Source organism: Chiloscyllium plagiosum, unplaced genomic scaffold, assembly GCF_037043375.1.
Source record: "Chiloscyllium plagiosum isolate Xiang-an unplaced genomic scaffold, Cpla_swu_hap1 HiC_scaffold_45, whole genome shotgun sequence".
Taxonomy (NCBI): domain Eukaryota; kingdom Metazoa; phylum Chordata; class Chondrichthyes; order Orectolobiformes; family Hemiscylliidae; genus Chiloscyllium; species Chiloscyllium plagiosum.
In genome coordinates, this window is record NW_028270183.1 from 19,309,592 (window position 1) to 19,428,546 (window position 118,955).

Below are 118,955 nucleotides of genomic sequence, written 5' to 3' on the forward strand. Positions count from 1 at the left end.
TGTTTTTCAGACTGGAGGCCTATGACCAGTGGAGTGCCACAAGGATCGGTGCTGGGCCCTCTACCTTTTGTCATTTACATAAATGATTTGGATGCGAGCATAAGAGGTAGAGTTAGTAAGTTTGCAGATGACACCAAAATTGGAGGTGTAGTGGACAGCGAAGAGGGTTACCTCAGATTACAACAGGATCTTGACCAGGTGGGCCAGTGGACTAAGAAGTGGCAGATGGAGTTTAATTCAGATAAATACGAGGTGCTGCATTTTGGGAAAGCAAATCTTAGCAGGACTTATACACTTAATGGTAAGGTCCCAGGGAGTGTTGCTGAACAAAGAGACCTTGGAGTGCGCTGAAGCCAAACGCCAACTCGAGGACACCTCTTCCTACTGCCCCCTCGACCATGACCCCACCCCCCATCACCAAACCATCATCTCCCAGGCCATACAGAACCTCATCACCTCAGGAGATCTCCCACCCACAGCTTCCAACCTCATAGTCCGGGAACCCCGCACCGCCCGGTTCTACCTCCTTCCCAAGATCCACAAGCCTGACCACCCATGCTCCTGCCCCACTGAACCCATCGCTACCTACCTCGACACAGTCCTATCCCCCCTAGTCCAGGAACTCCCCACATACGTTCGAGACACCACCCACGCCCTCCACCTCCTCCAAGACGTCTGTTTCCCCGGCACCCAACGCCTCATCTTCACCATCGATATCCAATCCCTCTACACCTCCATCCGCCATGACCAGGGCCTCCAAGCCCTCCGTTTTTTCCTCTCCAGACGTCCCCAACAGTACCCTTCCACCGAAACTCTCATTCGTTTGGCCGAACTGGTCCTCACCCTTAACGATTTCTCCTTTGAATCCTCCCACTTCCTCCAGACCAAAGGGGTAGCCATGGGCACAGTATTGGGCCCCAGCCATGCCTGTCTCTTTGTTGGCTACGTAGAGCAGTTGATCTTCCGTAATTACACCGGCACCACTCCCCACCTCTTCCTCCACTACATTGATGACTGCATTGGCGCCACCTCGTGCTCCTGCGAGGAGGTTGAGCAATTCATCAACTTCACCAACACATTCCACCCTGACCTGAAATTTACCTGGACCATCTCTGACACCTCCCTCCCCTTCCTGGACCTCTCCATCTCCATTAATGACGACCGACTTGACACTGACATTTTTTACAAACCCACCGACTCCCACAGCTACCTGGATTACACCTCTTCCAACCCTATCTCTTGCAAAAATGCCATCCCGTATTCCAAATTCCTCCGCCTTTGCCGTATCTGCTCCCAGGAGGACCAGTTCCACCATAGAACACACCAGATGGCCTCCTTCTTTAGAGACCGCAATTTCCCTTCCCACGTGGTTAAAGATGCCCTCCAACGCATCTCGTCCACATCCCGCACCTCCGCCCTCAGACCCCACCCCTCCAACCGTAACAAGGACAGAACGCCCCTGGTGCTCACCTTCCACCCTACAAACCTTCGCATAAACTAAATCATCCGCCGACATTTCCGCCACCTCCAAACAGACCCCACCACCAGGGATATATTTCCCTCCCCACCCCTTTCCGCCTTCCGCAAAGACCGTTCCCTCCGTGACTACCTGGTCAGGTCCACGCCCCCCTACAACCCACCCTCCCATCCTGGCACTTTCCCCTGCCACCGCAGGAACTGTTAATCCTGTGCCCACACCTCCTCCCTCACCTCTATCCAAGGCCCTAAAGGAGCCTTCCACATCCATCAAAGTTTACTTGCACATCCACTAATATCATTTATTGTATCCGTTTCTCCCAATGCGGTCTCCTCTACATTGGGGAGACTGGGCGCCTCCGAGCAGAGCGCTTTAGGGAACATCTCCGAGACACCCGCACCAATCAACCACACCGCCCCGTGGCCCAACATTTCAACTCCCCCTCCCAGTCTGCCGAGGACATGGAGGTCCTGGGCCTCCTTCACCGCCGCTCCCTCACCACCAGACGCCTGGAGGAGGAATGCCTCATCTTCCGCCTCGGAACACTTCAACCCCAGGACATCAATGTGGACTTCAACAGTTTCCTCAATTCCCCTTACCCCACCTCATCCTAATTTCAAACTTCCGCTCAGCACTGTCCCCATGACTTGTCCGGACTTGTCCGACCTGCCTATCTCCTTTTCCACCTATCCATTCCACCCTCTCCTCCCTGACCTATCATCTCTTCCCCCACTCACCCATTGTACTCTATGTTACTTTCTCCCCACTCCCACCCTCCTCCATCTTATCTCTCCACGCTTCAGGCTCCCTGCCTTTATTCCTGATGAAGGGCTTTTGCCCGAAACGTCGATTTCACTGCTCGTTGGATGCTGCCTGAACTGCTGTGCCCTTCCAGCACCACTGATCCAGATCTTGGAGTGTAGGTTCATAGTTCCTTGAAAGTGGAGTCGCAGGTAGATAGGATAGTGAAGAAGGCGTTTGGTATGCTTTCCTTTATTGGTCAGAGTATTGAGTACAGGAGTTGGGAGGTCATGTTGTGGCTGTACAGGACATTGGTTAGGGCACTGTTGGAATATTGTGTGCAGTTCTGGTCTCCTTCCTATCGGAAAGATGTTGCGAAACTTGAAAGGGTTCAGAAAAGATTTACAAGGATGTTGCCAGGGTTGGAGGATCTGAGCTACAGGGAGAGACTGAACAGCCTGGGGCTGTTTTCCCTGGAGCATCGGAGGCTGAGGGGTGACCTTATAGAGGTTGACAAAATTATGAGGGGCATGAATAGGATAACTAGACAAAGTCTTTTCCCTGGGGTCTGGGAGTCCAGAACTAGAGGACGTAGGTTTAGGGTGAGAGGGGAAAGATATAAAAGAGACCTAAGGGGCAACTTTTTCACGCAGAGGGTGGTACGTGTATGGAATGAGCTGTCAGAGAATGTGGTGGAGGCTGGTACAATTGCAACATTTAAGAGGCATTTGGATGGGTATGTGAACAGGAAGGGTTTGGAGGGATATGAGTCAGGTGCTGGCAGGTGGGACTAGTTTGGGTTGGGATATCTGGTCGGCATGGACGGGTTGAACAGAAGGGCCTGTTTCCATGCTGTGCATCTCTATGACTCTATAAACCAACCCTCTCAACTCTGGAATCCACCCACTGCACCTCCTCTGTACCCCCTCCAGTGTTGGTACATCCTTTCTCAAGCATATATTCTGTCAGGCTTCTTGGCCCTGATGCTGCCCCATTCTATTATGCTGACGGTGATGTTCCTCCAGCTCCAATGCCCCATCACCTTCCTCGGAAGACTGTTACCATATTCCCAACTTTTCAGTATCCATCACATTCGCTCTTGGCCTGCTCCGGTCATGCAGGATGAGAAGGCCCACTCTATCGGAAGTGTACCTCAAGGAATGGACCCCAGCATCAGAATCTCACACAGTCATCTGAAGAGGTCTTTCAGCCATCAAGTCTCTATCTACAGAAAAAAAAACCCATTGAGTCTTATCTACTCTCATCCTACTTTCCCACACTAGCCTTCAATGCTATTTCATTTTAAGGGCACAACCAAGCACTTTTTAAAAATGTTGTGAGGTTTCTCGACTCAACCATCCTTGCAGGTAGTGCATTACAGACCCCTACCATCTTCTGAATGACAAAAAAAGTTTCCTCAAATCCCCTCCATCTTTCCTGCCTTTTACTCTTTCATTATGCCCTCTTACTAATGTGTGACTATCAGCTGCTTTCTATCCCCCCTGTCCATACCCCTCCATAATTTTACACACTCCTATCAAGTCCCCCCATCACCTTCTCAGTTCCTACGTCTGGAGTTTAGAACAGTAGGTAAAATCCTGAGGGGAGGTGACTGGCTGGATGTGGAAAGGACATTTCCTCTTTCAGGAGAATCTAGAGCTAGGGGTCATGGTTTCAATATAAAGGAGGTCCATTGAACAGAGAAATGAGGAAATGTTTCATCCTCTCACAGGGTCGTACGTCTTTGGAATTCCCCACCCCTGAAGGCAGTGGATGCAAAGTCATTAAATAATTTCAAGGTTAAGCTAGATGGATTCTTAATGGCCAAGGGGATGGATTATTATCCAGGGACATGTAGGAATACAGAGGTGAGGTTAAGATCAGATCAGACACGATCTTATTGAATGGCAGAGCAGTTTCAAAGGGCCAGATGGCCTACTGATGTTACTTCGAACATAGAACATTCCAGTGCAGCACAGACCATTCGGCCCTCGATGTTGTGCCGACCTGTGGAACCAATCTGAAGCCCATCTATCCTACACCATTCCATTCTCATCCATATGTCTATCCAGTGACCATTTAAACGCCCTTAAAGTTGGTGAGTGTACTACTGTTACAGGCAGTGCGTTCCACACCCCTACTACTATCTGAGTAAGGAAACTACCTCTGACATCTATCCTATATCTATCACCCCTCAATTTAAAGCTATGCCCCCTCATGCTCGCCATCACCATCCGAGGAAAAAGGCTCTCCCTGTCCACCCTATCTAACCCTCTGATTATCTTATATGTCTCAATTAAGTCACCTCTCAACCTTCTTCTCTCTAACAAAAACAGCCTCAAGTCCCTCAGCCTTTCCTTGTAAGACCCTCCCTCCTTACCAGGCAAAATCCTAGTAAATCTCCTCTGAACCCTTTCCACTGCTTCCACATCCTTCCTATAATGCGGTGACCAGAACTGTACACAATACTCCAAGTGCGGCCGCACCAGAGTTTTGTACAGCTTCAGGATGATCTCATGGCTCCGAAACTCAATCCCTCTACCAATAAAAGCTAATACACCGTATGCCTTCTTAACAATCCTATCAACCCTGGACACCGAGATCTCTCTGTTCATCTGCACTACCATTATGAACTAGGCCAGACCACTCAAAACATCCTTAAGCAGGCAGCCCAGACCATAACTTTGCCATTTGTTTCAATAAGTGTACAGTGAAAATTGCCCGGATTAAGTTAGCAAGGTTGTCTACCGGGCTTAAACAGACAAAAATTTTATTCACAAAATTACACAATGAAACATGAAGAACAGAATTAAAAAACCCTACAGAATTCAGTCTATCCAAACTGGACTGAAGCATGCTGTTCCAATAAACAAACCCCTTTAAAAACCAGTACACGTGCTTATAGGTTGAAGATAGAAGAGAGAGAGAGAGAGAGTTTCCACACAGCTCACTGTTGAGCTCCTAACCAGTTCTGGACTGAACTAAACTGCTCAGCTAGCGAGCTGACCATACCCCTTTCATTCTACAAGTCACTTCTAAAACATGACCACTTTAGCCTGAAGCCTCATCTGATTACATGTAAATAAAAAGGCCTCTCAAAATCCTTTTCATCGCTGCACCAAACCTATCTGATCGGAGCCCGGCCTGGTTTATTACCCCTCAGAAAAAAAAAATCAAGGACACAGTCTCCTTGAGCCAAGGAAAAGCTTTTAGAAAAAAAGGAACCAGCTTTGTGACACCTTCCCCCTTTAAAAAAAAATGAACCAGCAATACCAAAAGATGGCTTCATTTTTAACCCTTCAAAACCCGGTTAGTTATCTATACACACGTATACACTATACTGATTATAGGTATGCAAACATGCACAACCACATGCAAATTCAGACCATGGCACACCCACCACCGAACGCGTCTGTATCTCATTCGAGTCTCGATAATGCATCGGCAATCACGTTTTCGTGACCTGCCACAATTGTCAAGCTGGACGTCTGCAACAAGCTCCATCTAAACAGTCTGGCAGCTTTGTCCTTAAATCTTTCCACAAATGTCAATGGGCTGTGATCAGTGCATACAATCACCTCAGATCCACTGCTGGTAATGTAGACACCGAAATGTTGTCATGCCAACACCAAGATTAAAGTCTCCTTCTCCACTGTCGAATATTTCTGTTGATGAACGTTCAACTTCCTGGAAAAATACCCGACGGGTCTTTCTATACCCTCGTCATCCTCCTGCAGGAGCACCGCACCAGCACCCACATCACTGGCATCGATAGCCACCATGAAAGGCTTCATGAAATCCAGTGTGGCTAATACTGGGGCAGTGGTTAACACAGTTTGCAGGCTGTCAAATGCCTTTTGACACTCCACTGTCCACTGAAACTTCTTGCCCTTTTTAGCAATTCAGTGAGTGGAACAGCCACACTGCTAAAGTTCAACAACAAATTTTCAGGAAAATCCACTCCATCCCAGGAATGGCAGTACTGCCTATCTTGTCGGCGGTATGGGGAATTCCCCAATTACTTTGTTTTTGCATCTCATGGCGCCATTTGTCCATGTCCAATAACATGCCCCAAGAAGGTGACTTGGACTTTGGCAGATTCACTTTTAGCGAGGTTTATTACCAAGCCTGCCTTCCGAAGTCGATCAAACAAGTCCGATATATGCTGTAAATGTTCCTTCCATGAGTGACTAAAAATCACCAGGTCATCAATATACACCACACAGTTGGGTAATGACCTTATTAGTCAGTCTCTGAAATGTGGCTGGAGGGTTTTTCATACCAAACGGCATGACCTTGGCCTGATATGGTCTATTTGGCGTTATGAAAGCTGACATTGCCTTTGCTCTCTCAGGTATTTGCCAGTAGCCTCTGAGCAAGTCCGACTTAGAAATGTAAGTTGCTTGTCCCACTTTGTTGACACAGTCCTCCAACCATGGAACTGGATATGCATTGGTCTTTGTAACAGTGTTTCACTCCCCTTTGATTATACAGCTCACTTCTAAAACATCACCACTTTGGCCTGGAGTCTCACCTGTTTACACAGCAATAAAAGGCCTCCCAAAATCCTTTTCAGGTCTGTACCAGACCAGTCTCATGGGAGCCTGGCCTGGTGTATTACCCCTCTGAAAAAAATCAAAGACAGAGTATCTTTGAGCCAAGGAACAGCTTTTAGAAAAAAAGGAACCAGCTTTGTGACGCGACTAAGAATCTTACCATTAGCCGAGTACTCTGTATTCCTGTTGCTCCATCACCTCACACTTTTCCACATTAAACTCCATTTGCCTCCTCTCAGCCCAGCTCTGCAGCTCAGTCCCTCTGTAACGTCCAACATCCTCCATCAATATCCACAACCCTACCGACCTTAGTGTCATCCGCAAATTTACTAACCCATCCTTCATCCAAGTCATTTATAAACATGACAAACAGCAGTGGACCCAAAACATATCCTTACAGTACCCCACAAGGTAACTGAACTCCAGGATGAATATTTCCCATCAACCACCACCTTCTGTCTTCCTTCAGCTCGCCAATTTCTGATCCAAACCACTAAATCACCCTCAATCCCATGCCTCTGTATTTTGTGCAATAACTTACCTTGGGGAACCTTATCAAATGCTTTACTGAGATCCATATACACCACATCAACCACCTTATTCTCATCCACCTGTTTGGTCACCTTCTCAAAGAACTCAACAAGGTTTGTGAGGCATGACCTACCCTTCACAAAACCGTGTTGACTATCCCTAATCAAATTATTCCTCTCTGGATGGTTATAAATCCTATCTCTGATAACCTTTTCCAACACTTTACCCACAACCGAAGTAAGGCTCACTGGTCTGTAATTACCAGGGTTGTCTCTACTCCCCTTCTTGAACAAGGGGACAGCATTTGCAATCCTCCAGTCTATGGCACTACGCCTGTAAGCAATGATGACATGAAGATCAAAGCCAAAGGCTCTGCAATCTCCTGCCTGGCTTCCCAGAGAATCCGAGGGTAAATCCCACTCAGCCCTAGCGACTTATCTATTTTCACACTTCCCAGAATTGCTAACAGCTCCTCCTTGTGAACCTCAATCCCATCTAGTCTAGTAGCCTGTATCTCAGTATTCTCCTCAACAACATTGTCTTTTTCCAGGGTGAATACTGATGAAAAATATTCATTTAGCGTTTCCCCTATCTCTCTGACTCCAAGCACAACCTCCCACTACTACCCTTGATTGGCCCTAATCTTATTCTAATTATTCTTTTCTTCCTGATATTGCTATAGAAAGCCTGAGGGTTTTCCTTGATCTATCCGCCAATGAGTTCTCATGTCCCCTCCTGGCTCGTCTTAGCTCTCTCTTTAGGTCTTTCCTGCACCCTAACAGAGCCTTCACATCTCATTCTAACATCAGCTACCTTCTTCTTCTTGACCCGAGATTCAACTTCTTTAGCAAACCACAGTTCCCTCGCTCGACCACTTCCTCCCTGCCTGACAGGTACACGCTTATCAAAGACACACAGTAGCTGTTCCTTAAATAAGCTGCACATTTCAAGTGTATCCATCCCCTGCAGTTTCCTTCCCTATCTATGCATCTTAAATCTTGCCTAATCACATCATAATTGCCTTTCCCCCAGCTATAACTCTTTCCCTGCATTATATACATATCCCTTTCCATTGCTAAAGTAAATATAACTGAATTGTGGTGACTATCACTAAAGTACTCACCTACCTCCAAATCTAATACCTGACCGGTTTCATTACCCAGTACCAAATCTAATGTGGCCTCACCCCTTGTTGGCCTGTTGACATATTGTTTAGATTAGATTCCCTACAGTGTGGAAACAGGCCCTTCGGCCGAACAAGTCCACACCGACCTGCAACCCACCCAGACCCATTTACCCTCTGACTAATATACCTAACTACGGGCAATTTAACATGGCCAATTCACTTAACCTGCACATTTTTGGACTGTGGGAGGAAACCGGAGCACCCGGAGGAAACCCACGCAGACACGGGGAGAATGTGCAAACTCCACACAGTCAGTCACCTGAGGCAGGAATTGAACCTGGGTCTCTGGCGCTGTGAGGCAGCAGTGCTAACCACTGTGCCACTGTGCCGCCCGTCAGGAAACACTCCTGCACGCATTGAACAAAAACTGACCCATCGAAAGCACATGAACTATAATTTTTCCAGTCAATATTTGGAAAGTTGAAGTCCCCCATAACAACTCTCCTGTCACTCTCACTCCTATCGAGAATCATCTTTGCTATCCTTTCCTCTACATCTCTGGAACTATTTGGAGGCCTATAGAAAACTCCCAATAGGGAGACCTCTCCTTTCCTGTTTCTAACCTCAGTAGATGAGTCCTCAAAAGTCCTTCCTGCGACCGTAATACTGTCCTTGACTAACAATGCCACATGTCCCCCTCTTTAACCACCTTCCCTGATCTTACTTAAACATCTAAACCCTGGAACCAACAACAACCATTCCTGTCCCTGTTCTATCCATGTCTCCGATATGGTCACAATGTTGAAATCCCAGGTACCAACCCATGCTGCAAGTTCACCCGCCTTATTCTGGATGCTCCGGGCATTGAAGTAGACACACTTCAAACTAACTTCTTGCCTGCCATGGCCTTCTTGCGATCTTGAAATCTTAGTTCTGACTTCACTACTCTCATCCTCCCATGTACTTGGAGCTACAATCTCGGTTCCCATCCCCCTGCTGAATTAGTTTAAACCCACCCAAAGAGCACTAGCAAATTTCCTTCCCAGGATATTTGTGCCCCTCTGATTCAGGTGATCTCATTCTTGTTTGTTGAGGTCTCACCTACCACAGAAAGAGCCGCAATTATCCAGGAATCCAAAACCTTCCCTCCTGCACCATCCCTGTAGCCACGTGTTCAACTCCTCTCTCTCTCTATTCCTCGTCTCACTAGCACGTGGCATGGCCAACAAACCAGAGACAACAACTCTGCTCATCCTAGCACTAAGCCTCCATCCTAGCTCCCTGAATTTCTGCCTTAAATCTCCACCTCTCTTCCTACCTATGTCATTGGTGCCTATGTGGACCATGACTTGGGGTGGCTCCCCCTCCCCTTCAAGGATCCCAGAAACACGATCAGGGGCATCATGGCCTCTGGCACCACCCCAACCGTGAGTCTCTCTCATTCCCACAGAATCTCCTACTAGTCCCCCTAAAGATGGAGTCCCCAATGGCGAATGCACTGCTCATCTCCCCTCTTCCCTTCTGAGCAACAGGGACAGACTCTGTGCCAGAGACCTGTACCCCATTACTAATCCCAGGTCAGTTGCTCCCCGCAACAGTATCCAAAACGGTACACTTGAGGGGAACGGCCACAGGGGATCCCTGCACTGCCTGCTGTTTCCCTTTCCGTCCCCTGACAGCAACCCATCCACATTTTCCTTGCGGGCAACAGTGAGGACTGCAGATGCTGGAAACCAGAGTTTACATCAGAGTGGTGCTGGAAAAGCACAGCAGGTCAGGCAGCATCCGAGGAGCAGGAAAATCGACGTTTCAGGCAAAAGTCCTTTATCAGGAATGAAGGCAGGGAGCCTCCGGGGTGGAGAGATAAGGGGGGGTTGGGGCTGGGGAGAAGGTAGCAAAGAGTACAATAGGTGGAGGGGGGGGGTGGGGATGAAGGTGATAGGTCAGAGAGGAGGGTGGGGGAAGGTAGCAAAGGGTAAGAGCTTCAGGGCAGAGGAGATGACCTGGGAGGCTCCCTGCCTCCCTGCCTGCTCCATCTACCTTTTTCTTGTACCTGAGTTGTGACTACCTCCCTGTAACTCCTCTTGATAACCCCTCCAACTCCCGAATGATCCGAAATTCGTTCAGCTCCGGCTCTAATGCAGGTTTTGAGGTGTGGGTGCAATTCCAGCAGTCAGCATGGACACGGCTGGTGACCCTTACCTCCCACATTCTGCAGGGGGAACATTCGCCTGCCTTAACCTCCCGCTGTTCGAAATTCCCAACAAGACTGCTGAAAAACGACAAAAACAAAAATAAAGAAACCAGTCTTGCTCATATGTTCTACGTCTGAGTACCGAATCAGAATGGGAAAGGGATAGTCTCCATCTGTAACAGTTTGAGGTCACAAGGCCCGTCCATCACATAGCCCTCGCACATTTACACTTCATTGGCAGAGCCATATCGAATCTATGATCAGTCCCCAGCCTCACTCAGGGACTGGTGTTGTCGTGATGCTTTGCTGACTAATAGCTCCCGCCTGCCACGGTACTGTTTCCTGTCAAATTGCCAGGTGCTCTATCTTTTACAGCCAGGGCATGCTCCACACATTTCCTTTCCTGAAGGATGACAGGTCACTATCCCACCAGACACCTACCGAGAGACAAAGGGTTGACCACCCCCATCACATCCCATTACTGTGGAACCATGTGAGAAAGATGACGACACTTTCAGGAACAGAGGGACAGGAGAAATTATTTGCTGCACAACATCTACATTGCGTTGAGAGGATAAATAAACAGGAAAGCTGAGAATCTGTTTGGGGATGCAGTTGATTTCTGCATTGAGGGTTAGTTAATGTGTAATTAGCAGTTCCATGTCAGTAATGTCGAAATTTCATTCATAACAGACAGTTCCTGCAACTGTAATCAAATTGCAGTTCATACGTATCAAAATATATTTGCATAATTCCTCACAGCAAACCATTTCCTGTTGTATTCCTGTCCAATTACTTCTTTAAGGTCTCCTTTATCACCAATTTTTCCTGTTCTTTTTCCTTGTGTTTTCTGCTGTTTCTCTCCCTGCGTCTCCCTCAGTTGCTCTCTCAGTCTTTTCCTGTCGCTCCACTTCTTACCATCTCGCACACACTCGATCACATTTCCTTGTTCATGCATTTCATCTCTCACACACATTCTCTCCCCCTCACACACACATACACTCTCTCTCCCCCTCACACACTTTTTTTTACATTTTTTTTACATTACAGTGTGGAAACAGGCCTTTCGGCCCAACAAGTCCACACCGCCCCACCGAAGCGCAACCCACCCATACCCCTACATTTACCCCTTACCCCTTACCTAACACTACGGGCAATTTAGCATGGCCAATTCACCTAACCTGCACATCTTTGGACTGCAGGAGGAAACCAGAGCACCCGGAGGAAACCCACGCAGACACGGAAAGAATGTGCAAACTCCACACAGTCGCCTGAGGCGGGAATTGAACCCGGGTCTCTGGCGCTGTGAGGCAGCAGTGCTAACCACTGTGCCACCGTGCCACTGTGCCACTCCCTCACACAAGCATTCATTCTCTCTCACACACTCACACTATATTACACATTCTTCCTCTCTCCAACACATTCACTCTCTCACACAAATTCATTCATGCAATCTCTCACACCAATATTTTCTCGTTCTCAATCTCACACATTCTCTCTCATTCTAACACACGTTTTCTTTCTCATTCTGTCTCTCACTCTTACGCACCATCTCACACATTCTCTCTCTCCCACACTCACATGCATTGTAGCTCACCCTCACATATTTCCTCTCTCTCTCTCTCATTCTCACACACTCTCACTCTGACACATTTTCACTCTCTCTCACTCTCACACCCATTCACTCTCTCACCTGCTCTATGCCTGGCTGTGCCTACATGTGACTCCAGTCACACAGCAATGTGGTTAACTCCTAACTGGCCTGTGTTTCCATTGGAGCTGAGAAGAAAGGGAGATGATTTTATTAGGACAGGAGAAGAAGGTAGATACTGAGAGGCAGTTCCCCTTTGTGGGACTAAAAACAACGAGGAACATAGTTTAAGCAACATGAGGTAAATTCACATTATGGAACATCCTGTAGGCCAGAGCAGGGAAGGATGCCAGTTTCCTTCCCTCAAGGACATCAGTGGACCAGATGGGTGTTTATAAAAAATGACCATGAATTCATAATCGTCATTAGATTCTTAATTCCAGATTGTTAATGAATTCAAATTCCACCATCTACCATCGAGACAAAAAAACCTGTAGATGATGGACTCCAAGGTAGACAAGCAGGAGGTGCTCTGGCAGCATCAGGAGGTGCTCAGGCAGCATCAGGAGGTGCTCAGGCAGCATCAGGAGGTGCTCAGGCAGCATCAGGAGGTGCTCAGGCAGCATCAGGAAATGCTCTGGCTTGCTGTGTTCTCCCAGCCTCTTGCCTGGCCACCATCTACTCTGGCAGGATTGGAAACCAGAACGTTACTTGAGTTTCCAGATTAATTCGTGATAATCCCACCGAGCCATCGCTTCCCCATTTGAAACCACGTCCCCAGTCTGGGTCCATCGTATCGTTCAACAAGAATACAGTCAGGGAATGGTTACAGCATCGAAGAAGGAGCCATTCTGCCTGCTGTGTCTGTGCTAGCCCTTTGGAAGACCAATGTGATGTTGGTGTTTATTAGAAGGCGATGTTTTCTGAACTTTGCGTCACTGTGACCTCAGTTCCAGGTTTGCCAATGGTCATTTACCTCCTCGGTGAAAACTTAGAGATGGGGATGGGGGAGTTGTGAGGGTAGAGTACTGTGAGAGAGCAGGAACCACAATGGGCACCGTTGTCTTAGAGGGACAGGACTCTGAAATTCCAATAAATAGGATCAATAACTCAATAATGATTTCAACAAATGACGCCCCGCATCCTGTGAATGAATCATAAAGAATTGGTGTATGAACAGGAAGGGTTTAGGGGGATATGGGCCAGGTGCCGGGCAAATGGGTCTAGATTGGGTTAGGATATCTGGTCAGCATGGACGAGTTGGACCGAAGGGTCCATTTGTTTGCTGTATATTTCCATGACTCGGTGATCCTCAGATCAAATGTCCTGTGTGACACCTTCACTAATAAAAGCACTGTTCTCTTTCATCTCTGCTTTGTCTCGTGTGCAAACACCCCTCCACAATGATGTGCCGGACATATTTCAACACTGACCTGCTGACTGATGGTTACTAAGATACAGTTCACTGGAAGGATCAGCAAGGCCTTTGGTTCCTGTGGCTATGAAGCATCATCTCCACAACCTCCACCCAACAGAGTGATAGGATCAGCATCAGAATTTGCACATTCTTGCTCACAAGGAGTCTCAAGAAATAATCTGTTTGGGGAGGGCTGTCTGCGCAGCCTGGAGGAGTAGGCCGCACGTGTCTAACCTGCAGCAGGCTTCATGTACCGCAGCCTGTTTCCAGGCCTCAAGCATCTCAGCCACCCCATGCCTCATGTGTCCAGTCTGTTTGATCAGGTTCTGCAGATGTAATTTGTTCATCAGGCTGCACGGTCATTGTCTGACTAGGAGGCCGTTTAAGCTGTCAGCTCACACAGCCATATTGTGAAGGAATAAACAGCAAAACTTGTCAATGGTACGAACTGATCTGACTTGTACCTCAGAACTATGCTCCAGTGCGACCTGTCTGTTCACACCCAGTATTACTGTTTTGTTCAGTGCGTTTAACCTAATGGGTTGTCAAATGCACACACACCCTGGCTTATGCAGAATACTGAAATACACTGCATTTCTTTACTGCATTGCTCTCACCTCTGTCACACAGTGTCTCTCCATCTCTCTCTCTCATGACTCTCATGCAGTCTCTCTCTCTCTCTGTGACCCTCACACAGTCTCTAACTCTCATAGTCTCTCTCTCTCTCTCTGTGACCCTCACACAGTCTCTAACTCTCATAGTCTCTCTCTCTCTCTCTGTGACCCTCACACAGTCTCTAACTCTCATAGTCTCTCTCTCTCTCTGTGACCCTCACACAGTCTCTAACTCTCATACAGTCCATTTTTCTCTCTGTCTCTGACTCTCACACCGTCTCTCTCTCTCTCTCTGTGACTGTCTGTGACTCTCATGCAGTCTCTCTCTAATAGTCTCTCTCCCTAACTCGGACTCTCACACAGTCTCTCTCTCTCTCTTTCTCCCACTCTGACTCTCACACACCCTCTTTCTCTGTCTCTGACTCTCACAAATTCTCTCTCTTTTTTTCTCTCAGTCTGACTTTCATAAATTCTCTGTCTCTCTGTCTCTCTGACTCTCATGCAGTCTTTCCCTGACTCTCACACAATCTGTCTCTCTCTCTCTCTGACTGTCATGCAGTCTCTCTTTCGCTTTCTCTCTGATGTTCACATAGTCTCTGTCTCTCTAAGTCTCACTCTTTCTCTCTCACATTCTCTTTCCCTCTCACACTCACATTCTCACTCTCTCTCTCTCACAGTGTCTTTCTCTCTCACTTCTTCCCTTGAACGAGCATGAGGAATGTTATCCCAAAAGGGAAAATCAGCAAAACTGGCGATAAAGGCAATATCGGTCCATCCTGTCTGATGTGCATCAACACGGAGGTCTGGGATAACCAGAATATTCATTTCTCACTCTTATTGGTCCATCCCTCTGTGTGTGAACCAAAATATATGGTTTATATCAGAGAAAGAGAGAGAGAAAGAGGGAGAGACTGTGTGTGTGTGTGTAGAAGAACTGGAACTTAGCATTGTAAAATTAATACAACATAACTGTACACTAGTCCATACAGTATAGACTCGCAGTCTGTTTATGTCACTGGACCAGGACTCTTAACGCCTGAATGGATGATTCAAAAATGTGATTCTGGTCCCATCCAGGACAATGAGAATTGCAAAACTGATGTTATTTAAGAAATACCAAATATCAAATTTATGAATAAATAAAATAAATAACTCTAGTGAGGCAATTATGAAACTTTAAATTGTCCTAAAAATCCATCTAGTTCAGTAATGTCCTTGAGGAGATGAAACTAACCTTTGGTGGTGTAGTGAACAGTGAAGAAGGGCTCATGCCCGAAACGTCGATTCTCCTGCTCCTTGGATGCTGCCTGACCTGTTGCGCTTTTCCAGCAACACATTTTCAGCTGCAGAAAAGATTCACAAGGATGTTTCCAGGGTTGGAGGGTTTGAGCTACCGGGAGAGGCTAAAAAGGCTGGGGCTGTTTTCCCTGGAGCGTCGGAGGCTGAGGGGTGGTCTTATAGAGATTTATAAAGTCATGAGGGGCATGGATAAGGTGAATAAGGTTTGGTTTCCCAGGGTAGGGGAATCCAGAACAAGAGGGCACAGGTTTAAGATGGAGGGGGGACCGTTTAAAAGGGGATTAAGGGTTAGCATTTTCATGTGGAGAATGGTGCATGTATGGAATGAGCTGCCAGAGGAAGTTATGGGGTCATAGGGTCTTGTAGAACGGAAACAGACTCTTTGGTCCAACTAGTCCATGCCGAAAATAATCCCAAACCAAACGTGTCCCACCTGCCTGCTCCTGGCCCATATCCCTCCAAACTTTTCCTGTCCATGTACTTATCCAAATGTCTTTTAAACATTGTAATTGTACCTACATCCACCACTTCCTCTGGTCGTTTGTTCCACATGTGAACCACCCTCTGTGTAAAAGAAATTGCCCCTTGTGTCTTTTACAGCATTTCAAATGCATCTGGATGGGTATATGAATAGGAAGGGTTTAGAAAGATATGGGGCAGGTGCTGGCAAATGGGACTAGATTGGTTTAGGATATCTGGTCAGCATGGACGAGTTGGACCAAAGGGAATGTTTCCGTGCTGTACATCTCAATGACTCGAGTCATTCATACCCTGTCTGGCCTACGTGTGGTTGAAACCCCTCTGTCCATGTCTTTTATTCTGATAGCGCTACCCTTTGATTGTAATTAGCTCCACAAGCTCCATTAGCTCCACTGAAGAACATCACGGTCATATATCAGGCCATGTGCTGTATCGTCCTGTGACTCCATGTTCTGTCCAGCTGCCATTACCTGTCTGTAAAATAGGACCATAGTCCCAGTGGACCATAGTCCTGCACTCCCATGAGAGAGTGTGAAGGACACTACTGGTGGGTTAACCCGATGGTGACCATACCTTAGGTGAGGGGAGAGGGTGAGAAGGAGCATCCTTCATGATAACCTCAGCTGGTGCAGGAATTGAACCCCCAACGTTGACATCCCTCTGGATCGGACATTTGCATATGCAAAATATTCCACAGGAATATGGGCGGGTCATGGAATTCAGCTTAGGCTGTGTTTTGCATAGCTACCAGAACTGCGTATGGGGATGTCCCCTTCTCAGTCTGAAGAGAGCTCTTTTCCCATTTGGGGAAATCACGTGACCTCCGCGTCACTCTTATCACCATGGAGACCCAAACCAAGAGAAGAATTTGCATTTCTGCAGCCCTTAGAAAACATTCGCACGTCCAACGGCATCAAAGCCAGAAATTGCTGGAGGAACTCAGCAGCTCTGCCAGCATCAGTGCAGAGAGAAACAGAGTTAACGTCTTGGATCAGGTGACCCTCCTTCAGAAACGAAAGAAGTTGACACTGAACCAGGTTGGAACGAAGGATTGAGATGAAAGCTGGCAAACCCTGTCAGTTTTCTGTTTGGTTTTGCAGGCTAAGGATGGGTTGATGTTTGCGCGAGCTGCCCAGCAGTGTGTGTCAAACCAAGTGAAAAATAGATGACTGATTTGACACCCGAGCGAAGTTCATCCCAGCCACAAAGGTTGGCTGCGCCCAAAGCCATTGGCTTTCCCCAGCAAAAACCAAAAGTACCTGCCAAAACCGGGGAAGGGATGGGATCGGCCATTTTGAAACCCCAATGTTGAGGTGCAGTAAACATGGCAGGCGGTAGGATTGGGTATTCCGTGCGGCAGGTTTGGCCAATTCCTGGCAAAGCAGGAAACATGATCTGGACAGGTTCCCTCCTTGTTGAAGGAGAATCCGGTGAATTGAACAAGACCGAGGTTTGGAAATTGACACACTCCCTGGCCAACATCAAGGCTGTCAGGCCCACTTGGGGTTCTTGATGTTTGAGGCCGGGCTGTTTTGGTCAGTCACCTACAAAAGGCAGCAATTTTAATCCTGACTTTATTTCCTTGTTTCAGGGTTAGTCATCATCCGAGTGGAAATTGGCTGAACCCTGCCTTCAATCATGGTATATCAATATCCGAATGATTAACCTTCCCATTTGAAGTTGGTTTGTAGCCTTATATGCTTGAGGTGAGAGCGGAAAGATTTCAAAGGGATCTGAGAGGTACCTTTTTCATGCAGTTAGCTGCAGTTGTCAAGTTATCAGAGTGTCTATTAATGTCTTAAGCACATAGACTCCAGGCTGTGTGCAGTTTGGTCTTCTGCAGATCGGACAAGACATTCTTTATCGGCAAGATGGTTCCTGGTGAGCCGATGGCTTCGCTTTTTATGATGCCTCGATTGTGCGTTATATTAGATATCTTCATGCAATTGTACAGGGTCTCACTGAGACCACACCCAGAGCAGTGTGTGCAGTTTTGGTCCCTGTATCTGAGGAAGGGTGCTCTGGTTACAGAGGGAGGGGAACAAAGGAGTCCCAGAAGTTTCCTGGGATGGCAGGATTGACGTATGAAGAGAGACTGGATCGGTTAGGACTATATTCTCTGGGGTTTATAAGAATGAGGAGGAATCTCATAGAAACATATAACATTCTAACAGGATGAGACAGTGTAAAAACAGGAAGGATGTTCCTGATGACGGGGGTGACAGTCTAAGGATAAGGGGTGGACCGTTTAGAGTCATAGTCATAGAGATGTACAGCACAGAAACAGGGCCTTTGGTCCTAGTCACCCATGACGACCAGATATCCGAACCTAATCTAGTCCCATTTGCCAGCACTTGGCCCATATCCTCCACACCCTTCCTGTTCATATACCCATCCAGATGCCTTCTAAGTGCTGTAATTGTATTATCCTCCACCACATCCTCTGGCCGCTCATTCCATTTACGTACCACCCTCTGTGTGAAAATGTTGTCCCTCAGGTCCCTTTCAAATCTTTCCCCTCTCACCCTAAACCTATGCCCAGTAGTTCTGGACTCCCCCACCCCAGGGAAACGACATTGTCTATTTACCCCGTCCATGCCCCTTCGTGATTTCATAAACCTCTATACGGTCACTCGGGTATCCCACCCAGTCACCAACGCACATGTGACAGCCTTTGTCTGTGAGGGCGAAGACCAGCTAAACTGACTCATCCAAACCCAATACAATAGCAGAGAGATGTCTTTGTTATTATGCTGCAATCAAGATTAACATGGAAATAAGCACCAGCTCCATTCCAACTTGATAAGAATCTGATCTAACACAGAGATCTCTGTTCATATAATCTCATTTCTCCCTCAGTTGCCTTCGGACTGGGAGAGACTTCGAGTGGCATTTCTAGTGAGGAGAGTATCAACGGATTCACAGTGGCGTGTCCTGGATGCAGTCATGAAGTGGAAATATTGTGTCCTCATACTGGGTGAGTCTTGTTGGCTTTGTTGTAAAATTGCCTGTTTGGCAACTGGACGAGAAACATCGAATCTCTGGAGTTGTGTATAACTTGGTTTCATGAGGGATGGAAAACAATGCATGGAATTGAGGAAGGGCGAGGGGAGATCACGAGATGTTGAATTCGTTCATCACTGACGAATGGAGAAATGTAACCTGCAGGAGGTCTCTCAATGTAAAGTCTACACTGAACCAGAGCTCGGTGAAGTCATTTTACACAGAGGCCCCAATCTTACTTTGATGTGTTAGTGAAATAAAACACAAGAAGTGAGTTGGGATTTTGTTTTGCATTTGTCTACATTTTTGTCTCTGTTCACGTTTCAATATCGCCAGACGGATGAGTTTGGGATTGTGTAGGGTTGCAGAGACAGCAGTGGGATTAGTACTGGAGAATTACAGGGCTCTGCACAAAATGGGACAGTGGGGTTAATCTGGAATTGATACGGGGGCTGTGGAAAGAGTGAGTGACTGGGAACAGTTTGTTAGTGATAAAGAGACAACTGAAGAAAAGTGGCAAATATTGGGACTGGTAAACAGAGCCCTGGGAAGAGATAGAGGAAGTGGGATAAGGATCGGATTGATGCAGGGGTATGGATAATGTACAGTCCTGAAGAAGTGTATACAGCCGAAATGCTGACCTGTCCACCTACTGATGCCGCCTGGCTGGCTGTGTACTTCCAGACCCCTGCCTGTGCAGGATGGATGATGTGGGCAGTGGGATTAGTATCGAGTTGTTGGAAGAGAGAGAAGCAATGGGTTAAGTTTTGGAATTTTTATCCTTGCTGAGGAGAAAGAGTGGACACTGGGATTAGCTCAGGATTCATATTTGGCCATGGAGAAAGAGTTTGTGTGGAGGCACTAGTTTGGGAATTGATACAGGGCTATAGGGAGAGAGTGGGGCATTGGGATTAGTTTTGGGATGGATACAGGGCTATAGGGAGAGAGTGGGGCAGTGGGATTAGTTTGGGGATTGATACAGGGCTATAGGGAGAGAGTGGGGCAGTGGGATTAGTTTGGGGATGGATGCAGAGCTATGGGAGAGAGTGGGGCAGTGGGATTAGTTTGGGGATGGATACAGGGCTATGGGGTGAGAGTGGGGCAGTGGGATTAGTTTGGGGATGGATACAGAGCTGTGGGGCGAGTGTGGGGCAGTGGGATTAGTGTGGGATTGATACAGGGCTATAGAGAGAGAATGGGGCAGTGGGATTAGTTTGGGGATTGATACAGGGCTAAGGGGAGAGAGTGGGGCAGTGGATTAGTTTGGGTATTGATACAGGGCTATGGGAGTGAGTGGGGCAGTGAGATTAGTTTGGGGATTGATACAGGGCTATGGGGCGAGAGTGGGGCAGTGAGATTAGTTTGGGGACTGATACGGGGCTATGGGGAGAGAGTGGGGCATTGGGATTAGTTTTGGGATGGATACAGGGCTATGGGGTGAGAGTGGGGCAGTGGGATTAATTTGGGGATTGATACAGGGCTATGGGAGAGAGTGGGGCAGTGGGATTAGTTTGGGGATTGATACAGGGCTATGGGGCGAGAGTGGGCAGTGAGATTAGTTTGGGGACTGATACAGGGCTATGGAGCGAGAATGGTGCAGTGGGATTAGTTTGGGGATGGATCCAGGGCTATGGGCCGAGAGTGGGGCAGTGGGATTAGTTTGAGGACTGATACTGGGCTATGGGGCGAGTGTGGGTCAGTGGGAAGGGTTTGGGGATTGATACAGTGCTATGGGGCGAGAGTGGGCAGTGAGATTAGTTTGGGGACTGATACAGGGCTATGGAGCGAGAATGGTGCAGTGGGATTAGTTTGGGGATGGATCCAGGGCTATGGGCCGAGAGAGGGGCAGTAGGATTAGTTTGAGGACTGATACTGGGCTATGGGGTGAGTGTGGGGCAGTTGGATTATCTTAGGGATTGATACAGGGCTATGGGGAGAGAGTGGGTCAGTGGGAAGGGTTTGGGGATTGATACAGTGCTATGGGGAGAGAATGGGGCAGTGGGATTAGTTTGGGGATTGATACAGGGCTATGGGGAGAGAGTGGGTCAGTGGGAAGGGTTTGGGGATTGATACAGTGCTATGGGGAGAGAATGGGGCAGTGGGATTAGTTTGGGGATTGATACAGTGCTATGGGGAGAGAATGGGGCAGTGGGATTAGTTTGGGGTTTGCTACAGGGCTATGGGGAGAGAGTCGGACAGTGAGATTAGTTTGGGGATTGATATAGGGGTATAGGGCAAGAGTGGGGCAGTGGGATTATTTTGGGATTGATACAGGGGTATGGGGAGAGAGTGGAGCAGTGAGATTAGTTTGGGGACTGATACAGGGCTATGGGGCGAGAGTGGGGCATTGGGATTAGTTTTGGGATGGATACAGGGCTATGGGGTGAGAGTGGGGCAGTGGGATTAATTTGGGGATTGATACAGGGCTATGGGAGAGAGTGGGGCAGTGGGATTAGTTTGGGGATTGATACAGGGCTATAGGGAGAGAGTGGGGCAGTGGGATTAGTTTGGGGATGGATGCAGAGCTATGGGAGAGAGTGGGGCAGTGGGATTAGTTTGGGGATGGATACAGGGCTATGGGGTGAGAGTGGGGCAGTGGGATTAGTTTGGGGATGGATACAGAGCTGTGGGGCGAGTGTGGGGCAGTGGGATTAGTGTGGGATTGATACAGGGCTATAGAGAGAGAATGGGGCAGTGGGATTAGTTTGGGGATTGATACAGGGCTAAGGGGAGAGAGTGGGGCAGTGGATTAGTTTGGGGATTGATACAGGGCTATGGGAGAGAGTGGGGCAGTGAGATTAGTTTGGGGATTGATACAGGGCTATGGGGCGAGAGTGGGGCAGTGAGATTAGTTTGGGGACTGATACGGGGCTATGGGGAGAGAGTGGGGCATTGGGATTAGTTTTGGGATGGATACAGGGCTATGGGGTGAGAGTGGGGCAGTGGGATTAATTTGGGGATTGATACAGGGCTATGGGAGAGAGTGGGGCAGTGGGATTAGTTTGGGGATTGATACAGGGCTATGGGGGGAGAGTGGGCAGTGAGATTAGTTTGGGGACTGATACAGGGCTATGGAGCGAGAATGGTGCAGTGGGATTAGTTTGGGGATGGATCCAGGGCTATGGGCCGAGAGTGGGGCAGTGGGATTAGTTTGAGGACTGATACTGGGCTATGGGGCGAGTGTGGGGCAGTTGGATTAGCTTAGGGATTGATACAGGGCTATGGGGAGAGAGTGGGTCAGTGGGAAGGGTTTGGGGATTGATACAGTGCTATGGGGCGAGAATGGGCAGTGAGATTAGTTTGGGGACTGATACAGGGCTATGGAGCGAGAATGGTGCAGTGGGATTAGTTTGGGGATGGATCCAGGGCTATGGGCCGAGAGAGGGGCAGTGGGATTAGTTTGAGGACTGATACTGGGCTATGGGGCGAGTGTGGGGCAGTTGGATTATCTTAGGGATTGATACAGGGCTATGGGGAGAGAGTGGGTCAGTGGGAAGGGTTTGGGGATTGATACAGTGCTATGGGGAGAGAATGGGGCAGTGGGATTAGTTTGGGGATTGATACAGTGCTATGGGGAGAGAATGGGGCAGTGGGATTAGTTTGGGGTTTGCTACAGGGCTATGGGGAGAGAGTCGGACAGTGAGATTAGTTTGGGGATTGATATAGGGGTATAGGGCAAGAGTGGGGCAGTGGGATTATTTTGGGATTGATACAGGGGTATGGGGAGAGAGTGGAGCAGTGAGATTAGTTTGGGGACTGATACAGGGCTATGGGGCGAGAGTGGGGCATTGGGATTAGTTTGGGGATTGATACAGGGCTATGCGGAGAGTGTGGGGCAGTGGGATTAGTTTGGGGATTGATACAGGGCTATGGGGAGAGAACGGGGCAGTGGGATTAGTTTGGGGATTGATACAGGGCTATGGGGAGAGAGTGGGAGCAGTGGGATTAGTTTGGGATTGATACAGGGCTATGGGAAGAGAGTGGGGCAGTGGATTAGTTTAGGGATTGATACAGGGCTATGGGGAGAGAGTGGGGCAGTGGGATTAGTTTGGGGATTGATACAGGGCTATAGGGAGAGCGTGGGGCAGTGGGATTAGTTTGGGGTTTGATACAGGGCTATGGGGAGAGAGTGGGCAGTGGGATTAGTTTGGGGATTGATACAGGGCTATAGGGAGAGAGTGGGGCAGTGGGATTAGTTTGGGGATTGATATAGGGCTATGGGGAGAGAGTGGGCAGTGGGATTAGTTTGGGGTTTGATACAGGGCTATGGGGAGAGAGTGGGGCAGTGGGATTAGTTTGGGGATTGATACAGGGCTATGGGAGATGGTGGGGCAGTGGGATTAGTTTGGGATTGATACAGGGATATGGGGACGGAAGTGCACAGGGAGATGAGTGGGGATGAATCCTGTGTTATATAGTGGGTGTGGAACAATGGGATTAACTCCGGGCTGATTTAGGGCTGTGAAGAGAGCCTGGATTTGTGATTATTAATGTATAATTCTCCCACAGAGGTGGTACTGCTGTATTGGTTTGAACATAATGTTAGCCCTTCTGGCCCATCAGGGTTATTTTCCAAACTTCCTGATAAAATCCTGGGAAAACCGCTGTGCATGTTTTCATAACCTTTCCTGCTTCCTGAACGGGGTGACTAACTGTATCCCTGGTGTTTTACATTCCGTCCTGTCTGTTGGCTTCTCCCAGGCGGCCATTGGTCTGGCAGTACAGAGGAGGTTGCTGGGAGATTGTGGGCACTGTCCTTGTACCCCTGGTTTTTGTGAAGCTGATGAGAGTAGCGAGAGAACTTGGAGAAGGAGGAATGATCCGAACCAGAGGAGAGAACACCTCAGCTGGACAAAGAGAGCTTTCTGTTGGGAATTCGGGCGTGGGAACTGTGCGAGCTGAGGATCAGTGTGGGCCTGGGAAGTGCAGGGAAGGACAATGCTGTGTTCAGGATCTGAAGTGTTGGCTTCGGAATTTGACCCCGTTTCTGGAGCTGAGCTTCAATGAATGATACATGAAGATCTAGCATGACCTTTTTAAAGTTCTATTTCTAAATCCACCTGCATTTACAACCCACCTTATTCGCTTTCCGTGCTATTTTCTCTTTGATGTTTGTTTGATTATGCGATGGGAATACATCCTTGCAAATGTCAACATTTATTACTGGCTCTGAACAGCCTTTGAGCTGAGTGACTTGTTGATTCCCTGTGTGGCATGGGGCTATGGAAGACCAACGCCAGGGAGAGATATCAGGTGGAGTGCCCCCTTCCTGACCCACCACTAGCACAGCTGCCCCTTTCCCACTGGCCTGACCCTGTATCCCACTGCCAGCAGACCCCCACCCTGAGCACTATACTGGGAGCCCCAGTCCCACTGATGGACCTCCCTGTCCCAAGGGTTGAAAACAGACAGATTCCTTTGACTGTAGAGGAGGATGAGATGGGCTTTGATGACAACAAATTGTCATTGCCACCTTGACTCCCAAACTATCAAATTTAGCTCCACCATGCTTGATGGGAGAATGAATCTATGATCCCACAGCATTCACCTCTGGATGGCTAATCCAGAGACATTACCGCTAATCCACCATCTCTGAGATCCCTTTCCCCATCAACATGTTGGTAATATCCACAGATTCCCTACAGGGTGAAAACATTCGGCCCAACAAGTCCAAACATGTCCCTCCTACCCAGGCCCATCCCCTTAACCCATAGCCCTGCACTGCCCAAGGCTAACCCTGTCAGCCTGTACATCCCTGAACACCACCCTGCACATCTTTGGACTGTGGGAGGAAACCCACGCAGACACAGGGAGAATGTGCAAACTCCACACAGACAGTCACCCGCAGGTGGAATCGAACCCAGGTCCCTGGTGCTGTGAGGCAGCAGTGCCAACCACTGAGCCACCGTGCCACCAACAAGTGCCTTAGCTTTTTGTTGTCATCCTCCCAAAGTGAATTCCTTTGCTCTTTCCCACATTGAGCTCCACTGACCGTGTTTCTGCCCATTTCCCCGGCCCATCAGTCACTCTGCAGCTTGTAAATATCCTCGTCATTCCCTGCTTTATACTGCCCTGTCATCTCTCCAGTGTTGCTCCCGAGCCCTGGGCCTGAAGGCTTCATGCGGCTGGAGGTGCTGGTGGAGGTGGTGGTCATCTCACTGGGCTAGCACACCTGAAGCTCAGGCTAATGTGGCTGGGAAATAGTTAGAATCCCACCAGGGCAGATGGTACCATCTGGATTTAAATACTAGCTAAATGGTGACAATATAACGCTGTCCAGAATCATTAACGATGACATGATTACGTTCATTAATGGTTTTACTCAGTCTGGCCTATATGTGACTTCAGGGCCATAGCAATGAGGAAATAGGACAGGGGTAGGCCTTGGCCCTGCTCCACCATTCAATATGATCACAGCTGACCATCCAACTCAGTCTCCTCTTCCCGTTTTAACCCTAAGGACTATTGAACTGTTGAATTGCTGCAGTGCTAGGGCAGGCCTGGTGGCTCAGTGGTTAGCACTGCTGCCCCACCGCATCAGGCGACCCAGGTTCAGATCCCCCCTCGGGTGACTGTCTGTGTGGAGGTTCGACATTCTCCCTTTGTCTGCGTGGGTTTCCTCCGGATGCTCTGTTTTTTTCCCACAATCCAGGGTGTGCAGGTTAGGTGGAATTGGCCATGGGAAATTACCCATGGTTTCAGGGATGTGCAGGCTAGGTGGGTTAGCCATGGTGGGGGCATGGGTCTGGTGGGATGCTCTCCCAATGGTCAGTGTGGACTCACTGACCTGCTTTCACACGGTAGTGATTCTGTATGGCATCTTCTTGAAAGTATTCAATGCTTCGGCCTCCATTACTTCCCATGGCACAGAATTCCACTGGCTCCCCACTCTCTGGGTGAAGACATTTCTCCTCAGCTGAATACTAAATGGCCCTGAGACCAGGTAGATTGATGAGATGTGAGATTGAATAGAAAAGCCTTCAGAAACATGAGAGACAAGCTGACTGAAGATGTCAAGAGGCTTTGACGACCGAGATGCGGAGAGGCTACATCTTCTGGGATTAGATTGTTAAGAATTATGTAACGCAGTCTCAGGATAAAGGGTCAGGCACTTTGGACTGAGATGAGTCAAGATTCCTTTACTCAGAGGACTATGAATCGTTGGAATTCTGTTCCCAGGAGGGCACTCTAGTGTTGAGCATTTTCATAGCTGAGCTGTTTGGACTCTTAAACCAGAATGCCCAAGAATTAGATGAGATTGTGGAATGTTATTTGTAGGTCAGCCATTCTCTTATTGACTGGTTCAACAGCCGTTAGCTCTTGGATGACCGACTCTTGCTCCTATTTTGTTGTGCTTTACCATGGCTCGCTTCGCGGTGCGTCTCTCTCCTCTGAGACAGTAGGTTGCTTGCGGGGCACCTGCCTTAGTTTGACGAGTCTTCGCAATGCTGGGGGAGTGCAGCTTTGTTGGGTGAGCCAATAATACCCAGGCTCTCATCCCGTCCTCTCTAGCAGAACTCAAAAAAAAAAAGCCGGAGCATTCTTTTGCAAAAGAGTAAGCGAGTTACTCAGGCGACCTCACATGATCAGAGAATTTACTCAGCGAGTCGTGAGTTCATGGAATGCCCCTGCCAGTAGCAGTGGTGGACTCTCCCTCATTATGGGCATTTAAGCGGGCATTGGATAGGCATATGGAGGATAGTGGGCTAGTGTAGGTTAGGTGGGCTTGGATCGGCGCAACATCGAGGGCCGAAGGGCCTGTACTGCGCTGTATTCTTCTATGTTCTATGTTCTATAATTGTTACAGCCAAGAGGTCATTCAGCACACACCACCTCTTCACTCTGCCTAGCACACCACTTCTGTCTAAATAGAGTCCTAGAGTCATCGAGATGTACAGCGCAGAAAGAAACCTTTGGTCCAAATTGTCCATGCTGACCAGAAATCCTAAACCAATCCAATCCCATTTGCCAGCATTGAGCCCATATCTCTTTTAACCCTTCCGATTCATATACCCATCCTGATACCTTTTAAATGTTGTAATTGTACCAGCCTCCACCACTTCCTCTGGCAGCTCATTCCATACACACAACATCCTCTGTGTGAAAAAGTTGCCCCTCAGCTCCCTTTTAAATCTCTCCCCTCTCCCCTTAAACCTATGCCCTTTAGTTTTGACTCCTCCATTCCGGTAACCATCCTGTTCCCTGTTGAATACCTCAACTGAATCGGCCTCTACCTCAGTGCATTCCCTACCCTCATGACTCACTGTATGGACATGTTTTTTACTCAGAGCACCCCTACTTTGTTCACAGAGTTTTTAAATCCAAAATGCATCGCCTCACACTTATCCAAATTAAACACTACCTTCCACTCCTCAGCCCATTGGCCTAATTGATCAAGATCCCATTGTAATTTTTGATAACCTTCGTCACTGTCCACTGCATTTAAGAAATGCGGTTTTCCACAAAATCCACAGGGTGCAGGAATAGTGGCTCCAAGCCATCCCTAAGATATGCGAAAGGATGGGATCTGTACGTGGAGAGGGTTTGCAAATTCCTTAAGCTGCTCGGTAACCTTCATCCTCTGTCGGCTCCATCCTGACACTGAAATACAAGAAGTGTTCAAGGGTAACTGTGGCCTTAGCATGGGCTCACGGTTTGATCTCGAACCTGTGTCGAGTTAGCGCGTTGCCGCTGAAGTTGGAATTTGGAAACGCCAATGGGCTTCAACTGAGTTTCCCCCCCACATTCCCAAACGGTACCCAGTGATCTCTGCCGGCAAGGACGAATCAGACTGAAATGCATTGAGCTCACGAACTGGACTGACATCACATTAGGTTTAAACAGGAAAAAGACATTTGGACAGCTAATCAGAATGGAAAAGTTTCGAGGGATATGGGCCAAATGCTGACAAACAAGACTAGTTTAGATATGGACATGGTCATAGATATAGAGCAGTACGGCACAGGAACAGGCCCTTCGACCCACTATGTTGTGCCGAACATGATGCCATGTTAAACTAATCCCTTCTGACTGCCCTTGGTCCATATCCCTCCCTTCCTTGCATATTCACATACTCATCTAAAAGCCCCTTAAACACCCTGTCTTAACTGTCCCCACCACCACCCCGGCAGGACATTCCAGCCTCCTACCACTCCCTGTGTAAAAAAAACCTGCCCCTCACATCTCCTTTGAACTTGCCCCCTCTCACCTTAAACACATGCTCCTTATATTACACATTTCAACTCTGAGAAAAAGAGTCTGACCATCAACCCTGGATAAGCAGCTTATAATGTTACAGTATTCTATCAAGCCTCCCCTCAGCCTCTGCTGCTTCAGAGAAAACATCCTGAGTTTTCATATCCTTTTCCTAATAGCGCATACCCTCTAATCCAGGCAGCATCCTGGTAAACCTTTCCTGCACCCTCTTCAAAGCCTTCGCATCCTTCCTGTAATGTGGCGAGCAGAACTGAATGTAATTCTTTAAGCAGTTTGGGAAGTCTGATCAACATGGATGAGTTAGATTGAAGGATTTGTTTCTGCGCTGTATGATTCTATGACTGGGCACCATACTTATGCAGATTGAAGAGCATTTACTAACTATTTACATCACGTACAGAGATATTGTATCTTCCTCATTCAAGTCCCAGTTCCATGTGCAAGTCATATTTCCGAATTTGCTTATCATGCAATGATAAGTGGTATTATAGACAGTATAGATGATTGCATAAAATAACAAATAGACCAGTAAGAACTGTGGCACATAGAGTTCAATGTAAGCAAATGTGAGGTTATCTATTTTGGACACAAAAAAATAGATCAGCGTACTTTCTAGATGGTTAAACACACGCGGATGTTAAAGACACTGATGGGTTCAGACTCACTGATCTTCAAAATGCTACGAACAGGTACAGAAAATAATCAAGCAGGCTCATGGAATGCTGAGTGAAAATGCTGGAAAAGTCCAGCCGGTCAGGCGGGAGAGTTGGTGTTTCGGGCATTAACCCTCCATCAGGGATTCTGCTATGCTTTTCCCGCGCCACACTTTTTGACCCTGACTCTCCAGCATCTGCAGTCCTCACTTCCTCCTTACGGAAGGCTGGCCTTTCTATCGAGAGGACTGGAGACGCAGTCAGACAAAACCCTAGCTGGATCCCACTTGGAATACTGTGAGCAGATCTGGGGATGACACCTTAGGAAGGACACACTGGCCTTGGTCAATGTAGGTTTACCCGAATGATACTTGGACTTCAGGGGTAATGTTATCAGGACAGATTATTCAAATGAGGCCTGATTTGTCTAAAATTTAGAAGGTAAGCTGTTTGATAAAGTTCCCCACAATAGGCTACTACCCAAAATATGGGATTGAGGGTGATTTGGCGGTTTGGATCAGAAGTTGATCTGAAAGAAATCAGAGGATGATGGTTGATGGGAAATATTCATCCTGGAGTTCAGTTACTACTGAGGTACTGCAAGGATCTGTTTTGAGACCACCGCTGTTTGTCATTTTGACAAATGACGTGGATGAGGGCATAGAAGGATGGGTTAGTAAATTTGCGGATGACACTCAGGTCAGTCGAGTTGTAGATAGTGACGAAGGATGTTGTAGGTTACAGAGGGACATAGATAAGCTGCCGAGCTGAGCCGAGAGGTGGCAAATGGAGTTTAATGCGGTAAAGTATGAGGTGATTAACTTTGGAAGGAGCAACAGGAATGCAGAGTACTGGGCTCATGGTAAGATTCTTGGCAGTGTAGATGAGCAGAGAGAGCTCGGTGTCCATGTACATAGATCCCTGAAAGTTGCCACTCAGGTTGATAGGGTTGTTAAGAAGGCATACGGTGTGTTAGCTTTTATTGGTAGAGGGATTGAGTTTTGAAGCCAGGAAGTTATGCTGCAGCTGTACAAAACTCTGGTGCAGCTGCACTTGGAATATTGCATACAGTTCTGGTCACCGCATTATGGGAAGGATGTGGAAGCTTTGGAAAGGGTTCAGAGGAGATTTACTAGGATGTTGCCTGGTATGGAGGGAAGGTCTTATGAGGAAAGGCTGAGGGACTTGAGGCTGTTTTCTTTGGAGAGCAGAAGGTTAAGAGGTGACTTAATTGAAACATATAAGATAATCGGAGGGTTAGATAGGGTGGACAGGGAGAACCTTTTTCCTCGGATGGTGATGTCTAGTTTGAGGGGCCATAGCTTTAAACTGAGGGGTGGTAGATATAGGACAGATGTCAGAGGTAGTTTCCTTACTCAGAGAGTAGTAGGGGTGTGGAACGCACTGCCTACAACATGAATAGACTCGTCAACGTTAATGGCATTGAAATGCTCACTGGATAGACATATGGATGAGAATGGAATAGTGTAGGTTAGATGGGCTTCAGATTGGTTCCACAGGTTGGCGCAACATCGAGGGCCGAAGGGCCTGTACTGCACTGTAATATTCTATGTTCTATGAAAAGTAGCTACCTGACTGTAACCTGGTGTTGTGTGGTTTTTAACTTAGTGCACTCCAGTCCAACAGCAGCTCCTCCACATCATGACATTGAACTGTGTACAAGCAGACCTCAAAAACTGCAAAAATGCTTCACTGAGCAATGAAGGTGCAGGCTGACAGCTGTACTGTCATTACAATCACCGAGAACAAGCCAATATCAGGGAATCCCCATTGCATGGAAAGAGGCCATTTGACCCATCAAGTCCACACTGACCCTCTGAAAATCATCCCACCCAGAGCCATATCCCTACATTTTCCAAGGCTAACCCACTTGGCCTGCGGCATCCCTGAAAGCTCTGCGGGCAATTTAGCATGGCCAACCCACCTGACCTGCACATCTTAGGATTGTGGGAGGAAACCAGAGGAAACCCACACAGACATAGGGAGAATGTTCAAACTCCACACAGTCACCCGAGGGTGGAATCGAACCTGGGTCCCTGGCGCTGTGAGACAGCAGTGCTAACCACTGAGCTGCATCCAATGTGTAATCACTCCCACAATTGGCACATTATTCACTGATTAGGTTGGCATTTAATGCTGATCATGTCTAACTTAATAACAAAAGGAAAGCATTCTCACAACAAATGTGATGCCTTTGTATTTCCCTTTCCAGTAATTGCTTGAGCTGATTGTTATGTCTTAATCGTTCAATTCCATGCAACAGAAGATCAATTTATTTTGGGTTCTGAGTTGATATGAGCCTGAAGATCCATTCAATCATCAAGTACTGTTTTTCTCTCCTTCAGCGTTGCTCTGCTGCTGTGTCTGTGATCCTTCCTCAGACTTCAAGCAGGAGTACACATGTGAATGTAAGTCCCAACCTTTTCAGAAATGCATTGCTCATGTTTAGTCGGCTCTGCTGGTGAACGCAAAAGCAGAATTCAGGACATCTCCAGAAAAGGCTGGAAGATGGCGGTGAGGAGAGAGCTGGATAAATGTGACAGGGCGACTGGTTTACATCTCGTAACCCCGGGGAGCTGGAATGGTGTGCTGATGGGCACAGTTGGGTTGGAGTCCATCGGCAAGTTAACTTGTTGGAAATGTCAGCCAAACCTGCCCCCTTGCAGTTTTGACGAGGGATGGGAGAGTTGGATGGCGTCCAGGCCTATCTGTGGGGTTGGCCGCATGATTGTTCTCTCATTCCACATTGGCACGCTGAGGTGTTGGAGAGCTGGAACCGAAATGGAGAGGAGGGCTTTGGGATCTGAGATGTGAGAAATTGAGGACCGTGCTGGTTCTAACGTTTCTGTCATGGCATTTCCTTCAAAACTCTGATCTTTCAGATCCCACCCTGAACTTTCCCCTCCTGAAGCCTCCAACAGCTACCCCCAACCTCCGAGAAAAGACACAGAGAAGCTGGTAATTGATCCACACTGGTCCAATTTGTCTTGCCTTAATTAGGGAATAGATGGTAGCCATGATGTGGAGGAGCCAGTGTTGCGCCAGGGTGGTGGCTGTGTCCTACCTCTGTCATAGGAGCAGCGCTCCGAAAGCTAGTGCTTCCAACTACACCTGTGGGACTCTAACCTAGTGTTGTGTAGTTTTAAACTTGGGGAATGGAGTACAAGGGCAAAGAGATGATTGGAATATGTTAGCTGTACGGAGAGTTTGAACAAATTTGATTCATTTAAGGTGCATCTGGACAGATGCATGAGTAGGTGGGGAGCAGAGGGACACAGATGCTTAGGAATTTGGCGACAGGTTCAGATACATGATTTGGATTGGCACAGGCTTGGCCTTTGTTCTTTTCACTGGAGTGTCAGAGGCTGAGGGCCGACCTAGTCTATTAAACGGGGAGAGGCATGGACAGGGTGGAAACACCAAGTACCAGGCAGCGTGAGAGGGGGGCAAGTTGAAAGATGGCGTGCGAGAGAATTTTTTTTTTGACAGAGAGTGGGAGGTTCCTAAAACGTGCTGCCACGGGGCAGCTGGGAGAAGCAGAAACAATAGGAATGACAAGCAGCATTCAGACAGACACATGAACCGGCAGAGAGCAGAGAGACAGGCAGATGGGATTAGATTAGAACAGTATCATGGTCAGCCCCGATATGGTGGGCCCAAGCGGCCTGTTCCTGAGCTGTACTTGATCAAACTCCCCTGGAGTATTGAGTACATTTGTGTGCACCACACCACAGGAAGGGTGTGAACACTTTGGAGAGAGAACGCATTGACAGGAATGATTCCGGGGATGAGGAATTTCAGTGATGAGGATAGATTGAAATGGCTGGGACTGCTCTCCTTGGAGAGAAGAAGGCTGAGGGAAATCTAAAAGAGGTTTTCAAAATCATAAGCTGGGGCACGACAGAATAAATAAGGAAAAGTTGTTCCTGCCGGAAAAGAAGAAAGAATATTGTGTGCAATTCTGGTCTTCCCTCACCCCCCCCCCACCCCAGCAATCGGAAGGATATTAGATTATATTATATTCGCTACAGTGTGGAAACAGGCCCTTCGGCCCAACAAGTCCACACCGACCCTCCAAAGAGGACTCATTTCCCTATATTTACCCCTGACTAATGCACCTACCACAATGTGCAATTTAGCACAGCCAATCCACCCAATGTGCTGCACTGTGGGAGGAAACCCACGCAGACACGGGGAGAATGTGCAAACTCCACACAGACAGTTGCACAAAGCAGGTATCGAACCTGGGTCCCTGGTGCTGTGAGGCAGCAGTGCTAACCACTGAGCCACTTAAAAGGGTGCGGAAACATTGACAAGGACGTTGCCAGGGTTTGGAGGGTTTGAGCGATAGGGAGAGGCTGAACAGGCTGGGGCTGTTTTCCCTGGAGCGTCGGAGGCTGAGGGGTGACCTTATAGAGGTTTATAAAATCATGAGGGGCATGGTTAGGTTGAACAGACAAGGTCTTTTCCCTGGTCTGGGGGAGTCCAGAACTAGAGGGCAGAGGTTTAGAATGAGAGGGAAATATTTAAGGGACAGGTTTTTCACGCAGAGGGTGGTGCACGTATGGAATGAGCTGCCAGAGAAGGCTGGTACAATTACAACATTCAAAAGGCATCTGGATGGACAAATGAACAGGAAGGGTTTAGAGGGATATGGGCCAAGTGCTGGCAAATGGGACTAGATTAGATTAGGATATCCGGACAGCATGGATGAGTTGGACTGAAGAGTTTGTTTCTCTGCTGTGTACCTCTGTGACTCTAACGAGACAGCATTGAAGTAAAGTGATGTGTAAAAGAAGTAAGGGTGATGTGAGGCAATGTTTTTCACTCAGACAGTAGTTAGGGCATGGAAGGCACTGCCTGGAAATGTGGAGGGAGGTTCAGTTGAGAAATTCAAGAGAGCATTAGATGTTTTTTGGATAAAAGTCACACAGAACGGTATGGGGAAGGTAGGCACGAGTTAACGATGTTCAGTTAATGAGCTGGAACGGGTGTGATGGGATGAATGGCCTCTGTGATTCTGTACCCTTCGAAGTGGAGGAGCAGTGTGATTGGTCCATTCCCCTGTATCATTGATTTATTTTCCTCTCTGGGCCAGGCCCCCAACTCCACCCCCCCCACACACAGCCCCAGATCTTTCCCTCTGCCACGCCCTCTTCAGCCTCCCATCAGCCCTCACTCCTACCGCACAAGGTTCTGCCTCTGATTTCTGTCACGGGGGAAACAGGAGGCCATTCGGCTCCTTGAACCTGCTCCACAATTCAATTAAACCAAGGCCGATCTGAGGCCTAGCCACATGTCCCTGCCTTTGGCAAATATCTCTTGAAACTTTGCGTCGCAACCTATTTTATTTGTGGAATTTGTTAATCTGAAACGAACAACTGATCCAGCATCCGCTGCCATTTGAGGAAGAGAGTCCCACATCTCTCCCACCGTTTGTGTATTGAAGTGCTCCCTATCATTCTCCCTGAACGGTCTGGCCCGAATTCTCAGGCTATGCCCCTTGGTTCTCAAATCCTCAACCGATGGAAATAGTTTATCCGCCCTGTCCTTTCCTATTAATATCTTGAAGACTTTGCTCGGATCATAGAATCAGTGGATCCCTGCAGTGTGGGAGCAGGCCATTCGGTCCATCGAGTCCACACCAACCCTCCAAAGAACATCTCACCCAGACCCACCTAACCTCCAACCCTGCACATTCCATGTGCTCCTCCACCAAGCCTGCACATCCCTGCTCAGATGTTCATAGATTCTAGACTTGTGCTTATTCAATGTTATTTACAGCCAGTAGTCTTAGATATTGTTTATATATCATTCAGATTTGATCATGAGTTTCTGAAATCTCCATATAGTTCTTAGGGCTGAAGGGATCAAAGGGTATGGAGGGAGAAAGTGGGAGCAGGATCTTGAATTGAATGACCCGCAATGATCACATTGAACAACAGAGCAGACCTGATGGTCATAGAATCCCTACAGTGTGGAAACAGGCCATTTGGCCCAACAGATCCACACCAACCGTCAGTAGAGTTATCCTTCCAGACCAATTCCCATCCTACTCTGCATTGCCCCTGACCAATGTACCTGAGATACACATCCCTGAACCCAATGGGCAATTTAGCTTGACCAATCCACCTAACCTGTGTATCTTTGGACTGTGAGAGGAAACCGGGGCACCCGGAGGGAACCCACACAGACACAGACAATTGCCCGAGGCTGGAATCGAACCTGGGATCCCTGGCGCTGTGGGACAGCAGTGCTAACCACTGAGCCACCTCAACTCCAGCTCTTATTTTCAATGTTGCTATCTTACAAATCCCTAGCCCGTTAATCTCAGACACGTTCTTTTTCTGTTCAAGGGTCGAACTTCATTCCGACGAATGACACACATTACGTAAGTGTTGAAGATTGAATGTCGTGTCGCTTTATTGCGCCCAGTCGTGCCCACTCACCTCAGTTTTCATTCCCTGTTTCAACTCTTCTTTATGTCTTCACTTCGATCTTTCTCCCAACCTTCACTCACACACTTTCCTGTGTCGACAGAATAAAACGAGTAATCCAGGAATGACTTCAACAGAAGCAAATGCGAGGATTTTGAAATTTTCTTGTGAGTCCCCAAACTGTCCAGGTGAGAATGGGAACTTGTTACCGCAGAGAGTGGTTGAGAACGAGACCTTGAATGCACTTAGGAGGAGGATAGATAAGTGCAAGAGGGAAAGGAAAAATAGCCAGAAGATAGTGAGAGTAACAACGCTTGACATCAAGGCTGCATTTGACCAAGTGTGGCATCAAGTAGCCCCAGGCAAAACTAGAATCAATGGGAACTGGAGGCAAATTCTCCAGTGCTTGGAGTCATACCAGGGCACAAAGGAAGATGGGTGTTATTGTTGAAGGTCAGTTACCCCAGCTCCAGGATCTCTCAGCAGGACTCCCTCAGGGTAGTGTCCTAGGCCCAACCATCTTCAGCTGCTTCATCAGTGACCTTCCCTCCATCACAAGGTCAGAAGTGGGGGATGCTCGCCGGGGATTGCACAATGTTCAGCAACCATTCGCGACTCCTCAGACACTGAAGCAGCCTGTGTTCAAACGCAGCCAGATCTGGACAATATCCAGGCTGGGGCTGACAAGTGACGAGAAGCATTCACCTCACATCGGTGCTCGACGATGACTAGCAAAGGTGCAAAGTAGGTTGGAGGAGGCCTGGATACAGAGGAATGGTGTGTGCCGTGTATATGTGTCATAGATACGGTTGGTCCACTGTTTAAAAAAACAATGATGCGCTGTACCATTCCATTTTCTAGTTCGTTTCAATCCAAACTCAAATTGTTCGAAACATGAATCGACGAAGCTCTTTTCTAGAAGTAACAGGTTGGAAATTCCTTGGCGTGCAATTAAACAAGTGACAGAACATGGTAAAGGCATTTCATTGTTGATGTTTCTTGAGTTTCTTTGTCCGCTAGGTGAAGTTTGTCCCTCTAGAATGCTATCCCTTATTCCCGATTACTCTGCCTCAGCTGCTCCCAGAAAGACCAGTTCCACCACAGAACATCCCAGATGGCCTCCTTCTTCAAAGACCACAATTTCCCCTCCCATGTGGTCAACGATGCCCTCCAGCGCATCTCCTCCACTTCCCACACCTCTGCCCTTGAACCCCTCCCCTCCCAACGCAACAAGGACAGATCCCCCCAGTCCTCACCTTCCACCCCACCAACCTTCGGATAGAATGCACCATCCTCCACCATTTCCACCACCTACAACCAGACCCCATCCCTTCCTACTCCTATCTGCGTTCCGTAAAAACCATTCCCTCTGCGACTTCCTTGTCAGGTCCATGGCCCCCACCAATGCAGCCTGCCCTCCCAGCACCTTCCCCTGCCACCGCAGGAACTGTAAAACCTGTGCCCACGCCTCCTCCCTCACCTCCATCTAAGGTCCCAAAGGAGCCTTCCACATCCATCAAAGTTTCACTTCCACACATGCCATTATCTGTATCCATTGCTCCCAATGAAGTCTCCTATACACTTCAGAGAACGACTCTGGGACACCCGCACCAACCAACCCCACTGCCCTGTGGCTGTACACTTTAACTTCCCCTCCCACTCCCCCACGGACGTGCCGTTCCTGGGCCTCCTCCATAGCCAAACACTAACCACCCGATACCTGGAGGAAGAACTCCTCATCTCCCACCTTGGGACCCTCCAACCCCAGGGCATCAATGTGTATTTCACCAGTTTCCTCATTTACCCTCCCCCCCCAACCTTATCCCAGATCCAACCTTCCAACTCAACACCGCCCTCTTGACCTGTCCAACCTGTCCATCTTCCTTCCCATCTGTCTGCTTCACCATGCCCTTCAACCTATCACAAACATCCCCACTCCATCCACCTATCACATTGCCAGCTACCTTCACCCCAGTCCCACACTCCTCTCCCATTTATCACTCAGCCTCCTTGGCCCACAAGCCACATTCCACATGAAGAGCTTTTGTCTGAAATGTCGATTCTCCTGCTCTTCGGATGCTGCCTGACCTGCTGTGCCTTTTCAGCGGCCCTCTCTCAACTCTGATCTCAGCTTCTGCAGTCCTCACTTTCTCCCTGGGATTGGATGGAATTGTGTGTGACTGCGTGTTTTGAGAGAACGCATGTCTGTGCGCGTGTTTGTAAGAGAGTGAGTGTCGGTTTGCGTGGTAGTGAGTGTATGTCTGTGTGTGTGTTTGTAAGAGAGTGCGTGTCTTTGTGTGTTTTTGTGAGTGAGTGCATGTCTGTGTGTGTGCTTACGTGTGAGCGCATGTCTCTGTGTGTTTGTGAGGGATTGTGTTCCTGTGTTTGTTTTTGTGAGAGAGTGTGTGTTTGTGAGTGAGTGCATGTCTGTGTTTGTGTTTGTCAGAGAGTATATGTCTGTGTGTGTTTGTGTGAGAGTGTGTGTCTGTGTGTGTTTGTGTGAGAGTGTGTATCTGTGTTTGTGTTTGTGAGTGGGTGCGTGCCTGTGTATGTGTTTGTGTGAGAGTGTGTGTCTGTGTGTGTTTGTGTGAGAGTGTGTATCTGTGTGTGTGTTTGTGAGTGAGTGCGTGTCTGTGTGTGTGTTTGTGAGTGAGTGCATGTGTATATGCGTGTTTGTGAGAGAGTGCATCTGTGTGTGTGTTTGTGAGTGAGTGCATGTCTGTGTGTGTGTTTGTGAGTGAGTGTATGTCTGTGTGTGTGTTTGTGGGAGACTGCGTGTTTTTGTGTGTGATTGTGAGTGAGTGAAAGTTTGTGTGTGTGTTTGTGAGAAAGTGTGTGTTTGAGTGAGTGCATGTCTGTGTGTGTTTGTGAATGAATGTCTGTGTGTGTTTGTGAGTGAGTGCATGTCTGTGTTTGTGTTAGTCAGAGAGTGTATGTCTGTGTGTGTTTGTGAGAGAGTGCATGTCTGTGCGTGTGTTTGTGAGAGAGTGCATGTCTGTGTGTGTGTTTGTGAGAGAGTGCGTGTCTGTCTGTGTTTGTGAGAAAGTGCGTGTCTGTGTGTGTTTGTGAGTGAATGTATGTTTGTGTGTGTTTGTGAGAGAGTGCGTGTCTTTTTGTGTTTTTGTGAGTGAGTTTATGTCTGTGTGTGTTTGTGAGAGCCCGTGTGCATATCTCTGTGTGTGTGAGTGTATGTCTCTGTGTTTGTGAGTGAGTGTATGTCTGTGTGTGTTTGTGAGAGAGTGCATGTCTGTGTGTGTGTTTGTGAGAAATTGCGTGTCTGTGTGCGTGTTTGTGGGAGAGTGCGTGTCTGTGTGTGTGTTTGTGAGAGAGTGTGTGTTTGAGTGAGTGCATGTCTGTGTTTGTGTTTGTTAGTGAATGAATGTCTGTGTGTGTTTGTGAGTGAGTGCATGTCTGTGTGTGTGTTTGTGAGAGTGTTTGTGGGAGAGTGCGTGTTTGTGAGTGAATGTATGTGTGTTTGTTTGTGAGTGAGTGCATGTCTGTGTGTGTGTTTGTGAGAGAGTGTGTGTCTGTGTGTGTGTTTGTGAGCGAGTGCATATCTGTGTGTGTTTGTGAGAGAGTGCGTGTGATTTTGTGAATGAGTTTATGTCTGTGTGTGTGTTTATGAGAGAGCATGTGCCTGTGTGTGTGTTTACGTGTGAGCGCATGTCTCTGTGTGTTTGTGAGGGAGTGTGTGTCTGTGTGTGTGTTTGTGGGAGAGTGCATGTCTGTGTGTGTGTTTGTGAGAGAGTGCGTGTCTGTGTTTGTGTTTGTGAGAGAATGCATACCTATGTGTGTTTGTGAGAGTGTGCGTGTCTGTGTGCGTGTTTGTGAGTGAGTGTGTGTCTGTGTGTGTGTTTGTGAGAGAGTACGTTTCTTTGTGTGTTTTTGTGAGTGAGTGCATGTCTGTGTGTGTGCTTACGTGTGAATGCATGTCTCTGTGTGTTTGTGAGGGATTGTGTTCCTGTGTTTGTTTTTGTGAGAGAGTGTGTATCTGTGTGTGTGTTTGTGAGTGAGTGTATGTCTGTGTGTGTTTGTGAGTGAGTGTATGTCTGTGTGTGTTTATGAGTGTGTATGTCTGTATATGTGTTTGCGGGAGAGTGTGGGTCTGTGTGTATTTGTGAGAAAGTGCATGTCTGTGTGTGTGTGTGTGTGAGTGAGTGTGTGTCTGTGTGTATGTTTCTGAGTAAGTGCTTGTCTATGTGTGTTTGTGAGAGAGTGTGTGTTTGGGAGTGAGTGCATGTGTATATGCATGTTTGTGAGAAAGTGCATGTCTGTGTGTATTTGTGAGAGAGTGTGTGTCTCTTTTTTGTTTGTGGGAGAGTGTGTCTGTGTGTGTTTGTGAGAGAGTGTGTGTCTGTGTGTGTGTTTGTGGGAGAGTATGTGTCTGTGTGTGTTTATGAGTGTGTATGTCTGTATATGTGTTTGCGGGAGAGTGTGGGTCTGTGTGTATTTGTGAGAAAGTGCATGTCTGTGTGTGTGTTTGTGAGAGAGTGTGTGTCTGTGTGTGTTTGTGAGTGAGTGTGTCTGTGTGTGTTTTTGTGAGTGAGTGTATGTCTGTGTGTGTTTGTGGGAGAGTGTGTGTCTGTGTGTGTTTGTGAGTGAGTGCATGTGTATATGCGTTTTTGTGAGAGAGTGCATCTGTGTGTGTTTTTGTGATCGAGCGTGTGCCTGTGTGGGTGTTTATGTGTGACTGCATGTCTGTGTGTGTGTGAGAGAGTGTATGTCTCTGTGTGTTTATGAGGGATTGTGTTCCTGTGTTTGTTTTTGTGAGAGAGTGTGTGTCTGTGTGTGTGTTTGTGAGTGAGTGTATGTCTGTGTGTGTGTTTGTGAGAGAGTGCGTGTCTGTGTGTGTTTGTGAGTGAGTGCGTGTCTGTGTGTGTGTTTGTGAGAGAGTGCGTGTCTGTGTGTGTGTTTGTGTCTGTGTGTGTGTCTGTGTGTGTGTTTGTGGGTGAATGAATGTCTGTGTGTGTTTGTGAGTGAGTGCATGTCTGTGTGTGTGTTTGTGAGAGAGTGTATGTCTGTGTGTGTGTTTGTGAGAGAGTGCGTGTCTGTGTGTGTTTGTGAGTGAGTGCGTGTCTCTGTGTGTGTTTGTGAGAGAGTGCGTGTCTGTGTGTGTTTGTGAGTGAGAGCATGCTTGTGTGTGTGTTTGTGAGAGAGTGCGTGTCTGTGTGTGTGTTTGTGGGAGGGTGTGTGTCTGTGTGTGTGTTTGTGAGAGAGTGTGTGTCTGTGTGTGTGTTTGTGAGAGAGTGCGTGTCTGTGTGTGTGTTTGTGGGAGGGTGTGTGTCTGTGTGTGTGTTTGTGAGAGAGTGTGTGTCTGTGTGTGTGTTTGTGAGAGAGTGCATATCTGTGTGTGTTTGTGAGAGAGTGCGTGTGATTTTGTGAATGAGTTTATGTCTGTGTGTGTGTTTGTGAGAGAGCATGTGCCTGTGTGTGTGTTTACGTGTGAGCGCATGTCTCCGTGTGTTTGTGAGGGAGTGTGTGTCTGTGTGTGTGTTTGTGAGAGATTGTGTGTCTGTGTATGTGTTTGTGAGAGAGTGCATGTCTGTGTGTGTGTTTGTGAGTGAGTTCATGTCTGTGTGTGTTTGTGAGAGTGTGCGTGTCTGTGTGCATGTTTGTGAGTGAGTGTGTGTCTGTGGGTGTATTTGTGAGAGAGTGCGTTTCTTTGTGTGTTTTTGTGAGTGAGTGCTTGTCTGTGTGTGTGTTTACGTGTGAGCGCATGTCTCTGTGTGTTTGTGAGGGATTGTGTTCCTGTGTTTGTTTTTGTGAGAGAGTGTGTCTGTGTGTGTGTTTGTGAGTGAGTGTATGTCTGTGTGTGTGTTTGTGAGAGAGTGCATGTGTTTGTGAGAGAGTCCATGTGTATATGCGTGTTTGTGAGAGAGCGCATGTATGTGTGTGTTTGTGAGAGAGTGTGTCTGTGTGTGTTTGTGAGGGAGTGTGTGTCTGTGTGTGTGTTTGTGAGAGATTGTGTGTCTGTGTATGTGTTTGTGAGAGAGTGCATGTCTGTGTGTGTGTTTGTGAGTGAGTGCATGTCTGTGTGTGTTTGTGAGAGTGTGCGTGTCTGTGTGCATGTTTGTGAGTGAGTGTGTGTCTGTGGGTGTGTTTGTGAGAGAGTGCGTTTCTTTGTGTGTTTTTGTGAGTGAGTGCATATCTGTGTGTGTGTTTACGTGTGAGCGCATGTCTCTGTGTGTTTGTGAGGGATTGTGTTCCTGTGTTTGTTTTGTGAGAGAGTGTGTCTGTGTGTGTGTTTGTGAGTGAGTGTATGTCTGTGTGTGTGTTTGTGAGAGAGTGCGTGTCTGTGTGTGTGTTTGTGAGAGTGTGCATGAGTATATGCGTGTTTGTGAGAGAGCGCATGTATGTGTGTGTTTGTGAGAGAGTGTGTCTGTGTGTGTTTGTGAGTGAGTGTATGTCTGTGTGTTTGTGGGAGAGTGTGTTTCTGTGTGTGTTTGTGAGTGAGTGCATGTCTGTGTGTGTGAGTGTGTGTCTGTGTGTGTTTGTGAGTGGGTGCATATGTCTGTGTGTTTTTGTGAGAGAGTGCATGTCTGTGTGTGTGTTTGTGGGAGAGTGTGTGTTTGTGAATGAATGCATGTGTATATGCGTGTTTGTGAGAGAGTGCATCACTGTGTGTGTGTTTGTGAGAGATTGTGTGCCTGTGTGTGTATTTATATGTGACTACATGTCTGTGTGTGTATTTATGTGTGATCGCATTTCAGTGTATGTTCATGTGTGAGTGCATGTCTGTGTGTGTGTTTGTGTGTGAGTGCTTGTCTTTGTGTGTTTGTGAGAGAGTGTGTATCTGTGTATGTGTTTGTGAGTGAGTGTATGTCTGTGTATGTTTGTGAGTGAGTGTGTGTCTGTGCGTGAGAGAGTGCAAGTCTGTGTGCGTCTTTGTGAGCGAATGTATGTCTGTGTATTTTTGTGAGTGAGTATGTGTCTGTGCGTGTTTGTGCGTGAGTGTGTGTCTGTGTGTGTGTTTGTGGGAGAGTGTGTGTCTGTGTGTGAGAGAGTGTGTGTCTGTGTGTGTTTGTGAGTGAGTGCTTGTCTGTGTGTGTTTGTGAGAGTGTGTGTTTGTGAATGAGTGCATGTGTATATGCCTGTTTGTGAGAAAGTGCATGTCTGTGTGTGTGTTTGTGAGTGAGTGTGTGTCTGTGTGTGTGTTTGTGAGAGAGTGTGTGTTTGTGTGTGTGTTTGTGGGAGAGTATGTGTCTGTGTGTGTTTGTGAGTGAGTGCTTGTCTGTGTGTGTTTGTGAGAGTGTGTGTTTGTGAATGAGTGCATGTGTATATGCCTGTTTGTGAGAAAGTGCATGTCTGTGTGTGTGTTTGTGAGTGAGTGTGTGTCTGTGTGTGTGTTTGTGAGAGAGTGTGTGTCTGTGTGTGTTTGAGAGTGAGTGCTTGTCTGTGTGTGTGTTTGTGGGAGAGTATATGTCTGTGTGTGTTTGAGAGTGAGTGTGTCTGTGTGTGTTTGTGAGTGAGTGTATGTCTGTGTGTGTTTGTGGGAGAGTGTGTGTCTGTGTGTGTTTGTGAGTGAGTGCATAGGTATATGTATGTTTGTGAATGAGTGCATGTGTACATGCCTGTTTGTGAGAAAGTGCATGTCTGTGTGTGTGTTTGTGAGTGAGTGTGTGTCTGTGTGTGTGTTTGTGAGAGAGTGTGTGTTTGTGTGTGTGTTTGTGGGAGAGTATGTGTCTGTGTGTGTTTGTGAGTGAGTGTATGCCTGTATATGTGTTTGTGGGAGAATGTGTGTCCGTGTGTGTTTGTGAGAGAGTGCATGTCTATGTGTGTGTTTGTGAGAAGTGTGTGTCTGTGTGTGTTTGTGAGTGAGTGTACGTCTGTGTGTGTTTGTGAGTGAATGCTTGTCTGTGTGTGTGTTTGTGGGAGAGTGTGTGTCTGTGTGTGTTTGAGAGTGAGTGCTTGTCTGTGTGTGTGTTTGTGGGAGAGTGTATGTCTGTGTGTGTTTGAGAGTGAGTGTGTCTGTGTGTGTTTGTGAGTGAGTCTATGTCTGTGTGTGTTTGTGGGAGAGTGTGTGTCTGTGTGTGTTTGTGAGTGAGTGCATAGGTATATGCGTGTTTGTGAGAGAGTGCATCTGTGTGTGGTTTTGTGAGATAGCGTTTGCCTGTGAGTTTGTGTGACTGCATGTCTGTGTGTTTGTTTGTTGGAGAGTGTGTGTCTGTGTGTGTGTTTGTGAGAGAGTGTGTATCTGTGTGTGTTTGTGAGTGAGTCTATGTCTGTGTGTGTTTGTGAGAGAGTGCGTGTCTGTGTGTGCTTGTGGGAGAGTGTGTGTCTGTGTGTGTAAGTGTGTATGTCTGTGGGTATTTGTGAGAGTGTGTGTGTTTATGTGTGTGTGTTTGTGGGAGAGTGTGTGTCTGTGTGTGTTTGTGAGTGAGTGCATGTGTGTGTGTGTATTTGTGAGTGAGTGTGTGTCTGTGTGTGTTTGTGAGAGAGTGCATGTCTATGTGTGTGCTTGTGGGAGAGTGTGTGTCTGTGTGTGTAAGTGTGTATGTCTGTGTGTGTTTGTGAGAGTGTGTGTGTCTATGTGTGTGTTTGTGAGTGAGTGCGTGTGTTTGTGAGAGAGTGAGTGAGTGTCTGTGTGTGTTTGCGGGAGAGTGCATGTCTATGTGTGTGCTTGTGGGAGAGTGTGTGTCTGTGTGTGTAAGTGTGTATGTCTGTGTGTGTTTGTGAGAGTGTGTGTGTCTATGTGTGTGTTTGTGAGTGAGTGCGTGTGTGTGTGTGTGTGTTTGTGAGTGAGTGCGTGTGTGTCTGTGTGTGTTTGTGGGAGAGTGCATGTCTATGTGTGTGATTCTGGGAGAGTGTGTGTCTGTGTGTGTTTGTGAGTGAGTGCATGTGTATATCATGTTTGTGAGAGAGTGCATGTCTGTTTGTGTGTTTGTAAGAGAGTGTGTGTCTGTGTGTGTTTGTGGGAGAGTGTATGTCTGTGTGTGTTTGTGGGAGAGTGTGTGTCTGTGTGTGTTTGTGAGAGAGTGCATGTCTATGTGTGTGTTTGTGGGAGAGTGTGTGTCTGTGTGTGTTTGTGAGTGAGTGCATGTGTATATGCATGTTTGTGAATGAGTCCATCACTGTGTGTATGTTTGTGAGAGATTGTGTGTGCCTGTGTGTCTGTTTATGTGTGACTGCATGTCCGTGTGTGTGTTTATGTGTGAACGCATGTCTGTGTGTGTTTGTGTGTGAGTGCATGTCTGTGTGTGTTTGTGTGAGAGTGTGTGTCTGTGTGTGTTTGTGTGAGAGTGTGTATCTGTGTTTGTGTTTGTGAGTGGGTGCGTGCCTGTGTATGTGTTTGCGAGTGAGTGCGTGCCTGTGTGTGTGTTTGTGAGTGAGTGCGTGTCTGTGTGTGTGTTTGTGAGAGAGTGCATCTGTGTGTGTGTTTGTGAGAGAGTGCGTGTCTGTGTGTGTGTTTGTGAGTGAGTGTATGTCTATGTGCGTGTTTGTGAGAGAGTGCATGTCTGTGTGTGTGTTTGTGTGTGAGTGCGTGTGTGTCTGTGTGTGTTTGTGGGAGAGTATGTGTCTGTGTGTGTTTGTGAGTGTATGTCTGTATATGTGTTTGTGGGAGAATGTGTGTCTGTGTGTGTTTGTGAGAGAGTGCATGTCTGTGTATGTGTTTGTGAGAAGTGTGTGTCTGTGTGTGTTTGTGAGTGAGTGTATGTCTGTGTGTGTTTGTGAGTGACTGTGTCTGTGTGTGTTTGTGAGTGAGTGCTTGTCTGTGTGTGTGTTTGTTGGAGAGTGTGTGCCTTTGTGTGTTTGTGGGAGAGTGTGTGTCTGTGTGTGTTTGAGAGTGAGTGCTTGTCTGTGTGTGTGTTTGTGGGAGAGTGTATGTCTGTGTGTGTTTGTGAGTGAGTGTGTCTGTTTGTGTTTGTGACAGAGTGTATGTCTGTGTATGTATTTGTGAGAGAGTGTGTGTCTGTGTGTGTTTGTGAGAGAGTGCGTGTCTGTATGTTTGTTTGTTGGAGAGTGTGTGTCTGTGTGTGTGTTTGTGAGAGAGTGTGTATCTCTGTGTGTTTGTGAGTGAGTCTATGTCTGTGTGTGTTTGTGAGAGAGTGCGTGTCTGTGTGTGCTTGTGGGAGAGTGTGTGTCTGTGTGTGTTTGTGAGTGAGTGCATGTGTGTGTGTGTTTGTGAGTGAGTGTGTGTCTGTGTGTGTTTGTGAGTGAGTGCATAGATATATGTGTGTTTGTGGGAGAGTGTGTGTCTGTGTGTGTTTGTGAGTGAGTGCATGTGTATATGCATGTTTGTGAGAGAGTGCATGTCTGTGTGTGTGTTTGTGAGAGAGTGTGTGTCTGTGTGTGTTTGTGAGTGTGTGTATGTCTGCGTGTGTTTGTGGGGGAGTGTGTGTCTGTGTGTGTTTGTGAGAGAGTGCATGTCTATGTGTGTGTTTGTGGGAGAGTGTGTGTCTGTGTGTGAGTGAGTGCATGTGTGTGCGTGTGTTTGTGAGTGAGTGTGTGTCTGTGTGTGTTTGTGCGAGAGTGCATGTCTACGTGTGTGTTTGTGGGAGAGTGTGTGTCTGTGTGTGTTTGTGAGTGAGTGCATGTGTGTGTGTGTGTTTGTGAGAGAGTGCATGTCTGTGTGTGTGTTTGTGAGAGAGTGTGTGTCTGTGTGTGTTTGTGAGAGAGTGCATGTCTATGTGTGTGTTTGTGGGAGAGTGTGTGTCTGAGTGTGTTTGTGAGTGAGTGCATGTGTATATGCATGTTTGTGAGTGAGTCCATCACTGTGTGTATGTTTGTGAGAGATTGTGTGTGCCTGTGTGTGTGTTTATGTGTGACTGCATGTCTGTGTGTGTGTTTATGTGTGAGCGCATGTTTGTGTGTGTTTGTGTGTGAGTGCATGTCTGTGTGTGTTTGTGTGAGAGTGTGTGTCTGTGTTTGTTTGTGTGAGAGTGTGTATCTGTGTTTGTGTTTGTGAGTGGGTTCGTGCCTGTGTATGTGTTTGTGAGTGAGTGCGTGCCTGTGTGTGTGTTTGTGAGTGAGTGCGTGTCTGTGTGTGTGTTTGTGAGTGAGTGCATGTGTATATGCGTGTTTGTGAGAGAGTGCATCTGTGTGTGTGTTTGTGAGTGAGTGCATGTCTGTGTGTGTGTTTGTGAGTGAGTGCATGTCTGTGTGTGTGTTTGTGAGTGAGTGCATGTCTGCTGGGGTTTTTGTGAGAGTGTGCATGTCTGTGTGTGTGTTTGTGAGTGAGTGTATGTCTGTGTGCGTGTTTGTGAGAGTGTGCATGTCTGTGTGTGTGTTTGTGGGAGAGTATGTGTCTGTGTGTGTTTGTGAGTGTATGTCTGTATATGTGTTTGTGGGAGAATGTGTGTCTGTGTGTGTTTGTGAGAGAATGCATGACTGTGTGTGTGTTTGTGAGAAGTGTGTGTCTGTGTGTGTTTGTGAGTGAGTGTATGTCTGTATGTGTTTGTGAGTGAGTGTGTCTGTGTGTGTTTATGGGAGAGTGTGTGTCTGTGTGTGTTTGTGGGAGAGTGTGTGTCTGTGTATGTATTTGTGGGAGAGTGTGTGTCTGTGTGTGTTTGTGGGAGAGTGTGTGTCTGTGTGTGTTTGTGAGTGAGTGCATAGATATATGCGTGTTTGTGAGAGAGTGCATCTGTGTGTGGTTTTGTGAGATAGCATTTGCCTGTGAGTGTGTTTGTGTGACTGCATGTCTGTGTGTTTGTTTGTTGGAGAGTGTGTGTCTGTGTGTATGTTTGTGAGAGAGTGAGTATCTGTGTGTGTTTGTGAGTGAGTCTATGTCTGTGTGTGTTTGTGAGAGAGTGCGTGTCTGTGTGTGCTTGTGGGAGAGTGTGTGTCTGTGTGTGTAAGTGTGTATGTCTGTGGGTATTTGTGAGAGTGTGTGTGTTTATGTGTGTGTGTTTGTGGGAGAGTGTGTGTCTGTGTGTGTTTGTGGGAGAGTGTGTGTCTGTGTGTGTTTGTGAGAGAGTGCGTGTCTGTGTGTGCTTGTGGGAGAGTGTGTGTCTGTGTGTGTAAGTGTGTATGTCTGTGTGTGTTTGTGAGAGTGTGTGTGTCTATGTGTGTGTGTTTGTGGGAGAGTGTGTGTCTGTGTGTGTTGTGAGTGAGTGCATGTGTGTGTGTGTTTGTGAGTGAGTGTGTGTCTGTGTGTGTTTGTGAGAGAGTGCATGTCTATGTGCGTGTTTGTGGGAGAGTGTGTATCTGTGTGTGTTTGTGAGTGAGTGCATGTGTATATGCATGTTTGTGAGAGAGTGCATGTCTGTGTGTGTGTTTGTGAGAGAGTGTGTGTTTGTGTGTGTTTGTGAGTGAGTGTATGTCTGCGCGTGTTTGTGGGGGAGTGTGTGTCTGTGTGTGTTTGTGTGAGAGAGTGTGTCTGTGTGTGTTTGTGTGAGAGTGTGTATCTGTGTTTGTGTTTGTGAGTGGGTTCGTGCCTGTGTATGTGTTTGTGAGTGAGTGCGTGCCTGTGTGTGTGTTTGTGAGTGAGTGCGTGTCTGTGTGTGTGTTTGTGAGTGAGTGCATGTGTATATGCGTGTTTGTGAGAGAGTGCATCTGTGTGTGTGTTTGTGAGTGAGTGCATGTCTGTGTGTGTGTTTGTGAGTGAGTGCATGTCTGTGTGTGTGTTTGTGAGTGAGTGCATGTCTGCTGGGGTTTTTGTGAGAGTGTGCATGTCTGTGTGTGTGTTTGTGAGTGAGTGTATGTCTGTGTGCGTGTTTGTGAGAGTGTGCATGTCTGTGTGTGTGTTTGTGGGAGAGTATGTGTCTGTGTGTGTTTGTGAGTGTATGTCTGTATATGTGTTTGTGGGAGAATGTGTGTCTGTGTGTGTTTGTGAGAGAATGCATGACTGTGTGTGTGTTTGTGAGAAGTGTGTGTCTGTGTGTGTTTGTGAGTGAGTGTATGTCTGTATGTGTTTGTGAGTGAGTGTGTCTGTGTGTGTTTATGGGAGAGTGTGTGTCTGTGTGTGTTTGTGGGAGAGTGTGTGTCTGTGTATGTATTTGTGGGAGAGTGTGTGTCTGTGTGTGTTTGTGGGAGAGTGTGTGTCTGTGTGTGTTTGTGAGTGAGTGCATAGATATATGCGTGTTTGTGAGAGAGTGCACCTGTGTGTGGTTTTGTGAGATAGCGTTTGCCTGTGAGTGTGTTTGTGTGACTGCATGTCTGTGTGTTTGTTTGTTGGAGAGTGTGTGTCTGTGTGTATGTTTGTGAGAGAGTGTGTATCTGTGTGTGTTTGTGAGTGAGTCTATGTCTGTGTGTGTTTGTGAGAGAGTGCGTGTCTGTGTGTGCTTGTGGGAGAGTGTGTGTCTGTGTGTGTAAGTGTGTATGTCTGTGTGTGTTTGTGAGAGTGTGTGTGTCTATGTGTGTGTGTTTGTGGGAGAGTGTGTGTCTGTGTGTGTTGTGAGTGAGTGCATGTGTGTGTGTGTTTGTGAGTGAGTGTGTGTCTGTGTGTGTTTGTGAGAGAGTGCATGTCTATGTGCGTGTTTGTGGGAGAGTGTGTATCTGTGTGTGTTTGTGAGTGAGTGCATGTGTATATGCATGTTTGTGAGAGAGTGCATGTCTGTGTGTGTGTTTGTGAGAGAGTGTGTGTCTGTGTGTGTTTGTGAGTGAGTGTATGTCTGCGCGTGTTTGTGGGGGAGTGTGTGTCTGTGTGTGTTTGTGAGAGAGTGCATGTGTATATGCATGTTTGTGAGAGAGCGCATGTCTGTGTGTGTGTTTGTGAGAGAGTGTGTGTTTGTGTGTGTTTGTGAGTGAGTGTATGTCTGCGCGTGTTTGTGGGGGAGTGTGTGTCTGTGTGTGTTTGTGTGAGAGAGTGTGTCTGTGTGTGTTTGTGTGAGAGTGTGTATCTGTGTTTGTGTTTGTGAGTGGGTTCGTGCCTGTGTATGTGTTTGTGAGAGAGTGTGTGTCTGTGTGTGTTTGTGAGTGAGTGTATGTCTGCTTGTGTTTGTGGGGGAGTATGTGTCTGTGTGTGTTTGTGAAAGAGTGCATGTCTATGTGTGTGTTTGTGGGAGAGTGTGTGTCTGTGTGTGAGTGAGTGCATGTGTGTGTGTGTTTGTGAGTGAGTGTGTGTCTGTGTGTGTTTGTGAGAGAGTGCATGTCTGTGTGTGTGTTTGTGAGAGAGTGTGTGTCTGTGTGTGTTTGTGAGTGAGTGTATGTCTGCGCGTGTTTGTGGGGGAGTGTGTGTCTGAGTGTGTTTGTGAGTGAGTGCATGTGTGTGTGTGTGTTTGTGAGAGACTGCATGTCTGTATGTGTGTTTGTGAGTGAATGCGTATCTGTGTGTGTGTTTGTGAGAGAGTGCATGTCTATGTGTGTGTTTGTGGGAGAGTGTGTGTCTGAGTGTGTTTGTGAGTGAGTGCATGTGTATATGCATGTTTGTGAGTGAGTCCATCACTGTGTGTATGTTTGTGAGAGATTGTGTGTGCCTGTGTGTGTGTTTATGTGTGACTGCATGTCTGTGTGTGTGTTTATGTGTGAGCGCATGTCTGTGTGTGTTTGTGTGTGAGTGCATGTCTGTGTGTGTTTGTGTGAGAGTGTGTGTCTGTGTGTGTTTGTGTGAGAGTGTGTATCTGTGTTTGTGTTTGTGAGTGGGTGCGTGCCTGTGTATGTGTTTGTGAGTGAGTGCGTGCCTGTGTGTGTGTTTGTGAGTGAGTGCGTGTCTGTGTGTGTGTTTGTGAGTGAGTGCATGTGTATATGCGTGTTTGTGAGAGAGTGCATCTGTGTGTGTGTTTGTGAGTGAGTGCATGTCTGCTGGGGTTTTTGTGAGAGAGTGCGTGTCTGTGTGTGTGTTTGTGAGTGAGTGTATGTCTGTGTGCGTGTTTGTGAGAGAGTGCATGTCTGTGTGTGTGTTTGTGAGTGAGTGCGTGTGTGTGTGTGTGTTTGTGAGTGAGTGCGTGTGTGTCTGTGTGTGTTTGTGGGAGAGTATGTGTCTGTGTGTGTTTGTGAGTGTATGTCTGTATATGTGTTTGTGGGAGAATGTGTGTCTGTGTGTGTTTGTGAGAGAATGCATGTCTGTGTGTGTGTTTGTGAGAAGTGTGTGTCTGTGTGTGTTTGTGAGTGAGTGTATGTCTGTGTGTGTTTGTGAGTGAGTGCTTGTCTGTGTGTGTGTTTGTGGGAGAGTGTGTGTCTGTGTGTGTTTGTGGGAGAGTGTGTGTCTGTGTGTGTGTTTGTGAGTGAGTGTGTCTGTGTGTGTTTGTGACTGAGTGTATGTCTGTGTGTGTTTGTGGGAGAGTGTGTGTCTGTGTGTGTTTGTGAGTGAGTGCATGTGTATATGCGTTTTTGTGAGAGAGTGCATCTGTGTGTGTGTTTGTGAGTGAGTGCATGTCTGCTGGGGTTTTTGTGAGAGAGTGCGTGCCTGTGTGTGTGTTTATGTGTGACTGCATGTCTGTGTGTGTGTTTATGTGTGAGCGCATGTCTGTGTGTGTTTGTGTGTGAGTGCATGTCTGTGTGTGTTTGTGTGAGAGTGTGTGTCTGTGTGTGTTTGTGTGAGAGTGTGTATCTGTGTTTGTGTTTGTGAGTGGGTGCGTGCCTGTGTATGTGTTTGTGAGTGAGTGCGTGCCTGTGTGTGTGTTTGTGAGTGAGTGCGTGTCTGTGTGTGTGTGTTTGTGAGTGAGTGCATGTGTATATGCGTGTTTGTGAGAGAGTGCATCTGTGTGTGTGTTTGTGAGTGAGTGCATGTCTGCTGGGGTTTTTGTGAGAGAGTGCGTGTCTGTGTGTGTGTTTGTGAGTGAGTGTATGTCTGTGTGCGTGTTTGTGAGAGTGTGCATGTCTGTGTGTGTGTTTGTGAGTGAGTGCGTGTGTGTGTGTGTGTTTGTGAGTGAGTGCGTGTGTGTCTGTGTGTGTTTGTGGGAGAGTATGTGTCTGTGTGTGTTTGTGAGTGTATGTCTGTATATGTGTTTGTGGGAGAATGTGTGTCTGTGTGTGTTTGTGAGAGAATGCATGTCTGTGTGTGTGTTTGTGAGAAGTGTGTGTCTGTGTGTGTTTGTGAGTGAGTGTATGTCTGTGTGTGTGTTTGTGAGAGAGTGTGTGTCTGTGTGTGTTTGTGAGTGAGTGTATGTCTGCGCGTGTTTGTGGGGGAGTGTGTGTCTGAGTGTGTTTGTGAGTGAGTGCATGTGTGTGTGTGTGTTTGTGAGAGACTGCATGTCTGTGTGTGTGTTTGTGAGTGAATGCGTATCTGTGTGTGTGTTTGTGAGAGAGTGCATGTCTATGTGTGTGTTTGTGGGAGAGTGTGTGTCTGAGTGTGTTTGTGAGTGAGTGCATGTGTATATGCATGTTTGTGAGTGAGTCCATCACTGTGTGTATGTTTGTGAGAGATTGTGTGTGCCTGTGTGTGTGTTTATGTGTGACTGCATGTCTGTGTGTGTGTTTATGTGTGAGCGCACGTCTGTGTGTGTTTGTGTGTGAGTGCATGTCTGTGTGTGTTTGTGTGAGAGTGTGTGTCTGTGTGTGTTTGTGTGAGAGTGTGTATCTGTGTTTGTGTTTGTGAGTGGGTGCGTGCCTGTGTATGTGTTTGTGAGTGAGTGCGTGCCTGTGTGTGTGTTTGTGAGTGAGTGCGTGTCTGTGTGTGTGTTTGTGAGTGAGTGCATGTGTATATGCGTGTTTGTGAGAGAGTGCATCTGTGTGTGTGTTTGTGAGTGAGTGCATGTCTGCTGGGGTTTTTGTGAGAGAGTGCGTGTCTGTGTGTGTGTTTGTGAGTGAGTGTATGTCTGTGTGCGTGTTTGTGAGAGAGTGCATGTCTGTGTGTGTGTTTGTGAGTGAGTGCGTGTGTGTGTGTGTGTTTGTGAGTGAGTGCGTGTGTGTCTGTGTGTGTTTGTGGGAGAGTATGTGTCTGTGTGTGTTTGTGAGTGTATGTCTGTATATGTGTTTGTGGGAGAATGTGTGTCTGTGTGTGTTTGTGAGAGAATGCATGTCTGTGTGTGTGTTTGTGAGAAGTGTGTGTCTGTGTGTGTTTGTGAGTGAGTGTATGTCTGTGTGTGTTTGTGAGTGAGTGCTTGTCTGTGTGTGTGTTTGTGGGAGAGTGTGTGTCTGTGTGTGTTTGTGGGAGAGTGTGTGTCTGTGTGTGTGTTTGTGAGTGAGTGTGTCTGTGTGTGTTTGTGACTGAGTGTATGTCTGTGTGTGTTTGTGGGAGAGTGTGTGTCTGTGTGTGTTTGTGAGTGAGTGCATGTGTATATGCGTTTTTGTGAGAGAGTGCATCTGTGTGTGTGTTTGTGAGTGAGTGCATGTCTGCTGGGGTTTTTGTGAGAGAGTGCGTGCCTGTGTGTGTGTTTATGTGTGACTGCATGTCTGTGTGTGTGTTTATGTGTGAGCGCATGTCTGTGTGTGTTTGTGTGTGAGTGCATGTCTGTGTGTGTTTGTGTGAGAGTGTGTGTCTGTGTGTGTTTGTGTGAGAGTGTGTATCTGTGTTTGTGTTTGTGAGTGGGTGCGTGCCTGTGTATGTGTTTGTGAGTGAGTGCGTGCCTGTGTGTGTGTTTGTGAGTGAGTGCGTGTCTGTGTGTGTGTTTGTGAGTGAGTGCATGTGTATATGCGTGTTTGTGAGAGAGTGCATCTGTGTGTGTGTTTGTGAGTGAGTGCATGTCTGCTGGGGTTTTTGTGAGAGAGTGCGTGTCTGTGTGTGTGTTTGTGAGTGAGTGTATGTCTGTGTGCGTGTTTGTGAGAGTGTGCATGTCTGTGTGTGTGTTTGTGAGTGAGTGCGTGTGTGTGTGTGTGTTTGTGAGTGAGTGCGTGTGTGTCTGTGTGTGTTTGTGGGAGAGTATGTGTCTGTGTGTGTTTGTGAGTGTATGTCTGTATATGTGTTTGTGGGAGAATGTGTGTCTGTGTGTGTTTGTGAGAGAATGCATGTCTGTGTGTGTGTTTGTGAGAAGTGTGTGTCTGTGTGTGTTTGTGAGTGAGTGTATGTCTGTGTGTGTTTGTGAGTGAGTGCTTGTCTGTGTGTGTGTTTGTGGGAGAGTGTGTGTCTGTGTGTGTTTGTGGGAGAGTGTGTGTCTGTGTGTGTGTTTGTGAGTGAGTGTGTCTGTGTGTGTTTGTGAGAGAGTGCATAGATATATGCGTGTTTGTGAGAGAGTGCATCTGTGTGTGGTTTTGTGAGATAGCGTTTGCCTGTGAGTTTGTTTGTGTGACTGCATGTCTGTGTGTTTGTTTGTTGGAGAGTGTGTGTCTGTGTGTGTGTTTGTGAGAGAGTGAGTATCTGTGTGTGTTTGTGAGTGAGTCTATGTCTGTGTGTGTTTGTGAGAGAGTGCGTGTCTGTGTGTGCTTGTGGGAGAGTGTGTGTCTGTGTGTGTAAGTGTGTATGTCTGTGTGTGTTTGTGAGAGTGTGTGTGTTTATGTGTGTGTGTTTGTGGGAGAGTGTGTGTCTGTGTGTGTTTGTGAGAGTGTGTGTGTCTATGTGTGTGTGTTTGTGGGAGAGTGTGTGTCTGTGTGTGTTTGTGAGTGAGTGCATGTGTGTGTGTGTTTGTGAGTGAGTGTGTGTCTGTGTGTGTTTGTGAGAGAGTGCATGTCTATGTGCGTGTTTGTGGGAGAGTGTGTATCTGTGTGTGTTTGTGAGTGAGTGCATGTGTATGTGCATGTTTGTGAGAGAGTGCATGTCTGTGTGTGTGTTTGTGAGAGAGTGTGTGTCTGCGCGTGTTTGTGGGGGAGTGTGTGTCTGTGTGTGTTTGTGAGAGAGTGCATGTGTATATGCATGTTTGTGAGAGAGCGCATGTCTGTGTGTGTGTTTGTGAGAGAGTGTGTGTTTGTGAGTGAGTGTATGTCTGCTTGTGTTTGTGGGGGAGTGTGTGTCTGTGTGTGTTTGTGAAAGAGTGCATGTCTATGTGTGTGTTTGTGGGAGAGTGTGTGTCTGTGTGTGAGTGAGTGCATGTGTGTGTGTGTTTGTGAGTGAGTGTGTGTCTGTGTGTGTTTGTGAGAGAGTGCATGTCTATGTGCGTGTTTGTGGGAGAGTGTGTGTCTGTGTGTGTTTGTGAGTGAGTGCATGTGTATATGCATGTTTGTGAGAGAGTGCATGTCTGTGTGTGTGTTTGTGAGAGAGTGTGTGTCTGTGTGTGTTTGTGAGTGAGTGTATGTCTGCGCGTGTTTGTGGGGGAGTGTGTGTCTGAATGTGTTTGTGAGTGAGTGCATGTGTGTGTGTGTGTTTGTGAGAGAGTGTGTGTCTGTGTGTGTTTGTGAGTGAGTGCATGTGTATATGTATGTTTGTGAGTGAATGTGTGTCTGTGTGTGTTTGTGAGAGAGTGCATGTCTATGTGTGTGTTTGTGGGAGAGTGTGTGTCTGTGTGTGTTTGTGAGTGAGTGCATGTGTATATGTATGTTTGTGAGAGAGTGCATGTCTGTGTGTGCTTGTGGGAGAGTGTGTGTCTGTGTGTGTAAGTGTGTATGTCTGTGTGTGTTTGTGAGAGAGTGCGTGTCTGTGTGTGCTTGTGGGAGAGTGTGTGTCTGTGTGTGTAAGTGTGTATGTCTGTGTGTGTTTGTGAGAGTGTGTGTGTCTATGTGTGTGTGTTTGTGGGAGAGTGTGTGTCTGTGTGTGTTTGTGAGTGAGTGCATGTGTGTGTGTGTTTGTGAGTGAGTGTGTCTGTGTGTGTTTGTGAGAGAGTGCATGTCTATGTGTGTGTTTGTGGGAGAGTGTGTGTCTGTGTGTGTTTGTGAGTGCATGTGTATATGCATGTTTGTGAGAGAGTGCATGTCTGTGTGTGTGTTTGTGAGAGAGTGTGTGTCTGTGTGTGTTTGTGAGTGAGTGTATGTCTGCGTGTGTTTGTGGGGGAGTGTGTGTCTGTGTGTGTTTGTGAGAGAGTGCATGTCTATGTGTGTGTTTGTGGGAGAGTGTGTGTCTGTGTGTGAGTGAGTGCATGTGTGTGCGTGTGTTTGTGAGTGAGTGTGTGTCTGTGTGTGTTTGTGAGAGAGTGCATGTCTACGTGTGTGTTTGTGGGAGAGTGTGTGTCTGTGTGTGTTTGTGAGTGAGTGCATGTGTGTGTGTGTTTGTGAGAGAGTGCATGTCTGTGTGTGTGTTTGTGAGAGAGTGTGTGTCTGTGTGTGTTTGTGAGAGAGTGCATGTGTATATGCATGTTTGTGAGTGAGTGCATGTCTGTGTGTGTGTTTGTGAGAGATTGTGTGTGCCTGTGTGTGTGTTTATGTGTGACTGCATGTCTGTGTGTGTGTTTATGTGTGAGCGCATGTGTGTGTGTGTTTGTGTGTGAGTACATGTCTGTGTGTGTTTGTGTGAGAGTGTGTGTCTGTGTGTGTTTGTGTGAGAGTGTGTATCTGTGTTTGTGTTTGTGAGTGGGTGCGTGACTGTGAGTGTGTTTGTGAGTGAGTGCGTGCCTGTGTGTATGTTTGTGAGTGAGTGCGTGTCTGTGTGTGTGTTTGTGAGAGAGTGCATGTGTATATGCGTGTTTGTGAGAGAGTGCATCTGTGTGTGTGTTTGTGAGTGAGTGCATGTCTGTGTGTGTTTGTGAGTGAGTGCATGTCTGCTGGGGTTTTTGTGAGAGAGTGCGTGTCTGTGTGTGTGTTTGTGAGTGAGTGTATGTCTGTGTGCATGTTTGTGAGAGAGTGCATGTCTGTGTGTGTGTTTGTGAGTGAGTGCGTGTGTTTGTGAGAGAGTGCATGTCTGTGTGTGTGTTTGTGAGTGAGTTCGTGCCTGTGTGTGTTTGTGAGTGAGTGCGTGCCTGTGTGTGTGTTTGTGAGTGAGTGCATGCCTATGTGTGTGTTTGTGAGTGAATGCATGTCTGTGTGTGTGTTTGTGGGGGAGTGCGTGTCTGTGTATGTGTTTATGAGTGAGTGCATGTCTGCTTGTGTTTTTGTGAGAGAGTGCGTGTCTGTGTGTGTGTTTGTGAGAGAGTTCATGTCTGTGTGTGTGTTTGTGAGTGAGTGCGTGTCTGTGTGTGTGTTTGTGAGTGAGTGCATGTGTGTTTGTGAGTGAGTGCGTGTCTGTGTGTTTGTGAGAGAGTGCATGTCTGTGTGTGTGTTTGTGAGTGAGTTCGTGCCTGTGTGTGTGTTTGTGAGTGAGTGCGTGCCTGTGTGTGTGTTTGTGAGTGAGTGAATGTCTGTGTGTGTGTTTGTGAGTGAATGCGTATCTGTGTGTGTGTTTGTGAGTGAGTGCGTTCCTGTGTGTGTGTTTGTGAGTGATTGCGTGCCTGTGTGTGTATTTGTGAGTGAGTTCGTGTCTGTGTGTGTGTTTGTGAGTGATTGCGTGCCTGTGTGTGTGTTTGTGAGTGAGTTCATGTCTGTGTGTGTGTTTGTGAGTGAGTGTGTGCCTGTGTGTGTGTTTGTGAGTGAGTGCATGTCTGTGTGTGTGTTTGTGAGTGAGTGCGTGTGTGTGTGTTTGTGAGTGAGTGCATGCCTGGGTGTGTGTTTGTGAGTGAGTGCATGCCTATGTGTGTGTTTGTGAGTGAATGCATGTCTGTGTGTGTGTTTGTGGGGGAGTGCGTGTCTGTGTATGTGTTTATGAGTGAGTGCATGTCTGCTTGTGTTTTTGTGAGAAAGTGCATGTCTGTGTGTGTGTTTGTGAGAGAGTGCATGTCTGTGTGTGTGTTTGTGAGTGAGTTCATGCCTATGTGTGTGTTTGTGAGTGAGTGCATGTCTGCTTGTTTTTTTGTGAGAGAGTGTGTGTCTGTGTGTGTGTTTGTGAGAGAGTGCATGTCTGTGTGTGTGTTTGTGATTGAGTGCGTGTGTGTGTGTGTGTTTGTGAGTGAGAGCGTGTGTGTGTGTTTGTGAGAGAGTGCATGTCTGCTTGTGTGTTTGTGAGTGTGTGCGTGCCTGTGTGTGTGTGTTTGTGAGTGAGTGCATGCCTGTGTGTGTGTTTGTGAGTGAGTTCATGCCTGTGTGTTTGTGAGTGCGTGCCTGTGTGTGTGTTTGTGAGAGAGTTCATGTCTGTGTGTGTGTTTGTGAGTGAGTGCATGTGTGTTTGTGAGTGAGTGCGTGTCTGTGTGTTTGTGAGCGAGTGCATGTCTGTGTGTGTGTTTGTGAGTGAGTTCGTGCCTGTGTGTGTGTTTGTGAGTGAGTGCGTGCCTGTGTGTGTGTTTGTGAGTGAGTGAATGTCTGTGTGTGTGTTTGTGAGTGAATGCGTATCTGTGTGTGTGTTTGTGAGTGAGTGCGTTCCTGTGTGTGTTTGTGAGTGATTGCATGTCTGTGTGTGTGTTTGTGAGTGAGTTCATGCCTATGTGTGTGTTTGTGAGTGAGTGCATGTCTGTGTGTGTGTTTGTGAGTGAGTGCATGTCTGTGTGTGTGTTTGTGATTGAGTGCGTGTGTGTGTGTGTTTGTGAGTGAGTGCGTGTGTGTTTGTGAGAGAGTGCATGTCTGCTTGTGTGTTTGTGAGTGTGTGCGTGCCTGTGTGTGTGTGTTTGTGAGTGAGTGCATGCCTGTGTGTGTGTTTGTGAGTGAGTTCATGCCTGTGTGTTTGTGAGTGCGTGCCTGTGTATGTGTTTGTGAGTGAATGCGTATCTGTGTGTGTGTTTGTGAGTGAATGCGTATCTGTGTGTGTGTTTGTGAAATAGTGCATGTCTGAGTACGTGTTTTTGAGTGAATGCATGCCTGTGTGAATGTTTGTGAGACAGTGCATGTCTGTGTGTGTGTTTGTGAGAAAGTGCATGTCTGCGTGTATGTTTGTGGGAGAGTGCATGCCTGTGTGTGTGTTTGTGAGAAAGTGCATGTCTGCGTGTATGTTTGTGGGAGAGTGCATGTCTGTATGTGTGTTTGTGAGAGAGTGCATGTCTGTGTGTGTATGTGAGTGAGTGCATGTCTGTGTGTGTGTTTGTGTGAGAGTGTGTATCTGTGTATGTGTTTGTGAGTGGGTGCGTACCTGTGTGTGTTTGTGAGTGAGTGCATGTCTGTGTGTGTGTTTGTGAGTGAGTGCATGTCTGCTTGTGTTTTTGTGAGAGAGTGCGTGTCTGTGTGTGTGTTTGTGAGTGAGTGTATGCCTGTGTGTGTGTTTGTGAATGAGTGCGTGCCTGTGTGTGTGTTTGTGAGTGATTGCGTGCCTGTGTGTGTGTTTGTGATTGAGTGCATGTCTGTGTGTGTGTTTGTGAGTGAGTTCATGCCTATGTGTGTATTTGTGAGTGAGTGCATGTCTGTGTGTGTGTTTGTGAGTGAGTGCATGTCTGCTTGTGTTTTTGTGAGAGAGTGCGTGTCTGTGTGTGTGTTTGTGAGAGAGTGCATGTCTGTGTTTGTGAGAGAGTGCGTGTCTGTGAGTGTGTTTGTGATTGAGTGCGTGTGTGTGTGTGTGTTTGTGAGTGAGAGCGTGTGTGTGTGTTTGTGAGAGAGTGCATGTCTGCTTGTGTGTTTGTGAGTGTGTGCGTGCCTGTGTGTGTGTGTTTGTGAGTGAGTGCATGCCTGTGTGTGTGTTTGTGAGTGAGTTCATGCCTGTGTGTTTGTGAGTGAGTGCGTGCCTGTGTATGTGTTTGTGAGTGAATGCGTATCTGTGTGTGTGTTTGTGAGTTAATGCGTATCTGTGTGTGTGTTTGTGAAATAGTGCATGTCTGAGTACGTGTTTTTGAGTGAATGCATGCCTGTGTGCATGTTTGTGAGACAGTGCATGTCTGTGTGTGTGTTTGTGAGTACATGTCTGTGTCTGTGTTTGTGAGAGAGTGCGTGTCTGTGAGTGTGTTTGTGAGAAAGTGCATGTCTGCGTGTATGTTTGTGGGAGAGTGCATGCCTGTGTGTGTGTTTGTGAGAAAGTGCATGTCTGCGTGTATGTTTGTGGGAGAGTGCATGCCTGTGTGTGTGCTTGTGAATGGGTGCATGTCTGTGTGTGTTTGTGAGAGAGTACGTGTCTGTGTGTGTGTTTGTGAGTGAGTGAGTGTCGGTGTGTGTTTGTGAGAGTGTGTGTCTGTTTGTACGAGAGTGTGTCCGAGTTTGTGTTTGTGAGTGAGTGCATGTCTATGTATGTGTTTGTGTGAGAGTGCATGTCTGTGTGTGTGTTTGTGCATGAGTGAATGCATGTCTGTGTGTGTATTTGTGAGTGAGTGCATGTCTGTGTGTGTGAGAGAGAGTGTGTCTGTGTGTGTGTTTCTGAATGAATGTATGTCTATGTGTGTGTTTGTGAGAGAGTGTATGTCTGTGTGTGTACGTGAGTGAGTATATGTCTGTGTTTGTGAGAGAGTGCATGTCTGTGTGTGTGTTTGTGAGTGAGTATATGTCTGTTTGTGTGTTTGGGTGAGAGTGTGTGTGTCTGTGTGTGTGTTTGAGAGAGAGTGTATGTCTGTTTGTGTGTTTTTGAGAGAGTGCATATCTGTGTGTGTATTTGTGAGTGAGTGCATGTCTGTGTGTGTGTTTGTGAGCGAATTCATGTCTGTATGTGTTTGTGTGAGAGTATCTGTGTGTGAGCATATGTATGTGTATGCGTGTATATCTGTGTGTGAGTGTGTCTGTGTGAGAGACCATATCTATGTGCCTCTGTGTGAGAGTGTGTTTTGTATGTTTGTGTAAGTAAGAGCGTATGTGTGTGTACGAGTGTCTGTGTGTGTATGAGTGTATGTGTGTGTGCATGTGTGAGAGAGAGTGTGTTTTGTGTCTCTTTGCATGTGAAAGAATGGGAGTGAGAGAGAGTTTGTGTGTATTTGTGTGTTAGTATGTGAGTGAGTGTGTGTGAGTGTATGTAGGTGTGTGAGTGAGTGTGTGTGTGTTTGTGTTTGTGTGTCTGAGCGAATGCATGTGTGTGTGAGTGACTATGTGTGTTTGGTTGGGTGTGTGTTTGGGTGTGTTTGGGTGTTATATGTGAGTTTGGGTGAGAGTGTGTGTGTTTGGGTGTGTGTGTATGAGTGAGTGTGTGAGTGAGTGTGTATGTGTGTTTGGATGTGAGTCTATGTGAGTGAGTGTGTATGTTTGGTGCAATGTGTGTGCCTGTCTGTTAGTGTGAGTCCGTGTGAGTGCGTGTGTGAGTGTGTATGTATGTGTGTTTGGGTGTGAGTCTATGTGAGTGATTGTGTATGTTTGGTGTAATGTATGTGCCTGTCTGCGAGTGTGTGTGAGTGAGTGTGTATGTGTATTTGGGTGTGAGTGAGTGTGAGTGACTGTGTATGTGTGTTTGTGTGTGTTTGTGTGTGTGTGTGTTTTTGTGTGAGTGAGTGTGTATGTTTGGTGTGATGTATGTGCCTCTCTGTGAGTGCGTGTGAGTTTGTATGTGTGTTTGGGTGTGAGTGTGTGTGAGTGAGTGTGAATGTTTGGTGTGATGTATGTGCCTGTCTGAGTGTGTGTGAGTGCGTGTGTATGTGTGTTTGGGTGTGAGTGTGTGTGAGTGAGCGTGTATGTGTGTTTGGGTGTGAGTGTGTGGGTGAGTGTGAATGTTTGGTGTGATGTATGTGCCTATCTGTGAGTGTGTGTGAGTGCGTGTGTATGTGTGTTTGGGTGTGAGTGTGTGTGAGTGAGCGTGTATGTGTGTTTGGGTGTGAGTGTGTGGGTGAGTGTGAATGTTTGGTGTGATGTATGTGCCTATCTGTGAGTGTGTGTGAGTGCGTGTGTATGTGTGTTTGGGTGTGAGTGTGTGTGAGTGAGCGTGTATGTGTGTTTGGGTGTGAGTGTGTGGGTGAGTGTGAATGTTTGGTGTGATGTATGTGCCTATCTGTGAGTGTGTGTGAGTGTGTGTGTATGTGTGTTTGGGTGTGAGTGTGTGTGAGTGAGTGTGTCTGTGAGTGGGAGTCTGTGTTGGGGAGCCGGGGTGCGAGTCCCCGTTGAATTGTACCCACCACGTGCAGCTCTTGCATTGGGAGCAGGTAAAATGGGACATTCCTGGACATTCCTCTACCGAGCGGACCCTGACACTGTGAATCCCTTCTATGTGCAGAGAATGCTCACTTTGTCTTCTTCACCTTCGATGCACTTTCTGCACCGGGAGACGTCAAGAATATAATGTATTCATCGGGCAAACTGAAGTACCACCTGCCATTTGTCACTGACTTGGCAATTGTGATCGGCTACATCACACCAACCTTGGAGATGTCTGTCCCCATTAACGTCACCTTGTCCATCAACCAGGTTTGTAGATCTTGCAGTCTCCCCCACAGCAGAGACCACTGGCTTGGAGTTTATTGCTTATAAATATGTGGTCTTGCATTTTGGCAAGGCAAACCAGGGCAGGACTTATCCAGTTAATGGCAGGGCCCTGGGGACTGTTGTCAAACAGTCAAAAGGTAGCAGGTTATAAGATTAGATTAGATTAGATTACTTACAGTGTGGAAACTGGCCCTTCGGCCCAACAAGTCCACACCGACCCGCCGAAGCGTAACCCACCCATACCCCTACATTTACCCCTTTACCTAACACTACGGGCAATTTAGCATGGCCAATTCACCTGACCTGCACATCTTTGGAATGTGGGAGGAAACCGGAGCACCCGGAGGAAACCCACGCAGACACAGGGAGAACGTGCAAACTCCACACAGTCAGTCGCCTGAGGCGGGAAGTGAACCCGGGTCTCTGGCGCTGCAAGGCAGCAGTGCTAACCACTGTGCCACCGTGCCGCCCATAAGGTTGCTTGAAAGTTGGCAGGGTGGTGAAGAAGGTATTTGGTACACTTGTCTTCATTGCCCAGACCATTGGGTTGAGGAGTTAGGATGTCATGTTGCAGTTATACAGGACTTCGATGAGGCATGTTCTGGACTGTGTCCAGTTCTGGTCCCCCTGTTACAGGAAGGATATTATTAAGCTGGAGCGGGGACAGAAGAGATTTACCAGTGTTTTGCCGAGAGTGGAAGGTTTGAGTTATAAGGAGAGGCTGGATAGGCTGGGACTTTGTTCACTGGAGCATAGGATGCTGAGGGGTGACCTTATAGAGGTTTATAAAATCATGAGGGGCATGGATAGGGTGAATAGCGAAGGCCTTTTCCCAGAGGTGGGGGAGACCAAAACTAGAGGGCAAAGGTTTAGGGTGAGAGGGGAAAGATTTAAAAGGGAGCTGAGGGGCAACTTTTTCACACAGAGGGTGGTGCGTGTATGGAATGAGCTGCCAGAGGAAGTGGTGGAGGCTGGTACAACTACAACATTTAAAAGGCATCTGGATGGGGATATGATTAGGAAGAGTTTGGAGGGACATGGGATATAAACGTGGGCAAATGGGACTAGGTTAGCTTGGGAAAACCTGGTCAGCATGGAGAGTTGGGCCAATGGGTCTGCTTCCGGGCTGTATGATTCCATGACTCTATAAGAAAGCCTAAAAAATCCACTTGATGCCCTCAATCCTGTTAGATACAGAGCAGTTTCTTAAAGTAGTGATGACCAGGGAAAGATATTAAAAAAAGAACACAGCCCCTTGTCTGATGGAGAGGGGAGGAATCAGAAGGTGGGCCGAATGGTACTCCTCAAAAAGCCACATTTGACACTGGGGGAGTCTTTGACCCCTTCTCCCATAACGTAAACATCCAGTAAGTGGCCTCCTTACTCCAACACACCTTCTCAATTGTCTCACAACAGTTTATCCAGGGTGGTGTCTAACCAGCTCAGGGCAAGCTGACAGTCCCAATTGCAGAGGGGTTTGGTCCTGTTGGAGTTGCCCATCGCTGTCTCCCTAGTACTCCAGCACTGGTATATATCTCTGCAGTATCCCAGCTTACCCAGTCTGCATTTCCCCTTGACATCAGTCACACTTGGGGAAAGTGAGGCCTGCAGATGCTGGAGATCAGAGTCGAGAGTGTGGTGCTGGAAAAGCACAGCCGGTCAGGCAGCATCCAAGGAGCAGGAGGGTCGATGTTTCAGGCAAGAGTCCTTCATCAGGAATGAGGCTGTGGGCTATGGGTGCTCGGAGATAAATCAGAGGTGGGGGTGGACGCTGGGGGGAAAGGTAGCTGGGAATGTGATAGTTGATGAAGGTGGGGGGGGGGGTGATAGTTTGGAGAGGAGGCTGGAGCAGGTAGGTGGAAAGAATGATGGACAGGTCAAGAGATTGAAGCCAAGTTGGAAGCTTGGGACTGGGATAAGGTGGCGGGAGGGGAAATGCCCTCTCACACATTCCCTCGAAAAGACCTCAGCCTGAAAACCAACCCCGAATATCATTCTGTGTTCACTCAATGATCACACCCTTGTCTCTGAGTGGGACTTTTGCGGATTCACTGGAACTTCATTTCCCATCTGGTGGTCCTGGGGCAGTCGGGGCAATGGTGCATTATGGGAAGGTAGGCCTCTGGCTTTACAACACCAAGATCCAGAAAACAGGATCAATCCAACAAAATCTTTCAAAGGAAACCAGGACTTTTTATTTAATGAAAACAGAAATTGCCAGAAAGACTCAGCAGGTCTGGCAGTAAGGAATCATACAGCACAGAAACAGACCCTTTGGACCAACGTGTTCATGCTGATCATAATCCCAAATTAAACTAGTCCCACCTGCCTGTTCCTGGCCCATATCCCTCCAAACCTTTCCTGTTCACATACCTGTCCAAATGCCTCTTAAGAACCCCACTTGTCCTCACCTACCTCCCCACCAATCTCCATATACATTGTAATTTCCGCCACCTCCAAACGGACCGCACCACCAGGGATATATTTCCTGCCCCTCCCCTATCAGCGTTCCGAAAAGATCACTCCCTCCGTGACTCCCTCGTCAGGTCCACACCCCCCACCAACCCAACCTCCACTCCCGGCACCTTCCCCTGCACCCGCAGGAGGTGCAAGACTTGCGCCCACACCTCCCCCCTCACCTCCCTCCAAGGCCCCAAAGGAAACTTCCATATCCGCCACAGATTCACCTGCACCTCCACACACATCATCTATTGCATCCGCTGCTCCCGATGTGGCCTCCTCTATATTGGGGAGACAGGCCGCCTACTAGTAGAACATTTCAGAGAACACCTCTGGGACACCTGGACCAACCAACCCAACCACCCCGTGGCTCAACACTTCAACTCCCCCTCCCACTCCACCAAGGACATGCAGGTCCTTGGACTCCTCCATCGCCAGACCATAGAACATGACGGTTGGAGGAAGAGCGCCTCATCTTCCGCCTGGGAACCCTCCAACCACAAGGGATGAACTCAGATTTCTCCAGTCTCTCAGTCAAATCCCTCGAACTCAGCACCGCCTTCCTAACCTGCAATCTTCTTCCCGACCTCTCCGCCCCCACCCCCTCTCCGGCCTATCACCCTCACCTTAACCTCCTTCCACCTATCGCATTCCCAACTCCCCTCCCCCAAGTCCCTCCTCCCTACCTTTTATCTTAGCCTACTTGGCACACTCTCCTCATTCCTGAAGAAGGGCTCATGCCCGAAACGTCGATTCTCCTGCTGCGCTTTTCCAGCAACACATTTTCAGCAAATGCCTCTTAAACATTGTAACTGTCCCCACACCCACCACTTCCTCTGGAATTTCATTCCACACACGACCCACCCTCAGTGTAAAACACGTTGCACCTCATGCCCTTTTAAAGTCTTTCTCCTTTCACCTTAAAAGTATGCCCCCTTGTCTGAAATTCCCCCATCCTAGGGAAAAGACAGCAGTCATTCACTTTATTGATACCCCTCATGATTGTATAAACATTTATAAAGTCACCCCTCAACCTCTTACCTTCCAGTGAAAAAAAATCTCTGACGAGAAAGCAGACTTAACATTTCAGTGACCCTTCTCCAGAACTGATAGTAACTGGTATGAATGAGGAAGGAGGAGTAAACTACAGGCGGAGACGGACCCCAGAGACAGAGAAAAACATTTGGAGTGACAAAAGAGTTAAAGGTCAACTTGGGAGAATGATTGGCTGCTAATGGGGACCATTAATGGCTGACAATGGGTTGTTTGTGATGGCGGCCTATGTGATGACAAGGCCTGGTGTGTGGGGGTTGTGGTAAGGACACAGGAGAAGGTGCTCAAATCCCAAAATTATTCAACTCAATATTGAGTCCTGAAGGTGCTCTTCTTCCAGCTTTCACTGAGCTTCGCTGGAGCACTGCAGCAAGCCTGAGACACAGATGTTGGCCAGGGGTCAGGGTGGGGTGTCAAAGGGGCAAGCAATTGGAAGCTCAAGGTCGTTTTGTGGACAGAGTTGTAGGTATTCTGTATTGCATCTCCCTGCTGTAGAGGAGACCAGATTGTGGACAGTGAATACATTAACTCGAGTGAAGTGCAGGTAAATTGCTGCTTGTTTTAGCAATCCCAGTCATTTCTGCATCCAGTATACTTTGCCCTTGAGTAATCCGGTGTCACTGAGATCTTAATATATTCCAATTTGAACAGGATCTAACTCCAGAAGATCTACTGTGCGTTCGCTTGAGTGTTGAAAATTGTTTGAAGGTTTGGACTTCAGAAGGCCGCGAGGTGTATCTTACAAACAGCACCCACATTGGTTGCACATTCCCAGAGTTATCCACATTCACCGTACTGAAGAGGATACAGTCAATTGAGGTACAGGCTGTGCTCTGGGTTTGAGTGGGTGGAGAATCGGGGAGATTTGTTTCCAACACTGACCTGATTTGCCTGCTTGTGTCAATTCAGCTGACACTGGATAGCGTTCCCATTTTGACTTTTTGAAGTCTGTGCCAGATCTTCAAAAGCAGCTTTCAATTCACGCCCCTGTTCCTCTGCCTGTTGTCTCCCTCCTGTATGGATCCAGCTCCCTGTTGAAGGTTCCTCTCGGTTCAGTTTCCCTCTCCCCTTTCAGACACAGCGTTTCACCTTTATACTGACTTGCTGTCTAACATAACCAGGAACTCCCTCTCACAGTCTACCTGTGTCGCCATTTTTGGGAAATGCGCACTCAGCTGCCTTCCCGCCCCCCCCCCCCCCCCCCCAGTGTGTGCCAATCATTCACCCTCATAAACAGAAGCACATTGTGGTCAGGAGCAAATCCAGAGCACTCCCACTTCCTATCCACTTCCGATATCCCTCGGATCATGAGGAATCTGTCTCCCAGCCTGATGCATCTTCAGCGATGGAGTTGCCACAACTCACTGGAGTAAAGGATTCCATACCTTCTCAATCCTTTGAGAGATGACATTCCTCCTTGTCTCAGTATTAAGACAAAAGGTCAGTGCCTGGCCCTGAGGATGTTCCAGATTGGCCAAGCCAGTGAAAACCAATTCACCATGTCCCCCCTTCAGAATCGTGACCATCTCAATAAGATGACCTTTCAATCCTCTGGGGCTTTAGAAGTGGAATTCAACTAATCTCTCTTCACAGACCGTTGCTAGGAACCAGGTGGCTTAGCTGGTCATGTGGGTGGCGTGGGTATGGAATGAGCTGCCAGAGGAAGTGGTGGAGGCTGGCACAATTACAACATTTAAAAGGCATCTGGATGGGTATATGAATAGGAAGGGTTTAGAGGGATATGGGCCAAGTTCTGGCAAATGGAACTAGATTAGGTTCGGATATCTGGCCAGCATGGACGTGTTGGACCGAAGGGTCTGTTTCCGTGCTGTATGACTCTGTGACTCTATGGCTAACTTGTCAACATAGTCATGCCACCAGCATGGGTTCGATTCCCGAACTGGCTGAAGTTACCACGAAGGTTTGTAACCTGTTCCCCTCTGACCTGAGCTGTGGTGACCACCACCACCAGTCATCTCACTCTCTAATGAGGAAGTGGGATGATGGGACTTGGATATCCCAGGAACCCATGCAGTGACCTTTGCCCCACCAGCTCCAATGGAAGGATATTCTTAGAGAAACTAGAAAGCAACAGTCATTGTCATAGACACGTAGAGCTGTACAGGACCATTCGGCCCAACCCTCTGTCTCTCCCTCTGTCTCTCCTTTTGTCTCTCCCTCTGTCTCTTCCTCTGTTTCTTTCTCCCTCTGTCTCTCTCTCTCTCTTTCTCACTCACTCTTTCTTTTGGACTCTCTCCTTTTCTCTCCCTCTCCCTCAATGTCTCCCTCTCCCTCACTCTTCTATCTCTCTCCCTCACACTCAGTCTCCCTCTTTTGCACTCTCTTTTTCTCTCCCACTCTCTCTCTCACACACTTGCTCTCCCTCATTGTTTCTTCCCCTGTAGCTGACCCCATGTGTCATTTGCACTGAGGGCCTGATGTCACCACCGATTGACCTGGCTGTTGTCTGCCTGTTGTGTTCTGTAGCTGCCCTCAGATATTCTGGCATTGTTAAAAGCTGCACGGTTCACTAATCCAACTCTGCCTTTGGCTGCAGAATGCTGCCGAAATCCTCTCCTCGTTTCCAGGCAAAGCGCTGTCATTCGATGAGGGGAATAAAGCTGAAGTCTATGCTATCATCACGCAACACCTCACCCAATTAGAAGATGCTGCCCAGATGATGGCGGCTGATGCGGTCACTCAAGGAGAGCTGAAATTAGTCTCAGACATTCAAGGTAACCTCATCGAATTCAAAACTCTGCAAGACGTGCCGGTAATTGGCGTTAGAGCTTCAATGGCCGGAACGGACATGGTGGGCTGAAGGGCCTCTTTCTGACCAGGGAGACCAGAACACCAAGGGCTCACTCCCTAAAGATACAGAGTAGACCATTGAGGACTAAGATGGGGAGAAATGTCTTCGCCCAGAGGGTGTGGAGCCTGTGGAATTCTGCCCCCCCCCCCCAACCTCAGTAAGTGGTTGAGACCAAACCCAGTGAATGTTTCCAAGAAAGAACTAGATATCATTCTTAGGGCTAAAGGGATCAAATGGATGGAATTAGGAACAGGGTCAGCCATAATGGTATTGAACGGTGGAGCAGGCTCAAAGGCCTACCCCTGCTACTAGTTAACATGTCAACCCCCAAGTAACTGGGACCCTGGAGTAACATATAGGTCAAACTGAGTAAAAACAGCAGATTCCCTTCCCTATCACCATGAATGAAGCTAAAGAGATCCAAGGGTTTGAGGAGGAAGTGGGAACAAGGCACGGAGTTGGATAATCAGACATGACGAGTGTAGCAGGGCTGAGCGGCCTACTCCTCCTCTTGTTTCCTACATGGATATGATTCTGTGTTGTCAATCAACAACATCCCAAAATCCTTCTGAGCCAATAACGCCAGCTTGGTGAAGGAAGCAGAAAGGCTGAGGCCTACAAGACCCGACAGACTGCAAGGAGCCAGACGGTGTTCACTCTGGGTTGGCGGAGGGCTCAATGTTTGGCCTGGACTGCGGCTTGGCCTTTCTCCCCAGAGTGCCGTTGTAATTCCTTACCACAACCTGAACCCTTGAGGACCCATTTCGGCTCACAGACACTCCCCGCCTCACGACGGCTGTCAAAACACAGGACCACGGTATCCCCTTCAGACAGGGACCATCAGAATGGCTAAAACTGAGCTTCTTCCCAAGAATACCCCAAGTGAGGCCTGCAGGAGGATGGGCAAGGGCTCACTTTGTACATCCACGTGCCCCACCCATAAAGGGAGCAGCTTTGGAGAAGGTAATGTGCAGTGATAACCTGAGGTACCTTTAGCTGTAACACTGTCGGAATCACCCTCACCTCGCAGTGCAGCGGCTGCAGGTTCAAGCGCCATTCTAAAGGCTGGTCTACGTCCGTCCTGGGAGACAATCTGGTGCAGGCCATTGAGCCCCTGCTACACTCCTCATGGCTGATCATCCAACTCTGTGCCCAGTTCCCACTTCCTTTCTGTACCCTTTAATCACCTCAGGTTCATTAATGGATTCAAGGAGGAAAACCTGGTCTGACCTGTACATGACTTCAGGATCCCTCTTTTAAGGAGAGATGGTTGCATGGTAACATTCACTGTAGTACCACTCTCTCATCAGGGAGAGAGAGAGAGAGAGAGAGTTAGACAACTGTTGATGGTTCAGTCTAAGTATCTTCAGGTGATGTTGAGGAAGTAAGAGTCTTTGTGGTAACCTCAGCCAACACAGGGATTGAACCCACGCTGTTAGCATCCCCTTGCATTACAAACCAGCCAACTGATCCAATCAACTCATTCATGATGAGTAACCCAGGCCAAGGCTCCAGGTACAAGTTCTCAAATCCCACCATAGTAGCTGTTTCCATTTATATGCAAATGTCAAATCTGAAATGATAAAACTGCTCTCAATTCATGATGACCATGAAAACCAACGCCAAATGTTGTAGAAAACCATCTGGTTAGATGATGCCCAGTGAAAATCTGCCATCCTTACCCTGCCGATGATATAGAATGTAACAACTATTCCCACCAGCCTATTCCACAGGTTATAGATCATGTTTAGTCAATCTTTCTCCCTCCTTTGCTATACTGAGTCCCATTCCCAATCGGCGATCAAAGACAAGGAGCTTAAATATCAAGGAAGTCTGGATGGGTTGAAGGGCCAGTTTCAATCCTGTATATTTGATGTAAGTGTGCTGTATTCAAGAGCAAAGGTCTGTTTATGATGGTCATCTAGAGTTAGAGCAGACCAATGGGAATGGACACTTACGATGAACAGGGATAAGAGAATTTGATCTATCATCCTGCCCTCCCTTAACATCCATTTGAGGCCTGGGTCATGAGGTTCGTCCTTAAGTAACTCTTGAAGCAAAGCATTGGTGTTCTCATTTTGTTCTTCTCATGTCAACCATCGTGTCTCGGGGCCTTCCGAGGCCTTAACGGGTCTTGCTTTTGGGGATGGGTCAGTTCTACTGTGTTTAAATTGGCAAAGTGGGCTCTTCCTGGTCTCACTTGGAGGTCATCTCCATTAAATATCATCCCATCTGGTAATTGAGAGATTCAAAGTTAATTTCGATCAAGGCATGAAGGGAAGGAAAAGGGTTTTGAGGTAAATGGGGAGAAAGTGGGCAAACGTGATTGGGACTGTATGGGGGACGAGTATTTTGGACAAATGGGTGAACTGAATGAGTAATGCAATTCTAAGGTGTTTCCACACAATAATCTACCAATCCTGTTGCATTTTGTTTTCCAGAACTCACAGTTCAGGCATTGCCAATAAATAGTTCCCTGAGTGGAGAAGCAACATTATCGACTGTAACTACACACGTGACAATACCTTGGGACACCGTGAGGGGAAACCAAACCTCTGGTTAATATTAACCTCTGCTTGAAATATCCAACATCGAGAGCAAATCCTCTTCATTGAGGGACCGTCTCTCCTCACCAACCTGCGTTGGTTTCAAAACATGATATGGAGGTGCCAGTGTTGGACTGGGGTGGACAAAGTTAAAGATCACTCAACACCAGCTTCGAGTCTAAGAGGTTTATCCAGAGGCACTAGCTTTCGAAGGGCTCCTTCCTCATCAGGTGGTTGATGAGGGGGCAACGCTTTGAAAACTAGTGCCCTCAGGATAAAGCCGTTGGACTATAACCTGATGCTGTGTGATTTCAAAACATGTCGCGCAAGATATTTCCATTCGTGGCCTGAGTCCCAAAAGGGCCTCTTTATCGGAATAATCACTTCCAAATCCCATAAGGAATTCTGGAGGATTGTCCACATTCAGAAGGTGAATTATGCTTCTCGGCCCATTGAGTCTCCACCACCATTCAATAAGATCACGGCTGATCTGATCATCCTCAACTCCACTTTCCTGCCTTTCCCCCTGAACTCTCGATTCCCTGAATGATTAGAAATCTGTCTGTCTCAGCCTTGAGTGATCCTAATGACCCAGCCTCGACAGCCCTCTGCGATAAAAATATTCCACAGATTCTCTCTCCTCCAAGGGAAGAAATTCCTTCTCCTCTCTTTCTTTAAGGGGTGTCTGAGATGATGCCCTCCGGCCCTAGAGTCTCTCACAAGGAGAAACCATCTCTCCCCATCACTTGTGCATTTCAATTATGTCACCTCTTGGGATTCGCCATTTGAATCTTCTCAGGGCTGTTTTAGAATTTTAAAATTAGATTCCCTACAGTGTGGAAAACGACCATTTGGCCCAACAAGTCCACACCGATATTCTAGAGAGTAACCCACCCAGACCCATTCCACTACCCTATTACTCTACATTTACCCCTGACTAATGCATCTAACCTACACATCCCTGAACACTGTGGGGTAATTTAGCATGGCTAGTCCACCTAACCTGCACATCTTTGGACTGTGGGAGGAAACCGGAGCACCCATTGTCTCCAATGCCAGTAAATTCTTCCTTAGATTACTGTTCACGGTATTCCAGCTGTGGCCTAGCTAACACCTTGCACAGTTTCAGAAAAACCTCCCTACGTTTATCCACCATTCCCTTTGAATACCATCGGCCTTTCCTTTTACCTGCTAAACCTCAATGTTAGCTTCATGTGACTTAGGCATGAGGAATCCTGGATCTCTCTGTGATGCAGTTTTCCATTTCAATAATATTCAGCTCCTCTATTCTTCCTGGTAAAGTTTGGAACCTTACGTTTGCCAATATTATATCCCATCTGGCAGGTTTCTGCACATGTCCTTAATCTATCGATAGCCCTTTACAGTCCCATTAGTGTCCCCCTCACCACTTGCCTTCCCACCTACACGTGCCATCAGCACACCTGGCTGTAGTACTTTTGCTTCCCTCATCCCACTCATTCATATGAGAGATTGAGTAGACTGGGATTATACTCATTGGAACTTAGAACATTCGGATGTGTGGGGGGGGGGGGGTTGATGGTGGAATCTTAGAGAAGCATCTAAAGTTATGAAGGGAACAGATAAGATGGAAGCGGGGAGGTTGTTTCCACTGGTGGGTGAAACTAGAACAAGGGGGCATTGCCTCCAAATAACGGGGAGCAGGTTTAAGATGGAGCTGAGGAGGAACTTCTTCACCCAGAGGGTTGTGAATCTGTGGCAGTCCCTGCCCAGGGAAGCAGTTTGAGGCTGCCTCGTTGGATGTTTTTAAGGTGAAGGTAGATGTTTGAACAGGAAATGAGTTAAGAGTTAGGGTGAGAGGGTGGGGAGGTGGAGCTGACTCCATGCAAGGCTCAACCATGATCTTATGGCGGAGCAGGCTCGAGGGGACGGATGGCCTACTCCTGCTCCCAGTTCTTCTGTACAAATCGAAGAGTAAATCAACAGATAAAGCGTGTGGTTCCAAAAAGAACAAAAGGCTCTGTATTTGAATTCAAACTAAAACAGATGACCTGATGATGCAAATCAGTACGGTCTGATGTCGGTTTGTTCTAGGTGTGCTTTTGTGTTGGATACAGTGTAAATGTCCACCCTCCTTTTATAGGAATCGCCTGCGTAGCCACCATTGTTCTCAAGGGCTCAGAATCTGGAATGGACGCTGACCATTTGGGAAACAAATACAAAGCGAAGCCAAGGCTGGTTTCTGACGTACTGACCATCAGTATCAGTGGCTTCAAGAAAGGGAAGCTCTCCACTCCCGTCAGCTTACAGTTTACACAGAGTGAGGTTCGTTATGCTCTGCTCCACCGTCACTGAGAATGCGTCCGTGCTTCCTGTGTGATTCCACGTGCATCTATTGATGTGATCAACAGAGACGTCCGTGTTTTCGACCGGAACATGTTCCAACCCATAGTTCCAATTCAACATGTTCCAAACCATTAAGTTATCCAGGACAGATACACCGTGGTGTTAGAGACAGAGTAAAACTCCTCATCAAACACTCCCAGGCCAGGTACAGCACAGGGTTAGATAGAGAGTAAAGCTCCCTCTACACTGTTCCCCATCAAATACTCCCAGGCCAGGTACAGCGCAGGGTTAGATAGAGAGTAAAGCTCTCTCTACACTGTTCCCCATCAAACACTCCCAGGACAGGTACAGCACAGAGTTACATACAGAGTAAGGCTCCCTCTGCATAGTCCTTTTAATCCCTCCCAGTTTACAGTTGATGAGTTGGAGGTGCCGGTGTTGGACTGGGGTGTACAAAGTTAAAAATCACACAACACTAGGTTATATCCAACAGGCGGCACGGTGGCACAGTGGTTAGCACTGCTGCCTCACAGCGCCAGAGACCCGGGTTCAATTCCCGCCTCAGGCGACTGACTGTGTGGAGTTTGCACGTTCTCCCCGTGTCTGCGTGGGTTTCCTCCGGGTGCTCCGGTTTCCTCCCACAGTCCAAAGATGTGTGCAGGGTCAGGTGAATTGGCCATGCTAAATCGCCCATAGTGTTAGATAAGGGGTAAACGTAGGGGTATGGGTGGGTTTCACTTTGGTGGATCGGTGTGGACTTGTTGGGCCGAAGGGCCTGTTTCCACACTGTAATGTAATCTAAAAAAAAATCTACAGAGGTTCAATTGGAAGCAATTAAACCTGTTGGACTATAACCTAGTGTTGTGTGATTTTTAACTTACAGTTGATGAGGACACTATCTGCATGGGACGTTTTTCTTGCAGTGTGGATGAAATTGTACCCCAGCCCTAGAGGAACAAGTGTAATGGCGAATGGGGGGGTTCAGTAGGGGGGGAAACGTGAAGAATTTGATTTTCAACATCACCAACATTTTCCCGAATCTATCTCCTCCAGTGTTACAGGGAATGTTCAGAATCCCGGGCCTTATAGAGAGGCAGCTTATTCCAGTGCATTGAAGTGCAACTCACTGAATCAAATCCCCCTTTCACTTCCTCTTTACTCCATCGAGAAATTAAATGCAAATTCCGCAGGGAAGTACAGAGCGGGTAGCTGGTGGTTACAGCTTGGCCAGTCTCCGTCTCAGCCATTAATCCACCGTTTCTCCTCAATGATGTCCCCACACAGACTGTGACCACCGTCCTCCTCGAAAGTACATCCAGGCAAGCTGGCATCAGAGAGCTACCAGCCTCTTACGTCACCCTGCCCTCTTCTCAGACCACCCTCAGTCCCCACTTTGGGGGTCTTCAGCATTTAAATGTTGCAGCTCCGAGATGGTTATTGCTTGGCCGTTTCTGCCATGATGGCCCAGTGGCATTACCGCTGCACTGTTAATCCAAAGACCCTGACAATGCTGCGGCTTCGAATCTTGCAGATGGTTCAAGCAAAATCTGAAATTCAGAGCCTAATGATGACCATGTTGTCAATTATTGGAAAAACTCACCTGTTTCACAAGTGTGAAGGAAATCTGCCATACTTATCTGGTCTGGCCTACACGTGACTCCAGACCCACAGCAATGTGGTTGAGGGTTGGTGAGTTTGAGCTCCAGGGAGAGGCTGAATAGGCTGGGGCTGTTTTCCCTAGAGCATTGGACACTAAGGGGTTTACAGAGGTTATAGAGGTTTATAAAATCATGATGGGAATTGATAGTTTCAATGGGTCTTTGTTCCAGGGTAGGAGAGGAACATGGGTTTAGTGTGAGAGGGGAAAGATATAAAAGAGACCTCAGGGGCAACTTTTTCACACAGAGGCTGGTGCGTGTATGGAATCAGCTGCCAGAGGATGTGGTGGAGGCTGGTACAATTACAGCATTTAAAAGGCATTTGGATGGGTATATGAATAGGAAAGGTTTGGAGGGATATGGGCCAAGTGCTGGTAAATAGGATTAGATTAGTTTAGGATATCTGTTTGGAGTGAAGGGTCTGTTTCAGTGTTGTACATCTCTACACCTCTATGAGTCTTAACTGGTTTCTGGCCAATAAACGCTGGTGATGCCCTCATTCTGTGAATGAACAATAAAAACAGGGTTGCTTTGTGAGCTAGGACAGCCAAACCATAGTGTGCATCCACACAGGATGCTTTAGAGGGGACATGGACACCCATGGCTACTTGCTGATTTTCTTAATGTGGCCTCCTTTCTCCTGCCAGCCTCTGGGGTTCAGTTCAGTGAGCGGGTCAGAGTGAGGAGGGAACACTGAACATGTCAGGCAGACACTATCCTGTTGTAACATGTGCTGACATCAATGCCCGAGTGACACCCAGGCAAACACACTGTGCCTCATTCCCAGCTAAACTGGCGGAGGGTACAACTGAGAGAGGAGCTGTCCTTGCTGAGCTGAAAGGAGACCACACTCCATCTTAGTTATAATTCTCCAGCTGAGGATCTGTAGCCACTTGAGCCAGGACCCAGAAGTGGGCGGCACTGTAGCTCAGCAGTTAGCACTGCTGCCTCACAGCGCCAGGGACCCAGGTTCGATTCCACCCTCGGGTGACTGTCTGTGTAGAGTTTGCACATTCTCCCCGTTTCTATGTGGGTTTCCTCCCACAGTCCAAAGATATTCAGGTTAGGTGGATTAGCCATGGGAAAGTATCCATAGTGTCCAGGGATATGCCTGGTTAGGTGGATTAGCCACAGGAAATTATCCATAGTGTCCTGGGATATGCCTGGTTAGGTCGGTTGGCCATTGGAAATTATCCATAGTGTCCATGGATATTCAGGCTAGGTGAGTTGGTCATGGGAAATGCAAGGTTACAGGGATTGGGTGGGATGCTCTTCAGAGGGTCGGATTGGACTCGATGGGCTGAATGGCCTGCTTTCACACTGTAAGGACTCTATTAGACCTTCATTCCTGCTCATCCGAGACAGTGGGACTCACAGGCTAATGGAGAATTTGTTGTGCCATTGGAGTGATTACCAGCCAGCCCCTCTCAGCCAGTACAAAGTACTGGGATAGTGCACCTGGACTGGGTACTGGGCTAGATAGACCGGGAACGGCCCGGTTAGCTCTGATGCAGGTACAAATCCCCCACTGTGCTCTGTGATACACACACAAAGTGGAAAGCAATGGGCACATCGATGTTGCTGGAGTACCTGGACCCGCTTCCACTCCAGAGGAACATGAGCAGAGAGCATCAACAGCCTGCTTTTGAACTGTGGTATTTTAATATTGGTCATATTTTACAAACGCGATGCAAAACTCTGTCAAGTGCCAATCCCTCACTGAAACTTTCCTCTCTCTCTGTTTCTGACTGCAGAGTAAAGACCAGACAAATGTCCCCATCTGTGTCTACTGGGCCAGTGCCGCCAACCAGAGCGGCTGGTTATCAGATGGTTGCACGGTTCAAAGCTCCAAAGGGAATCGAACAGTCTGCAGTTGTAACCACCTGACCAGCTTCGCCGTGCTGATGGCACCCACAGAAATCCCGGTACAACCTCCATTCGGTGAAAATGTCTCTCCATCACGTGTGATAAGCAGGAAATGATACCTCTGAATCAACAGCTTATCAAGGGATTGGGGAACCTAGGCTGTTGCATTATTCATTGCCTGAGAATGTACCAACTGAGTATTGGGAAAGCAATAATCAAGATCCAATCCACCCTTTTCCAATCCCTGTGAGCCCCACATTTCCCCACGGCAAATCCACCTAATCTGCATTTCCCTGGAGACTATGGGGCAATTTAGCACGGCCAGTCCATCTAATCTACACATCCCTGGAAACTACAGAGCAATTTAGCGTTGCCAATCCACCTAGCTTGCATATCCTGGACACTTTGGGCAATTTAACATGTCCAATCCACCTAACCTGCACATCCCTGGACACTATAGACAATTTCCCATTGCCAGTTCACCTAGCCTGCACATCCCTGGAACCTATGGGCAATTTAGCATCACCAATCCACCTAAACTATACATTCCTGGATATTATGGGGCAACTTAGCTTGGTTAAAACACCTCATCTACATATCCCTAGACGTGACAGAGCAACTTAGCACGGCCAATCCACCTGACCTGCACACCTATGGATTGTGGGGGGGAGTCTGGAGCACCCAGAGGAAACCCATGCAGACACGGAGAGAGTGTGCAAACTCCACACAGACAGTCGCCCGAGGCTGGAATTGAACCCGGGACCCTGCCAACCGTGTCCATAAGAAAGTCTATCTGGGCCTAGCTCATGGTACACACACCCCATGAGGGACACCCACGGCAACACCTATGACTTGGGAGTAAAGGGGTTCAATTCCAGTTCACCTCCGATGGAGAGGAGTGATCATGGGGCATGGGCCGTGGTTCTATTCAGTGAAAAACAGAGATCGCAGCTCTTTAATATCCACGCTGGACAGGAAACAGGAAACTGGAGGGTTAGTTGAAGAGTCAGAGGTGGGGTTAGGAGGGACGAGTGAGGTGAGGAGAGTTGAGATAAGGAAGAAACCAATACAGTTGAGTGGGGGTCCAGGAAGAGATAGAGTCATTGACTCTGGTCTTGGAGAGGAAGTAGAGTGGGGCTGAAGGATGAGCTCAAAGTCAGCAAGGTAAGACAATCAGAGAGAAAGTGAGGACTGCAGATGCTGGAGCTCAGAGTCGAAGGGTGTGGTGCTGGAAAATCACAGCAGGTCAGGCAGCATCCGAGGAGCAGGAGAATCGACGTTTCAGGCAAGAGCTCTTCATCAGGAATGAGGGGGTGAGCCAAGGGGGCTGAGAGATAAATGGGAGAGGGGTGTGGCTGGGAGGTAAGGCGATCAGAGGAGGGCGTATCGGTGATTACCTGTAAAATGCCAAGATGATTCACAGTGTAAAGGGAGGTCAATGTTGGAGACAGGGCTGGCAGGTTCCTGAGCTGCCGGGCTCAGTTCCTCCCTGGGGTAACATCCTGCGGTTTGGATGCTCCCTGCTTCACTGCGTTGTTCTCCCTTCTCTCTACCAGGATTCCCAAGAAAACATCCTGCAAAAAATCACCTATGTCGGAATAGCGGTGTCCTTGTTCTGCCTCCTGCTTTCCCTCATCAGCTTCACCCTGTGTCGTTCAAGTAGCAACATTCGGATCACCTTACATACCCACCTGACCCTCAGCCTGTTCCTGGCTGAACTCCTGTTTGTGATTCATATTGACCAGGTCGCCAACGAGGTAAGTCCCCGAGACTTTACACAGAGACGTGGGATTGGCTCAGCATGTAGCCCTTGCACTATAGAGGTCAGGTGTGCTTGAGTCTCTCTTGATCCAAGGGTAATTCTAGGAAGAGGGAAAACCCAGGAAAAATAAAGCTAATACTTGGAAATAAATGCATTGGAGCACTGTTTTGCGATAGACAAGATGAACCAGTAAGTGTCATTTGCAAGTTTCACTGGTTATTCCTACCCAGTGCAGCATTGGAATAGAATCCCCATGTGTGTGGGAGCAGGCCACTCAGCCCATCAAAGAGCACCCCACCCAGACCGTGTAACTCTGCATTTCCCACAGCCAATCCATCTAACCTGCACATCTTTGGACTGTGAGAGGAAACCCGGGAGAATGTGCTAACTCCACACAGACAGTCACCCGAGGCTGGAATCGAACCCGGGTCCCTGGTGCTGTGGGGCGGCAGTGCTAACCACTGAGCCACCGTGCCACTCACAGGTTGTCTATTGGATGACAGATTCAATTATCTGTCTTTTGATTGTTGGTGGACGATCCCGTGGCTCTGTCTGAACGAGACACTGGCCAACGCCCATCCCTTAACCTCGAACACTCAAAATGTGATGGAAGTTAGTGGGAAGATGGTGGCAATGCCCCTGAACTCACACGGCCAGGCTGATGCCGTGGGGACACAGTTTCAAATCCCAGTGTGCCATCTAATGGAATTTAAATTCAATTAATAAATCTGGAATTATACGGTGCGTGACCTTATAGGTAACTCAAGGCAACTTCCCTGCTGATTCTCGGGAATAATCCGATATCCCGATAGGCAAGCATGGGTGGAACTGCTTTGGAGGGAGATTGGTGACCGTGTGAAAGGTCACAGAGAGTTGGCAGAGGGCACACAGCGAGAGTGCGCCACTCTCACAGTCAGGTAGAGACTTGTTGGGATGATTCCAACACCTCAGCGAGAGACACTCAAACCTGGACTGCGGGGAAGTTGTTCACAGCAGGGTGCCCCTGACTCGGCCTGGCATTTATTGCCCCTTCCCTAATTGTCCTGAGGGCAGTGAAGAGTCAACCGCATGGCTGTGGGTCTGGAGTCACATGTAGGCCAGACCAGGCAAGGATGGCAGATTTCCTACCCTAAAGGACTTTAGTGAAGGAGATGAATTTTTACAATCAACAATTGTGATCATTAGAATCAGCAGATGGTGGTATTTGAATTCTCTATTTTAAAAAACATAGGTCTGGAATTAAGATTCTCAATGATAACAATGTGCTGATTGTCGCGAAAACCCTATTGAAGGAAGAAAACTGCCATTCTTCTGGTCTCCAAATTTGAGGAAAGACATTCTGGCTATTGAGGGAGTGCAACGTAGGTTCACGTGGTCAATTCCTGGAATGGCGGGACTACCTTACGCTGAAAGACTGAAGCGACTGGGCTTGTATACCCTTGAGTTTAGAAGACTGAGAGGGGATCTGATTGAGACATATAAGATTATTAAAGGATTGGACACTCTGGAGGCAGGAAACATGTTTCCGCTGATGGGTGAGTGCCGAACCAGAGGACACAGCTTAAAAATACGGGGTAGACCATTTAGGACAGAGATGAGGAGAAACTTCTTCACCCAGAGAGTGGTGGCTGTGTGGAATGCTCTGCCCCAGAGGGCAGTGGAGGCCCAGTCTCTGGATTCATTTAAGAAAGAGTTGGATAGAGCTCTCAAGGATAGTGGAATGGAGGGTTATGGAGATAAGGCAGGAACAGGATACTGATTAAGGATGATCAGCCATGATCATATTGAATGGTGGTGCAGGCTCGAAGGGCAGAATGGCCTACTCCTGCACCTATTGTCTATTGTCTATTATCCTTACCTGGTCTGGCCTACAAGTGACTCCAGACCCACAGCCAATGTGGTTGATGCTGAACTGCCCCCTGGGTAATTAGGGAAGGGCAATAAATGTTTACCTCATGATGCCCTGGTCCCATGAATGAATAAAAAAGTAACTTCACGCCAACTGGAAATCAAAGTGGAATTTGAGTTCTGGGTAATCGGACATAGAACAGAGAACATAACAGCACAGTACAGGCCCTTCGGCCCTCAATGCTCTGCCGACCTGTGGAACCAGTCTGAGGCCTATTAATCCTACACAATTCCATATTCATCCGTATGTCTATCCAGTGCCCATTTAAATACCCTTAAAGTTGGTGAGTCTACTCCTGTTGCAGGCAGGGTGTTCCACACCCCCACTATTCTCTGAGTAAAGAACCTCCCTCTGACATCTGTCCTATATCTATCACCCCTCAGTTTAAAGCTATGCCCCCTTGTGCTAGCCATAAATCACGAGTCACTGAAACGTTAACTCTGATTTCTCTCCTCATATACTGCCAGACCTGCTGAGCTTCTCCACCCGTTTCTGCTTTCGTCTCTGATTTCCAGCACCCGCAGTTCTTTCGATTTTCCATCTGGTTTTTTGCTCTGAATGAATGGTGGTCGGTCATTTCGAGGTTGATCTCACCCTTTCTTAAAGCACGTGACTCTTTCAGATTGCGTGTAAGATCGTCGCCATATTACTTCACTACCTCTTCTTGGCCTGTTTTGCCTGGATGCTTCTGGAAGGAGTTCAGCTTTACCTCATGGTGGTGAAAGTCTTCCACTCCAGGAGTCTGCAGCGGAAATACCTGTACCTCACTGGCTATGGCCTCCCTTTAGTCATTGTCGTCACGACAACAGCGATTGACGTGAACGCTTATGGGACCAAAACGTAGTAAGTGTAACTTGGCTCATTCATGAGGATATCACTTGAGTGAAACATTGTCTTTAAGGAAGGGATCTATCTTCCAGTTGTTAGCCTCTTTGAAGAAAGAATATTGTACAGATTACAGAAGGGATTCGATTCTTCCATCCGCTGCAGTCACGGGGGATCTGCTCACCCAATCACTGGCTGGCTGTTGACATCTGACTGATGAGATTTTGGAAGATTGGTTGAAGTTGTTATTGGAAAACATCTGATTTTCTTTTACCCCTTTAATGATGGGCTAGCACATTGAGCAACCATGTGCAGGCAGATTGGATAGTTTAGAATGACATCATGGTTAGCACATACATGGTGGGCTGAAGGTGTCTGGGCTACATTATTCTATGTGCTTTGTTATGTGAGAGGGAGTGAGTGTGAGAGTGTGTGAGGGAGAGAGAGAGAGAGACCGTGAGAATGGGAGAGAGGTTGTGTGTGCGTGTGTGAGAGAGAGAACGAGACAGTGTGTGTCAGAAATTGTGTGTGAGAGCTGGAGGTTGTGTCTGTGAGTAAAATTGTGTGCCTGCAAGAGAGTGTGTTGGTGAGAGATTGTGTAAGAGTGTGTGAACATGAGGGAGCGTGTGTTTGTGAGAGACAGTTTGTGTGAGTGAGGGATTATGGGGGTGAGAGTGTGTTCGTGAGGAAGAGTGTCAAAGATAGAGACAGTGTGTGAGAGAGATTTTATGAAAGAGCTTATGTGTGTTTATGAGAGACAGTTTGTGTGAGAGAGATCATGCATGTGAGGCTGAGAAACTGTGCTTGTGAGAGTGTGTGTGTGTGAGAGAGTGTGAGAGAGAAGTGTGCGTGTGTGTGTGAGAGTGTGAGAGAGAATGTGTGTGTGAGTGTGAGAGAGAGAGTGTGTGTGTGAGAGTGTGAGAGAGAATGTGTGTGTGTGTGTGTGTGTGAGAGTGTGAGAGAGAATGTGTGCGTGTGTGTGAGTGTGAGAGAGAATGTGTGCATGTGTGAGAGTGTGAGAGAGAATGTGTGTGAGAGTGTGAGAGAGAATGTGTGTGTGTGAGAGTGTGAGAGAGAATGTGTGCGTGTGTGAGAGCGTGAGAGAGAATGTGTGTGTGTGGGGGTGTGAGAGAGAATGTGTGCGTGTGTGAGAGTGTGAGAGAGAATGTGTGTGTGTGTGTGAGAGTGTGAGAGAGAATGTGTGCGTGTGAGAGTGCGAGAGAGAATGTGTGTGTGCGAGTGTGCGTGTGTGAGTGTGAGAGAGAATGTGTGTGTGAGAGAGTGTGTGTGTGTGTGAGAGTGAGAGAGAATGTGTGCGTGTGTGAGAATGTGAGAGAGAATATGTGTGTGAGAGTGTGTGCATGTGTGAGTGTGAGTGAGAATGTGTGTGTGAGTGTGAGAGAATGTGTGCGTGTGCGAGAGAATGTGTGTGTGAGAGAGTGTGAGAGAGAATGTGTGTGTGCGAGAGTGTGAGTGTGTGTGTGAGAGTGTGATAGAGAATGTGTGTGTGAGAGAGTGTGACAGAGAATGTGTGTGTGTGAGAGAGAATGTGTGTGTGAGAGTGTGAGAGAGAATGTGTGTGTATGTGAAAGTGTGTGTATATGTGCGTGTGTGAGAGTGAATGTGTGTATGCGAGTGTGTGTGTGAGAGTGTAAGAGAGAATGTGTGTGTGTGAGAGAGTGTGAGACAATGTGTGCGTGTGTGAGAGAATGTGTGTGTGAGAGAGAATGTGTGTGTGTGTGAGAGAATGTGTGGGTGTGTGAAGTGTGAGAGAATGTGTGTGTGAGAGTGTGAGAGAGAATGTGTGTGTATGTGAAAGTGTGTGTATGTGTGCGTGTGTGAGAGTGAATGTGTGTATGCGAGTGTGTGTGTGTGAGAGTGTAAGAGAGAATGTGTGTGTGTGAGAGAGTGTGAGACAATGTGTGCGTGTGTGAGAGAATGTGTGTGTGAGAGAGAATGTGTGTGTGTGTGAGAGAATGTGTGGGTGTGTGAAGTGTGAGAGAGAATGTGTGTGTGAGAGTGTGAGAGAGAATGTGTGCGTGTGAAAGAGAATGTGTGTGTGAGAGTGTGAGAGAGAATGTGTGTGTGTGTGAAGTGTGAGAGAGAATGTGTGTGTATGTGAGAGTGTGAGAGAGAGAGTGTGTGTGAGTGTGAGATAGAGTGTGTGTGTGAGTGTGAGAGAATGTGTGTGTGAGAGTGTGAGAGAGTGTGTGTGTGTGAGAGTGTAAGAGAAAATGTGTGTGTGTGCGAGTGTGAAATAGAATGTGTGCGTGTGTGAGAGAGAACGTGTGTGTGTGTGTGAGAAAGTGTGCGTGTGTGTGAGAGTGTGAGAGAGAATGTGTGTGTGAGAGTGTAAGAGAGAATGTGTGTGTGAGATAGAATATGTGCATGTGTGAGAGTGTGTGTGTGTGTGAGTGTGAGAGAGAATGTGTGTGTGTGAGAGTGTGAGAGAGTGTGTGTGCGAGAGTGTGCGAGAGAATGTGTGTTTGTGTGAGAGTGTGAGAGAGAATGTGTGCGTGTGAGACAGATTGTGTGTGAGAGTGTGAGAGAGAATGTTTGTGTGTGTGTGAGATTGTGAGAGAGAGTGTGTGTGTGTGAGAGTGTGAGAGAGAATGTGTGTGTATGTGAGAGTGTGAGAGAGAATGTGTGTGTGTGAGTGTGAGAGAAGATGTGTGTGCGTGAGAGTGAATGTGTATGTGTGTGAGAGTGTGTGCGTGTGTGAGAGTGTGAGAGAGAATGTGTGCGGGTGTAAGAGTGTGAGAGAGAATGTGTGAGTGTGTGAGAGTGTGTGCGTGTGTGAGTGTGGGAGAGAATATGTGTGCGTGTGTGTGTATGAGAGAGAATGTGTGTGTGTGAGTGTGAGAGAGAGTGTGTATGTATGAGAGAGAATGTGTGTGTGAGAGTGTGAGAAAGAATGTGTGTGTGTGAGGGTGTGAGAGAGAGTGTGTGTGAGAGTGTGAGAAAGAATGTGTGTGGGTGTGAGAGAGAATGTGTGTGTGAGAGACATTGTGTGTGAGAGAGTGTGAGAGAGAATGTTTGTGTGTGTGTGAGATTGTGAGAGAGAGTGTGTGTGTGAGAGTGTGAGAGAGAATGTGTGTGTATGTGAGAGTGTGAGAGAGAATGTGTGTGTGAGTGTGAGAGAAGATGTGTGTGTGTGAGTGTGAGAGAAGATGTGTGTGTGTGTGTGAGAGAGAGTGTGTGTGAGAGTGTGAGAGAGAATATGTGTGTATGTGAGAGTGTGAGAGAGAATGTTTGTGTGTGTGTGAGATTGTGAGAGAGAGTGTGTGCGTGTGTAAGAGTGTGAGAGAGAATGTGTGTGTGTGAGAGTGTGCGCATGTGTGAGTGTGAGCGAGAATGTGTGTGTATGAGAGTGTGAGAGAATGTGTGTGTATGTGAGAGTGTGCGCATGTGTGAGAGTGTGAGAGAGAATGTGTGTGTATGTGAGAGTGTGAGAGAGAATGTGTGTGTGTGCGAGTGTGAGAGAGAATGTGTGTGTATATGAGAGCGTGAGAAAATGTGTGCATGTGAGAGAGAATGTGTGTGTGAGAGTGTGAGAAAGAATGTGTGTGTGTGTGAGAGTGTGAGAGAGAGTGTGTGTGAGAGAATGTGTGTGCGAGTGTGAGAGAGAATGTGTGTGTGTGAGAGTGAGAGAGAATGTGTGTGCGAGTGTGAGAGAGAATGTGTGTGTATGTGAGAGTGTGAGAGAGAATGTGTGTGTAAGAGTGTGAGAGAGAATGTGTGCGTGTGAGAGTGTAAGAGAGAATGTGCATGTGTGTGAGAGTGTGAGAATGTGTGTGTGAGTGTGAGAGAGAATGTGTGCGTGTGTAAGAGTGTGAGAGAGAATGTGTGTGTGTGAGAGTGTGTGTGAGTGTGAGAGAGAATGTGTGTGTGTATGAGAGTGTGAGAAAATGTGTGCATGTGAGAGAGAATATGTGTGCGTGAGAGAATGTGTGTGTATGTGAGAGTGTGCGAGAGAATGTGTGCGTGTGAGAGAGAATGTGTGTGTGAGAGTATGAGAGAGAATGTGCGTGTATGTGAGAGTGTGAGAGAGAATGTGTGTGTGAGTGTGAGAGAGAATGTGTGCATGTGAGAGTGTAAGAGAGAATGTGTGTGTGTGAGAGTGTGAGAGAGAATGTGTGTGTGTGTGAGAGAATGTGTGCGTGTGTGAGTGTGAGAGAGAATGTGTGTGTGAGAGTGTGGGAGAGTGTGTGTGTGTGAGAGAGTGTGAGAGAGAATGTGTGTGAGAGAGAATGTGTGTGTGAGTGAGTGTGAGAGAGTGTGCGTGTGTGTGTGAGAGAGAATGTGTGTGTGTTTGCACTAAACAGTTAAAGCAGAAGCTTTATTCTCTGACAAAACCATCAGTGAATATTTAGTTTGTACAATGAGAATCATTTCTAACTTTCCTTTCCCTTCAAGTTGCTGGTTGACTCTCACCTCTGGATTTATCTGGGCTTTCCTGGCACCAGTCTGTGCAATTATTGGGGTAAGTTCAATGTAATCAGCTTCGACTTGTCCCAAGCATGTTAACAGTCTGACAGGTCAGCAGTGAGAAACCGAATTCAGTGCATCTTGGAGAGATAAAGGCAATGAGTGAGACAGTGGTATTACATAGCAGAGTGTGCTTTAAGGGCTAAATGTTTGAGTGTCTCAGGCACTGATGTTCTTAATTGCAGATTAATGCAGTGTTCTTCATCATCACTGTGTGGAAGTTGATTGGCAAGTTTTCAATGCTCAGTACAGACGTCCCATATTTTAAGAAAGTGAGGTATGTTTTTCTAAAACTTTAATTTATCTTCAATATTTCGGTCCCCTTTCTTGTCTCAGGAAGTTGAATGTTCCCAATGCAATGTGAAACCTGCAGTGAATGAAGCCAGCCCGATATTACAAAGGAACACCTCACTGGTTACTTAATGTTCTGTTTGCACATGCACTCACTGCCTGAGGGATCTACTGACGGGAGAAGCAATGTAATGGGGAGTGAGGGATCCAGTGTCTTGAGTTGCAATGTCGTGGGAGTGAGGGATCCGATGTCTGGAATAAAAACGTAGCTGGGAGTGAGGGATCCTGTGTCTGGTGTGGCAATGTAGCAGGGAGTGAGGGATCCGGTGTCTGGTGTGGCAATGTAGCAGGGAGTGAGGGATCCGGTGTCTGGTGTGGCAATGTAGCAGGGAGTGAGGGATCCGGTGACTGGAGTAACATTATAATGTGGAGTGAGGGGTCCAGTGACTGGCGTAGCAAAGGAGTGGAGAGTAAGCGATCCGGTGACTGGAGGGATCTGGTGACTGGAGTTGCAATGTAGCGCGAGTGAGGGATCCAGTGACTGTAGTAACAATGTAGCAGGGAGTGAGGGATCCGATGACTGGAGTAGCAATGTAGCAGGGAGTGAGGGATCTGGTGACTGGAGCAACAATGTAACAGGGAGTGAGGGATCCGGTCACTGTAGTAACAATGTAGCAGGGAGTGAGGGATCCGGTGACTGGAATAAAAATGTAGCCGGGAGCGAGGGATCCGGTGACTGGAGTACCAATGTGACATGGAGCGAGGGATCCGGTGTCTGGAGTAACAATGTAGCAGAGAGTGAGGGATCCGGTGACAGGAGTAGCAATGTAGCAGGGAGTGAGGGATCCGGTCTCTGGAGTAACAATGTAGCAGGGAGTGAGGGATCCGGTGACTGGAGTAGCAATGTAGCGCGAGTGTGGGATCCGGTGACTGGAGTAACAATGTAGCAGGGAGTGAGGGATCCGGTGATTGTCGTAGCAATGTAGCAGGGAGTGAGGGATCTGGTGACTGTAGTAACAACGTAGCAGGGAGTGAGGGATCTGGTGACTGGGGTAGCAATGTAGCAGGGAGTGAGGGATCCGGTCACTGTAGTAACAATGTAGCAGGGAGTGAGGGATCTGGTGACTGTAGTAACAACGTAGCAGGGAGTGAGGGATCCGGTGACTGGAGTAACAAGGTAGCAGGGAGTGAGGGATCCGGTGACTGGAATTAAAATGTAGCATGGAGTGAGGGTTCCGGTGTCTGGAGTAACAATGTAGCAGGGAGTGAGGGATCCGGTGACTGGAGTAGCAATGTAGCGCGAGTGTGGGATCCGGTGACTGGAGTAACAATGTAGCAGGGAGTGAGGGATCTGGTGACTAGAGTAACAATGTAGCAGGGCGTGTTGGGATCCAGTGACTGGAGTAACAATGTAGCAGGGAGTGAAGGACCGGGTGTCTGGATTGGCAATGTAGCAGGGAGTGAGGGATCCGTTGACTGTAGTAGCAATGTAGCGGGAGTGAGAGATCCGGTGACTGGAGTAACAATGTAGCAGGGAGTGAGGGATCCGGTGACTGGAATAGCAATATAGCGGGAGTGTGGGATCCGGTGTCTGTAGTAGCAATGTAGCAGGGAGTGAGGGATCCGGTGACTGTAGTAAAAATGTAGCAGGGAGTGAGGGATCCAGTGACAGTAGTAGCAATGTAACAGGGAGTGAGAGATCCGGTGAGTGTAGTAACAATGTAGCGGGGAGTGAGGGATCCGGTGACTGTAGTAACAATGTAGCAGGGACTGAGGGATCTGGTGACTGGAGTAACAATGTAGCATGGAGTGGGGGATCCGGTGTCGGGAGTAACAATGTCGCATAGAGTGAGGGATCCGGTGACTGGAGTAACAATGTAGCAGGGAGTGAGGGATGTGTCTGTGTGGGTTTCCTCCGGGTGCTCCGGTTTCCTCCCACAGTCCAAAAGATGTGCAGGTCAGGTGAATTGGCCATGCTAAATTGCCCGTAGTGTTAGGTAAGGGGTAAGTGTAGGGGTATGGGTGGGTTGCGCTTCGGCGGGTCGGTGTGGGCTTGTTGGGCCGAAGGGCCTGTTTCCACGCTGTAATGTAATCTAATCTAATGTAGCAGGGCATGAGGGATCTGGTGACTGGAGTGGTAATGTAATGGGAGTGAGGGATCCACTGACTGCAGTAACAATGTAGCAGGGAGTGAGGGATCCGGTGACTGGAGTAACAATGTAGCAGGGAGTGAGGGATCCGGTGTCTGGCGTAACATTGTAGTGGTGAGTGAGGGGTCTGTTGACTGGAGTAACAAGTTAGCAGGGAGTGAGGGATCCGGTGTCTGGCGTAAAAGATGTAGCAGGGAGTAGGGATCTGGTGACTGGAGTAACTGGAAGAGCAATGTATTTGGGAATGAGGGATCCGGTGACTGGAGTAACAATGTAGCGGGGAGTGAGGGATCCGGTGACTGGAGTAGCAACGTAGCATGGAGTGAGGGATCTGGTGTCTGAAGTAGCAATGTAGCATGGAATGAGGGATCCGGTGTCTGGAGTAACAATGTAGCAGGGAGTGAGGGATCCGGTGTCTGGAGTAACAATGTAGCAGTGAGTGAGGGATCCGGTGTCTGCAGTAACAATGTAGCAGGGAGTGAGGGATCTGGTGTCTGGAGTAGCAATGTAGCATGGAGTGAGGGATCTGGTGTCTGAAGTAGCAATGTAGCATGGAATGAGGGATCCGGTGTCTGGAGTAACAATGTAGCAGGGAGTGAGGGATCCGGTGTCTGGAGTAACAATGTAGCGGAAGTAAGCGATCCGGTGACTGGAGTAACAATGTAGCAGGGAGTGTTGGGATTCCGGTGTCTGGAGTAACAATGTAGCAGTGAGTGAGGGATCCGGTGTCTGCAGTAACAATGTAGCAGGGAGTGAGGGATCTGGTGTCTGGAGTAGCAATGTAGCATGGAGTGAGGGATCTGGTGTCTGAAGTAGCAATGTAGCATGGAATGAGGGATCCGGTGTCTGGAGTAACAATGTAGCAGGGAGTGAGGGATCCGGTGTCTGGAGTAACAATGTAGCAGTGAGTGAGGGATCCGGTGTCTGCAGTAACAATGTAGCAGGGAGTGAGGGATCTGGTGTCTGGAGTAGCAATGTAGCATGGAGTGAGGGATCTGGTGTCTGAAGTAGCAATGTAGCATGGAATGAGGGATCCGGTGTCTGGAGTAACAATGTAGCAGGGAGTGAGGGATCCGGTGTCTGGAGTAACAATGTAGCGGAAGTAAGCGATCCGGTGACTGGAGTAACAATGTAGCAGGGAGTGTTGGGATTCCGGTGACTGGACGAGCAATGTAGCGGGGAGTGAGGGATCTAGTGACTGTATTAGCAATGTAGCGGGGAGTGAGGGATCTAGTGACTGTATTAGCAATGTAGCGGGGAGTGAGGGATCTAGTGACTGTATTAGCAATGTAGCGGGGAGTGAGGGATCTAGTGACTGTATTAGCAATGTAGCGGGGAGTGATGGATCTAGTAACTGTAGTAGCAATGTAGCAGGGAGTGAGGGATCCGGTGGCTGGAGTAACAATGTAGCAGGGAGTGAGGGATCTGGTGACTGGAGCTGCAATGTAGCAGCGAGTGAGGGATCTAGTGACTGTATTAGCAATGTAGCGGGGAGTGAGGGATCTAGTGACTGTATTAGCAATGTAGCGGGGAGTGAGGGATCTTGTAACTGTAGTAGCAATGTAGCAGGGCGTGACGGATCCGGTGACTGGAGTAACAAAGTAGCAGGGAGTGAGGGATCTGGTAATTGGAGTAGTAATGTAGTGGGGAGTGAGGGATCCGGTGTCTGGAGTAACAATGTAGCAGGGAGTGAGGGTTCCGGTGTCTGGAGTTGCAATGTAGCAGGAGTGAGGGATCCGGTGTCTGGAGTAACAATGCAGCAGGGAGTGAGGGATCTGGTGTCTGAAGTTGCAATGTAGCAGGGAATGAGGGATCCAGTGACTGGAGTAACAATGCAACAGGGAGTGAGTGATTTGGTGTCTGGAGTAGCAATGTAGCTGGGAGTGAGGGATCCGGTGTCCAGAATAACAATGTATCAGGGAGTGTTGGACCCGGTGACTGCAGTAACAATGTAGCAGGGAGTGAGGGATCTGGAAACTGGAGTAACAATGTAGCAGGGAGTGAGGGATCTGGTGACTGGAGTAGCAATGTAGCAGGGCATGAGGTATCTGGTGACTGGAGTGGTAATGTAACGGGAGTGAGGGATCCACTGAGTGCAGCAACAATGTAGCAGGGAGTGACTGGGATCTGATGACTGGAGTAACAATGTAGCATGGAGTGAGGGATCCGTTGTCTGAAGTAACAATGTAGCAGGGAGTGAGGGATCTGATAACTAGGGTAGCAATGTTGCAGGCAGTAAGGAGTCTGGTAACTGGAACAGCAATGTCGTTGGGAGTGAGGGATCAGGTGACTGGAGTAACAATGTAGCAGGGAGTGAGGGATCCAGTGTCTGGAGTAGCAATGTAGTGGGGAGTGAGGGATCCGGTGACTGGAGTAACAATGTAGCAGGGAGTGAGGGATCCGGTGTCTGGAGTAACAATGTAGCAGGGAGTGAGGGGTCTGTTGACTGGAGTAACAAGGTAGCAGGGAGCGAGGGATCCGGTGTCTGGCGTAACAATGTAGCAGGGAGTGATGGATCTGGTGACTGGAGTAACTGGAACAGCAATGTATTTGGGAGTGAGGGATCTGGTGACTGCAGTAGCAATTTAGCGGGGAGTGAGGGATCCGGTGCCTGGCGTAACAATGTAGCAGGGAGTGAGGGGTCTGTTGACTGGAGTAACAAGGTAGCAGGGAGTGAGGGATCCGGTGTCTGGCATAACAATGTAGCAGGGAGTGAGAGACCTGGTGATTGGAGTAACTGGAACAGCAATGTATTTGGGAGTGAGGGATCCGGTGACTGGAGTAGCAATGTAGCAGGGAGTGAGGGATCCGTTGTCTGGAGTAGCAATGTAGCGGGGAGTGATGGATCCGGTGACTGGAGTAACAATGTAGCTGGGAGTGAGGAATCTGGTGTCTGGAGTAGCAATGTAGCATGGAGTGAGGGATCTGGTGACTGGAGTAGCAATGTAGCAGTGAGTGAGGGATCCGCTGTCTGGAGTAACAATGTAGCAAGGAGTGTTGGGGTCCGGTGTCTGGAGTAACAATGTAGCGGAAGTAAACGATCCGGTGACTGGAGTAACAATGTAGCAGGGAGTGTTGAGATCCGGTGACTGGATTAGCAATGTAGCGGGGAGTGAGGGATCTAGTGACTGTAGTAGCAATGTAGCAGGGAGTGAGGGATCCGGTGACTTGAGTAACAATGTAGCAAGGAGTGAGGGATCCGGTGACTGGAGTAGCAATGTAGCATGGAGTGAGGGATCTGATAACTAGGGTAGCAATGTTGCAGGCAGTAAGGAGTCTGGTAACTGGAACAGCAATATCGTTGGGAGTGAGGGATCATGTGACTGGAGTAACAATGTAGCAGGGAGTGAGGGATCCGGTGTCTGGAGTAGCAATGTAGTGGGGAGTGAGGGATCCGGTGACTGGAGTAACAATGTAGCAGGGAGTGAGGGATCTGGTGACTGGAGTAGCAATGTAGCAGGGCATGAGGGATCTGGTGACTGGAGTGGTAATGTAACGGGAGTGAGGGATCCACTGACTGCAGTAACAATGTAGCAGGGAGTGACTGGGATCTGATGACTGGAGTAACAATGTAGCATGGAGTGAGGGATCTGATAACTAGGGTAGCAATGTTGCAGGCAGTAAGGAGTCTGGTAACTGGAACAGCAATGTCGTTGGGAGTGAGGGATCAGGTGACTGGAGTAACAGTGTAGCAGGGAGTGAGGGATCCGGTGTCTGGAGTAGCAATGTAGTGGGGAGTGAGGGATCCGGTGACTGGAGTAACAATGTAGCAGAGAGTGAGGGATCCGGTGTCTGGCGTAACAATGTAGCAGGGAGTGAGGGATCTGGTGACTGGAGTAACTGGAACAGCAATGTATTTGGGAGTGAGGGATCCGGTGACTGGAGTAACAATGTAGCAGGGAGTGAGGGATCCGTTGTCTGGAGTAGCAATGTAGCGGGGAGTGAGGGATCTGGTGTCTGGAGTAGCAATGTAGCAGGGAGTGTTGAGATCCAGTGTCTGGAGTAACAATGTAGCGGAAGTAAGCGATCCGGTGACTGGAGTAACAATGTAGCAGGGAGTGAGGGATCCGGTGTCAGGCATAACAATGTAGCAGGGAGTGAGAGACCTGGTGATTGGAGTAACTGGAACAGCAATGTATTTGGGAGTGAGGGATCCGGTGACTGGAGTAGCAATGTAGCAGGGAGTGAGGGATCCATTGTCTGGAGTAGCAATGTAGCGGGGAGTGATGGATCCGGTGACTGGAGTAACAATGTAGCTGGGAGTGAGGAATCTGGTGTCTGGAGTAGCAATGTAGCATGGAGTGAGGGATCTGGTGACTGGAGTAGCAATGTAGCAGTGAGTGAGGGATCCGCTGTCTGGAGTAACAATGTAGCAAGGAGTGTTGGGGTCCGGTGTCTGGAGTAACAATGTAGCGGAAGTAAACGATCCGGTGACTGGAGTAACAATGTAGCAGGGAGTGTTGAGATCCGGTGACTGGATTAGCAATGTAGCGGGGAGTGAGGGATCTAGTGACTGTAGTAGCAATGTAGCAGGGAGTGAGGGATCCGGTGACTTGAGTAACAATGTAGCAAGGAGTGAGGGATCCGGTGACTGGAGTAGCAATGTAGCATGGAGTGAGGGATCTGATAACTAGGGTAGCAATGTTGCAGGCAGTAAGGAGTCTGGTAACTGGAACAGCAATATCGTTGGGAGTGAGGGATCATGTGACTGGAGTAACAATGTAGCAGGGAGTGAGGGATCCGGTGTCTGGAGTAGCAATGTAGTGGGGAGTGAGGGATCCGGTGACTGGAGTAACAATGTAGCAGGGAGTGAGGGATCTGGTGACTGGAGTAGCAATGTAGCAGGGCATGAGGGATCTGGTGACTGGAGTGGTAATGTAACGGGAGTGAGGGATCCACTGACTGCAGTAACAATGTAGCAGGGAGTGACTGGGATCTGATGACTGGAGTAACAATGTAGCATGGAGTGAGGGATCTGATAACTAGGGTAGCAATGTTGCAGGCAGTAAGGAGTCTGGTAACTGGAACAGCAATATCGTTGGGAGTGAGGGATCATGTGACTGGAGTAACAATGTAGCAGGGAGTGAGGGATCCGGTGTCTGGAGTAGCAATGTAGTGGGGAGTGAGGGATCCGGTGACTGGAGTAACAATGTAGCAGGGAGTGAGGGATCCGGTGTCTGGCGTAACAATGTAGCAGGGAGTGAGGGATCTGGTGACTGGAGTAACTGGAACAGCAATGTATTTGGGAGTGAGGGATCCGGTGACTGGAGTAACAATGTAGCAGGGAGTGAGGGATCCATTGTCTGGAGTAGCAATGTAGCGGGGAGTGAGGGATCTGGTGTCTGGAGTAGCAATGTAGCAGGGAGTGTTGAGATCCAGTGTCTGGAGTAACAATGTAGCGGAAGTAAGCGATCCGGTGACTGGAGTAACAATGTAGCAGCGAGTGAGGGATCTTGTGACTGTATTAGCAATGTCGCAGGGAATGAGGGATCCGGTGACTGGAGTAACAATGAAGCAGGGAGTGAGTGATTGGGTGTCTGGAGTAGCAATGTAGCTGGGAGTGAGGGATCCGGTGTCCAGAATAACAATGTATCAGGGAGTGTTGGACCTGGTGACTGCAGTAACAATGTAGCAGGGAGTGAGGGATCTGGTAACTGGAGTAGCAATGTAGCAGGGCATGAGGGATCTGGTGACTGGAGTGGTAATGTAATGGGAGTGAGGGATCCACTGACTGCAGTAACAATGTAGCAGGGAGTGACTGGGATCTGATAACTAGGGTAGCAATGTTGCAGGCAGTAAGGAGTATGGAAACTGGAACAGCAATGTCGTTGGGAGTGAGGAATCAGGTGACTGGAGTAACAGTGTAGCAGGGAGTGAGGGATCCGGTGTCTGGCGTAGCAATGTAGTGGGGAGTGAGGGATCCGGTGACTGGAGTAACAATGTAACAGGGAGTGAGGGATCCGGTGCCTGGAATAACAATGTAGCAGGGAGTGAGGGATCTGTTGACTGGAGTAACAAGGTAGCAGGGAGTGAGGGATCCGGTGTCTGGCGTAACAATGTAGCAGGGAGTGATGGATCTGGTGACTGGAGTAACTGGAACAGCAATGTATTTGGGAGTGAGGGATCTGGTGACTGCAGTAGCAATTTAGCGGGGAGTGAGGGATCCGGTGCCTGGCGTAACAATGTAGCAGGGAGTGAGGGGTCTGTTGACTGGAGTAACAAGGTAGCAGGGAGTGAGGGATCCAGTGTCTGGCATAACAATGTAGCAGGGAGTGAGAGACCTGGTGATTGGAGTAACTGGAACAGCAATGTATTTGGGAGTGAGGGATCCGGTGACTGGAGTAGCAATGTAGCAGGGAGTGAGGGATCCATTGTCTGGAGTAGCAATGTAGCGGGGAGTGATGGATCCGGTGACTGGAGTAACAATGTAGCTGGGAGTGAGGAATCTGGTGTCTGGAGTAGCAATGTAGCATGGAGTGAGGGATCTGGTGACTGGAGTAGCAATGTAGCAGTGAGTGAGGGATCCGCTGTCTGGAGTAACAATGTAGCAAGGAGTGTTGGGGTCCGGTGTCTGGAGTAACAATGTAGCGGAAGTAAACGATCCGGTGACTGGAGTAACAATGTAGCAGGGAGTGTTGAGATCCGGTGACTGGATTAGCAATGTAGCGAGAAGTGAGGGATCTAGTGACTGTAGTAGCAATGTAGCAGGGAGTGAGGGATCCGGTGACTTGAGTAACAATGTAGCAAGGAGTGAGGGATCCGGTGACTTGAGTAACAATGTAGCAAGGAGTGAGGGATCCGGTGACTGGAGTAGCAATGTAGCATGGAGTGAGGGATCTGATAACTAGGGTAGCAATGTTGCAGGCAGTAAGGAGTCTGGTAACTGGAACAGCAATATCGTTGGGAGTGAGGGATCATGTGACTGGAGTAACAATGTAGCAGGGAGTGAGGGATCCGGTGTCTGGAGTAGCAATGTAGTGGGGAGTGAGGGATCCGGTGACTGGAGTAACAATGTAGCAGGGAGTGAGGGATCTGGTGACTGGAGTAGCAATGTAGCAGGGCATGAGGGATCTGGTGACTGGAGTGGTAATGTAACGGGAGTGAGGGATCCACTGACTGCAGTAACAATGTAGCAGGGAGTGACTGGGATCTGATGACTGGAGTAACAATGTAGCATGGAGTGAGGGATCTGATAACTAGGGTAGCAATGTTGCAGGCAGTAAGGAGTCTGGTAACTGGAACAGCAATATCGTTGGGAGTGAGGGATCATGTGACTGGAGTAACAATGTAGCAGGGAGTGAGGGATCCGGTGTCTGGAGTAGCAATGTAGTGGGGAGTGAGGGATCCGGTGACTGGAGTAACAATGTAGCAGGGAGTGAGGGATCCGGTGTCTGGCGTAACAATGTAGCAGGGAGTGAGGGATCTGGTGACTGGAGTAACTGGAACAGCAATGTATTTGGGAGTGAGGGATCCGGTGACTGGAGTAACAATGTAGCAGGGAGTGAGGGATCCATTGTCTGGAGTAGCAATGTAGCGGGGAGTGAGGGATCTGGTGTCTGGAGTAGCAATGTAGCAGGGAGTGTTGAGATCCAGTGTCTGGAGTAACAATGTAGCGGAAGTAAGCGATCCGGTGACTGGAGTAACAATGTAGCAGCGAGTGAGGGATCTTGTGACTGTATTAGCAATGTCGCAGGGAATGAGGGATCCGGTGACTGGAGTAACAATGAAGCAGGGAGTGAGTGATTGGGTGTCTGGAGTAGCAATGTAGCTGGGAGTGAGGGATCCGGTGTCCAGAATAACAATGTATCAGGGAGTGTTGGACCTGGTGACTGCAGTAACAATGTAGCAGGGAGTGAGGGATCTGGTAACTGGAGTAGCAATGTAGCAGGGCATGAGGGATCTGGTGACTGGAGTGGTAATGTAATGGGAGTGAGGGATCCACTGACTGCAGTAACAATGTAGCAGGGAGTGACTGGGATCTGATAACTAGGGTAGCAATGTTGCAGGCAGTAAGGAGTCTGGAAACTGGAACAGCAATGTCGTTGGGAGTGAGGAATCAGGTGACTGGAGTAACAGTGTAGCAGGGAGTGAGGGATCCGGTGTCTGGCGTAGCAATGTAGTGGGGAGTGAGGGATCCGGTGACTGGAGTAACAATGTAACAGGGAGTGAGGGATCCGGTGCCTGGAATAACAATGTAGCAGGGAGTGAGGGATCTGTTGACTGGAGTAACAAGGTAGCAGGGAGTGAGGGATCCGGTGTCTGGCGTAACAATGTAGCAGGGAGTGAGGGATCTGGTGATTGGAGTAACTGGAACAGCAATGTATTTGGGAGTGAGGGATCCGGTGACTGGAGTAACAATGTAGCAGGGAGTGAGGGATCCGTTGTCTGGAGTAGCAATGTAGCAGTGAGTGAGGGATCCGGTGTCTGGAGTAACAATGTAGCAAGGAGTGTTGGGATCCAGTGTCTGGAGTAACAATGTAGCGGAAGTAAGCGATCCGGTGACTGGAGTAACAATGTAGCAGCGAGTGAGGGATCTAGTGACTGTATTAGCAATGTAGCGGGGAGTGAGGGAACTAGTGACTGTATTAGCAATATAGCGGGGAGTGAGGGATCTAGTAACTGTAGTAGCAATGTAGCAGGGAGTGAGGGATCCGGTGACTTGAGTAACAATGTAGCAGGGAGTGAGGGATCCGGTGACTGGAGTAACAATGTAGCAAGGAGTGAGGGATCTGGGTCTGGAGTAACAATTTAGCGGGAGTAAGTGATCTGGTGTGTGGAGTAGCAATGTAGCAGGGAGTGAGGGATTTGGTGTCTGGAGTAACAATGTAGCGAGAGTAAGTCATCCGGTGTATGGAGTAGCAATGTAGCAGGGAGTGAGGGATCTGGTGACTGGAGTGACAATGTAGCAGGGAGTGAGTGATCCGGTGTCTGGAGTAGCAATGTAGTGTGGAGTGAGGGATCCAGTGTCTGGAGTAGTAATGTAGCAGGGAGTGAGGGATCCGGTGACTTGAGTAACAATGTAGCAGGGAGTGAGGGATCCGGTGACTGGAGTAACAATGTAGCAAGGAGTGAGGGATCTGGGTCTGGAGTAACAATTTAGCGGGAGTAAGTGATCTGGTGTGTGGAGTAGCAATCTAGCAGGGAGTGAGGGATCTGGTGTCTGGAGTAACAATGTAGCGAGAGTAAGTCATCCGGTGTATGGAGTAGCAATGTAGCAGGGAGTGAGGGATCTGGTGACTGGAGTGACAATGTAGCAGGGAGTGAGTGATCCGGTGTCTGGAGTAGAAATGTAGTGTGGAGTGAGGGATCCAGTGTCTGGAGTAGCAATGTAGCAGGGAGTGAGGGATCCGGTGTCTGGAGTAGCAATGTAGTGTGGAGTGAGGGATCCGGTGACTGGAGTAACACTGTAGCAGGGAGTGAGGGATCCGGTGTCTGGAGTAGCGTTGTAGTGTTGAGTGAGGGATCCGGTGACTGGAGTAACAATGTAGCAGGGAGTGAGGGATCCGGTGACTGGAGTAGCAATGTAGCAGGAAGGGAGGGTTCCGATGTCTAGAGTAACAATGTAGCAGGGAGTGATGGATCCAGTGACTGGAGTGAGGGATCCGATGACTGCAGTAGCAATGTAGCGGGGAGGGAGGAATCTGATGTCTAGATTAACAATGTAGCGGAGTGTGATGGATCAAGTGACTGGAGTAATAATGTAGCAGGGAGTGAGGGATCCGGTGACTGGAGTAGCAATGTAGCAGGGAGTGAGGGATTCGGTGTCTGGAGTAACAATGTAGCAGAGAGTGAGGGATCCGGTGACTGGAGTAACAATATAGCAGGGAGTGAGGGATCTAGTGACTGGAGTGGTAATGTAGCGGGGAGTGAGGGATCCACTGACTGGAGTAACAATGTAGCAGGGAGTAAGGGATCCGGTATCTGGAGTAGCAATGAAGCAGTGAGTGAGGGATCCGGTGTCTGGAGTAACAATGTAGCAAGGAGTGTTGGGATCCGGTGTCTGGAGTAACAATGTAGCGGAAGTAAGCGATCCGGTGACTAGAGTAACAATGTAGCAGCGAGTGAGGGATCTAGTGACTGTATTAGCAATGTAGCGGGGAGTGAGGGAACTAGTGACTGTATTAGCAATATAGCGGGGAGTGAGGGATCTAGTAACTGTAGTAGCAATGTAGCATGGAGTGAGGGATCCGGTGACTTGAGTAACAATGTAGCAGGGAGTGAGGGATCCGGTGACTGGAGTAACAATGTAGCAAGGAGTGAGGGATCTGGGTCTGGAGTAACAATTTAGCGGGAGTAAGTGATCTGGTGTGTGGAGTAGCAATGTAGCAGGGAGTGAGGGATCTGGTGTCTGGAGTAACAATGTAGCGAGAGTAAGTCATCCGGTGTATGGAGTAGCAATGTAGCAGGGAGTGAGGGATCTGGTGACTGGAGTGACAATGTAGCAGGGAGTGAGTGATCCGGTGTCTGGAGTAGCAATGTAGTGTGGAGTGAGGGATCCAGTGTCTGGAGTAGTAATGTAGCAGGGAGTGAGGGATCCGGTGTCTGGAGTAGCAATGTAGTGTGGAGTGAGGGATCCGGTGACTGGAGTAACACTGTAGCAGGGAGTGAGGGATACGGTGTCTGGAGTAGCATTGTAGTGTTGAGTGAGGGATCCGGTGTCTGGAGTAACAATGTAGCAGGGAGTGAGGGATCCGGTGACTGGAGTAGCAATGTAGCAGGAAGGGAGGGTTCCGATGTCTAGAGTAACAATGTAGCAGGGAGTGATGGATCCAGTGACTGGAGTAACAATGTAGCATGGAGTGAGGGATCCGATGACTGCAGTAGCAATGTAGCGGGGAGGGAGGAATCTGATGTCTAGATTAACAATGTAGCGGAGTGTGATGGATCAAGTGACTGGAGTAATAATGTAGCATGGAGTGAGTGATCCGGTGACTGGAGTAGCAATGTAGCAGGGAGTGAGGGATTCGGTGTCTGGAGTAACAATGTAGCAGAGAGTGAGGGATCCGGTGACTGGAGTAACAATATAGCAGGGAGTGAGGAATCTAGTGACTGGAGTGGTAATGTAGCGGGGAGTGAGGGATCCACTGACTGGAGTAACAATGTAGCATGGAGTGAGGGATCTGGTGTCTGGAGTAACAATGTAACGAGGAGTGAGGGATCTGATAACTAGGGTAGCAATGTTGCTAGTAGTAAGGGGTCTGGTAACTGGAACAGCAATGTAGTTGGGAGTGAGGGATCCGGTGACTGGAGTAACAATGTAGCAGGGAGTGAGGGATCCGGTATCTGGAGTAGCAATGTAGCGGGGAGTGAGAGATCATGTGACTGGAGTAACAATGTAGCAGGGAGTGAGGGATCCTGTGTCTGGAGTAGCAATGCAGTGGGGAGGGAGGGATCCGGTCACTGGAGTAACAATGTAGCAGGGAGTGAGGGATCCGGTGTCTGGATTAGCAATGTTGCGGGGAGTGAGGGATGTCAAGTTACTCTCTATGGGATGAGCTGGGGGTAGATGGGAAATGAAGGTAAACGACCCTCTCAGCTTGCAGATGTGTGCCAAAGGGGGAGGAGAAGGAGCCACTTAGAACCTTTAGTTGATTTTTGTTTTCTCTTCTCGGTAGGTCTTTCACCTGCACTGCAATTGCCCAGTTGGTTCTGTTGGGTGGCACCTGGATATTCGGCATATTTCACATCACCGGAGACACCATCTTCATGTCCTACATATTCACCATACTCAACAGCTTGCAAGGGCTTTTCATTTTCATCCTGCACTGCGTCCTGAACAAGCAGGTAGGTGCCTACCTGGGGCTAGGTCAGGCCATGCCAGGGTACCCAGGAACAACGGCCAGGGCACACTCACCCAACCATTGGTGCCCGTGCTCATTTTAGGGGCAGCTGAGTGGGAGGAGAGGGTCTGGAGTCGGGACAATGTCCCTTTCTGGAGCTTCTCAGGATGTTGCTTGTTGAGGAAAGGGGGCTCTCTGTCATGGGGAACACATCCAGATGCAGGATTGACCTGTACAGTGACGGTTTACAATCTGTCTCAGTGAGTGGTGCTGGTCCCTGGAACCCAGATGGCCATTGGCTTCGGTCCCGTTCCACAGCTGATGATATTTTCATTGACAGAGTGGGGACCCATTTTCAAACGGGATGTTGAGCTGACGAGGATGTGAGAGCCTCCCTTTGAAAATGTGTATGAGGGTTATTTTGGCAGCCTCTGCTCCAACGTCTCTCCCTCAGCGATACCTCAAAGTAGGCTCTCTGCACATCATCCCATTGGTGCTGGATGAGGAACGCTTCCTTTGAGGGGGACGTGGTGGCTCAGTGGATAGTACTGCTACCTCACGGGACCTGGGTTCAATTCCAGCCTCAGGTGACTGTGTGGAGTTTGCCCATTCACCCCTTGTCTGTGTGGGTTTCCTCTGGGTACATGTTTGGTGGATTGGCCATGCTAAATTGACTATAGTGTCCGGGGATATGTAGGTTAAGCACATTAGTCAGGGGAAATGTGAATAATAGGGTTGGGGAATGGATCTGGGTGGGTTATTTATGCAGCAGTCGTTATGAAGACCAAATAGATATCCAGCTGCCTTTTGTGCAGCACCTTGTCAAGTGTCTTTTGGAAACTTACATACACCACATCTACTGGTTCCCCATTGTCCACCATGTTCATGATGTCGTCATAGAATTCCAAGAGATTAGTTAAGCGTGGTTTGCCTTTTATGAACCCATGCTGCGTCTGTCCAATGGGACTATCTCTGTCCAGATGCCTTATTATTTCTTCCTTGATAATAGACTCAAGCTTTCTCCCCCCAACAGAAGTTAAGTCTATAATTCCCCAACTTTTGTCTACCTCTCTCTTTTTAAAACTGTGGCATCACATTTGCTGTTTTCCAATCTGCTGGGACTGCCCCAGAATCCAATGAATTTTGGAAAATCCCTTACAAGTGCATTCGCTCTTTCTCCCACCACCACATTGAGCACGGTGGGATACTCTCCATCATGGCCTGTAGCCTTGTCTGCCTTTAGCTCCATTAGCTTGGCCAACACCACCTCTTTCATGATAATGATTGTTTCCAGGACCTCACCTACCTTAGTCTCTTTGTCAATATTGTGCAATAGTATAACAATAAAAATGGTGAAGTGGAAAGTTCAGTATATAAGTTGTGGGGTCATGATAGAGCCTCAAAAGAGGAACCACTAAAATGGGAAGATGGTGCCTGGAGAGACTGAGGCACCTTGGCTTCAGTGGGGTCCATGGATTTGGCATGTTTACTTGATATGTTTAGGACTAACCTACAGGATTAAGGGGAAGGAGCCATTAGTAAGGGAATGGTAATCTTTGGATGTTTCACCCATTCTCAAGAGGCCCATTTTAAGACTCTGGGCCAGAGACTCCTGCCTGAGGAACGGCTGCATTTTTTTTAAGAAGTGTCAATCAATGATAATTCCATGGTCTAGCTTTAACTTCCAGATTTTATTAACGGTATTTAAGTTCCAGCATTTGAACCCATATGCCCATGTACCAAAGTATTTGGGCTCTGGATTACTTGTGCAGATATATTACCTCACAATCTCTCCCCACAGGACTGACAGTGATCAGTAGATATTTTATTGAACAAAAGTCAGTGATGTCAACCACACAGAAAAAGGCCATCTACCTGTGCCAATCAAAAACAAGTATCAGACTTCTAATCCAAATTTCAGCACTTGACCCAAAGCCTCATATGCCTTGGGATTGTAAATCCACATCGAAATATTTAGACAGTCATAGAGTCAGAGTCATCCAGCATGGAAACACTCTTCGGACTAACTAGTCCATGCTGACCATAATCCCAAACTCAACGAGCTCCCCTTGCCTCAGCTTGGCCCATATCCCTCTAACCATTTCTTATTCACGGACTGATCTAAATGTCTTTTAAATGTTGTAACTGTACCCAAATCCACCACTTTCTCTGAAAGTCCATTCCACACACGAACCTCTCTCTCTGTGAAAAAGAATCTTTCTACTCACACCTTAAAAAGATGAGGAGGAATTTCTTCCCTCAGAGGGGAGTGAACCTTTACCGCAGAGAGCTGTCGAGGCTGGGTCTCTCAGTATACTTAAGGCTGAGGTGGACAGACATTTGGGGTTGAGGATTATCAGATCAATCCTGATCTCATGGAGTGGGAGTGCAGACTCGATGGGCTGAATGGCCGATGTCTGCTCCTATGTCTTACCCTGCCTCTCACAAATAGGCCAAGGATGGTAGGATTCCTTATTGAACCAGCTGTCTGCCTGTGACAAGCAGCGACAACTCGAAGGTCACCATTACTGAGGCTGGCCTGAGCGGTGGAGATTGAACCATTCCCTCCAGTGGGGCTGGACTCCACTAATCCAGTAACATTACCCATCCGCTACTCCCCATTGCTGGCTCAAAGACCAAGGGAGCAGGCCCACAATGGAACTTATCCCCAGTTCCAGCATGTGGCTGTAACACCGAGTCAAGTCCGTGACCTCGTACCCCCCACCCCACCCAGAAACGGGCTGGTAGTGCTGGCTGACCTGTTTGGGTCTGAGACATAGTGAGAGTCAGGGTGTGTTCAGGAGAGCACTGTGGGGTGGGGAAGTGTGGGGATGGTGAATGGGAGATGGTGTGAAGACAGTGCAGGCAATGCAGGCTTGGCACTGTACAGACAGAGCAGGCAGTCACCAGTGCGAGTATTGAACCAGCCCTCAGTCACTGGAGCCCCTCTCTCCTGTTCCAACAGGTTCGCAGTGAGATCCTCAATACTGCATCGAAGATCACCAAGGACTCCAGCATTTGGAAATCTTCCAATGTAAGGAGCTGATTCTCCAACACACAGGCTTTACCAGAAGCTGTGAGGCTAGGGGAGAAAGGGGGAGGGGGATAAAGTGCCATAGTGTGTGTTTAGGGAGGGGCAGTGGTTTGTGGGGCAGACATCTGTTGGGGGGCAGGAATTTGTGTGTAGGACATTAGAGTGAGGGTGGGACATTAAAGTGAGGATGGGACATTAGAGTGAGGGTGGGACATTAGAGTGAGAGTGGGACATTAGAGTGAGAGTGGGACATTAGAGTGAGAGTGGGGCATTAGAGTGAAGAAGGGGAATTAGAGTGAGGGTGGGACATGAGAGTGAGGGTGGGACATGAGAGTGAGAGTGGGACATTAGAGTGAGAGTGGGGCATTAGAGTGAAGAAGGGGAATTAGAGTGAGGGTGGGACATGAGAGTGAGGGTGGGACATGAGAGTGAGAGTGGGACATTAGAGTGAGAGTGGGGCATTAGAGTGAAGAAGGTGAATTAGAGTGAGAGTGGGACATGAGAGTGAGGGTGGGGCATTAGAGTGAGAGTGGGACATTAGAGCGAGGGTGAGACATTAGAGTAAGGGTGGGACTTTAGAGTGAGGGTGGGACATGAGGGTGAGGGTGGGGCATTAGAGTAAGGGTGGGACATTAGAGTGAGGGTGGGGCATTAGAGTGAGAGTTGGACATTAGAGTGAGGGTGGGACATTAGAGTGAGGATGGGGCGTTAGAGTGAGGGTGGGACATTAGAGTGAGGGTGGGGCATTAGAGTGAATGTAGGGCATTTGAGTGAGGATGGGGCATTAGAGTGAGGGTGGGGCATTAGAGTGAGGATGGGACATTAGAGTGAGGATGGGACATTAGAGTGAGGGTGGCGCATTAGTGTGAGGGTGGGGCATTAGAGTGAGGGCATGGCATTAGAGTGAATGTGGGGCATTAGAGTGAGGATGGGGCATTAGAGTGAGGGTGGGGCATTAGAGTGAGGATGGGGCATCAGAGTGAAGATGGGGCATTAGAGTGAGGGTGGGGCATTAGAGTGAGGGTGGGGCATTAGTGAGTGTGAGACATTAGAGTGAGGGTGGGTCATTAGAGTGAGGGTGGGACATTAGAGTGAGTGTGGGACATTAGAGTGAGGGTGGGACATTAGAGTGAGTGTGGGACATTAGAATGAGGGTGTGACATTAGAGTCAGTGTGGGGCATTAGAGCGAAGATGGCGCATTAGATTGAGGGTGGGACATTAGAGTGAGGGAGGGGCATTAGAGTGAGGGTGGGGCATTAGAGTGAGGGTGGGACATTAGAGTGAGGGTGGGACATTAGAGTGAGTGTGGGACATTAGAGTGCGGGTGGGACATTAGAGTGAGGATGGGACATTAGAGTCAGTGTGGGACGTTAGAGTGAGGGTATGGCATTAGACTGAGGGTGTATCATTAGAGTGAGGGTGGGACATTAGAGTGAGGATGGGGCATTAGAGTGAGGATGGGACATGAGAGTGAGGGTGGGGCATTAGAGTGAGTGTGGGGCATTAGAGTGAGGGTGGGGCATTAGAGTGAATGTAGGGCATTTGAGTGAGGATGGGGCATTAGAGTGAGGGTGGGGCATTAGAGTGAGGATGGGACATTAGAGTGAGGATGGGACATTAGAGTGAGGGTGGCGCATTAGTGTGAGGGTGGGGCATTAGAGTGAGGGCATGGCATTAGAGTGAATGTGGGGCATTAGAGTGAGGATGGGGCATTAGAGTGAGGGTGGGGCATTAGAGTGAGGATGGGACATTAGAGTGAAGATGGGGCATTAGAGTGAGGGTGGGGCATTAGAGTGAGGGTGGGGCATTAGTGAGTGTGAGACATTAGAGTGAGGGTGGGTCATTAGAGTGAGGGTGGGACATTAGAGTGAGGATGGGACATTAGAGTGAAGATGGCGCATTAGAGTGAGGGTGGGGCATTAGAGTGAGGGTGGGACATTAGAGTGAGGGTGGTGCATTAGAGTAAGGGTGGGGCATTAGAGTGAGTGTGAGACATTAGAGTGAGGGTGGGACATTAGAGTGAGGGTGGCGCATTAGTGTGAGGGTGGGACATTAAAGTGAGAATGGGGCATTAGAGAGCGGTGGAGGAATTAGATTGAGGGTGGGAGATTAGAGTGAGGGTGGGACATTAGGGTGAGGATGGGACATTAGAGTGAGGATGGGGAATTAGAGTGAGCATGGCTCATTAGAGGGTGGGTGCGACATTAGAGTGAGGGTGGGGTATTAGAGAGAGGGTGGGACAATAGATTGAGGATGGGACATTAGAGTGAGGGTGGGGCATTAGAGTGAAGGTGGGACACTAGAGTGAGGATGGGGCATTAGAGTGAGGGTGGGGCATTAGAGTGAGGATGGGGCATTAGAGTGAGGATGGAGTATTAGAGTGAGGGTGGGGCATTAGAGTGAGGATGGAGCATTAGAGTGAGGGTGGGAGATTAGAGTGAGGGTGGGAGATTAGAGTGAGAGTGGGGCATTAGAGTGAATGTGGGGCATTAGAGTGAGGGTGGGACATGAGAGTGAGGTTGGGCCATTAGAGTGAAGAAGGGGAATTAGAGTGAGGGCGGGACGTTAGAGTAAGGGTATGGCATTAGAGTGAGGGTGGAACATTAGATTGAGGTTGGGTCATTAGAGTGAAGATGGGGCATTAGAGTGAGGGTGGGCATTAGAGTGAGGGTGGGACATTAGAGTGAGAATGGGACATTAGAGTGAGGATGGGGCATCAGAGTGAAGGTGGGACGTTAGAGTGAGGATGGGGCATTAGAGTGAGGGTGGGGCATTAGAGTGAAGGTGGGTCATTATAGTGAGGGTGCGACATTAGAGTGAGTGTGGGACATTAGAGTGAGTGTGGGACATTAGAGTGAGGGTGGGACATTAGAGTGAGTGTGGGACATTAGAATGAGGGTGTGACATTAGAGTCAGTGTGGGGCATTAGAGCGAAGATGGCGCATTAGATTGAGGGTGGGACATTAGAGTGAGGGAGGGGCATTAGAGTGAGGGTGGGGCATTAGAGTGAGGGTGGGACATTAGAGTGAGGGTGGGACATTAGAGTGAGTGTGGGACATTAGAGTGCGGGTGGGACATTAGAGTGAGGATGGGACATTAGAGTCAGTGTGGGACGTTAGAGTGAGGGTATGGCATTAGACTGAGGGTGTATCATTAGAGTGAGGGTGGGACATTAGAGTGAGGATGGGGCATTAGAGTGAGGATGGGACATGAGAGTGAGGGTGGGGCATTAGAGTGAGTGTGGGGCATTTGAGTGAGGGTGGGAGATTAGAGTGAGGAAAGAGCATTAGAGTGAAGGTGGGACATTAGAGTGAGGGTGGTACATTAGAGTGAGGTTGGGACATTAGAGTGAAGAAGGGGAATTAGAGTGAGGGCGGGACGTTAGAGTAAGGGTATGGCATTAGAGTGGGGGTGGGACATTAGAGTGAGGATGGGACATTAGAGTGAGGGTGGACATTAGAGTGAGGGTGGGGCATTAGAGTGAAGGTGGGTCATTAGAGTGAGTGTGGGACATTAGAGTGAGTGTGGGACATTAGAGTGAGGGTGGGACATTAGAGTGAGGATGGGGCATTAGAGTGAAGGTGGGGCATTAGTGTGAGGGTGGGACATTAGAGTGAGTGTGGGACATTAAAGTGAGGGTGGGACATTAGAGTGAGGATGGGGCATTAGAGTGAAGGTGGGGCATTAGTGTGAGGGTGGGACATTAGAGTGAGTGTGGGACGTTAGAGTGAGGGTGGGACATTAGAGTGAGGGTGGGACATTAGAGTGAGGGTGGGACATTAGAGTGAGGGAGGGGCATTAGAGTGAGGGTGGGACATTAGAGTGAGGGTGGGACATTAGAGTGAGTGTGGGACATTAGAGTGAGGGTGGGACATTAGAGTGTGGATGGGACATTAGAGTCAGTGTGGGACGTTATAGTGAGGGTATGGCATTAGACTGAGGGTGTATCATTAGAGTGAAGATGGGGCATTAGAGTGAGGGTGGGACATGAGAGTGAGGGTGGGGCATTAGAGTGAAGGTGGGACATTAGAGTGAGGATGGGTTGTTAGAGTGAGTGTGGGGCATTAGAGTGAGGGTGAGACATTAGAGTGAGGGTGGGACATTAGAGTGAGGGTGAGATATTAGAGTGAGGGTGGGACATTAGAGTGAGGGTGGGACTTTAGAGTGCAGATGGGGCATTAGAGTGAATGTGGGGCATTAGAGTGAGGGTGGGACATTAGAGTGAGATTGGGACATTAGAGTGAAGAAGGGGAATTAGAGTGAGGGCGGGATGTTAGAGTAAGGGTATGGCATTAGAGTGAGGGTGGAACATTAGATTGAGGTTGGGTCATTAGAGAGAAGATGGGGCTTTAGAGTGAGGGTGTGCAGTAGAGTGAGGGTGGGACATTAGAGTGAAGAAGGGGAATTAGAGTGAGGGCGGGACGTTAGAGTAAGGGTATGGCATTAGAGTGGGGGTGGGACATTAGAGTGAGGATGGGACATTAGAGTGAGGGTGGACATTAGAGTGAGGGTGTGCATTAGAGTGAGGGTGGGACATTAGAGTGAGGATGGGACATTAGAGTGAAGAAGGGGAATTAGAGTGAGGGCGGGACGTTAGAGTAAGGGTATGGCATTAGAGTGGGGGTGGGACATTAGAGTGAGGATGGGACATTAGAGTGAGGGTGGACATTAGAGTGAGGGTGGGGCATTAGAGTGAAGGTGGGTCATTAGAGTGAGGGTGCGACATTAGAGTGAGTGTGGGACATTAGAGTGAGGGTGGGACATTAGAGTGAGGGTGGGACATTAGAGTGAGGGAGGGGCATTAGAGTGAGGGTGGGACATTAGAGTGAGGGTGGGACATTAGAGTGAGTGTGGGACATTAGAGTGAGGGTGGGACATTAGAGTGAGGATGGGACATTAGAGTCAGTGTGGGACGTTATAGTGAGGGTATGGCATTAGACTGAGGGTGTATCATTAGAGTGAAGATGGGGCATTAGATTGAGGGTGGGACATGAGAGTGAAGGTGGGACATTAGAGTGAGGATGGGTTGTTAGAGTGAGTGTGGGGCATTAGAGTGAGGTTGAGGCATTAGAGTGATGGTGGGACATTAGAGTGAGGGTGAGACATTAGAGTGAGGGTGGGACATCAGAGTGAGGGTGAGACATTAGAGTGAGGGTGGGACATTAGAGTGAGGGTGGGACTTTAGAGTGCAGATGGGGCATTAGAGTGAATGTGGGGCATTAGAGTGAGGGTGGGACATTAGAGTGAGGGTGGGACATTAGAGTGAGAATGGGACATTAGAGTGAGGGTGGACATTAGAGTGAGGGTGTGCATTAGAGTGAGGGTGGGACATTAGAGTGAGGATGGGACATTAGAGTGAAGAAGGGGAATTAGAGTGAGGGCGGGACGTTAGAGTAAGGGTATGGCATTAGAGTGGGGGTAGGACATTAGAGTGAGGATGGGACATTAGAGTGAGGGTGGACATTAGAGTGAGGGTGGGACATTAGAGTGAAGGTGGGTCATTAGAGTGAGGGTGCGACATTAGAGTGAATGTGGGACATTAGAGTGAGTGTGGGACATTAGAGTGAGGGTGGGACATTAGAGTGAGGATGGGGCATTAGAGTGAAGGTGGGGCATTAGTGTGAGGGTGGGACATTAGAGTGAGTGTGGGACGTTAGAGTGAGGGTGGGACATTAGAGTGAGGGTGGGACATTAGAGTGAGGGTGGGACATTAGAGTGAGGGAGGGGCATTAGAGTGAGGGTGGGACATTAGAGTGAGGGTGGGACATTAGAGTGAGTGTGGGACATTAGAGTGAGGGTGGGACATTGGAGTGAGGATGGGACATTAGAGTCAGTGTGGGACGTTATAGTGAGGGTATGGCATTAGACTGAGGGTGTATCATTAGAGTGAAGATGGGGCATTAGATTGAGGGTGGGACATGAGAGTGAGGGTGGGGCATTAGAGTGAAGGTGGGACATTAGAGTGAGGATGGGTTGTTAGAGTGAGTGTGGGGCATTAGAGTGAGGTTGAGGCATTAGAGTGATGGTGGGACATTAGAGTGAGGGTGAGACATTAGAGTGAGGGTGGGACATTAGAGTGAGGGTGAGACATTAGAGTGAGGGTGGGACATTAGAGTGAGGGTGGGACTTTAGAGTGCAGATGGGGCATTAGAGTGAATGTGGGGCATTAGAGTGAGGGTGGGACATTAGAGTGAGATTGGGACATTAGAGTGAAGAAGGGGAATTAGAGTGAGGGCGGGACGTTAGAGTAAGGGTATGGCATTAGAGTGAGGGTGGAACATTAGATTGAGGTTGGGTCATTAGAGTGAAGATGGGGCATTAGAGTGAGGGTGGGCATTAGTGTGAGGGTGGGACATTAGAGTGAGGGTGGGACATTAGAGTGAGGATGGGGCATCAGAGTGAAGGTGGGACGTTAGAGTGAGGATGGGGCATTAGAGTGATGGCGGCACATTAGAGTGAGGGTGGGGCATTAGAGTGAAGGTGGGTCATTATAGTGAGGGTGCGACATTAGAGTGAGTGTGGGACATTAGAGTCAGTGTGGGACGTTAGAGTGAGGGTATGGCATTAGAGTGAGGGTGGGACATTAGAGTGAGGGTGGGACATTAGAGTGAGGTTGAGGCATTAGAGTGATGGTGGGACATTAGAGTGAGGTTGGGACATTAGAGTGAGGGTGGGACATTAGAGTGAGTGTGGGACTTTAGAGTGCGGATGGGGCATTAGAGTGAATGTGGGGCATTAGAGTGAGTGTGGGACATTAGAGTGAGGTTGGGACATTAGAGTGAGAAGGGGAATTAGAGTGAGGGCGGGACATTAGAGTAAGGGTATGGCATTAGAGTGAGTGTGGGACATTTGATTGAGGTTGGGTCATTAGAGTGAAGATGGGGCATTAGAGTGAGGGTGGGCATTAGAGTGAAGGTGGGACGTTAGAGTGAGGATGGGACATTAGAGTGAGGGTGGGACATTAGAGTGAGGATGGGGCATTAGAGTGAGTGTGGGGCATTTGAGTGAGGTTGAGGCATTAGAGTGATGGTGGGACATTAGAGTGAGGGTGAGACATTAGAGTGAGGGTGGGACATTAGAGTGAGTGTGGGACGTTAGAGTGCGGATGGGGCATTAGAATGAATGTGGGGCATTAGAGTGAGGGTGGGACATTAGAGTGAGGTTGGGACATTAGAGTGAGAAGGGGAATTAGAGTGAGGGCGGGACATTAGAGTAAGGGTATGGCATTAGAGTGAGTGTGGGACATTTGATTGAGGTTGGGTCATTAGAGTGAAGATGGGGCATTAGAGTGAGGGTGGGCATTAGAGTGAAGGTGGGACGTTAGAGTGAGGATGGGACATTAGAGTGAGGGTGGGACATTAGAGTGAGGATGGGGCATTAGAGTGAAGGTGGGACGTTAGAGTGAGGATGGGGCATTAGAGTGATGATGGAGCATTAGGCTGAAGATGGCGCATTAGAGTGAGGGTGGGAGATTAGAGTGAGGGTGGGACATTAGAGTAAGAGTGGGGCATTAGAGTGAATGTGGGGCATTAGAGTGAGGGTGGGTCATGAGAGTGTGGTTGGGACATTAGAGTGAAGAAGGGGAATTAGAGTGAGGGCGGGACGTTAGAGTAAGGGTATGGCATTAGAGTGGGGGTGGGACATTAGAGTGAGGATGGGACATTAGAGTGAGGGTGGACATTAGAGTGAGGGTGGGGCATTAGAGTGAAGGTGGGTCATTAGAGTGAGGGTGCGACATTAGAGTGAGTGTGGGACATTAGAGTGAGGGTGGGACATTAGAGTGAGGGTGGGACATTAGAGTGAGGGTGAGACATTAGAGTGAGGGTGGGACATTAGAGTGAGGGTGGGACATTAGAGTGAGGGTGAGACATTAGAGTGAGGGTGGGACATTAGAGTGAGGGTGGGACATTAGAGTGCGGATGGGGCATTAGAGTGAATGTGGGGCATTAGACTGAGGGTGGGACATTAGAGTGAGGTTGGGACATTAGAGTGAAGAAGGGGAATTAGAGTGAGGGCAGAACGTTAGAGTAAGGGTATGGCATTAGAGTGAGGGTGGAACATTAGATTGAGGTTGGGTCATTAGAGTGAAGATGGGGCATTAGAGTGAGGGTGGGCATTAGAGTGAGGGTGGGACATTAGAGTGAGAATGGGACATTATATTGAGGGTGGGACATTAGAGTGAGGATGGGGCATCAGAGTGAAGGTGGGACGTTAGAGTGAGGATGGGGCATTAGAGTGAGGGTGGGACATAAGAGTGAGGGTGGGGCATTAGAGTGAAGGTGGGTCATTATAGTGAGGGTGCGACATTAGAGTGAGTGTGGGACATTAGAGTGAGGATGGGGCATTAGAGTGAAGGTGGGACATTAGAGTGAGGATGGGTCGTTAGAGTGAGTGTGGGGCATTAGAGTGAGGTTGAGGCATTAGAGTGATGGTGGGACATTAGAGTGAGGGTGAGACATTAGAGTGAGGGTGGGATATTAGAGTGAGGGTGGGACATTAGAGTGAGGTTGGGACATTAGAGTGAGAAGGGGAATTAGAGTGAGGGCGGGACATTAGAGTAAGGGTATGGCATTAGAGTGAGGGTGGAACATTAGATTGAGGTTGGGTCATTAGAGTGAAGATGGGGCATTAGAGTGAGGGTGGGCATTAGAGTGAGGGAGGGACATTAGAGTGAGAATGGGACATTATATTGAGGGTGGGACATTAGAGTGAGGATGGGGCATTAGAGTTAAGGTGGGACGTTAGAGTGAGGATGGGGCATTAGAGTGAGGGTGGGACATAAGAGTGAGGGTGGGGCATTAGAGTGAAGGTGGGTCATTATAGTGAGGGTGCGACATTAGAGTGAGTGTGGGACATTAGAGTGAGGGTGGGACATTAGAGTGAGGGTGGGAGATTAGAGAGAGGGTGGGACATTAGAGTGAGGATGGGGCATTAGAGTGAAGGTGGGGCATTAGAGTGAGGGTGGGATATTAGAGTGAGTGTGGGACATTAGAGTGAGAGTGGGACATTAGAGTGAGGAAAGAGCATTAGAGTGAAGTTGGGACATTAGAGTGAGGATGGGTCGTTAGAGTGAGTGTGGGGCATTTGAGTGAGGTTGAGGCATTAGAGTGATGGTGGGACATTAGAGTGAGGGTGAGACATTAGAGTGAGGGTGGGACATTAGAGTGAGTGTGGGACTTTAGAGTGCGGATGGGGCATTAGAATGAATGTGGGGCATTAGAGTGAGGGTGGGACATTAGAGTGAGGTTGGGACATTAGAGTGAGAAGGGGAATTAGAGTGAGGGCGGGACATTAGAGTAAGGGTATGCCATTAGAGTGAGTGTGGGACATTTGATTGAGGTTGGGTCATTAGAGTGAAGATGGGGCATTAGAGTGAGGGTGGGCATTAGAGTGAAGGTGGGACGTTAGAGTGAGGGTGGGACATTAGAGTGAGTGTGGGACATTAGAGTGAGGGTGGGACATTAGAGTGAGGATGGGGCATTAGAGAGAGGGTGGGACATTAGAGTGAGGATGGGGCATTAGAGTGAATGTGGGGCATTAGAGTGAATGTGGGGCATTAGAGTGAGGGTGGGACATTAGAGTGAGGGTGGGACATTAGAGTGAGGATGGAGCGTTAGAGTGAAGGTGGGACGTTAGAGTGAGGATGGGGCATTAGAGTGAGGGTGGGACATTAGAGTGAGGGTGGGGCATTAGAGTGAAGGTGGGGCATTAGAGTGAGGGTGGGACATTAGAGTGAGTGTGGGACATTAGAGTGAGGGTGGGACATTAGAGTGAGGATGGGGCATTAGAGAGAGGGTGGGACATTAGAGTGAGGATGGGGCATTAGAGTGAATGTGGGGCATTAGAGTGAATGTGGGGCATTAGAGTGAGGGTGGGACATTAGAGTGAGGGTGGGACATTAGAGTGAGGATGGAGCGTTAGAGTGAGGATGGGACATTGGGGTGAGGATGGAGCATTAGAGTGAGGATGGTACATTAGAGTGAAGATGGCGCATTAGAGTGAGGGTGGGGCATTAGAGTGAGGATGGGACATTAGAGTGAGGGTGGGGCATTAGAGTGAGGGTGGGACATTAGAGTGAGGATGGAATATTAGAGTGAGGATGGGACATTAGAGTGAGGGTGGCGCATTAGAGTGTGGGTGGGACATTAGAGTGAGGATGGAATATTAGAGTGAGGATGGGACATTAGAGTGAGGGTGGTGCATTAGAGTGAGGATGGGACATTAGAGTGAGGGTGGCGCATTAGAGTGAGGGTGGGACATTAGAGTGAGGATGGAGCATTAGAGTGAGGATGGGACATTAGAGTGAGGGTGGGACATTAGAGTGAGGGTGGGACATTAGAGTGAGAATGGGACATTATATTGAGGGTGGGACATTAGAGTGAGGATGGGGCATCAGAGTGAAGGTGGGACGTTAGAGTGAGGATGGGGCATTAGAGTGAGGGTGGGACATAAGAGTGAGGGTGGGGCATTAGAGTGAAGGTGGGTCATTATAGTGAGGGTGCGACATTAGAGTGAGTGTGGGACATTAGAGTGAGGGTGGGACATTAGAGTGAGGGTGGGAGATTAGAGAGAGAGGGTGGGACATTAGAGTGAGGATGGGGCATTAGAGTGAAGGTGGGGCATTAGAGTGAGGGTGGGACATTAGAGTGAGTGTGGGACATTAGAGTGAGAGTGGGACATTAGAGTGAGGAAAGAGCATTAGAGTGAAGGTGGGACATTAGAGTGAGGATGGGTCGTTAGAGTGAGTGTGGGGCATTAGAGTGAGGTTGAGGCATTAGAGTGATGGTGGGACATTAGAGTGAGGGTGAGACATTAGAGTGAGGGTGGGACATTAGAGTGAGGATGGGGCATTAGAGTGAAGGTGGGACGTTAGAGTGAGGATGGGGCATTAGAGTGAGGGTGGGACATTAGAGTGAGGGTGGGGCATTAGAGTGAAGGTGGGGCATTAGAGTGAGGGTGGGACATTAGAGTGAGTGTGGGACATTAGAGTGAGGGTGGGACATTAGAGTGAGGATGGGGCATTAGAGAGAGGGTGGGACATTAGAGTGAGGATGGGGCATTAGAGTGAACGTGGGGCATTAGAGTGAATGTGGGGCATTAGAGTGAGGGTGGGACATTAGAGTGAGGGTGGGACATTAGAGTGAGGATGGGGCATTAGAGTGAAGGTGGGACGTTAGAGTGAGGATGGGGCATTAGAGTGAGGGTGGGACATTAGAGTGAGGGTGGGGCATTAGAGTGAGTGTGGGACATTAGAGTGAGGGTGGGACATTAGAGTGAGGATGGGGCATTAGAGAGAGGGTGGGACATTAGAGTGAGGATGGGGCATTAGAGTGAACGTGGGGCATTAGAGTGAATGTGGGGCATTAGAGTGAGGGTGGGACATTAGAGTGAGGGTGGGACATTAGAGTGAGGATGGAGCGTTAGAGTGAGGATGTGACATTGGGGTGAGGATGGAGCATTAGAGTGAGGATGGTACATTAGAGTGAAGATGGCGCATTAGAGTGAGGGTGGGGCATTAGAGTGAGGATGGGACATTAGAGTGAGGGTGGGGCATTAGAGTGAGGGTGGGACATTAGAGTGAGGATGGAATATTAGAGTGAGGATGGGACATTAGAGTGAGGGTGGCGCATTAGAGTGTGGGTGGGACATTAGAGTGAGGATGGAATATTAGAGTGAGGATGGGACATTAGAGTGAGGGTGGTGCATTAGAGTGAGGATGGGACATTAGAGTGAGGGTGGCGCATTAGAGTGAGGGTGGGACATTAGAGTGAGGATGGAGCATTAGAGTGAGGATGGGACATTAGAGTGAGGGTGGGACATTAGAGTGAGGGTGGGACATTAGAGTGAGGATGGGGCATTAGAGTGAACGTGGGGCATTAGAGTGAGGGTGGGACATTAGAGTGAGGGTGGGACATTAGAGTGAGGATGGAGCTTTAGAGTGAGGATGGGACATTGGGGTGAGGATGGAGCATTAGAGTGAGGATGGTACATTAGAGTGAAGATGGCGCATTAGAGTGAGGGTGGGGCATTAGAGTGAGGATGGGACATTAGAGTGCGGGTGGTGCATTAGAGTGAGGGTGGGACATTAGAGTGAGGATGGAATATTAGAGTGAGGATGGGACATTAGAGTGAGGGTGGCGCATTAGAGTGAGGGTGGGACATTAGAGTGAGGATGGAATATTAGAGTGAGGATGGGACATTAGAATGAGGGTGGTGCATTAGAGTGAGGATGGGACATTAGAGTGAGGGTGGCGCATTAGAGTGAGGGTGGGACATTAGAATGAGGATGGAGCATTAGAGTGAGGATGGGACATTTGAGTGAGGGTGGGGCATTAGAGTGAGGGTGGGACATTAGAGTGAAGATGGCGCATTAGAGTGAGGGTGGGGCATTAGAGTGAGGATGGGACATTAGAGTGAGGGTGGCGCATTAGAGTGAGGGTGGGACATTAGAGTGAGGATGGAATATTAGAGTGAGGATGGGACATTAGAGTGAGGGTGGTGCATTAGAGTGAGGATGGGACATTAGAGTGAGGGTGGCGCATTAGAGTGAGGGTGGGACATTAGAATGAGGATGGAGCATTAGAGTGAGGATGGGACATAGGGGTGAGGATGGAGCATTAGAGTGAGGATGGTACATTAGAGTGAAGATGGCGCATTAGAGTGAGGGTGGGGCATTAGAGTGAGGATGGGACATTAGAGTGAGGGTGGGGCATTAGAGTGAGGGTGGGACATTAGAGTGAGGATGGAATATTAGAGTGAGGATGGGACATTAGAGTGAGGGTGGCGCATTAGAGTGAGGGTGGGACATTAGAGTGAGGATGGAATATTAGAGTGAGGATGGGACATTAGAGTGAGGGTGGTGCATTAGAGTGAGGATGGGACATTAGAGTGAGGGTGGCGCATTAGAGTGAGGGTGGGACATTAGAATGAGGATGGAGCATTAGAGTGAGGATGGGACATTAGAGTGAGGGTGGGGCATTAGAGTGAGGGTGGGACATTAGAGTGAGGATGGAGCATTAGAGTGAGAATGGGACATTAGAGTGACGGTGTGGCATTAGAGTGCGGATGGGGCATTAGTGTGAGGTTGGGACATTAGAGTTAAGATGACTCATTAGAGTGAGGGTGGGACATTAGAGTGAGGATGGAACATTAGAGTGAGGATGGAACATTAGTGTGAGGATGGGACATTAGAGTGAGGATGGGGCATTAGAGTGAGGGTGGGACATTAGAGTGCGGATGGGGCATTAGTGTGAGGTTGGGACATTAGAGTGAAGATGACTCATTAGAGTGAGGGTAGGACATTAGAGTGAGGATGGAACATTAGAGTGAGGATGGAGCATTAGACTGAGGATGGGACATTAGAGTGAGGATGGGGCATTAGTGTGAGTTTGGGGCATTAAAATGAGGATGGGGCATTAGATTGAAGGTGGGGCTTTGACAAAGGGTCAGTTAGACTCGAAACGTCAGCTCTCCTTACAGATGCTGCCTGACCTGCTGAGATTTTCCAGCATTTTCTCTTTTGGTTTCAGATTCCAGCATCCGCAGTAATTTGCTTTTATTAGTCATGACCTTAATGAATTATGAAGTTGGCTTGAAGGATCTGAATAGCTTCCTTCTGTTGCTTCCTACCTCTCCTTAACAATTGCATTTACTTCAATAGACTGTACCAATATAATCATGGTTTGCCAATGGTCATTCTTTTAATTCACTTAGTGGGACTTGGGCCCCATTGGCTGGACCAGCATTTATTGCCCATCCCTAGTTGCCCCTTGAGAAAGTGGTGGCAATCAGGAAGTTAACAGGAAGATGAGTACCTTGTTAATGTATAATTGCAATGCACAGAAACAGGCCATTCAGCCGAAAGGAGCCATGAGGATGTCCACAACTCCATTGTTTTCATTCCCAGCCCATCAACACATTCCTTTTGACCATCTGGATTCCTGGTCATTCGTCTCAAGCACCCACGGTGCTAGTGAGTTCCACATTCCAGGCACAGACTGATTGGTGGTTATCTGGTCTCCCTCCCATTGGAATCTGACCAGGTTCCCATAAATCCCTCGTGTCAAAATCAATTCGGAGCAGCCGGCAGACCATCTTCGAACGATACCGTTGCGATGTTGGAAAGTGAGATTTCTGACAGTTATTGATGAGAAGGCGTTGCAAGTGAATAAGACAGTTTTCAGGGTGAAGCTCTGTTTGTAACCTTCACTTTTCAATCCAGGTTAAGTGCCCTTCAAGACTGGATGGCGATGTACATGTGATGCCAACATCATGGGTTCAATTCCCACATCGACTTGAAGGACTCTCTTTCTGAACCATTCCCCTCAGGTGTGACATGGTCACCCTGAGGATTAAACCCCCACCAAGTTGTCTCTCATTACACTCACTTATTCTTCAAAGAGAGACAGATTGGCGATGGTCTGACCTGAGGGTTACCATGACACAGGGGATCGGAAAAGTTCCGAAGCAGTCTCTCTCTATTGAGAGACAACCTTTTTAAGACTGTGGTAGCTTTAGTTTTTGCTTCAATAATTCCATCGTTAATTTGTTTGCTTTAATTTTTATAATTACTGTGTGATTATAGACATTTAGAATATATTACTTTATTTACAATTGAGTTTGAGGCAATTCAATGTTACAGAAATGTGTGGCTTAATTGTGTTTCGTAATATCTCTTGTTTGCTTTAAAATTGAGTATCTTTCAAAATTAAAAACTGATAATTTGCTGATTTTCACCGTGTTTATCTCAGGTTTAAGGGTTCTAGATTTGTTCCTGTTTTTGTTTTGTTAACACCATTCTTTGCAACAACCTACAGTTTTAAAATCAACAACAGAGGTCCTTTAATCCCAGAAACTGGATATGACTTGATTAGGGAAGAAACATAGAATGTTGGCCTTTATTTCAAAGGGAATGGAATTGAAAAATGTGGAGCTTTTGCGAAAACTCTCCCAGGCACTAGTTAGAGTCCAGACGGAATACAGTGTGAAGGTCTGGGTCCCTTATCGAAGGAAATATATTCTTGCATTGGAAGCAGCCCAGAGAAGGTTCACTATGCTCATACAGGGATGGAGGGAATGTCTTATGAGGAGAGGTTGAGTAGATTGGGCTGTTACTCATTGGAATGGAGAAGAATGAGAGATGACCTTCTGGGACTTTGACAGGTTAGATGTGGAATGTCTCCCCCTTGTGGGAGAGTCTAGAACAGTCTGAGAATAAGAAGGCACCCATATCAGACAAAGTTAAAAATCACACAACACCAGGTTATAGTCCAACAGGTTTAATTGGAAGCACTAGCTTTCGGAGCACCGCTCCTTCATCAGGTGATAGTGGAGGACACAATTCTAAGGCACAGAATTTATAGCAAAACTTTACAGTGTGATGTAACTGAAATTATACATTGAAAAATACCTTGATTGTTGAGTCTTTCATCAGTTTGAATACCATGATAGTTTCACTTCTTACATGTGTAAATCACAAAACCTTTTTTTAAAAGTTGCATTCTCAGGTTCGCTGTAATAATTGGTGTTAGCTAGACAATATGTTGAAGGTGTTAGCCCCCTGTGTTCTCTGTCTATGCCATGATGTTTAGATTGATTCTAATCTAAAAAGTGAGATAACAGAGTTTTACATGAATTCATGCAGTTTTTGAGCAAAGTACAATATAACTCTGCAAGTACAAATTCACCCCACAAAATATATGTGTGCACATGGGTCTTTGTCTGTGTGTGTGTATGTGTGTGTGTATGTGTCTGGGTTGGGGGTTGTGAGTGTGAGAGAGAGTGTATATGTGTGCGTAGTGAGTGTAGAGTATCTTAAGTCTGTGAGTGTGGGAATGTGTGTGCATGTCTGGGGTGGGGGGTTGTGAGTCTCTGTGAGAGAGTGTGTATATGTGTGTGCATGAGTGTAGAGTGGTCTAAGTCTCCAAATCATATCAGACAAAGATGAGGAGGAATTTCATCTCTCAGTGGGTTGTGAATCTGTGGAATTCTTGACCGCAGCGGGCTGTTGAAGTTGAGTCATTAAGTATATTCAAGGCTGAGACAGAGAGATTTTTAATCAGTGAAAGGGATCAAGGGCGAAACTACAAAAAAGTTGTATAATGGGCACTGGCTGTTGAGTGCCTAATGGATACATGTTGACATCCGTGCCATGAAGTTGCACGAGATTTGTTTTATGTAGAATGAGGCTTTGTTATATGATTTTGTTGCTTCAGATCACCCTTTACCTCTGCAAGTGGTAATAGTTTGTTGACCCTGGTTGAGATAATTATTGCCTTGTGAACACCAACACACCAACAGACTCTGTTCAATATGATGTAGAATGCATGATTTAAATCTACAGGTTATTCTGCTATAACGCGTGTTTCATTAGTGCGAATTCACTATAATGCAATTGACAAATTGGGTACATGGTTTCTAAAGTGTGAATTTTTAAAATGTGTGTTGGCTGTAACGCGATTACATCACCAACACTATAAACGCTGTTTCTAAAGCGTGATTTTTCTAGAACACAGGTTTGCACAAGAATGCTACAATTGCATTGCAAAAGAACTATCTGTATCTTAATATCATTTGCTTTTGAGTTTGCGTTTTGAGATTGGAACTAGTGGGTTTTCTGTGAGTCTGAAGGAGGTTTAATGATTAATTTGTAAGTAATTCTGTCGCCATGATTTCTTTTAAAACACAGACTTCCTGAAGAGGCATGAGATTTTATATGTAGGGAGAGCTTAACGGGCAAGCAGA

General features: G+C 48.1%; 1 protein-coding gene across 1 annotated transcript; it reads left to right on the forward strand.

Annotated features, from left to right (window-relative positions):
* The first annotated feature begins 16,868 nt into the window (after window positions 1–16,868).
* LOC122552353 (adhesion G protein-coupled receptor E3-like) lies at window positions 16,869–116,942 on the forward strand. The gene is made up of 19 exons (XM_087983182.1): window positions 16,869–17,063; window positions 18,886–19,003; window positions 31,265–31,327; window positions 35,276–35,310; window positions 35,460–35,544; window positions 36,218–36,328; window positions 61,044–61,234; window positions 65,417–65,584; window positions 67,323–67,500; window positions 70,019–70,135; window positions 72,246–72,427; window positions 75,861–76,031; window positions 77,529–77,729; window positions 80,266–80,486; window positions 84,885–84,951; window positions 85,142–85,233; window positions 99,013–99,181; window positions 102,143–102,211; window positions 116,119–116,942. Exons 1-19 carry the CDS (start codon window positions 16,869–16,871, stop codon window positions 116,248–116,250), a joined length of 2,565 nt encoding a protein of 854 aa, XP_087839308.1. The 3' UTR covers window positions 116,251–116,942.
* Window positions 116,943–118,955: the final 2,013 nt, after the last annotated feature.

Excerpts from the sequence above, each read along its gene's own strand:
- LOC122552353 (XM_087983182.1), top strand. The coding sequence starts at position 16,869 with ATGGAGACCCAAACCAAGAGAAGAATTTGCATTTCTGCAGCCCTTAGA. Across the intron at positions 31,328-35,275 it reads GCAGGAGTACACATGTGAAT|GGTCGAACTTCATTCCGACG; the intron begins GTAAGTCCCAAC and ends TTTCTGTTCAAG. Across the intron at positions 84,952-85,141 it reads CAGTCTGTGCAATTATTGGG|ATTAATGCAGTGTTCTTCAT; the intron begins GTAAGTTCAATG and ends TCTTAATTGCAG.